At 39.8% G+C, this 144,179-nt stretch overlaps 2 protein-coding genes, 1 long non-coding RNA gene, 1 other non-coding gene and 1 pseudogene across 4 annotated transcripts; 2 read left to right on the plus strand and 3 right to left on the minus strand.

The window, feature by feature from the left end:
- The first annotated feature begins 18,496 nt into the window (after positions 1–18,496).
- On the plus strand, positions 18,497–21,139 carry LOC110932253 (annotated as a pseudogene).
- Positions 21,140–21,406: 267 nt separating this feature from the next.
- Positions 21,407–92,047, minus strand: LOC110879815 (glutamate receptor 3.2-like). Its single transcript, XM_022128355.2, has 7 exons — positions 91,453–92,047; positions 81,999–82,211; positions 34,901–36,240; positions 34,547–34,824; positions 23,746–23,777; positions 23,255–23,649; positions 21,407–21,935 (listed from the first exon to the last, which is right to left on the minus strand). Exons 1-7 carry the CDS (start codon positions 92,045–92,047, stop codon positions 21,528–21,530), a joined length of 3,261 nt encoding a protein of 1,086 aa, XP_021984047.2. The 3' UTR covers positions 21,407–21,527.
- Positions 75,337–75,442, plus strand: LOC118482878. Its single transcript, XR_004869106.1, has one exon. It is a non-coding gene; the product is annotated as a small nucleolar RNA R71 (small nucleolar RNA).
- An 8,096-nt stretch (positions 92,048–100,143) lies between the features above and the next one.
- On the minus strand, positions 100,144–102,066 carry LOC110940208. The gene is made up of 3 exons (XR_002592903.2): positions 101,841–102,066; positions 100,856–100,925; positions 100,144–100,406 (listed from the first exon to the last, which is right to left on the minus strand). It is a non-coding gene; the product is annotated as an uncharacterized LOC110940208 (long non-coding RNA).
- A 196-nt stretch (positions 102,067–102,262) lies between these two features.
- Positions 102,263–110,256, minus strand: LOC110879808. Its single transcript, XM_035989396.1, has 4 exons — positions 110,031–110,256; positions 109,046–109,115; positions 105,828–107,337; positions 102,263–102,309 (listed from the first exon to the last, which is right to left on the minus strand). Exons 3-4 carry the CDS (start codon positions 107,335–107,337, stop codon positions 102,263–102,265), a joined length of 1,557 nt encoding a protein of 518 aa, XP_035845289.1. The 5' UTR covers positions 109,046–109,115; positions 110,031–110,256.
- Positions 110,257–144,179: the final 33,923 nt, after the last annotated feature.

Below are 144,179 nucleotides of genomic sequence, written 5' to 3' on the forward strand. Positions count from 1 at the left end.
GTAGTTCCGTTCATGAACCTTGAGTTTCCGCGAAGCGTAGGCAATTACTTTATCCCGCTGCATCAATACACAACCAAGCCCCTGTATCGATGCGTCACAATAAACCACGAAGTCATCCGTGCCCTCTGGCAATGAGAGAATAGGTGCGCTGCAAAGCCTATCCTTTAAGTACTGAAAAGCGGTCTCTTGCGTATTACCCCATCTGTAAACGACACCTTTCTGTGTTAGCATAGTAAGTGGTTGCGCAATCTTTGAGAAGTCTTTGATAAATCGCCTGTAGTACCCTGCCAAACCCAAAAATTGGCGTATTTCTGTTGGTGTACGCGGTGCTGGCCAGTTTCTGATCGAATCAACCTTGGATGGATCGACATGAATCCCATCCTTGTTCACCACATGGCCTAAGAAGTGGACTTCACGAAGCCAGAAGTCGCATTTTGAAAACTTTGCGTACAGTTGCTCCTTTCGAAGAAGTTCCAAGATAAGACGTAGGTGTCGCTCGTGCTCTTCCTGACTCTTGGAGTAAATCAGGATGTCGTCGATGAAAACAATGACGAACTTGTCGAGATAGGGTTTGCACACCCTGTTCATAAGATCCATAAATACTGCAGGTGCGTTCGTAAGCCCGAACGGCATAACCAAGAACTCGTAGTGACCATAGCGAGTTCTGAATGCTGTCTTAGAGACGTCCTCCTCGCGGACTCTCAGCTGATGATAACCTGACCGTAGGTCGATCTTGGAATAGTAACACGACCCTTGCAATTGGTCAAATAAGTCGTCTATGCGCGGAAGGGGATAACGGTTCTTCACCGTCACCCTATTGAGTTCGCGGTAGTCGATGCACATTCTGAACGTACCGTCTTTCTTCTTCACAAATAACACTGGAGCTCCCCAAGGCGAAGAGCTTGGACGAATAAAGCCCTTCTCCAAGAGCTCTTGTAGCTGCTTCGACAGTTCTTCCAGTTCGGTTGGAGCTAAACGATACGGTGCGCGGGCTATTGGTGCTGCACCAGGAGCTAACTCAATCTGAAACTCGACTTGACGATGAGGAGGTAAACCAGGTAAATCTTCATGAAACACTTGAGGAAAATCACGCACAACTGGTATATCCTCCAGCTTCTTTTCCTTTGCTGATGCGTCAGTGACAAGTGCCAGAATGGCAGTATGTCCCTTTCGTAAACATTTCTGCGCCTTTAAGAAAGAGATGATGCCAACCACAGCACCACTCTTGTCACCTTGTACTTCGAGAGGTTCTTGACTGGAGCGAGGAATACGAATAACTTTTTCTTTGCATAAGATTTCTGCTGGCTGTTGCTGCCGGCGATTCCGATTTGCAGGTCGTGGACTCCTGAATCCTTAGCTTCTGCTGTGCTCTGGTGATTACTATTCTTGCGCTGCTGCTATGCTTGAGACTGAACGGTAGCCGAACCCTTGCTGGAAGTGGTAGCAGAAGTGGTAGCGATAGTAATAGGGATGATACAACTAGGCAGCCTGTTCTGTTCCACTGCCTGGTCCGTGAGGCGATGAGCAAGACGCTGAATGTCTTGGATATTGTCGAGGTTAGCCGATGTATCATGGCTCTGAATCTCTGAGGCTAGACCCTTGAGGTACAATTCGATACACTTGCTTGGAGGGTCCACCATGGTTGGACACAAGATGGCCAATTCGTTCGTCCGTTTCGTATAAGCATCAATTCCTGACCCCGTCATTTTCAAATGGTAAAGCTCCACTTCCAACTTGTGGATGTCATGACGTGTGCAGTGTTCCCTTTTAATGCGTTCTTTGAATTCGTTTCATGGGGTGGCGTTAGCAGTTGCCAACCCTAGTATCCGTACTTGCGCGTTCCACCAGATTAGCGCGATTTCTTCCAAAGTACCAGTGGCGTACTTGACCCTGCGAGCCTCAGGGCATTCACACATCTCGAATACCGACTCGAGCTTCCCAAACCAATGGAGTAGTCCAACTGCTCCTTCTGGGCCACTGAATGTGTTTGGACGACAGTCCATGAAGTTCTTGAATGTGCAGGCATGTTGCTATGCGTTCTGACCCGTTGCGCGAGAAAGATAGGTCAAGGTTAAGCGCGAGAGTTGGGTCACGAGAGTAGGATCTAACATCCTAGAATAGGTCTGGAATAGCAGGTTATACCTCCTGCTTGTGCGGCTGCAAGTGCCGCAGCAACTTGTTCGTTAATGAGAGCCGTCAACTGGGCTTGAGTCATGTCAACACGTCCAGACATGATCGAACAGTAAAGGTAGCATAAGTAAGAATGGTTCACGAATAGTGCGATGACAGAAGAGTGTAAGCACATAAGTATTCTCATGCAATGACAAGTTGTGAGCAAGGTAATGTAAGCATACTACGAGCAAAGTTCTATGCAAATTCTAGCATGTAGGCAATAAACATAAACCTTATTACCTAGGAAGTTGAGTCTTACACGTGGAGCGAAGCGTCGTTGTGGATCGTTGAGAGCACTGTTCTGGTTATAGTCTGGTTTTAATAAAAACGTTTTTCCATATTAAAACCAAGTTCTCTATAACCAATGGCTCTGATACCAATCTGTCACACCCCCAAAATCCACCTGCGGAGTATCACCGCTTGGGAGCGTGACTGACCAGGATCAAGCCACCAATCATATTGAACATGTAATTAATATTAAGTAAAATAAATGTAAACCATCCATCCAATACGATAGGTGTTCAAAACATAACCATAGTTTCAAAGTGTAGCGGAAGCATAGTAAATAATCCAACAATAGTTAATAGTTTTAAATGTCATAATAGTTCAACGTAGAAACCACGATCCTTGCCCACAACGACCCGCTTCTCCAGTGCAAGCTCCAAGTACCTAACGATCTGCAAGGCATGTAACAGAATGATCAACAAACTAGTTGAGCGAGTTCACAGTAAGTAAATGCGTAACAGTAAGTAACGGGTGGCTCTACAGGGCCAATAGTAAGTTATACAGGTGGGGGCTTCCCATGTTATGTGACCACTAGACTATTCGTATCATCCCTGTTCTTCGTCCGAGAACAGTAGCGCGTATGGGGTGTGCGTAGGTTTTACGCACGTATCCTTCATAACCGAGGATAGAAGTAAGTAATGCGTACACGTAGGTTTTACGTGCGTGCCTGACATCCGAGGCAGTAATTGGCATGTGACCACGTAGGTGTTATCCCAACCTACGGAACCGTCCTGACATCCGAGGACCATGATAGGTGATAGTCTAGGAAAAGCATATATACGTTCTTAGTCAATGATAACCTTTAACCCATTCCCACGACCCGGGAATCCCATGCCTTAGTAGGAGTGTGAACTCACCTTGGTTTGCTCGGTATGCTAGGTTATGCACTCACAAGTAATTAATCACGTCCTATTGTATGCACGTATAACAAATCAGTTCATGTTCGCAATGATACGCATGCAATCTAATGTCACATAGTGCTTGATAGCCAATATCATGCATCCATCATGTATCACATAACAGTCAGTTTGCATATCGGCACAACACGTATCATTTCACATTTAATCATCAGCTAGTGTACACGAATACAAATGTTAACATTCATCACCAAGCATGGCATGCCAAATAAATCAAGCATACATTCCATCATTCAAAGTATGTTTATAACCCCCCATTATCTTTCGACCCAACTGTTATCTTTCGACACAACAGTTATCTTTCGACATATTAGTTATCACAGTTATCTTTCGAACCAATTGTCAATGCTATCCTTCGGTCAACACTACTATGGTTCGGTCAATGCTATCCTTCGGTCAACACTACTATGGTTCGAAGGACAAGTATCTTGAGGTCACAACAACTATGTTTCGACTAACAAGTATCTTTCGGTCACAACTATGTTTCGAATAACTAATATCTTTCGATAAATATCAGTTACGTTTACTCAAAGTTTCCAAGTTTATCCGTGATTATCAATTAACACAAATTCAAGTATTCGGTTACCTCAGAATCGATCAAACAGGGAGTTTCATATTAAACCTCATGAACCCTAATTTAACCACATGAACAATAATAACACTTAATCATATTATGTGCCGGTTCCATGAACAATAAAAATTCCGAATTGCATAATATCACAACCGATCCACAAAACATTATCATTAAACATCATCACAACAGATTCGATTAACATACACATCCGATTAACATCCATATCCGATTAACATACATATCCGGTTAACATACAAACAACATATTGCAAGACAATTGATAAATCATGAAATCATATACACTCAAAGCATCATCTATTAACATAAACAACATCACACACTAACCGGAAAATCTGGATTACGGAACGAGATCTTCGAACAGAGAATGGGTCTGCTATGCCGTCACACACACACAATGGAACTAGGGTTTTTGAAATAACTGTCGACTTACATGCATTCACGTATATAAAACGTATCACAGGAATGGGCCAAGCCCATTAGAAAGACTGGGCCGAAAGATGTCGAAGGATCCTATCTTTGCTCGAAGGATAGAGTCCTTGGTCGAAGGATATGTTTCGTGATCCTTCGAACCGAAAGTTGATCCTTCGAATCGAAGGTTATCTTTCGTGATCCTTCGATCTGTAAGTCATGTTTCGTGATCCATCTTTGTGTTTCACACTAACAAGTTCACACATTTGACAAGTTTCACAAATACAACCAAACAATCAAACCATAAATAACTTCATGGCAATCAATACATGATCGTGCAATAAATACGAAATAGAAATTTTGGAAATTTGAGTTGTCACATTATCCCCAACTTAAAAGAAATTTCGTCCCGAAATTTGGTACGCACTCACTGAGGAAGCTGGGTAAGTTACATCGTTCACTGGTTTTCCTGGGGTGTCACATCATCCCCCCGTTGATTTGGAATTTCGTCCCGAAATTCAGTAGTAGTAGCTTCAGCCTCAGAAGTGGATGCATTGGTTTCGAATAGCTGGGGGTACTTTTCTTTCATCTGGTCTTCGCGTTCCCAGGTATACTCTGGGCCACGCTGGGAGTTCCAACGAACTCGAACAAGAGGGATTCTCTTGTGTTTGAGGACCTTAACATCCCGGTCCGTGATTTCAACTGGTTCCTCGACGAACTGCAACCGCTCGTCGATAGTGAGTTCCTTAAAAGGAACTATAAGGGTCTCATCTGATAGGCATTTCTTCATATTCGACACGTGAAATACATTGTGAACTCCACCGAGTTCAGCTGGTAGGTTTAATCTGTAGGCTACTTTGCCAATCTTTTCTAAGATTTCGAATGGTCCGACGTACCGCGGATTCAGTTTGCCTCGTTTACCAAATCGAACCACACCCTTCCAGGGTGAGACTTTCAATAAAACCCGGTCCCCGACCTCAAATTCCAATGGCTTTCTACGCTTGTCCGCGTAGGCTTTCTGACGGTCGCGTGCTGCCGCCATGCGTTGTCGTATCTGTGCAATCTTTTCTGTGGCGTCCACTACAATCTCTGGACCCGTAATTTGACTATCCCCCACCTCTGCCCAACAGAGAGGTGACCGGCATTTACGTCCGTACAATGCCTCAAATGGAGCGGCTTGAATGCTGGTGTGGTAACTGTTATTGTATGAAAACTCCACTAAAGGGAGGTGCTTTTCCCAGCCGTTGCCGAAATCGATAACGCACGCTCGAAGCATGTCTTCTAGGGTTTGAATCGTGCGCTCAGACTGCCCATCCGTCTGAGGGTGATATGCTGTGCTCATATCTAAACGAGAGCCAAACGCTTTGTGCATCGCTTGCCATAACTCTGACGTGAATCGTGCATCTCGATCCGAAATAATGGAAGTGGGCACTCCGTGCCTCGAAACAACTTCTTTCAAGTAGATGTCTGCTAGGGTAGAAAACTTATCCGTTTCTTTGATAGCCAAGAAGTGAGCAGACTTTGTGAGTCGGTCAACGATCACCCAAATAGTGTCATTCCCACGCTGGGATCTAGGTAAGCCCGTAACGAAATCCATGGAAATTTCTTCCCATTTCCACTGTGGTATCCTGGGCTGTTGAAGTAGGCCTGCTGGTTTCTGATATTCAACCTTGACTCTCGCACAGGTCAAGCACTTGCCAACATAGGTAGCGATGTGGGCTTTCATACTTGGCCACCAGTATGTTGTTTTAATATCGTGGTACATTTTATCTGCCCCTGGATGTACCGAGTAGCGAGACTTGTGCGCTTCATCCATCACAAGTTCGCGTAAACCGCCATAGAGTGGGACCCAAATACGCCCCGTTACATAGTAGGCGCCGTCTGCCTTCTGTTCCATTTGTTGCCTTGAACCACGTAAGGCTTCAGCCTTGACGTTTTCGGGCTTCAGTGCTTCTGTCTGAGCAGCTCGTATCTGTGCAGGAAGGCTAGACTAGCTGTAGCGCTCGCACGCGCCGAGGTAAAGTGTCCTTCCGACTGAGGGCATCAGCCACAACATTGGCCTTGCCTGGATGGTGCTTGATGGCGCATTCGTAGTCGTTCAGAAGTTCAACCCATCTCCGTTGACGCATATTCAAATCCTTTTGCTTAAGAATATGCTCGAGACTCCTGTGATCGGTGTAAATCGTGCACCTGGTACCGTACAGGTAGTGTCGCCATATCTTAAGCGCGAAAACAACAGCTCCCAGCTCTAAATCATACGTCGTGTAGTTCCGTTCATGAACCTTGAGTTGCCGCGAAGCGTAGGCAATTACTTTATCCCGCTGCATCAATACACAACCAAGCCCCTGTATCGATGCGTCACAATAAACCACGAAGTCATCCGTGCCCTCTGGCAATGAGAGAATAGGTGCGCTGCAAAGCCTATCCTTTAAGTACAGAAAAGCGGTCTCTTGCGTATTACCCCATCTGTAAACGACACCTTTCTGTGTTAGCATAGTAAGTGGTTGCGCAATCTTTGAGAAGTCTTTGATAAATCGCCTGTAGTACCCTGCCAAACCCAAAAATTGGCGTATTTCTGTTGGTGTACGCGGTGCTGGCCAGTTTCTGATCGAATCAACCTTGGATGGATCGACATGAATCCCATCCTTGTTCACCACATGGCCTAAGAAGTGGACTTCACGAAGCCAGAAGTCGCATTTTGAAAACTTTGCGTACAGTTGCTCCTTTCGAAGAAGTTCCAAGATAAGACGTAGGTGTCGCTCGTGCTCTTCCTGACTCTTGGAGTAAATCAGGATGTCGTCGATGAAAACAATGACGAACTTGTCGAGATAGGGTTTGCACACCCTGTTCATAAGATCCATAAATACTGCAGGTGCGTTCGTAAGCCCGAACGGCATAACCAAGAACTCGTAGTGACCATAGCGAGTTCTGAATGCTGTCTTAGAGACGTCCTCCTCGCGGACTCTCAGCTGATGATAACCTGACCGTAGGTCGATCTTGGAATAGTAACACGACCCTTGCAATTGGTCAAATAAGTCGTCTATGCGCGGAAGGGGATAACGGTTCTTCACCGTCACCCTATTGAGTTCGCGGTAGTCGATGCACATTCTGAACGTACCGTCTTTCTTCTTCACAAATAACACTGGAGCTCCCCAAGGCGAAGAGCTTGGACGAATAAAGCCCTTCTCCAAGAGCTCTTGTAGCTGCTTCGACAGTTCTTCCAGTTCGGTTGGAGCTAAACGATACGGTGCGCGGGCTATTGGTGCTGCACCAGGAGCTAACTCAATCTGAAACTCGACTTGACGATGAGGAGGTAAACCAGGTAAATCTTCATGAAACACTTGAGGAAAATCACGCACAACTGGTATATCCTCCAGCTTCTTTTCCTTTGCTGATGCGTCAGTGACAAGTGCCAGAATGGCAGTATGTCCCTTTCGTAAACATTTCTGCGCCTTTAAGAAAGAGATGATGCCAACCACAGCACCACTCTTGTCACCTTGTACTTCGAGAGGTTCTTGACTGGAGCGAGGAATACGAATAACTTTTTCTTTGCATAAGATTTCTGCTGGCTGTTGCTGCCGGCGATTCCGATTTGCAGGTCGTGGACTCCTGAATCCTTAGCTTCTGCTGTGCTCTGGTGATCACTATTCTTGCGCTGCTGCTATGCTTGAGACTGAACGGTAGCCGAACCCTTGCTGGAAGTGGTAGCAGAAGTGGTAGCGATAGTAATAGGGATGATACAACTAGGCAGCCTGTTCTGTTCCACTGCCTGGTCCGTGAGGCGATGAGCAAGACGCTGAATGTCTTGGATATTGTCGAGGTTAGCCGATGTATCATGGCTCTGAATCTCTGAGGCTAGACCCTTGAGGTACAATTCGATACACTTGCTTGGAGGGTCCACCATGGTTGGACACAAGATGGCCAATTCGTTCGTCCGTTTCGTATAAGCATCAATTCCTGACCCCGTCATTTTCAAATGGTAAAGCTCCACTTCCAACTTGTGGATGTCATGACGTGTGCAGTGTTCCCTTTTAATGCGTTCTTTGAATTCGTTTCATGGGGTGGCGTTAGCAGTTGCCAACCCTAGTATCCGTACTTGCGCGTTCCACCAGATTAGCGCGATTTCTTCCAAAGTACCAGTGGCGTACTTGACCCTGCGAGCCTCAGGGCATTCACACATCTCGAATACCGACTCGAGCTTCCCAAACCAATGGAGTAGTCCAACTGCTCCTTCTGGGCCACTGAATGTGTTTGGACGACAGTCCATGAAGTTCTTGAATGTGCAGGCATGTTGCTATGCGTTCTGACCCGTTGCGCGAGAAAGATAGGTCAAGGTTAAGCGCGAGAGTTGGGTCACGAGAGTAGGATCTAACATCCTAGAATAGGTCTGGAATAGCAGGTTATACCTCCTGCTTGTGCGGCTGCAAGTGCCGCAGCAACTTGTTCGTTAATGAGAGCCGTCAACTGGGCTTGAGTCATGTCAACACGTCCAGACATGATCGAACAGTAAAGGTAGCATAAGTAAGAATGGTTCACGAATAGTGCGATGACAGAAGAGTGTAAGCACATAAGTATTCTCATGCAATGACAAGTTGTGAGCAAGGTAATGTAAGCATACTACGAGCAAAGTTCTATGCAAATTCTAGCATGTAGGCAATAAACATAAACCTTATTACCTAGGAAGTTGAGTCTTACACGTGGAGCGAAGCGTCGTTGTGGATCGTTGAGAGCACTGTTCTGGTTATAGTCTGGTTTTAATAAAAACGTTTTTCCATATTAAAACCAAGTTCTCTATAACCAATGGCTCTGATACCAATCTGTCACACCCCCAAAATCCACCTGCGGAGTATCACCGCTTGGGAGCGTGACTGACCAGGATCAAGCCACCAATCATATTGAACATGTAATTAATATTAAGTAAAATAAATGTAAACCATCCATCCAATACGATAGGTGTTCAAAACATAACCATAGTTTCAAAGTGTAGCGGAAGCATAGTAAATAATCCAACAATAGTTAATAGTTTTAAATGTCATAATAGTTCAACGTAGAAACCACGATCCTTGCCCACAACGACCCGCTTCTCCAGTGCAAGCTCCAAGTACCTAACGATCTGCAAGGCATGTAACAGAATGATCAACAAACTAGTTGAGCGAGTTCACAGTAAGTAAATGCGTAACAGTAAGTAACGGGTGGCTCTACAGGGCCAATAGTAAGTTATACAGGTGGGGGCTTCCCATGTTATGTGACCACTAGACTATTCGTATCATCCCTGTTCTTCGTCCGAGAACAGTAGCGCGTATGGGGTGTGCGTAGGTTTTACGCACGTATCCTTCATAACCGAGGATAGAAGTAAGTAATGCGTACACGTAGGTTTTACGTGCGTGCCTGACATCCGAGGCAGTAATTGGCATGTGACCACGTAGGTGTTATCCCAACCTACGGAACCGTCCTGACATCCGAGGACCATGATAGGTGATAGTCTAGGAAAAGCATATATACGTTCTTAGTCAATGATAACCTTTAACCCATTCCCACGACCCGGGAATCCCATGCCTAAGTAGGAGTGTGAACTCACCTTGGTTTGCTCGGTATGCTAGGTTATGCACTCACAAGTAATTAATCACGTCCTATTGTATGCACGTATAACAAATCAGTTCATGTTCGCAATGATACGCATGCAATCTAATGTCACATAGTGCTTGATAGCCAATATCATGCATCCATCATGTATCACATAACAGTCAGTTTGCATATCGGCACAACACGTATCATTTCACATTTAATCATCAGCTAGTGTACACGAATACAAATGTTAACATTCATCACCAAGCATGGCATGCCAAATAAATCAAGCATACATTCCATCATTCAAAGTATGTTTATAACCCCCCATTATCTTTCGACCCAACTGTTATCTTTCGACACAACAGTTATCTTTCGACATATTAGTTATCACAGTTATCTTTCGAACCAATTGTCAATGCTATCCTTCGGTCAACACTACTATGGTTCGGTCAATGCTATCCTTCGGTCAACACTACTATGGTTCGAAGGACAAGTATCTTTCGGTCACAACAACTATGTTTCGACTAACAAGTATCTTTCGGTCACAACTATGTTTCGAATAACTAATATCTTTCGATAAATATCAGTTACGTTTACTCAAAGTTTCCAAGTTTATCCGTGATTATCAATTAACACAAATTCAAGTATTCGGTTACCTCAGAATCGATCAAACAGGGAGTTTCATATTAAACCTCATGAACCCTAATTTAACCACATGAACAATAATAACACTTAATCATATTATGTGCCGGTTCCATGAACAATAAAAATTCCGAATTGCATAATATCACAGCCGATCCACAAAACATTATCATTAAACATCATCACAACAGATTCGATTAACATACACATCCGATTAACATCCATATCCGATTAACATACATATCCGGTTAACATACAAACAACATATTGCAAGACAATTGATAAATCATGAAATCATATACACTCAAAGCATCATCTATTAACATAAACAACATCACACACTAACCGGAAAATCTGGATTACGGAACGAGATCTTCGAACAGAGAATGGGTCTGCTATGCCGTCACACACACACAATGGAACTAGGGTTTTTGAAATAACTGTCGACTTACATGCATTCACGTATATAAAACGTATCACAGGAATGGGCCAAGCCCATTAGAAAGACTGGGCCGAAAGATGTCGAAGGATCCTATCTTTGCTCGAAGGATAGAGTCCTTGGTCGAAGGATATGTTTCGTGATCCTTCGAACCGAAAGTTGATCCTTCGAATCGAAGGTTATCTTTCGTGATCCTTCGATCTGTAAGTCATGTTTCGTGATCCATCTTTGTGTTTCACACTAACAAGTTCACACATTTGACAAGTTTCACAAATACAACCAAACAATCAAACCATAAATAACTTCATGGCAATCAATACATGATCGTGCAATAAATACGAAATAGAAATTTTGGAAATTTTAGTTGTCACATTAGTGTTCATAGATGATGATGTAATATCCCATCCACCTCGATACCGTTTGAGGTGGTTAAGAACATCAGGCCTCTTAGTTCTTGACCCTGCCAATACAAGCGGGCCAGACGGACCATTGGCTGGACCGTTGGCCGGACAGGGGTCTCACTTGCATCCGCTGAGTTTAAGATCCCATTTCTCCAACGACCGAATTTATCTTCTCCTATAAGTAACAATCATATTATCCCAAAGTGAGTTGTGAGTCATAGGTGTCCATCAACATCTAAATTCATCATCAAGATTGATTTTTTTTTGGCAATTCAATCTTAAAAACTACCCAATGTCTCTACGTTACAATGATCAAAAGGATAAAAACACAAAAAAAATCCCCAATCCAAGTCTCACCAAACTTCTTTACCTCAGGAATCATTAACAAACTACAAATGTTATATCTTTATGAATCAAATGAACTAAATTCTAATTTAGAAAAGATTCACTATTTTCAAGAAATATCAACAAGATCACTAAAACCCCATTTCAAAAAACTCTAAAAACTAAAAAAGATAATTTCTTTGTTGGCAAAACTGAATATTTCCTATAATCAAGAAACACCCAAGAAACACCCAGAACCCAGAGGTCAATAAACCCAAAACCCACATAAATATACAAACAATAAGAAGATCAAACCTAACAAAAACTTTGATCGATACTCTGAACTTGAAGAACAAGATGAAACAGAGGAGATGATCACAATGAAGAACAATAACAGCAACAAATAATGCTTCCCCGTTCTTTAATTGCTAATGATGATTAGTTGATTACAATTAAACACCTCACTCCATATAACATCAGCACCTTTGCAACCGTCAATGCAATTCAGACCTAAATCCATGTCTCGCCAACATCTGAGACCACCGACTCCATTACAACCATCGCTCACTCCTCCGACGATGCCATCACCTGCTGAAGTTGTGGAGAAAAAAACTGGGTGCGGCCTTCGTTTATGGGGGAGGAGAGGGCTTAAAAGGGATGGTTGATTTCATTGGACAGTTTGATTCACCAAATTAAATGTGAAGGTCGCGATTAATACACTCCTTCATTATGTGATTCAATGGACGGATTAAATGATCGGTTTCAAGTATAGACTTATTATGAGATTAAATGTGAACGGCTGGCCATGATGAACATGATTAATGATATCCGTTATATTTCTGATTGAGCTCATGGCTAAGTGAAATTTTTGGACTAAAATGCCCCTAAAGTGTCTTAAAACTTTGGACAATGCGCAAGTTTACCCCCTCTAAAATAGCTTGGTTTTTTTGTACATTTTGCTTCAAAATGTGTACACAATGTAAAATTACCATAAGGGTATAAAACCCAGTTCTCTTAATAAGGTATTATAGATTAATAAGTTAAAACACTGAAAAAGTTAATAAAAGTACACTTAAGTAGTTCAGCATAAGCAATGGTAACGATGCAAAGGCATCCCTTAAAACCGGTATCCCTCTTCGGAGTGGTCTGGCCAGTGCCGCTGCCATTGGGGTCAACGAGATATTCGGCCGGAAGTTAAAATGGTATATTTAATAGACTATTAATTCAAGGAACAGATTATAAAAAATGAGAGACAAGAATAACTCCGTTTATAATACCGATTACAAAGAAACAAGATGAATATTGAGATGAGTTGTTGTAGAATTCTCTTTCACTTTTCTTGTGTTGAAACAAGGGCAGCGAGAGGAGCATTTATGCGAGAGGAGAATCTTAAATATGGAAGGCACACAGCTGGTAACAGGCGAGACATGGCTGGAACATTGAGACTAAAAAGGAAGGAGCGTGATGAAGAAGCCGACATTGGAGGAGATTCAATTATGTGAAAAAGAGCCCTTCACCAAGCAGGCAAGCCCAAAAAAATAAAGCCCAAGCTGAAATAGATAAAGCCCAAAAGAGATGGATTAGCAAATTGAATTAATTATTTTAACACCCCCCCCCCTCAATTTGATAATCCAAACACATCATACATATTAAGCTTTTTGTTAAGACATTATGTTGGTGTATAAGAAGACCTTTGGTAAAAATATCCGCAGGTTGTTTTTCTGACTCAGTTGAAACAGTTCTAATTGTTCCAGCTGAAATTTTTTCCCGAAGGAAGAAAAGATCTATTTCAAAATGTTTGGTTCGATCATGAAATACCGGGTTTGCTGCTATAGATATAGCAGCATTATTATCACAGAAAAGATCAACCGGTAAGGTTATATTGACATGTAATTCCTGTAAAATGTTTATTAACCATAAAACTTCACATGTGGCGGCGCACATGGCTCTGTACTCAGCTTCAGCAGAGGACCTTGATACGGTTCCCTGCTTCTTGCTTTTCCAAGAAAGAAGACTGTTACCCAAGAAAATGCAAAAGCCTGTGATTGACCGCCTAGAATCAAGACATTTCCCCCAATCTGAATCAGCATAAGCACGAATGTTAAAAGACGTACCTTTGCTTATTAGGATTCCCTTACCTGGGCACCATTTAGATATCTTAATAGCCTCAACGCAATTTTTAAATGAGATTTTGTAGGCTTATGCATGAATTGACTCAAAAATTGCACAGCATAGGATATGTCAGGGCGAGTATGAGATAAATAAATCAGTTTCCCAATTAGTTTTTGAAAACCAGTTATATCACTCACAACAAATTCATCCTTTTAACAAAAATTCATAACAACGTAATTTTGTTCAATGGGTGTACTTACAGGTTTACATCCACTAAGACCGAATTCAACCAATAAATTCATCCAATATTTCCTTTGAGACAAACATATTCCTTGTTCAGTTTTAACAACCTCAATTCCAAGAAAATATTTTAATAATGCAAGATCTTTGATTAAAAATTTTGTTTTTAGTAATTGTTTTATTTTATTTATTTCATCGAGATTATTCCCAGTGACCACAATATCATCCACATAGACAAGAAGGGCAATAAACACAGAGTTGTCAGCTTTAACTAACGAATAATGAATGATCACATTTGCTTTGAACAAAGCCAAACTCTAACTAGACACCAACCAATTTTTCATTCCACATCCTAGGGGCTTGGTTTAAACCATATAAAGATTTTTTTAGCTTACAAACCTTGGTTTCATTTTTTGCGAAAAAACCTTCAGGTAAACACATATATACATCTTCATTTAAATCTCCATAAAGAAAAGCATTTTTGATGTCAAGTTGAAACAAAGGCCAATCATTTTCAACTGCTAGACTAATAACACAACGTACAGTAACCATTTTCACAACAGGCGAGAAAGTTTCATCAAAGTCAATCCCTTCTCTTTAACTATAGCCTTTTGCAACAAGTCTAGCCTTAAACCTTTCAATCTCTCCTGTAGATTTATATTTAATTTTGTAAACCCATTTACAACCTACTGGCTTTCTTCCTTTTGGAAGGTCAACAAGAGTCCATGTGGCATTTCTATTTAAGGCCTCCATCTCTTCATTCATGGCATTAACCCAATTAGGGTCATTTTTGGCTTCATAAAAATATTTTGGTTCAATCGATTTATTTAGAGTAGAAGTAAAACATTGATTTTCAAAAGACAATTTTGAGTAGTTAACGACTTTTTCCATTCCATACTTAACTTTTCCTTCGATAATAAAATCCTCTAATTTCTTTGGTACTGATGAGTTCCTTGTAGACCTTCGAACAGGAATACTAGGAGCATTATTTCCCTCAGGTGAGCCTATATTGTCATTGGTAGTTGCAGCACCGTCTACCTCACTCGTACTATTATCTACCCCATCAGGCTGCTGTGAAACAGCCGTGCCGTCAGGGGAATGAGATTGAGTACCAGGTTGTTGAACAACACCAACTACCTCACTAGGATCCCTCACCTCATCATCGGGTTTTTCACCATTAGGCACATCTGGCTGACTTGTCTCAACATCATCAAAAAAGTTTAAAGAGTTTAGAAAAGGATCATTGATTTGAGAGTTATCATTTAATAGTTTATTATCTTTGAATGGGAAAGAAGTTTCGTAGAATTTTACATCTCTAGAAAAAAATATTTGTTTTTTCTCTAGGCTCCACAATTTGTAACCTTTTTTTAAAAGGGGAATATCCTAAGAAAATACATTTCTCAGCATGGTTCCCAAATTTATCAGGATTATCTAAGACAGTGCTAAAACAAAGACAGCCAAATGTCCTAAGGTGATAAAGTGAGGGCTGAAAACCAAACATAAGTTCATAGGGAGTTTTGCCATCAAGAATGGAAGAGGGAGTCCTGTTAATTAAATAAGCAGCGGTAAGCACACAATCTGACCAAAATCTAAGAGGAACCCCCCTTGAAATAAAAGAGTCCTAGCAATGTTCAGCAAATGTCTATGTTTTCTTTCAGTAATTCCATTTTGTTGTGGACTGTATGTACATGTGATTTGATGAATAATTCCATTGTTTCTCATAAAGTTATTCATTCGATTGTTAACAAATTCAGACCCGTTGTCACTTCTAAAAATTTTCACATGTCTATCAAATTGGGTTTTTACCAGGTTACAAAAGCTTTCAATGTTGTAAAAAACCTCATTTTTGTGTTTTAATAGAAAAATCCACACACATCTTGAAAAATCGTCCACAACAGTCAAAAAATATCTATATCCTTCGTAACTCTGCACTTTATATGGCTCCCACACATCTAAGTGTACCAACTCTCCTACGTAAGATAACTTAGGGTCACTTATAGGAAAGGGTTCTCTGTGTTGTTTCGCCTTATGGCAGATATCACAGGGAAATATTCCACCTAAACTTTTTATATTTAAATTGTCTTTTAGGACATTTAACACTTGGTTAGAAGGATGTCCTAGCCTAGAATGCCACATATTAATAACATCATAACTATTAAAACACACCTTAACAGGTTTAGAATCATCCTCACATAAATACAATCCAACAATTTGATTACCAGTCACCAGGACATTCTTTGTGTGCAAATCCTGGAGATAGCAGTTATGTTCATCAAAAGAAACACGTAATTTATTTTCACTAGCAAGTTTGTATACAGATATAAGATTAACATAGTATTCTGGGACAACAAAAACATCTGATAAAATGACTCCTTCAGCTAATTTTAAACATCCAATCTTAGTAACTTTGGCTTTTGTTCCATTTGGGTGTTTAATAGAGATATTAAAATCAGACACGTCAACTATATTAATTAAGCCTTTATCAGACATTACCATGTGTTGGTTTGCTCCGGAATCAACAATCCAACCAGAAGATATACCGGAAGGACCACTGGTGAATCCAAAGATAGGTTGGCAAAAAAACATTTGAAGAAAAAAGGCTAATGGAGTTACCTCCAAAGTTTGCATTTTGGGACCCTTCATTATTTTTTCCTTTCAACAATCCCAGAAGCTGAGTGATCTAATCAGATGTAAGAGCTGGAATAGGAGTAGAAGTACTTGCAGACACATCAGTACTAGATTTATTTGATATAGAGTTATTGACTTTATTCCCCTAATTGCTCCCTTGCCCAAATTTAGACTTATAACCTTGAGGATACCCAACAAGTTCAAAACACCTATCAACAGTGTGGCCCAGTTTGTGACAATTGGTGTATTTAAGATTTGGATTAGGCCCCTTGTTAAATTTCTTTTTATTATCATAGGTTTGATTAGATTTAGACAAAAAACCTACATTTAGACCTTTTGCAGGGGTGTTTCCACCTCTGTGTGATTCCTCTCTGGAGACTATCGAAAAAGCAGTTTTAATTGAAGGAAGAGGATCACGAGTTAAAAGACTCGTTTTAACGGGTTGATAAATTTCATCAAGACCCATTAAAAATTGCATTAGTTTTATCAATTGGTTGAAATCATTGAATTATTTGGAGGCCATACAAGTACAAGATGGTAATTGCACCATAGCATCAAACTGTTTCCACATTGTATTCAATCTATGATAATAATCAGACACAGAGCTACCATTTTGAGTCATAGAATTAATTTTTTGATATAAACCAAACACAACAGACCCATCAACTTTATCATACGTTTCTTTCAAGTCATTCCACACTTCAGACGCGAGTTTAGAGTAAACTTGACCAACATATAACTCCTCGCATACTGAATTAAGTACCCATGTAAGAACTACTGAATTACACCTATCCCATTGAGATGCTAATGTTTCGTTTTCAGTGGATTTTTTGCAAGCGCCATTTATAAAACCAATTTTATTTTTTGCTTGTAAAGCTAACTGAAAAGCGTTTGCCCAAACCGTGTAATTCTCAGATCCCTTCAATTTAATGCTCACAATAGTAAGGCAACTAGAATCACTAGGATGTAAGAATAACGGGTCACTAATATCAAGTTTGCTGATTAAGGTTGTTAACGAACTTTCTGTATCACCCATAGTAGACAAACTATGATGAAAAACAAAAACACACAAATCAATCAGGACTAAAGACAATCAAATTGAATGTAACACAAATAGGGTGTGTCTAGCAAAAAACACCTAGCAAAATAATAACCATGCAGACAAAAGAATACAGAACGAAAGGAACGAACTCACCGAGTGCGCCCAAGTTAGGGTATTCCTTCCAAGTGCGAGAGTATGTAACCTTCACTTAGGGTTACACACCAGCTCATAAGCAAGAGACAATGAGAGAATAGCACGAACCAATCAGCAAAGGTTTCCCAGTGGACCACAGCCTCAAATCACCAGAAATCACCCGAACCAATAACGTCCTTTTTTTTTAATAATCCAAAGGTTAGAATTATCTCAAGGCTCTTGAAGAAAACCACCAGTACCACCAGATAACTAGCACCAGCAACGTAGGGTAACACACAACCAGTCTTGATTTACACCGGAATTTAAGATGCACACCAAAACTATCAACTCAATAAGATTTCGAACCAGAAAATTGTGGAATAAAAAAAAAAAGAGAATGTGCCGAACAACAGATTAACTCAATTTATGAACCCTAATCTGAGTAGTGAAGAAACAGAGATTGATATTGAGCCTATAGCTCTGATACCATGTCAAAATGGTATATTTAATAAACTATTAATTCAAGGAACAGATTATAAAAAACGAGAGACAAGAATAACTCGGTTTATAATACCGATTACAAAGAAACAAGATGAATATTGAGATGAGTTGTTGTAGAATTCTCTTTCACTTTTCTTGTGTTGAAACAAGGGCAGCGAGAGGAGCATTTATGCGAGAGGAGAAGCTTAAATATGGAAGGCACACAGCTGGTAACAGGCGAGACATGGCTGGAACATTGAGACAAAAAAGGAAGGAGCGTGATGAAGAAGCCGACATTGGAGGAGAAGCAATTCTGTGAAAAAGAGCCCTTCACCAAGCAGGCAAGCCCAAAAAAATAAAGCTCAAGATGAAATAGATAAAGCCCAAAAGAGATGGATTAGCAAATTGAATTAATTATTTTAACAAAGGTATTATAGAATAATAAGCTAAAACACTGAAAAAGTTAATAAAAGTACACTTAAGTAGTTCAGCATAAGCAATGGTAACGATGCAAAGGCATCCCTTAAAACCGGTATCCCTCTTCGGAGTGGTCTGGCCAGTGCCGCTGCCATTGGGGTCAACGAGATATTCGGCCGGAAGTTAACTAAGTCGGAATTGATGCTGGCGATGGAAGCGAAGTTATCTGGTTATCACGCCGATAACGTTGCTCTCGCGATCATGGGTGGGTTTGTGTTGATCAGAAGTTAAGTTATGATCCGTTAGAATTGGTTTCTCTAAAGTCCCAGTTGGAAAAGGAATTATGGTTTGTTTTAGTGAATCTAGAATTCGAAGCACAAACGAAGAAGATGAGGGCGGTGTTGCTAGGGGAGATAACGGCTGATAGTGTGTGGAACTGTACAGTTTGTAGGTGTAGCGCACCAGTTTGATAGTGCCAAAGCAGGTCTCATGTCATTCTTATAACTTACATTTGTGAAGTTTTCTTTTTTTTTTTTTAAATCTATTTAACCATTGACCATATTCTTTTAAATTTGCCACATATCTACAGGTCTTTGTTCTAATTTGAGAAATCTAAACGACAGTTTACTTGACTCTTATTGTTGCCACATTGATAATTAGAACGATTTCCCTCTTTCACATTGGATGATGCATATAGGGTATAAGCATGTATCTAGGGGCAGCTCCTATTGTGGGGTTTCTTGAGAAGTACAATCCTGATGTTGTCATCACTTCTCGGGTTGCTGATGCTTCCTTATTTCTAGCTCCAATGGTATAAAATGAAATTTTCCTCACATATGACATGTTTATCAAGAAATATGCACTTAATAATTTGTGAATTTTGTAATACACAACTAAAGAGAATATGGGATGTTCAGATTAAAATAAATCATCGTCTTTTGTCGGTGTTTTTCAAGGTCTATGAACTCGGGTGGAACTGGGATGACTTCTCGTTGTTAGCCCAGGGCTCTTTGGCTGGACACCTGCTAGAATGCGGCTGTCAACTCACTGGAGGATATTTTATGCATCCAGGTAGGTTCAATAATAAGTTTAAGTTTTCTTATATCTTCTCTCTTTCGAATTCATGCACTTTGACTTTTAAGGTCAAACATATTACATTTTATTCACTAGGATGATATGGGTTCGGGAAAGAGTAAAATGTCATTTGCGCTTGAGGCATCCCCGATTATTATAAGTGATTTTTTTTTTCTTTAGGCCTCTAAAACTCTTTGTTTAATTCATTTTGCTTTAGGCCTCTAAAACGCTTGAGGCATCCCTGATTATTACAAGTGATTTTTTCCATGGCATAGGTCAATGTGGATCACATGAAGCTCCAAAAAGTTAAAGTTAAAGTGTGAGCAAGTTGAGGAATATATTGCAAGGATCAGAGTATGTGCTTACCTTTGGGGACAAGGGTGGTGATTTGATGTTTGTGGGAGTAAGTATGAAGCAAATTAACTTGTTTAGTTTGTCCACTTTCGTTATGTTATTTCCAGTTTAGTGTTAGTAGCATTTTGAAAGGAACTAAACTCAAGTAATAAGAACAATTAATAAATTTCAGAGGTTTGATTTGTTATTCTTGATTTGTTTTTAAATGTATAAAACTGCAAAACATAGAAAAAATATTTTTTTTTCTTTTTTAAATGTTCTGTCACAGATGCGTCAGAATTTTTTTTTAAATTTTATTTAATGTCGTCAGAAATGCGTAGGAAAGGAGTGTCATAATTGCGTAGGAAAAGAGTGTCAGAAATGCGTCAGAAAGGAGAGTGTCGGAAATTCGTCAAAAAGGAGAGTGTAGGAAATGGGTCGGAAAATTGTGTGGGAATTGGGTAACAAAACCAAAAATAATAATTATATTATTATTAATAATAATAGTAATAATGTGTAGAAAATGCGTAGGTATTTTTGACACCAAATTTTGGTCAGAAATTCGTAGCAAGTTGCATAGGAAATGTGTAACAAACCACTTTCCTACGAGTGGTTTTCCTACATATGCATTTCGTCATAAATCCGTCAGAAATCGCGATTTGTGACGCATTTCCTACGAAAAACGGTGTAGAAAATTTTGGATTTTCTAGTAGTGTGTAGCCAGGCACGGGCGTTGGTGGCGGGTGTGTTGCAAGGGGATTTGCTGGGGTTTTGGGTCGTCTGATAGAATAGTTGAAGTGAGGCGTTGATACCAAGGATGGAAGGGGTTAAGAAGGCGGGGGCGTATGGGTGAACGATAAGTGGGTCGGGGCTGACGGTGGTGGCGGTGATGGATGATGAAGAGAGGGGGGTGGAGATTGGAGTGTATTAAATTTGTTTTTTTTTTTTTGAACGGCCAAGTAAATAGCATTCCGAGATGCACTCAATCGAGCAAATGCATCCCCTCCTCTATGACGGCCAGAGTTGGATGCATACCCGAGTCACAAAGCCACCGGTTCCGTTCAGATTGGAGTGTTAGAGTGTATTAAATTTCTACATGGTTAAAATGCCTCTCCCCCTTATACTTTCGAATCGGGGGAGGAAGTATTGGAGTGTATAAAAGGGTGAGGTGTGCGTGTGCCGGTACAAAGGAGGAAAATTATACACACAATTATCATGCAAGTTAGCAAATTACACCAACTATGATTTGTTTATGTTAAGGCTATAAGATATACCAGCAATAGACATTTGGGTTCGATCACTTATTCACATTTTACTCTTCATCTAACTCGGCTTGAATTCGGTTTGACCTTATATATGGACCTCTCCCTCTTTCTCTTTAGCGTGTTCTTTGATGTCATTTCTTTCTCATCTACAAATAATAAAAACCTACGCACCACATGGGACCCGCTTCTTAAAGACTGGTTCTGGAGTTCCAAATAGTGTTTTTTGAACTTATGAAGGATCATGCAAAAGTATATAAGGAGGGCCAGAGCACAAACAACTCCAAAGATGAGAAACGGTCCACAAAAGCTTTTTAGTTGAATTTGTTCCGAGTCCAAATTTTGTGGGTTGCAAGTTTTTCTCTTGAGCCAATAGTCATGAATCTTTTCAAGCTCACCATTGTCGGATAATTTTAGTATGGCAGTTGACATGTCAATAGCTAACTTGGAGTCCCTTGGAAATGCCTGAAAAAAAAGTCAACGTAATCTTGATTATTAAGTTTAACCTTACCATTTTAAACTCGAATTCAACATTAATATAATCAGTTAACGAAAATTATCATGACACGCATTATTTAGTATGAATTATGATCTAGTGTAAATTTTGGTTCTTATCCGATACAAAGAATTGAGCTTTCCCATTCACATCAAGAATTACAAAGTTTGACCTTTAAAGTCAAAACAACAGCTACAATGATTACAAGAGGCTGCAATTTCTATTTATATAATTATATGGTTTGTCAACCTTAAACAAGCCGAGCTCATATTAAGGCTCCTTAAATAAACGAGCTCATGCACGAGCTTCATATATCTATCTTGGCTAGGCTCACGAGCCTAAAATGAACATACCATTTATATGATTTTATTTATTATAGTAGATATATCTTTGCATAAAATTATAATTATATATAAAATGATGATAAAACAACTCTTTAGTAAATATGATGTATAAAAAAGGTTACAGTTATAAACATATTTATTTATTTTTTATAATATAAATACATAATAATTAAATAGATAATAGCAAGTAATACACGAGCCAAGCGCGGGCTTAAAAAATATACTCACGAGCTGAGCTAGAGCTTGGACGGGTTCGGTCTCGGCTCGTTTACACCCCTAATTTTATCCTATATCACTAATCAAAGTGGCCACCGACATCCTTGCTAAAGTCTCTCGGGGACCCTCATTTGGAGAGGTCTCGGGTTCGATCCCACTCGAGTACGACCAGAGGATATTTTCTGCCAGGGATCTTTGTCGGGTAGTGAACTGGGAGGGGAGATCCCCACCGCCGTTGGGGTTACCGTGCAAATTAACCTTTTTTTTTATATCAGTAATATCAACATCATCATACTTAGTAAATGTCACCAATAACAAAAGTTAAGGTAGGGTCTCAGGAGGGTAAGATATAGACAATCTTACCTCTATCCTGTAGGAATAGAGAGACTGCTTTCAGTGAGACCCCCATCTCAATAGTAGTTTTATATCAAGCCTTGGACATAAGGCACATAACACTTAGCAATCAGGACAACGATTAGTGCTTGTACCCTTTTATCTTTTGACTATCGCCACCACATGATGCATGACTAACCGTCCACTTCTTTTAACGTTATTTTCACGAAATTGGTAAAATAACATTAAAAAATAGTGCAATTTCATTTTTGCCCCCGAGGGCCCACACATATACATTATATGCGCACACCGCAAGCGTAGCGTTTAAACTATATTAGTAAAATGGTCATAAATACTATAAACTGAAAAAGCCATGTATGAAGGGAGATACTTACAAATCCCCAACTACTTTTAGTGAACTCTTCACCAACAACTTGAAACCCACAGTTATCTGCAAGGAGAAGATCAATGTAGGGCCTTTCATCCACAATAGCTGCAACTATTCCTGCCCTGAGTTTCTCAGCATATTCTTGTGGGGAACCAAGAGCCATAAGTCTTGATCTTGGAATGTTGAGTTCTTCCATCATATAATTCTCAGCAAATGATCCTACTTGAAACCCGATTCGTTCATTGGTCAAGATCAGTGAATCAATTCCTTGGATTGGAGATGAAAGTTGTTGAACAGTTAAAATGGATGAAAGGCTAGCGGTGTAACTTGAGGTGACGATCAGAACTACAAAAAGCCAGATGCTGAGAACCAGTCGACCAAGGCTGCTCACTATGCTTTCTTCTGAAAATTTTAAATGTTGTCTGTTATATTTGAAACATAACCCGAATTCGCCCATTCATAAGTTAACGTGTTGAAAAAATTCAACTTGATACTTACTATGTGCGAAAAACAAAGTTGATGAAGTGAACCTGTAAAACATCAAGAACATGGCATGTTGAGCTACAACCCAATAGCGGTTTTTAAGAAACTAAGAATTTGTTTTTTTGTACTTATATGGACTACATAGTGCTTGGGTAATCATGGTCCACTCAAATTACACAACAAATTATACAACTGGTCAATTTCAGTCTACTCAAATCATACAATGGGCCAAAATGATATCCTCTTATAAAACTTGCTAAATATAAACGCGTCCAAATGGGAAAGCACCACCCACCAACATTTGCTCACTGGTACCACCACCGTCACCACTCACAACCATGGACACCACCTACAACGTCATTTCCGCCCATCCCTACTAGCCGTTAGGGGTGTTCAGGTTTTCGGATATCCGAAACTTTCAGATAATGAATATGAATATCCGAAACAGTATACAGATTTTCAAACATCCATATCTGATTCAGTTTTCCAAATTTCCAACAATGAAATTTTTTAGTCCGATTATTTGAAATTTTTAGAAATCCGTATCTGAATCCGAAAATTCAGATTTTTTAGTCCGATTATTTGAAATTTTTAGAAATCCGTATCTGAATCTGAAAATTCGGATTTACCAGATTTTTAGATATCTGAAACTTCGGATATTTCAGATACTGATTTTTGGTATTTCAGATACAGATTTTTTTGAACACCCCTACTAGCCGTCACAAAAAGTGGCCATTTTGACTTTTTTTTTTTTCTTTCTAAAATGACCCTTTTCATCACGACCCATTTTGTCCGAAAACATTTTGATTCGTTACCTAAGTAGCACTGGAACGGGTACGGGATCAGGGTACGGGGACGATACAGGAACGAGAAACGGCAAAATTCAAAATTCTAAGATACGGGTACCGCAATAAAAAATATAAAAAATAAAAATATATTAAACAAATTCCAAAAATACTACATCTTCCAAAGGTAATTAATTATCAGTAATCAAATCATTTTCAAATTCCGGTTCATCTAGTGAGAGATCCGCAATCGATAGAGAATTAGAGTTGATGAGACTTGAGAGTTTAGAGATTAGAGAAGCCGAATATGATAGGTCTATTTATTTAATGGCCGGTTGTGGAATTTGAAAGGGTTAAAACCCTAAAAATAAATGGAAACGGGCTGGATACTTCTATCAGATACGTCCCCGACATTGGAAACGTTTAGGTGTTGGTGCACTTGTGTCTGTACTTTGTCTGTATTCAGTCACGATGTAAACGATGTCCTTAGTAGTCATGTAAGTTTGACCAAGTCAACCGTCCTCCTGGTTTGACTTGGCAAAACAGTTTGTATATGGTTGTCTATGTCGAAGGATAAGGCATCGAAGGATAGTGTAAATCCTACGATGACCACGAAAGATATGCTTCGATGGAAACTAATAGACCTCGAAGGATACACCATCCTTCGAGGTGCTTGTGAATCCTTCGATGGCTTTGACATCGATAGATGATCCTTCGACCATCTATCGGATCCTTCGGTCAAGACAACCTATGCTGGGTGTATATATACCCATGCAATGTGTGTTCATTAGTTAGAGACACAAGTGACAGAAAGATACACTCGAGAGATTGAGAGCATTCTGTCCAGGAACACACACACACATTAGAGGGTTTGCAAAACTGATTTGTAAACATTGTGCTTGTAACCGGAACCTTTCATTCGCATTAATACAAGTGGTGTTAATCGGTGAATCTTGTGTGTTTGTGTTTGTGCTTGTTTCATCCCGGTTTGCTCACTAGCTTGGATTCCGCACTTGCTAGTGTGTTAGTATAACAAGGTTAAGGTTGAATCTCATCCTCCGAGAGGGACCTACAAGTGGTATCAGAGCTAAGGCTCTTTACCTTGTTTAAAACCGAGTTTGTTCAAGTTCTTGGTTTATGGTTTAGCACCCGTTTTTGGTGGTTTTCTTGCATTTTAAACTGGAAAACGTGTTCTAAACTAACCAGGAGTGTTCAAGAGCGGGTTGGGTAACTTAAAACTTGTTTTTAAAATATTTGGTGATTTCCGGCCAAATTCCGGTGTGTTCCGGTGACCGGACTTTCTGGATAAGGTTTTCCTTTTTGGGCATATTTTATTTCAAAATCAAAGTTGGTAGGAAAGGTAAGGTCTGCCATATCCTTTTTGCCGAAAGTTGACTTCACCAACCCATCACCTTTTCACCAACCTATCACATCAGTGTCAGTGTGTCGGTAGGATTCGAAAGATATCTTTCGACATCGAAAGACAATCTTTCGATCAAAGACAGCTCGATAGATAAGCATCTTTCGAGTAGTCTTTCGAAGTCTAAGCATTATCTTTCGTTCCAGGAATCTATTCGAAGGATAGTTGTTCGGAAGATAAGGATTTATCTCGAAAGATAAGGATCTTTCAAGTGTGAATCTTTCGAAATCTTGAATCTTTCGAAACCATTGCTCGAAAGTCAACAGTGATCTTTCGAACACTGTTGATCATTCGAACAAGTGTTGATCTTTCGTTTGTGGTCTGGTTATTGTTAACAAGTTTCTGTGTTTTCGATCTTTCGTACCAGGATCTTTCGGCTGTGTGTGATCTTTCGGAATATTAATTTAGAATTTATTTTTCTTATCAATCATGAATCCGAATTGGTGGAATCCGGCTCCAGACAGTGGAAAATATACAAGTTCAGGTTCCACTCCCTCATGGTGGGGTACACCAGCTCCAGATAGTGGAAAGTACACGTGCACAAGTCTATCACCTTCATGGGCCGAGTCTCCGGTATCAACATCTTCACAAGCAAATGCCATATCATCAAGTCAATGGGCATTAGTATCGAATCAAACTCCGAGCATCCAAAGTATCTTATTGAGCGAAAGTGAAACCGGAAGTTTGAATCGACCTCCGAAGTTGATGCATTTAAATGAATATCCGGGCTGGGTTGATAGATTCCGTACATACGTTCTTGGTCAAAACACCGAACTGTGGATACGTTTCACCACAGATTTCGACCAAGCTATAGAAGTTGCTGCTTCAGATACTGCTAGGTTTGCCGATCTTCCTGAAGATCAGAAGAAAACGTATGATCTGGAAAAGAAAGCATACGCCATTCTCACTCAGGCGTTAAGCAAGGATATCTACCACCAGTTTGTCAGTTTCAAGACAACTAAGAAGTTGTGGGACGGGTTGAAAACCAGAGGAGTAGGGAATGAAGCAACACGTCAATTGCGTCATGATCTGCTCAAGAAAGAATTCGACTGTTTCACATGCATGGATAAGGAGTCTTTGGGAGACATGACAAGCCGGTTTTATCATTTGCTTACTGAGTTGAATAATTTTGGTGTAGCGACAACTCAAGCAGAAGTGGTGAAGAAGTTTGCTGATGCTTTGCCTCCCCAATGGAGCAGTTTCTTGGAAATCCTAAAGTATAACGGAGTGTTGAGAACTACAAATATCAATGACTTCGTGCAGCTTTTGGAAAACAAGGATCAGAAGGAAACATTAAAGGCGAAGAGAGTTCCATTGCCACAGAATCCAGAAATGTATTATGGAACTTCCAGTACTTCGTCTGCAAGAACAGGTCCACATGCTCCACCACAAACGGCGTTTGTCACAAGCACGGATATGTATGGCAATCCAGTGCAAGTTCCTGTTAAGCCACCTCCCACCACAGACATGTATGGAAATCCAATACAACCACCTCCTCCTCCTCCTGCTCAACAACAACGTGCGTGTTATGGAGGAACATCATCTGCTGGTCAGCAATCAAAACCAAGTACAGTACAGCTCGACACTTCAAGCTTCTCTAAAGTCAGTGTAGAAGTAGCTAAGGGACACATGGAGCTGCTTAACACTGCAGTGAGCGCGTACTGTGGATTAATAGAAGGTCAGATTGGCAACATTAATCTGACACAAGAAGACTAACGGCAGATTGATAAAGAAGAGATGGACTTGATGGATATCAAGTGGGCCTTTGCTAGTGCTGTGAGAAGGGCAAAGGATTGGATGGAAAGTACTGGCAGAACCAGCTTGGAAAGTAAGAGAGACACCAAGTATGGGTTCGATAAACAGGCAGTGAAGTGCTTCAACTGTGGTGAACGGGGTCACTTTAAAAGGGAATGTACAAAGCCAGCACAGCACGGGAACCAAAACCCCTTCAGAAACCAAGGCAACCAGCAGAACCAGAACAGAAACAATGAGCGTACATTGGTGCCTGTCAACAACCAAACCAACCGGGCACTTGCGGTTCAGGTGGATGAAGGTTGTGACTGGTCAATCCAGTTGGGTGGTGATGCTCCTGATGGAATAGCATGTTTTGCTCAAGTTGTGAAGGAGTTAGTTCACACCAGTGGTGGAGAATCTTCCGCCAATGGTGGTGAATCTTCTGAGGATGAAGACTCTTCGGGTTATAGCAGGAGTGTTGATGAAGAATCATCCAGTTCAGGCGATGATCATGTGGGTGAGACATCAAATGCAGCAATCGATGCAGATATTGATGAGCTTTTGGAGGAAGTTGCAGCAGAAACTCAAAGAAGATCTATTCTGGTGGATCAAGCTGCTTATGCTTCGTCTTCTCTCCATTCAGCCTTTATGGATAATGTCGACGGTTCATCAAGTCAGGTATGTGTCGATGAACCCACTGTTATTACTTGTGATGAATGTGATAGATTGCGTGCTAGATGTGCTGATGTGGAGAAAAGTATGTCTGAGTTGCAAGACAAACATGATGCTCTACAAGCTAGTTTGTTTGACTTGCAAGACAAACATACTACATTGAATGAGAATTTGAGTGACTTGCAAAGTAAGCACGAAGCTTTGCAAGAAAAGTATGATGTGACTTTTATCCACAATCAGAAATTGACTGTGGACCTTTCCAAATGCACTGAAGCCAACATGTTTTATGAAAACCATGAAAAGGAGTTTAAATCGGTAATTGAAAAGTTAAAGAAAGATAAAACCGAGTTAACTAAAATGGTTTCCAGAAAACAAACGGACATTAATTTGTATATATCTCGTCTTGAGACTATGCAAAAAGAAATGGCTTGTGTAAAAACGGAAAGTGAGGCAATCCAACTCAAGTTAGATAGTTATTTGAGTTCTAGCTATGTGTTGGATCACATCATTGATGTCCAAAAGGAGAAAAGGGACGTCACGTGCATAGGCTATAAGAATTGTCCACCACCAGTGAGACATAATTATGATGCCATGTCGGATGAGGAGGACAGGGTGTTCTTTGAACCATCTGTGCCTCTAGATGTGAAAGAGTTTGCAGCAGGACTCGGATACCAGAAAGAAGTATCCTCAGATTCAGATGGGTCAGCAGATACATTTGTAACTGCTGAACAGAATCAGGATCCTCCAGTTGTGATTGAGGATGCTGATTCTTCTGATGATGAATCTGATGATACTGATTCAGCAAAGTCTGATGCGGTGGTTAAAAATGAGGACATACCTCTTGAGAATCATATTCTATGTGATCCTCCTGCAAAACCTGCTAAGACTGTTGCAATCGAGTCCTCGTCTGAAAACGAGTCGGAGAGTGTGAATTTGCTGTACACTCTTGTTGGTGATGATAAGATTTATTCAGACAAAGATTTTCCTATTAAGAATGTTAATCAATCCTTAATCAGTAAAGTCTTTGAGAATTCGACTAGTAAGTTTTTGGGAAAGACAGGACCACGTGTTACAGTTACACAGTGTCTTCCTATTCCAAAGGATGAAATTCGAAAACAATATGGCAACAAGAAATTACCAACAGTGCAGAAACAGCAAAATCACACCAAGGCAAAAGCAAAATCACCGGCTCAAACTCAAAAGAAGCCGAATCAGAAGAAAAACAAGAATGTAAACTTTGTGAAATCGACGGGAACGGACAAAATTGAAACGTTTGAAAATAAATCTAACTTAGATTTTGTCAAGAAAGCTACTGTTCTGAAAAGAAATGAACAAAACAGTTCAAAGCCTAGTACCTCGGGTTCACAAAGTTCAACATCATCGGCTAAGAGATCACATGATACTTCGGGGTTTGTAGAACGAAGATCATGTTTTGAGTGTGGAACAATTGGACATATAATTAGAAATTGTCCATATCTTCATAAGCAAAAAGAAAAAGTTGATGCTCCCCGTGACCAAAATGACCGTAAGCGATCTGTTTCTACAAAACAAGATCCCCGCCTTATAAAAGAAAGGGAAAAGAAACAGAAACGCCAACAGGTCAAGAAAATTGAAAAGGCGATCAAAACCGATGTGGTTAACAAAACAGCTGTTTCTGTAAAACCAGACAATTCAAAAACTTCAGACAATCAAGAAGTTAAAATTTTAAAGAATGACACTGGTAAAACAAAACAGACCTGGAAACCAAAATCGGTTACTGAATCAGGGGGAACATCACAATTCACCAACCATCAAAGACAAGAAGTTATTGTCATTGATGAAAATGGAAGACCCCAGACCACAATGGCTTGGGTCCCCATCTCCAACTAATTGATTGAGTTCATGTGCAGGGTGTTCCAGGAGGAACTATCAGTAGTCATTGGATTGTTGATAGTGGGGCATCCAGGCACATGACAGGCGACATGAAGCTTCTCTACGACGTCAAATCTATTAGAGGAGGTTATGTTGCCTTTGCTGGAGATAAAGGTGGTTATATTACGGGTGAAGGAATGATATCCAACGGGATTGTCAGCTTTGACAAGATCAACTTTGTGCAACAACTTGATCACAATCTTCTTAGTGTTTCTCAAATCTGTGACAAGCAGTTCTCAGTACACTTTGATGATAATGGATGTTATGTGCTGAAGCCCGGCTTCAAAATTCCAAAAGAATGGATTCTCCTGTCAGCTCCAAGGATAAATGATTTGTACGTCCTTGATATGAGCCAAGCTATTACCACGTCTGCACAAGCAACTTGTTTCGTTTCCAAAGCCACAGAAAAAGACACTATCTCTTGGCACAGACGAATGGGTCACATTCACTTACGCAAAATGAATCATTTGGTTTCAAATGAATTGGTGAATGGTGTTCCCCTCAAAAACTTCCATCTTCAAGACGTCTGTGTTTCGTGCCAGAAGGGAAAGCAAACCAAGAAGAAGCACCCTACAAAGAAGATCAACACGGTGGCAGTTCCTCTTGAACGTTTGCACATGGATTTGTTCGGTCCTGTCAAGCACAAGAGTATTCGGGGTGATCAATACTGCCTCGTGATAACTGATGATTATTCAAGATTTTCTTGGGTAGCGTTCATGGCACACAAGAGTGAAACCTTTGGCATTATCAAAAACTTGATCATTCAGATTGAGAATTTGTATAAGTTGAAGGTTAGGCGGATACGTAGCGACAATGGTACTGAATTTAAAAATCATGCCATGGCGGAGTTTTGCACTTCAAAGGGTATTCTTCATGAGTTTAGTGCAGCTTATACTCCTCAACAGAATGGCGTCGCTGAACGTAAGAACCGCACATTGATCGAGACTGCTAGGACAATGTTGGTAGAGTCGCAGTTGCCCATTCCATTCTGGACTGAAGCTGTGGCCTCTGCATGTTATACATTGAACCGAGTCCTTACAGTCAAAAGGCACAATAAGACCTGCTTTGAGCTTCTTCAAAAACGAAAACCAGATTTGTCTTATCTTGAACCGTTTGGAGCTCCATGCACAATCATCGATCCTAATGGAAAGTTTGGGGCAAAAGCAATTGATGGATACTTTCTTGGGTATGCCACCCCTAACTTACGAGTCTGGAATCTAGAGACTAAAAGGGTCGAGGAATGGTCTGAGGTCAGAGTACAAAGGCATACTTTGCCAGTCAAATGTCCTGGTCAGCCTTGGATGTTTGAGTACGATGACTTTTTCAATTCGATCAATGTTGAAGCCGTTGAAGAAAGTGCTGCGGCAAGGATGTTTTTCGAGAGTGACAATGCAATAGTTTCACCAGTGGTTCGTCCAATTCTTGTCAATCAAGAACCATCTTCGGTGAACAATAATACTCTCGACAATGAGGATTTTCACGATGCTGCTGAATTGAACGAATCTTCAGAGGATGATGAATTTCTAGATGCAGATCAAGAAGCTCCGACAACAGCAGTTCATGGTACTTCAGAGGGTACTCCTCCAGTGGATACCCATAGAACAGCTGAAGCAACTGCATCATCCTCTTCGTCAATTCCGGGCATTGATTTAGTTGTTGATCTCAATCTCAACAACCTGGGTATAAATATTCCAGTTCCAGATAATCCAGAAACAAGGATTCATAATACCCATCCTCAACAAAACATCATCGGAAATGTGCAAAGTTGCATTCAAACACGAAACATGTTGCGAAACAACAACAATGCAGGCTTGTAGGCGGCTATTCGAGAATCCAGGCAACAAAACGATTGGTCTTTCGCGTGTTATGTTTCACAGGAAGAGCCAAGAACTTGGAAAGAAGCCTTGAAAGATAACTCTTGGGTTGAAGCAATGCAGGAAGAGCTGCAACAATTCCAGAAGCTGGGTGTCTGGAAACTCGTAGAGAAACCTGCTGGATACAAGAAGATTGGTACCCGTTGGGTGTTTAAATGCAAAAAGGATGACCGCGGAGTTGTTATCCGAAACAAAGCACGTTTAGTCGTTCAAGGTTTTCGTCAGATTGAAGGGATCGACTACAACGAAGTCTATGCACCTGTTGCACGTCTCGAAGCAATTCGAATCTGTCTAGCCTATGCGTCCTTCAAAGGATTCAAGGTTTATCAGATGGACGTGAAAAGTGCATTTTTACATGGTGTGGTCGAAGAAGAGGTATACGTCGAACAGCCTCCAGGTTTTGAAGATCCTATCCATCCCGATCGGGTTTGGTTGCTCAACAAAGCTCTCTATGGTCTTCATCAAGCACCGCGAGCTTGGTATGCAACCTTATCTCACTATCTGCTGGAGAACGGTTTTCGAAGAGGTCTTATCGACTGTACTCTTTTCATCAAAGAACAAGATAGAGATCTTCTTCTGGTACAGGTATATGTTGATGATATTATTTTTGGTTCTACTAATGATGTCTTGTGTAGGAATTTCGAGCGCATTATGTAGGATAAATTCGAGATGAGTGCTATGGGGGAAATGACTTTCTTCTTGGGCCTACAAGTGCAACAAACTGAGTCTGGGATATTCATCCATCAGACTAAATATGTTGGCGACATCTTGAGCCGGTTCCAGATTCTGATGCAACGCCCATTGGTATGATTCTCTTACCCTCGAAACTCGCAAAAAGAATGTCTGTATATATTTATTTACTGCTTTCAGTCTTTACATTTGAAATATTCAAAAATACCAAAAAGATTTTATTTCTACTTTATTTTCGATCGTACGATGTTGGAGCTCGAGTCTTCGTTGCCTGAAACCTGACTGAAAACCGAACTGACTAAATCTTCATAAACGGTCGAAATTTGCATGTTTTGAAAGTGAAAGACTAAAATTGACAAATTTATTAAACTTTCAAATTGTCGGACGGTGTTTGATTGTGACATGGTCATACGTGTGTCATTTGTTTATGTTAACTATACTCCAAGCAGTTGTTCTCATTACGCGTTTAGATTTCTTGCATGTGCAGATTCTAAAGGCAAGGAGAACATAGTCGATGACAAGCTTCGGAATGAAGACACGACGTGAAGGCACTCAAAAGATGAAGATGATCGAGTTGCCGCTGACCATCATCAACACCACAAGGATCTTAAGCTTTGAAGATCAAGTCATTCACGAGCATAACTCAAGGGGGAGTTTATGTTAAGGGGGAGTTTGTCAACACACTTCCTACATGATACGGGTAGTTTGTTGATACACTCTCTACTTTCAAGACGTGAAGACTTTAAAGATCCTCCGACATTGAAGACTTGAAAGGACATCAGAGTTTTGAAGACATGAAGATCAAAGATGATCAAGATCGAGACAAATCTGCAAACATCGAAGATCGAGACAAAGCTACAGCCAAGGGGGAGTTTGTTGGTGCACTTGTGTCTGTACTTTGTCTGTATTCAGTCACGATGTAAACGATGTCCTTAGTAGTCATGTAAGTTTGACCAAGTCAACCGTCCTCCTGGTTTGACTTGGCAAAACAGTTTGTATATGGTTGTCTATGTCGAAGGATAAGGCATCGAAGGATAGTGTAAATCCTACGATGACCACGAAAGATATGCTTCGATGGAAACTAATAGACCTCGAAGGATACACCATCCTTCGAGGTGCTTGTGAATCCTTCGATGGCTTTGACATCGATAGATGATCCTTCGACCATCTATCGGATCCTTCGGTCAAGACAACCTATGCTGGGTGTATATATACCCATGCAATGTGTGTTCATTAGTTAGAGACACAAGTGACAGAAAGATACACTCGAGAGATTGAGAGCATTCTGTCCAGGAACACACACACACATTAGAGGGTTTGCAAAACTGATTTGTAAACATTGTGCTTGTAACCGGGACCTTTCATTCGCATTAATACAAGTGGTGTTAATCGGTGAATCTTGTGTGTTTGTGTTTGTGCTTGTTTCATCCCGGTTTGCTCACTAGCTTGGATTCCGCACTTGCTAGTGTGTTAGTATAACAAGGTTAAGGTTGAATCTCATCCTCTGAGAGGGACCTACATTAGGAAACGTCCCCGACGAGTACCCATGGCATTTCCGTCCCCGACAAGTACCCGAGACGGGTACGACCACATAAATGTTGTCCCCGTGCTACATAGTTCGTTACCCACCCGCTTTGCCTGGCTTAGTTCCAACCCAAACTGATTTCCCTGGGCCACCGACTTTGGCACCTCAAAAGAAAACATACAATATCAAGATCTATGCTACTCACCAGAAGATGGTGACTAATTGTTTCTTTGGTGGGCCCCTAAATTCGTCGTTCCACCCGTGTTCCAGTATCCACACAACAATTCCAACCATGACAAAGAAAACCGTGGTGACGATCCACAGTTGTGGAGTAAACGGATGCAAGAAAACCCAAGCACTCGAGTCTAGTTTCTTTATAGGAACCACTACAACTAAACCCGATTCTATATATGGCTGTGTGAAGTCAACCACCTTTGTACGGTTAGTGATGATTGAAATATCACCAACAGCAACATCAAACACCTGCATAAATTGGAAATATCGTATTTAGAATTTAGAAATATCATAAAATGCAAATATCGCATGAAACTTTACTTACGTTGTGTGCAACTTTATTTACAAGCTCGGTGTAGCTGTGGTTCGTGTGACCATCCCCAAATACGACAAACTCATAAGGAACTGGATATGGAATCAACTTTCGTGCAGCAAGAAAAACATCTATGCTAAAGCCATGAATTTCATTTGAAGCGCTGACCTGTATACCAACTTCTTTAAAACCAGCACTGACTGGAACGCCAATCCTTAATGGTTTCCCATTATTTGAAAATTCCCATCCACGGGGCTTTTCTGTTGTGTTCCCAGGCCATACCACACTTCTTAAATCTTGATTAGAAGAACGGTTTGATCGTTTTGCATAAAGAGTCTCTGGAGGCTGAACCGATAGCCCAGAGTGGTTCGACCAGTATCCAAGAAGCCAACTCTGGCCCCCAACCATATTAATTATATCAAAAGAAGGGTGGATCACAGACCGGTCAGGATTAAACCCAACCAGGCCGGTGAGACCACTCATATTTGTTTGCAATAAGTTTGTAAGCAGTTGTTTTCCTCCATCAAAAATACTAAGTCCTCCAAGATTCAAACTTTTTGTTCCCTTTAAACCAGTTAGAGGAGAATAATTAGAGAAAGAAACTTTTCTGCCTTTATTAAAAAACTTGTCAAGGGCGCGTGCAATCATCCAAACTGTATCGTAAGCATATAAACCATACGAGGTCAATCCGATCGACCCATTACTCAAATTCTTCCACCGTCTTTCAAAATCCCGTTTTTTATTAGAATCTGGTATGTGGGGCCGAAGTGTGAGAACCCCTTGTAAAACAGATGCATTTTTAGAAGAATTACCAGCAGAATCCAAAACAGTTGCTAGCCAAGTGGTTGCAATCCAAATATATCCTTTCTTCATCATGCCAAGCCTTTTAGCAGTTTCAAAAACAGAAAGGCCCGTTGGAGAGTAAGTATGTACAACAATAACACGGGGTTCCATTGATCGAACGTTGACCAACACATTATGAATATCTTGTGGAGTTAATGAAGAGTCGGGTGGCAATGGTGCTTTGTAAGAAAGCTTACAACGTTTCTCCCATAGTTGATCACCTAATGTGTATATACTGTTCCTAAATTGTTCATCATCTGTGTATATGGCAGTTACTTCTCGATAACTGAAATAACTTATAATTTCAGAAATGGCGGTCATCAGATAAAGATCGTTCGGGGCTGTTTGGATGAAATAAGGGTATTGAAGAGGTGAAAGTGAGGGGTCTAATGCTGTGAAGGATAAAAAAGGGACATGGAGTTCACTTGCAACATTTGAAAGTGCATGAGCCATCATAGAACCGTATGGACCAATGACAGCCACGATATCAGCATTCATGTACTTCAATGCTGAAAAAATAACAATTATAAAACCAATAAAGAACTAGATATTGTTGGCCCGAAATGGATCTTGATCTCTAGAACGAGCGTGATTAACAAACTTGAATAACAATAACTTGAATGTAATAACCGAATGAATGTATGTACAATCGAATTGAGAGTAGTGATTACAAATGAAACTATTCTATCTTATTTATAGTTTTCTACGGGTACGAGTGAAGGGTTGTGTCTCTTCGTGAAAAGTCACGTCTCTTGGATGTGTGGTTGTGAGCAATCCTTGAAGAGGTGTGTTGTTTCTTGTCCGTACAAATCCAACCGGTGCGTCTCCTTTCTTTTTGCCTTGTACCGATCGGAATCAATGTGAGGGAGGGACACACCCTTTCGGTAAAGGCTGGTGGTTTCCATCTTTCAACTTGACAACATTGGTCCTCGTAGTTTATAACCGCTATGTAATATATATTCTAACTAAGTGTGATGTTAAGAGATTAACCGGGTTTTCATTCACCCCCCTAATCTCGAACATCCATAAGTTGCTTCAAATCTTGAATCCCGAGCAGTTCCCTCATTGTAGCAAACTTGATCCTTGCTAGTGCCTTTGTTAGTATATCTGCTCGTTGTAGTTCTCCACTTATGTGTTCCATAGTGATATCTTCGTTTTCCACACATTCTCTTATGAAGTGATAACGTGTGTAAATGTGCTTGCTTCTTCCATGAAAGACTGGATTTCTCATGAGTGCTATTGCTGAAACATTATCTACTCTGAGTGTTATCTTCTCTTCCTTCCAGCCTGTAATTTCACTTAACAATCTTTTAAGCCATAGTGCTTGGCATGCTGCTGCAGTGGCTGCCATGAATTCTGATTCACATGATGATAGTGCCACTGTCTGTTGCTTCTGTGTACACCAGGTTATAGGTGATTCTCCGAAGTAGAATACCAGACCAGTTGTTCCTTTTCCTTTGTCTGTATTAACTCCAAAACTACTATCACTATAACCTGTGATCTTACATCCTCCTTGCTTTTTGTAGATGATTCCATGCTCTTTAGTTCCTTTGATGTAACGTAGTATTTGCTTTACTGCTTTCAAGTGTTGTTCATTTGGTTCTTGCATGAATCTACTAAGTAGACTGACTGGGTAACATAGATCTGGCTTTGTATGCAATAAGTACCTGAGAGAACCTATCAGGCTTCTGTAATGTGTTGCATCTACTAGATCTCCTTCTTCAGTCTTTGTCAATTGAGTTCCTGGAGTCATGGGAGTCTTTGTGTCATTGCAGGATAACATATCAGCGTCTTTGAGTATCTTGTTGATATATCCTGTCTGCTTGATGCCTATCTCACCCCCTGTTTGAATTACTTCTATTCCCAGATAGTATGCTAGCAATCCTAGATCGCTCATATCAAATTTATTCATCATCTGAGATTTGAAGATGTCTATCTCCTTCTTTGATGTTCCAGTTACTATCAAGTCATCAACGTAGACTCCAACTATTAGCGTAGAAGCTTTACTTGTTCTTGTATAGATTGCGTTCTCTAAAGTGCACTTCTTGAAGTTAAGTGACTTTAGGGTTTGATCTAACTTCGTATTCCAAGCTCTTGGTGCTTGTCTCAATCCATACAGTGCTTTTGATAGTCTGTAAACCTTTCCTGCATTTCCTGGCTTTATAAATCCTTCTGGTTGTGATACACAGACTTCCTCCTTGAGGTCTCCGTGCAAGAATGCAGATTTCACATCTAGATGATGTACCTCCCAACCTTGATATGCTGCTAAAGCCAACATTAGTCGTACTGTTTCCATGCGTGCTACTGGTGCAAAGACTTCGTCAAAGTCTATTCCGTGTTGCTGAACATATCCTTTTGCAACCAGCCTTGCCTTGTGTCTTACAATGTTTCCGCTTGCATCTTTCTTAGTCTTGAATACTCACTTTAATCCTATTGCCTTGTGATCACTTGGCAACTCCGTCAAATTCCAAGTGTTATTCTTGTTTATTGAGTCTAACACAGCCTTCATTGCTTCAATCCATTTTCTGTCACTAGATGCTTCCTTGTAATTCCTTGGTTCTTCTTCAGCGAGTAATAATTCATGTGGATCTACTTGAATTTCTTCTGTCTCTTCATACAAGTCTTCGAGACTTCTTAGTCTTACTGGAGTGTCACTAATACTCTCTGTTGTACTTTCAGAGGTAGATGGACCTCCACTTGATAAACTGCTTGAACTTCCTGCTGAGTTCTGATTGTACGAATGTGCTGGCGGGGTTACATAGGAGTCTTGTTCTTCTGTCTGATCTATTTCTGAATTATCATGATGTGGCCCGCTACTTCCAGGACTACTTGGTTCATTTTCTTCTAATTCTGGTGGTATGTCATCTTCTTGAATGACAAAGTTTGTCCATTCGGGATTCCTTCAATCTACCCTTTCCATATAACTATTCCAGTTCCATGGTTGACCTTCCATGAACTTTACATCTCTACTGACACATATCTTGTTCTTTGACGGATCATATAGTCTGTATACCTTTGATCCTTCTTTTATTCCAAGGTAAACCATAGGTGCACTTCTATCATCTAACTTCTTTTGTTGAAGTGGTAGTACCTTAGCATAAGCCGTGCAGCCAAAGACCTTCAAGTGTTCCAGATTTGGCTTCCTTCCTTTCAATGCTTCATATGGTGTCTTGTTCACCAGGGCTTTTGTTGTAACCCTGTTTAGTACGTATATCGTGTGTCGTATTGCTTCACCCCAAAAGTTCTGTGGCATGTTCATTGCCTTTAGCATACTGCGAGTAGTGGATAACATTGTCCTGTTTCGCCTTTCTACTACTCCATTTTGCTGTGGGGAATATGGTGCTGTAAGCTGTCTTGCTATGCCGTTGGTTTTGCAATACTTGTTGAATTCAGCCGATGTGAATTCACCTCCTCTATCTGTCCTTAGCATTTTTAACTTGGTCTGCGCTTCCTTTTCTACCTTTTCTTTGAACTCCTTAAATGTTTCGAGTGCTTGATCCTTGGAAGTTAGTAAATATGCCCACATGTAGCGAGTACAATCGTCTACAAGTAAGAATATATACTTCTTCCCAGCATGTGTTGGTGGAGTTATAGGACCACACAAATCTCCATAGACTAAGTCCAGAGGTTTTAAAGATCTGACCTTTGCCTGATTTGGAAATGGTGCCCTACTATGCTTTCCTAATAAGCATGCGTCACATACTTGACTAGCATGACTTATTTGGGGAACTCCATGTACCAAGTTCTTACGAGTCATTTCCTTAATAGCATCAAAGTGTAAATGGCCTAACCTTGCGTGCCATAACCATGCTATGTCTTCGGTCTTTGATAGTAGGCAGATTGGTTTTCCAGTCTTCAGTTTGACTTTGTACAGCCTGTTTCTCAATCTCTTGACTCGCATTAGTAGCTTTCTATTTCGATCTCGGATAGTAAGTTGATCTCCGTCCATAACCACTTTGCAACCGATTTCGGTAAGTTGTCCGAGGCTCAATATGTTGCTTTTCAGACTTGGAATGTAGTATACTTGTGAAACAAGCTTTTGTTCTTGGTTCAGACATTCCAGTAGTATTGAACCCTTGCCTTTAATTTCTACTTGTGACACGTCACCGAACCATACTTGCCCTGTCACCGTTTCATCTAACTCCTTGAAGTGACTTCGTACTCCTGTCATGTGGTTGCTGGCCCCATTGTCTAAGTACCATAGATTTTCATTTTCTGAGGCGTAACTTGTTGGTTTTATACGTTCCTCGTTTAGCAGAGCCCTTTCTTGAACAACATTTTCTTCTTGTGTTGTCATTAGCAATACGGGTGCTTCGTCTTCCTCGACGAGGTTTGAATGTTCTTGTACTTCGTCTTTCTCAGAACAGTCCTTCTTGAAGTGTCCAAACTTCTGACACTTAAAGCATTGGATCTTACTTAGGTCGGTTCTTGCAAACTTCCTCCAATTTCTAGAATTTCCATTTCTAGGTCTAGATGTAGATTATTCGTTTTTGGGACTTTGCCTATTTCCGTTGTTTCGCCAATTTCCACGTGTTTGGTTAAACCTACCACGTCCGCGGTTTCCAGATTGTCTTCCTCTGGTGTTATCATGGTGTGTGAACATAAGCCTATCTTGGCTTTCTCCTTGATTTTCTTTCTTTAACCTGAGCCGTTCTTCATATGTCTTTAATCTTCCGACTACTTCTTCTAGCGTCATAGTTTCTAGATCGGAGTATTGTTCTATGGAGGCAACGATTTGAGTAAACTTATCCGGTACGCCATTTAGAAGTTTGCGTACTAGAGTCGGTTGACTCAATGTCGTTACTACTTCAGTTGCCCGGGTAACGATACTATTAATCTTTGCGGTAAACGAATCAATAGTGTCGTCATCCTTCATTTGCAACAATTCAAATTCTGATAATAACGTGTGCATACGCGCCTTTTGTACCCGATCAACACCAACGTGTCTAACCTTTAGATTATCCCAAATTTCTTTTGCAGTCTTACAACTTGCAACTTGCAATACAACATCTTCTGGTATTGCTTGAAACAGATATGCAATTGCAGACTTATCTTTCTTAGTGTCTACCGTTGCATTTTCTGCCGGTTCGATCGTTTCCCAGAAACCATTCGCTTCAAGAATTGTCTTGATACGAATAGCCCAAACCGTATAGTTTGTGGGTTTCAGAATCGGACACTGAAACTGGGAAAGAGAATTTCCTTCTTTCTGTATTATTATCGGATTTTGTCCGGATGTTCCTGACATGTCTTCCTGCCGAACAATCTTCACTTCTACTAAACTTTTATTTTCTTGGTTTCAATAGATCTCACAATCCCACGATTACCCGAATCGTGTAATAATCAAACAATCAACAATCTAATTCGCACTAAACCCCGGAATCAAACAAACCCTAGATTCCTAACCAACCCTTCGGTTCAACCGATCACCCTAGAACCGAAAATTAAAAATTCTGAAATGAACTTTGCGAATTGAAAACGAAATTGAAACCTGATCGCGAATTCCCTGCGATGCCTTGCGATTCCCACGCCTAGAGCCTGATGCTCTGATACCAATTTGTTGGCCCGAAATGGATCTTGATCTCCAGAACGAGCGTGATTAACAAACTTGAATAATAATAACTTGAATGTAATAACCGAATGAATGCATGTACAATCGAATTGAGAGTAGTGATTACAAATGAAACTATTCTATCTTATTTATAGTTTTCTACGGGTACGAGTGAAGGGTTGTGTCTCTTCGTGAAAAGTCACATCTCTTGGATGTGTGGTTGTGATCAATCCTTGAAGAGGTGTGTTGTTTCTTGTCCGTACAAATCCAACCGGTGCGTTTCCTTTCTTTTTGCCTTGTACCGATCGCAATCAATGTGAGGGAGGGACACACCCTTTCGGTAAAGGGTGGTGGTTTCCATCTTTCAACTTGACAACATTGGTCCTCGTAGTTTATAACCGCTATGTAATATATATTCTAACTAAGTGTGATGTTAAGAGATTAACCGGGTTTTCAGATATATCTCATATGTATCCTTATCGAGGAACTTGACAAAAATTTCGCAAGAGGGGGGGGGGGGTCGGGGGTTTGAAGAAAGGAAAATAATTGGGGCTAATCACGAGAATAGCCAAGTTTTGGTCAAAATTTCAAAAATAGCCAGTTGACACCCCATAAAATGGGCTTTCGCAAATTTCCACACGGCTCAAGTTAAAATTTAAGAACTTTCCTCACAACCAATCGTCTTTTACCACGTGTGCTGCTGTCCCCTCAGTCTCTCTCTCTCACATCACCCAGTTGTTCCTCTTTCTCTCTCTATCTCGTTTTATATGCACATCTTTCTTCTTTAATGGTGCTCTGCACGTCATTTTCTTCTTCACTTCACCGAGGAGTTACAGCTATCAACAGCAGTAATCGTTTCCGAATCAGCTGAACTTCCTATAACATTATCGAAAAACTCATCGTTCAAAACGACGTCGTCGTCGTGGTTAGGAAAGTCAACAAGCAAGTCATCGATGACAAATTGATTGTTGTTGTACATGACGTCATCGGTTTTCCAGTGAATGTAACTGTATTCGCCGGTGAAGAAATTGGGTTCGTTCATTTTCCGGTGAGGGTTTGCAGAGAGAAAAGTGTGAGAGAATGTGGTTTACGGTGGTGATTGTGGTGGGTGGAGGGTGGTGGTGCTCGGTGAGGGTGGAGGGTGGTGGTGCTCGGTGCAGGGTGGTGGTGGTTTACGGTGGTGGTTGTGGTGGGTGGAGGGTGGTGGTGCTCAGTGAGGGTGGTGGTGCTCAGTGACGGTGGTGGTTGGTTGCAGGGTGGTGGTGCTCGGTGAGGGTGGTGGTGGTGCTCGGTGAAGATGAAGATATGTATATATGTACATATATACAGACATAAGAAAGATGTGTAGTAAAGTAATAACCAAAAGATGTGCAGGTACAGGTGGAGAGAGAGAGAGAGAGACTGAACAGTGAACAGAGGATAAATGTCAAACTTGTCTTGAAATCTTAAAGCATATACAGTTGCCAGTTGCACACGTGTCAAAAGGTGAGTGGCTGCTGAGAAAAACTCTTTTAAGCTGTGTCGGAACTCGTGTAAAGGCTTGTGGAGCCGTTTCAGTTGGCCATTTTTGAAAAGTTGACCATTCAATGGCTATTTTGCTGATTATCCCAAATAATTAGGGGTTAGGGATCCTTTATAATTTTTAAATTTTTGGACGAAAAATCAGAAATTTTACACTTCTAACCGAAACATTTGGGGGGTGGGTGCACCCTCGGGTTTCCACTAAGCTCCTCCCCTGTTATCATAGTTGTTAACAGCAAATAGCAACAAATAGTGACAAGGGAACTATATGCTACATAGAGAATAGTGACCAATAGCGAGCGCTATTTTATAAATAGCGATACACTAGCAAAAAGAATTTTGAAAATTTTTATATGTATATTATATAAAATACCCTGTTATATATATATATATATATATATATATATATATATGCTGTTTTACATGTATTTTTAACAAAAACCTATAACCAACTATTTTATAGCTATATCTAATTGCTATTTACATCAACAATAAAAAATAAAAAGACTTAAAATGTCCGGATAGTCCCTGTGGTTTGGCCTTTTTTCAATTTTAGTTCCCAACTTTCTAAAATTACCTCTATAGTCTCAAGCTTTTTAATTTTCGTTACCGGATAGTCCTTGGCATGGATGAGGGTTAATTTTCTAAGTTAAGTTGGTATAAAATGACTATAATGCCCTTAAGTAAAACAAAATGAATTAATTAAGTATTATATATAATACTAGCCACATGTCTCTCACTCTACTCTCTCCCTTTCTCTCTCTACTCTCTCTGGCTCCTTTGAAAAACCATCACCACAACCACCATCACCTCCACTTCCACACCCGCCATCACCTCTCAGCCACCACTACCATCACTGCCAAAACCAGCACCGCCACCATCATCACCAATGAATCGTCTTCACAACCACCACCATTAATCATGTTCAACATATCTTAAACAAATTAAAACAAGTCGTCAATCCTTCACTTGTAACCAAATTAGAATAACCAAATCAACACCGCGACGGTGGTGGCGGCGATGACGGAGGTGATTGCAGCAGTGGGTCTAGGGTGAGATCGTTGAAAAAGGGGTTGTCGGAAGTTGATGCCGGTGGTGATGATGGTGGTGCTGAGTTTGCAGAAAAAAGTGGCTGGTGGAGGATTCTTCGGTGGGTGGTGGAGGATTATCCGGTGCGTGGTGAGCACCACCAAATCACCATCCCCTTTAATACAGAAGCTTGATTGACGAAAAATAAATGTTGTTAGAAACGTAAGTGCATTAACTTCTAGATCAACGATATTGAGTTTATTGCCGTTGATTCCATGCTTCAGTTATTGTTTTATATTTTTCTAATTTTTTTTTTTTTGGGGTTTTGGTGATGGTATAATAAGTACAGGGAAGAAAACTAGATCTGCCATGAATGGTGTTTTTTGGAGCTTTTGGTTTGTTTTGGAGAAGAAGAGAGGAAGGGGGTGGGGTGGGGTTACGAGGAATGGGTAGTGTGGTTTTAGTTATTTTTTTTTTTATAATAAGTAAGGGTAGTTAAGTAATTTTACATAGATAAAACTGAGAAAACTAACCCCCTATCACGCCAGAAACTATTCGGGAACGAAAATTGAAAACTTGGGGACTATAGAGGTAATTTTAGAAAGTTTGAGACTAAAGGTGAAAAAAGGCTAAATCACAGGGATTATCCGGGCATTTAACTCAAATAAAAAAATAATTGTCGCTATTTACGCTATTAGTCGCTATAATCCAAATAGCGAAACTTCACCAATTCCCTACATAGCACGCTACAACGATCGCTATAGCCGCTATTGACAACTATGATCCTTATAGTAGCTTGTTTAGATGTACATTTTAAGGACTCATGTTAAGGAATTATTACTGAAATAAGGGTTTAGAGGTATCCCATGTTCGGATTTTTATGGCTAACCCTTTTTGTAAGACATGTTGCGTCTTGTTGACTTATTTGACTCGTTTAATTAAAGGGGTCATAAATCATGTTAACTACACTCAACTTTTTTACCTAAAATGATTTGATCAATTGAAAACTAAGATGTATATTTTGTAAGTTCAACCCATTTGCGACCCGTTAAACACATATATTAGGTGGTGTTCAAATTCATCAATTCAAGCCACCAATGACTAACCCAATACGATTGCCACCCAAGTAAAACTAAAAAGCTTTTAAGGAAGTAGCATAAAAAATTAAGGGTAAAACAAAATTACATGAACTAAAAAAACATTACCACCAGCAATACCGAGAAAGCCACTGTGGTTCGCATCATGAATGGAAAGACTCAATCTTTTTCCAGGCAAAACGTTGGGATCGGAGTTAACATCATCCACAGCTGCCTTCATGGCAATGGTTGAGACCTTCCCATTGACGGTATCCACGTTCATAATGGCTCCAATGTTCACCGTATCCCTCTTCTTCGAAAACGAGAACACATGAACTGAGAATACTAACACAAAAGTTAACATCACTAAACCCCTCATAGCAAAATGGCGTTAGATTAATACCCATCAGAAAGCGGTATTAAATAAACACTGATGAGGAAAAGAATTGTTGAATTAATGAATATAAAACACAATTAAAGCAACAAAAATAGTAAAAAGCAGAAACCCATTAAGCAAAATTAGCATCTTTGATTAGAGCATCTCCAATAAGGGGCATTTTTTCTCATTCTTTAGGGTGTCTAGTTGGCACATGCCCAACCAATCATATTCTTTCTCTCACTTGCCCCTCTCACAAACACATTTTTTCTCTCTCTCCTCTCTTCTCTCTCCTCTCTTCTCACTACACTCACATAACTCACACTCATCCATTTTTTCTCATTTTTCCTCACAAACATTTTCACATCCTCTCTCCTCCACCTCACACCCTCTCTCCTCCACATCACTTTCTCTCTCCCTAAAAACACCTAAATAGTGCCTTATTGGAGATGTTCTTAGGAAGTTATCTAAAAAGAGTATGTACGGAATACGGATGATTGGATTTTGGATGTCACTTACTTCATCGATTAATATTCTGCCAGTGGCAAATGATTGGACGAAGATGAATGGAGGTTTTTTTTTCATGAAAGGTAAACTTCATTAGAACGAAACGCCGACCCAAGCTGGGCCGACAAACAACAACAAACTACTAGATTACATATTTACAAAGGAACACCACTCCTTCCAATCAATCCCTTTATGCTTCGATCTATTGGAAAACCAAAGGAAACTCAAAGCCTTAATTTCGCTAAGCACACTATCTATTTTAACCTGGATATTCGAAAATTTCTTGTTATTCCTGGCACGCCATAAACTCCAACAAGCAATCATAATGATACCTTGCACAGCTTCCTTCTTCTTATCCGAAGTTCTGAGGTCTTTGTAGAAGGAAAGGAGGTCTTTTAGAGAAAAAGCGAAAATATTAGGAATTTTGCACCAAGAGCTAATACCGAGCCAAACATTCGAAGCAACATAACAAGCAATGAACAAGTGCTCGGCATTTTCCTCTTCCGAGCTACTACACAACGGACATCCTGAATCTCCGATGTTAACATTCCTTTTTTTTAAAGCTTCCGCCGTAGGGAGTCGATCCATCTCCATCCTCCAAGCATGGATATTAACCTTGGCCGGAATCCATTTGCACCAATCCAACACGAAACTATTTTCCTGCACAGCTTCTTCTTTCAACAAGTTCTTTACCGCCTTCATAGAGAACAAACCAGCTGCATCCGAAATCCATTTCCACCGATCCGAATCCACCGCATGTGGACATTATTTAACTGAGATAACAACAAATCAAAACTGGACTGCATACCCGCATCGGAAATATCCGATTTCAAGCACCAGTTAAAAGTAATGTCGCTGCCATGCTTCTTGATCCTCTCGGCCACCGAGCACTTTTTATCGACTTCCAATCTAAAAAGGTCAGGGTATATAGTCTTGAGCGGTTCATGATGATGGTGAATTGTCATCTTCACTTGCACAGAGGGTTTAACTGTTTAAGAGCACAGGGTTTTGACTTCTTGACTTTTGGATTTTCCTTTTAACACCAAGGTAACCTACTAACTAAAAAATATAAATTGTTTCAATATAATAAATAAACTAGGACAGCTAGGGCCCAATTTTTTATCTTGCTAATGGCTCAATTTCTTTTCTTTTAAGATTTTCGAAGACAGCTAAAAAAAACTATTAAGTAAATTTTAAGAAACTAGATATAGGACCCGTGGTTTGCAGGTAAATGTAAAATGGTAAACCAAACACCTGTTGAGCGTCTTAACGCGCAAAAATTAGACTGAAATGTTAAAAATAGAATAGAATAATAAGCCGATTTAGGACCCGCGCGTTGCGATGGCCCAGTTAAACGGACAAAAAATATACGTAAAAACGTTGAACCACACACACATGTTGTAGTGTGTTAACGCATAAAATTTAGACCGAAAGGTAAAACGAAAAATTTGTGAAAGAGGAAAAGTAGAGACCAGAGTTGAAAGTGGAAAAGTGTTGGATTAAAAATGAAAAATATTTTGTGATAAATTTGTAAAAGATTAAAATTATAAGGGTTTAAAGTAAAAACACTGAATAGTAAGAGACGATGAACCACACATACGCGTTACGTGATGTTAACTCATGAAAAATTAAACCAAAACATAACATATAAAAAAGAAAAAATAAGTTGACTTAAAACCCACACGTTACGACATAGCCGTTTAATCATAAAAAAAATTGTATCGGTGACCACTTTTTAAAAGTTAAAAATTATAAGGGTTAAATATGGAAACTTTTGTGACAAGCTTGTAAAGGTTAAAAAGTATAAAGATTAAAAAGAAAAAAGATGAACGAACATTATAACGCACAAACATAAAAGGTTGAAAAGTAAAAGAACTAAAAAAAAATAAAAGGCAGTGATTCAATGAGTGAAGTAGAATTTGCTAAATAATATATAGTTAATTAATATAAGAATAAATGAGTGGAGTAGAATTTACTAAATAATATACAGTTAATATAGGAATAACTTTGAATAATAGTAACCAAGTTTTCAATATATTCTATTAAAATAATATATAGTTAATATAAGGATAACCTTGCAATTGTAAACAAATTTTGAATATATTCCATTAAAATCACTCTAAGTTTGATTAAAAAAAACTATACTTTACTTTTTTTTACCAAAAATAAAATACTAAATTTTACTCTTTTTACCTGATATATGATACTAAATTTTATTATAATGAACTATTTCAAATAAAAAGTTCTTCATTGTCGCAGCCTCCGACCCCTACCCTGGGAGCGGGTGTCGCGAGATCCAGATCAGTGGTATCGGTGTTTATTAATTTGGCAGCGGAAATAAGATATCAGAACCGTAGTTAGGAAATATTTTTATCAGAGTAAAACACCAAACTTTTTATTACAAATCATTGGGATAAAACCCAAGTTCATTTGACAGTACATTTGTAGGTAGGGGTGAGCAAATTAACCACCATAACCGATAACCGATAACCGAACCATAACCGACATTACCGAACCACTAATATAACCAATGGTTATGGTTATGAAACTTTGTATAACCGCTCAATCGGTTATGGTTATGGTTATGGTTATGGTTATGAAGCTTTGGTTAACCAATATAACTGAAACCGAACCGAACTTGTAACGTTAACTTTATATAATGGATTTGTGTTTTACAAAACCATATAGAGGGTTTTTTCTAAGATAAAAGTATGTTAGTAACAAAATGATCTTGATGTAGATGCCATTTATTTTGATAAAGAACTAAGGTGTTATGGCCATAATTTTTTTCTTTGTTTGAGAATTACCTTATTAAAAAGAATCCCAAATCGGTAGTTTAACCAAAAAGTTTAGTCTCTGTTATCTTACAAAATAGGCTCAAGCTAAGTTCAAATCGTGCGCAACCCTATTTATTTCAAACCTTGCTTGGTTACTTAACTGAAAATAACCAAAACCGAACCATAACCGATTAACCGTAACCGAAGTTTGGTTATGGTTATGGTTACCAAAACTCCATAACCGAACTAGCGGTTATGGTTATGGTTAATAGTAAAACCGAACCAAACCGACCCATGCACACCCCTATTTGTAGGGATAAACCCTAATTATTGAAAACAAAAACTTCTTTTTATTTAGGTAACTTTTATAGCCACTTTTTTTTCAAGCCTTCAGTACTCTCCAGCTGGCTTCTATTGGCTTTCACATTGTGTTACCTTAAACGCGTTTTAAAAACAGTTTAGCAAGAAATACTGGCAAGTACATTCCATTTTTTAAAGCATCCGTTGTTTACACATTACAGTATTAAGGGCGATTACAATGTTTATATCTACACAATTACTCGGTCAGTACGTGTCACTCGACGGATCTGTGACTATGGTCATATCACACATTGCATACCCGTGCCCAACTGTGAAGGTTATCAAATATTGTATACAAACCCCATAATACCGGCAGCAATTGTAGAATTACAAAGACTTAATCACTGTAATTGTATTTGAAAACATTTAAGGTTTTGGTAAAACATTTTGACTCACAAAAATGTACTCTCAAATAGTGAGAAAAAGTGAATGTACTTACATTGTAGATTTAGGTGATACTACTATAGCTTCCTGATGATTCTCCTGGTTATTATCTATTTAAATTAAACAATGCACACGTGTTAGTAAAATAACCCAAATCACATTAACCGTACAACCCGAGACAGAATTCCAGTGACTGAGATAGGCAGAGCCTTGACATGCATTATGAAATCCTAAATCAATCGAGTGTAACACGAGACAGAACTCCAACAACTGAGTCAGCAAAGGCTTGACATGCGTTACGGAGCCCTAAATCGATTGTGTGGGGGTAATAGCAGGGTTATAATACTTACAACGAGGCAGGGCTTCGCTTTATAGTGGGTATTATGCCCGGGTATAATGATTGCCTACAGAATATTTGAGAGAGAATTTGATTTCTGAACGAATTGTCAAATGAGCTCATCGATCCTATTTATAGGCCAGATTTAAGGCGGCTCGCGGCCTGCGTAGACCTTAGCTAACTCTCTCGCGGCCCGCGAGAGAGTAGACTAGGGTTTACGGTTGATGGATCATCGAGTATAGCCTTGCCATGTGTCGACACGTGGCGGCTTTTTTTGACCGGCAAGTCACTGGGCCTCGCGCCCCGTGAGAGACCAAGGAGGTCTTGTTCGCGCCCCGTATATGGGGTATATTAGAAACGTTTTAGGGTCACATTAAGGGTTCTATGAGGGTTGTTATATCCTCCCCACCTTGTTTTAGATCTCGTCCTCAAGATCTACTGGAACAGGTGTGGGTATTTCTTCTTCATTTCTAAATCGAGTTCCCAAGTGTATTCTGGTCCTCTCTGGGAATCCCATTTCACTTTGAGCAGAACTAGTCTCTTGTGTTTGAGATTCTTGATCTTTCTATCTTCAATCTGAACGGGTTTCTCGATAAACTTAAGTTTCTCATTTGCCTCTATGTCCTTAAGAGATATCACTAAGGATTCGTCAGCTAAGCACTTTTTGAGATTACATACATAAAACACATCATGTATTCCTGCCATTTCCTCTGGCAGTTGTACCTGATAGGCTACAAGTCCTGTTCTTCTAATAATCTCAAAAGGTCCAACATACCTGGGGCTTAGCTTTCCTCTTTTAACGAATCTGACTACTCCTTTCCATGGAGAAACTTTTAACAATACTTTATCTCCTACTTAAAATTCTAAAGGTTTTCGTCTGTTATCTACATAACTCTTTTAACAATACTCTTTTGACGATAGTGTGAAACGCTTTCGCTATACTATATGCTATTAAACTTGTGTACTCACCTTTACACTCTGTGTATTGACTTTATTTTAACGTATGTGACTGGTGTCTAGGATGCTATGTTTGCTGATCTTTTGTGGAATCAAGATAGGCAGTCTAGAAACTACATCAACTAGAAAATCTAAGTTGTCGGACTTGTTTTGTTCTTGAGACTCCCTGTCTGTAATAATTGTTTGTGGGATATTGTTGATTGGTATGGGACAATTAACCGTTTAAATATTGCCATATAATGGTTGTTATGGATCTCTTGAGCAATCAGGTTCGCCTAGTGTCGCGCCCTGATGTTTTCGCCATCGGTTGGGGTGTGACAGTTGTTATTTTCATTTGATATGGGTTTTTTTATTTAAATTTCACAAGTACAGGGCCTGAAATGTAATTTCTTTTTAAACTTTAACTTTTTAAAAGTTAAGATTTACAAGTAAAACAAATTGTAGAATTATATAAGCTGGGTTAGTATCATATATTTAAATAAATAAATAAATAACCTTTCTTTGCAGTCCACATTTTTTGAAAACTTATATATTTGATGTTTCTTGAAGATATTCGTGTCTGCTAAAATGTGCTTGCTTTCATCTTTTTCACCCCCTTCTTCATCAAATATTAATCCTCATATGAATTAAAAAACAAATTCAACTGTGATCTTTGTTAGAACCATTCTTATTGTGATAGCAGTTATGTTTGTTATATGTGGATTACTCCATTTACTTATGAAGTATTTGATAAAAAGGAAGAGATTATTATCTCCTTCAAATTCCCATTTTCAATCTTCAAGATTTCAAGAAAGTGGTGTTCAAGAAGATGATGCATATGAGAGACAATTGCAACAGCTTTTTAATCTGCATGATTCTGGTTTAGATTAAGGTTTCATTGATGCATTACCAGTTTTTTCTTATGTTGAATTAATGGGATTAATGGAGCTTTTGATTGTGCTGTTTGCTTATGTGAATTTACACAAATGGACAGTTTAAGATTGTTGCCATTATGTAGTAATAATTTTCATATGCATTGTATTGACACTTGGTTGCTTTCAAATTCAACTTGTCCTTTATGTAGAGGAGCACTTTTCACTCCTCGTGTTTCTGTTGAAAACTTGATGGTTTGTTTTAAAGGTTGTAGAGAGAGAAAGCAGAGGGTGATGGTTTTAGGTTTAAAAAGAAATTACATTTCAGGCCCTATACTTGTAAAATTTCAAAAAAGAACCTCAGTAAATGGTTGTTTCTAACCAAGTTAGGTATTTGGATGAAAATAGCAAAAAGTTTCAAACGTGAGGGGCTATTTGGTACAAAAAAGTCATTTGGACGAAAATGGCAAACATGCCAAAACCTCAGAGACGATTTTGGCAATTAACTCTATATAATATAGATTAAAATATATTAAAAACTTATAATATATTAGTTGGTAATTGTCGATGGAGCGATTTACCCTTATAAACTAATAAGTTTCCCCTTTAGTGTATTTAAGGAGATTACTAGAGAAGGTTTAGGGTTAGATTCTCAAAACAATAACATCAAAATTGTCCACTCCCCTCTTTCCATTCACGAGTTCTTCAACCCTAAAGGACTCGGTACTACCATCAAGAACATACACTCTAAACGGAACCAGATCACACTGACTAGCATGTCGAACTCCATGGCTGCATCTGTATCTGGACTATTTGATGGCCTGTCTGCTGTAATAGATATTATTTACATGTTTTCCTTTACATATTAACAGAACTGATCAACATCTTGATTTTAAAGATTCACAAAATAAAAATATAAAAGCACCAACTTGTCTTCCCAAAATCCCTACAAACCTTTAAATCCTAACTCATATCATTTCAAGTTTCAACCTTCTCTCTCTCTTCAAGTGTGGTTCCCTCTACCTAAACGTTATTGAAATTAACTCTCTGAAACTTCCTTTCAAACTCATTACCTTTGAATTTTCGACGCCCCTCCGACCTATCATTCTTGGTCTTCGTCACCAAAGGTTGCCGGTTGTCGTCAAAGTTTGGTCGGTCGTCGAAGGGTCGGAAACATCAGCCAGGGTTTGTTTGGGAGGGTCGAATGGTCCGGTGATATATATAGAGGATGATTGAAAATTGAAAGTAGTTTAAAATATATTTTGATTTTATAAAAATCCATTTAGGGGGTGTTCGGCTAAGCTTTTCAACACCTCCTTATAACTTATTGACTTTTACAAAAAGCTAATAAGGATAAAAAAAATGTTTGGCAAACTCATAAGCACTTTTCAAAATGACTTTTTGCATAGGGAGGAAAAGTTAGTTTTGAAAAGTTAGCAAAGGGTGACTTTTTGAAGCTGCTTATGACTTTTAGTCATTTAATATGAATAAGCTACGACAAACACTTTTTAGAAAACAACTTATTGACTTATTGGTTTTTCCCACCACATAAGCTAATCCAAACATTTTTTTAAAAACTCATTTTCAAAGGGTCATTAATCTATAAGTCTTTTTCACAAAAAGTCTTTTTTGAGTTAAATAAGCTTAGCCAAACAAACCCTTAATATAATCACATAAACATAACATAAGCATTAAAAGAAAAGAAAAACAGTTGTAACCCGGTGACCTGGTAACTATATAACATTATAACATTAAATTAAAGTTTAGTTATTTTAGAGAGACAAAAAAGGTTTGAATAATTTAATTATGAGTTAAATGCCTGGTTGGTCCATGGGGTTTGCAGATATTGCAGATTTGGTCCCAGTGTTTCAATAATTACAAAGTGGTCCCGGTGGTTGTAATTTTTGCACTCAAGTGATTTTTTTCTTTAACTCATGTTTAGTTTCTCAGTTAAATGTGTATGAAATGACTAAATTGCCCCTGAACAATAAAAAAATATAAACCTACATCTTCTTTTTCCTCTCTCTCTCACTTTATAAAACCCACCACCACCACCACCACCTCCACCTCCACCCCTAATCCACCACCACCTTTAATCCACCACCTCCACCATCACCTTCAACCCACCACCACCTCCACCTTCAATCCACCTCATTCACCGTCACCGTCACCTTCAACCGAAATCAGAACATTGACCAAAAAACACATCGTCAACAAATTGAGGAATAATAATATAAAAAAGGAGAAACGTGACTGCTCATCAACATCTTTTTATATAAAAGAAAGGTAACTAAAATTTAACACCCACCATATTCTTGATTGAAATCAAGTTGACTATGGCGATGGCGAATTTGTTCAGGCAAAAGGCGACGAGTGACAACGGGACAATGGGCAATCCCATTTCACCCGCTTTGGGCTACATTCATGCGGGCCCAACAAGACATAAGCCCAAGCAAAAGTTTGCCTTGCCCATTAAGGATCCCCTCCTGAGAAATGTGCGGGAAACTAGAATCAGAAAATGTAGGCCACGATTAATGACGATTAATGACAAATAAGAAGAGTATCTTGGCTGCCATCGTACTTCTCCAGCCGGAACATTAAATGAAGCTGCTAATCTAACCGTTAGGGGTCAGACACGTGTTTGAGCCCCTCGAAGACTTCCTAGATCCGTCGGATCATCTTAACAAAATATCTCACATGGGAGATAAGGACTCGAGGTTATATAAGAGCCGAAGAAGACGATCACAGGGCAGATTGAAGGTATCACATTAAAAGCTCCCTCATTTACTTCTTCCTCATTTATTCCGACCAATATTCTTATACATTCAACACACACATACATTTATTGGATTCACACCTTAGAGGAAACGTTCCGGTGATCACACTTATCGGAATAGACTCCTCTCACTCTCCAGCAAGTTTACTTACTCTCATGCCGGAGCTTGGTCACAGATCCCCCTCCCGGGGCCCTCCGTGATGAGGCTAACGATTTATTCTTTTGTAGCAACAAAGACCAGGATATCTGGACATCAGCGAAGATCCATTGAACGTCAGCAGGGATTTGGGTATTCGACATCAGCGCCATCCGTGGGACCCAGCCTGACTGGTGTTTCCACACTGAACTCCGACGTTGAAGATAACCCGATTCACAAACAGCAACATGGCTACTCCACCCAGCTCACGTACTATCCAGACGGTGCAAAGCGACCATGATAAGGTCACAGTGGAAGATATAACTCATGAAGAAGAAAACGAGAACCAAGTGGAAATTCTGGAAAGGGAGGAGACCATCACTCCAGATTTTGTCGCCATGCACAAGGACAAGCTAAAAAAGTGCCTCGAAGATTTAGAGAGACAAGAAAAGCTTAACAGCCTCAGGGCTAGACTGTCATTCGACACACCTTCCAACCAGGAAGGGATAGACCCACAAAACAAGGGCAGTGGTAGTGACCCACTGGAAACGTTCATGACTACCCTCAGGCAGATGTCCTCAGAAGAGAGGGATGATCTCTTTGCAGGAAAGAAGGAAAAAGGGAAAGAAATGGAGACGGAAGGTCAAGGTGTTGATGGTCTGGATCAACCCTACCTCCCTAAAGACTTAGCTGAAATTTCGAAATTCACTAGAAGGATCGCTGAAGCACCCATGCCCTCTAAGACAAAGCTACCCCCAAACTTCGACAGGTATGACGAGACTAGAAATCCCGAGGACCACCTCCATGCCTTTAGAGGTGCAGGACAACTGGGGCGGTGGCCCATGCCGGTTTGGTGTCACATGTTTGTGCAAACCTTGACGGAGGGGGCAAGGCTCTGGTTCGACAGCCTTCCCCCCGAAGGGATCGACAACTATGACGAGTTGAGTGAAAAATTTCTGAGAAACTTTGGTCAGCAGAGGAAGGTGGTCAAGAACCCAAACAAGATTCTGCACATAAGACAGAGGGACAATGAGCGAATTGACCAATACATGGAGAGATTTGTCAAGGAAAGCATGAATATCAAGGACGTCCCGGAGGTCATGAAGATCAGCAGTTTCATTAATGGGTTAAAACATGCACAACTATGCGAGAAGCTGGGGGAGGAATTCCCACATTCATTTGACAACCTCATGGACAGAGTCAGAGCCTTTGTCAGGGGTAAAGACACGGTTAGCAAAGCTAAGGAGATGGACAGCACACCCCGAAGGCTCACCACGGCTGCAAAACCTCCCGAAAAAGGTACACCTTACTCAAGAAAACCTACTTTTGATAGAATGTTGCATGATAGAACAAGGCCCTCGTACTCCGCATATAGGCCTCGGGGAAGAGGCCCATCCCCCTATTCTGACAGCTTCACCCCTCTCACCAAAACCCCAAGTGAAATATTGGCTACTGAGAGGGTGAAGGGTTCCTTCCCAAGGCCACCACCCATAAAACCCGGGCCAAAGGCACAACCAAATAAGTATTGTGACTTCCACAAAGGGTTTGGCCACAAAACTGATGATTGCATGTATCTAAAGAGAGAAATAGAGACCGCGGTGAAAACGGGAAAACTGGCCCATTTGGTTAAGGAAATAAAGGAAGGAGGGGGGGATCGCAAAGGGAAAGATGTGAGGGAGCCTGGAAGGGCAGATGTTGACATGATTAGAAGGAGGGATGAACTTGATACCACCAGAAGTGTAAAGGCCAGAATTCTGGGCTCCCCGAACCACATGAAAGCTCCCATCTTGATGCCATACCTGGAGGAAAATGAAGTACAACGACTCCCTCTCAACATCTTAGCCATAATAGCTGGTCACAAGGTGTCCAGAATACACGTGGATGGGGGATCTGGAGTTGAGGTAATATATGAACACTGTTTCCTCAGATTTGACAGAGATGTAAGAGATCGGCTCGTGGAGGACTTTATCCCCTTAGTAGGTTTCAACAACAGTGTGTCACACCCCCTGGAAAAATCAGGCTCCCATTCACAGTCGAGGTAGGGGATCGCATCCGAACTATAAACCTAACTTTCACAGTTGTCCGGGCTCCCTCAAAGTACAATGCAATCCTAGGAAGACCTGGGATTGGGGACCTACAAGCAAAAGCTTCGACCCCACACGGAGCTTTAGTGTTCCAGACGCCAAAAGGCTTGGCTTGGGTGAAATCTACATATGAAGTAATTTCCTCCGTTTCTGAAAGGGAGACATCTGAGAAGCCCCTGAAGGAAGGGGTCGAGGAGTGGGTCCTTTGTGATAGATTCCCGGAACAGACGGTCAAAGTAGGAAGTCACCTGAGTGACAAGTGAAAGAGCGCTCTCAAAGAGTTACTACTCCTCAACATAGATGTATTTGCATTCCAACATGGAGATATGACAGGAATCCCAAGAAGCTTGACCGAACACCGGCTCAACACATACACTTGGGCAAAACCAATCAGGCAAAAGAAACGGAGTATGGGCCCCAGTAAGAGGAGGGCCGCCTGTGAAGAAACCAGGAAGCTGCTTAGAGCAGGAATAGTAAGAGAAGTGAAATACCCCTCTTGGGTTGCCAACCCGGTTATGGTCCAGAAGAAAGATGGAGGGTGGAGAATGTGCATTGACTTTCAAGATTTGAACAAAGCATGTCCCAAGGACTGCTACCCCCTCCCAGAGATAGACGTCCAAGTGGACTCCTTATCCCAGTATCCCCTGAAATGCTTCTTGGATGCCTACAAAGGGTACCACCAAATACAGATGTCAATGGAAGACAAAGAAAAGACCACCTTCATCACAGACGAAGGGACATTTTGCTATACCAAGATGCCCTTCGGACTTAAAAATGCTGGTGCCACCTATCAAAGATTCATGAATGCCTTTTTCAGGGAACAACGGGGACGAAACCTGGAGGTATATGTTGATGACATTGTTATCAAAAGCTTGACTGAAATGGCCATGATAGATGACATAGCCGAGACCCTCCGAACCATGCAAGATGTGAATATGAAACTGAATCCTGGGAAATGCTGCTTCGGGGTAGAAGAAGGGAAATTCCTGGGAGTAGTAGTCACTAAGGGAGGAATCAAAGCCAACCGGGAGAAAACTTAAGCCGTGGCCGAAATGTGATCCCCCAGGTCCCTGAAAGACATTCAACAGCTGAATGGAAGATTAATCGCCCTAAATAATTTTTTGTCAAAGGTAGCTGACAGGACCCTCCCCTTCATGAAGGTATTGAAGGATTGTCTCCAAACAGACAGGTTCAGATGGACCACTGAGGCAGAAACCGCTTTTCGAGAAATGAAGGATTATATTTGTAAACTCCCAACCCTAGCCACCCCAGTACCCGGGGAGCATCTACTCTTGTATCTATCGGCCTCAAAAACAACCATAAGTGCGGTTATCATGGTGGAACGGGAGGGAAAGCAAATACCAATACACTTCATCAGCAGAACCCTCAAGGGCCCCGAGGAACGCTATATGCCCCTAGAGAAACTGGCTCTAGCTCTCGTCTTTGCATCCCGAAGGCTCAGAAGGTACTTCCAAGGATATAAAATCACCTTAATGACAGACCAACCCCTCCAAAAAGTGCAAAGGAGACCGGAGCTGTCGGGGCGATTGGCCAAGTGGGCAGTCGAGTTAGGAGAGCACTCCTTGGAATTCAAAGCTAGAACAGCCATGAAAGGGCAAATATTGGCCGACTTCTTGGCGGAGGTCCCTGAGGATGAAGAAAAGGAACTTTTAAAGTGGGAAGCTTTAGAAAAAAAGAGAAAGAGAAGGAAGATGAGATAGTATGGAGGTTACTCACAGACGGGGCCTCTAGCGAAGAAGGCAGCGGGGCAGGCATTACACTTATTAGCCCTGAGGGGGTTGAGCTAACTTATGCCATCAAACTGGACTTTGAAAACACCAACAACACTGCAGAATACGAAGCCCTTTTAGAAGTGATGAGGTTGGCAAAAAAAATGAAAGCAAAGCATGTGGAAGCTAGCACTAACTCACAGTTGGTGGTCAAGCAGTACCAAGGAGAGTATGAGGCTAAAGACAACACCATGGCTCGGTACGTGGCAAAAGTGAAAGAAACAGCCAAGGCATTCAAGACCTTTAAGCTAGAATACATCCCCCGCGGGAGAAACATGAAATCTGATGCCCTCAGCAAGCTAGCCTCCGTGGCATTCGACCACCTAGCAAGAGAAGTCAAAGTAGAAGTCTTGACCTCCCCCTCTCTTGACACAACCGAGGTAACTACAATTGAGAACATGCAAGAGACATGGATGACACCAATTATAAGATTCCTCAAAGACGGAACCTTACCCGAGGGAGACTGGGCAGCCAGGAAGGTAAGAGTCAAGGCCTTGCAATATGAGCTAATTAATGAAGAACTTTACCGAAGGTCATACCTAGGCCCATCCCTGAAGTGTGTTGATAATGAAGAGGCTAAGTATGTGATCAGAGAAATTCATGAAGAGATTTGTGGAATGCACTCGGGGCCAAGGACGGTAATGGCGAAGGCAATGAATGCGGGGTTCTATTGGCCTCGAATGTATGAAACAACAACAGAGGAGATCAAGAGATGTAACAACTGCCAAGTTCATGCACCTATGACACATTGCCACAAACACCACATGATACCTGTCTCAACGTCTTGGCCCTTCCAAAAGTGGGCCATCGACATAATCGGGCCCTTCCCAGAAGGCCCTAGGGGGGGTTAAGTATGTGGTGGTGGCTATCGATTATTTTACCAAGTGGATAGAAGCAAGACCACTGGCAAAAATAACATGGGAGCAGATGAGGCGATTTGTATAGACAACATCATTTGCAGATACGGAGTCCCGAATGAACTGGTGAGTGACAATGGTGTCCAATTTGCTGGAAAGCCCTTCAGGCCATGGTGCGAGCAAATGCACATACACCAAGTATTCACCTCCGTCACCCATGCCCAAAGCAATGGACTGGTGGAAAGAGCAAATCAGAGCGTCATCAAGGGCATGAAAGGGAGACTCGGGAGAAAACAGAAAGGATGGTTGGAGGAATTACCATTTGTGCTATGGGCATACAGGACCACACCTAAGGACTGCAACGGGGAAACCCCTTTTCAGCTTAACTTACAGGACAGAGGCAGTCATCCCAGCTGAGATAGGATCCCCAACTACCAGAATGAAGCTCAGGGAGGCAGAGAATGAAGAAGACCTCCGGAAGAACCTGAATTTGCTCGAAGAGAGGAGAGAAGCGGCTTGAAAGTTATTACAATGCAAAAATGAAAAAACTTAACCTCGTCCCAGGGGATTTGGTCCTAAGATCAAACGAAGCCAGCCTACAAGAAAACATCGGGAAGCTAGGGCCCAATTGGGAAGGACCTTACGAGTTACATGGGCAAACGGCAAAGGAAGTTGCAAGCTGGAAACGCTCCAAGGCAAGGAGGTCCCCAGGACATGGAACCTCATGCAACTAAGGAAGTATCACATATGAGGGGTTCATCCCCCAGGAAAAACGGCCAGGGAGCCACTTTTGTAATGATTAACTGATAGCCGGGGGCATACCCCAAGAACTAATCTTTTGTAAAAACTTGTATGGGGAAACTTAGTCCCCAAAGAAGTGAATGACAAATGGACAATCCACTTGTCCTCTTTTGGCTAAACAACAGGTGCTATACCAGGGCAGACGTGCCCAAATCGGATATAAACTTAACAATAAGACAAACACACGTGTATAAGGTATACCAAGCATACCAAACGCCCGGCTGTGGGGCAAAAATAGGGTCTAGCTAACCCAAAGAAAACGGACAAACAAACCAAAAAACATAATCCTACATTATAAACTTGTCCCGGGATTGGCCTCGAACAGACAATCCTAGTTTACCAAACAAACCATAAGCACAACACACTTCTGTAAACAAGCTACAAAAAGAAGTCTCTCTTTGTTTAGTTGCAAAATAAATACACGAAGGGAAGCCTTACTGACTTTGGCAAAAACCACTAATATACAAGGCAACAAACACAACAAACTTGACAAAAAGACCAAAGCACAGCTTCTTGCAAAACATCCCAAAGGTCTTCAGGGAAGCGCCGACTTGATCCTCGGCAAAGGCCCCTGCAGCATAGAAAAGCACAACAAGAAAACAAGCAAAAGACAAGATAGCAACGTACAGTCATAAGTTATATGATTAAGTACCTAGGAGGACGCCTACACAAAGGTCATCCTTCCAAACAACCAAAAGAGTTTAAAGTATCCTAGGGTAAGCAATTATCCAGATTACAACCATATCGAAAGAGGTTAATGTTTAGAAATCACTGGGGACCATCCTCAGACAAAGACGGTGGAGACGAAGGACCAGCGGAGGAACAGGGCTTTCAATTCATCTATCGATATCATGGGATGCTCCAGGAACTTATTGAGAATGGCCGGGGTCTTACTCCCAAACTCCTCATCCAGCTTGGATAGTCTCTTCTTAGCTTTGGAGTTGTAAAGCGGAGTCTCTTTTCTGCCTAGACCCTGAGCAGAGTAAATATAGCCATCCTTCAGCCCAACCTGGTAGCCAACATCCCAGTACGCTCTATACACCTCCTCTAAGCCACTTTAAAACTCCTCTGACTGAGAACCGGCAGTAAGGAAGGCTCCGAAACCTTCAGTGATTAACCAATGTTTCTCCTTAGCCAACCGCTGGTTATCATCAGAAGTTATCCCATAATCTGCATACATAGTATTCAGCTGCTCCTGAGAAACGAAGCCAACTTCCTTCAGATGCTTTAACTCAGCGGCCAGCTCTTCCTTCTCTTCCACCAGCACCGCCATCTCTCTTTCCCAAGCTCGTTCCTTCCGCTCCAACATGGCTCCAGCCCCCTGGGCAAGAAACATCATAAAAAATCCAAAAAACAGTTGGAAAATAAAAAAAAGATGGGGGAAGGGGGGAGAAAGGCTATGTTGTAATACCTCGGAAATTTACGTCCAATAATGCAAAGACAAGTGGCATAGGCTTTGGATATGTGAAAACATACTTTAGAGGGACTAAAGTTGACAAACAGTGAAACTATGGAATTATAAGGGTCCAAAGTGTCAACAATGGAAAGATAGGCTCTAAAATAACCCTACATAATGTTTATAGTCTCAAACGGTTAAATCATGGATCATACAAAGCGGAAAATGTAAGAAAGTGAGGAATTACAAACTACAGGGGCTAAATGTGTCAACATGTTGAATTTATACCTCTGAGTGATCTTTTGGCAAACCCGAAGCTTTGTAATGCTAAAATATACTCACTAGAATATGTGGTAAAAATTTCGTGAAGTTTCGCTATCGTATGAGAAAGTTATGATCAAAACCGTACATGAAGGGCTAAATGCGTCAACGTCGAATTTCATGACTTTTCGGGTGAGCGCAAAGTTAACCGAGGACTTTACTATGTTGGTAAATGTCCCAAGGTCCTTAAAAATCAAGTTTGAAGGTCTAATGAGCAAGATAGAAGGCCAAAACCTCGTAACCAAGGACCAGGGACCAAAACGCAAAGTTTAAAAGGATTTTTGGTGGATCAGGAGGTCCAGGCGACCCGCCTGGAGCCCCTTACGCGGGGCGCGTGGTCTGCCCAGCGACAGAAACATAAGGACAGCTGCCAGTCTGATCAAATTTCGAGTTGGTTACAGCTTTTATCACCTCCCAACCTCACCAATCGAATTTCATGCAGCTAGGGACACTTGTATGCATCTCAATCAGTCCTAGACTCATATGGCAGCCTCTAATCAAGATCAAATCTGCATATAAGGGTCTTGAGTTAGAAACATATGAACACTTGAACTTTCAAAAATTCACAAGAACGATTCTGGAGCTTTCTGGTCGTCAAGGCTGCTTCATAGTGATCTCTAAGCTTCATTAGGACTCTTGTAAGTATTCATACCCTTCTCTAATTTGTTCTAGCTTAGATTATTAGCCGAAAGTCAATCCGTTGTAACTCTAGTGTGACTTTTTGATTAAACGAAAATGGCTCAGTCATTTCTCAAATTGAAAGTACCTACAAGTTGGTATTTATGTGGGAAACAAACCCTCAAAAGGGTATTTTTTTGATTCCCACTCTAAGCACGATTATTGTCGAGTCAAAGTTGTTCTTAAAAAGTCAATAGAACGTATTTTTGCAAAATCTAGCATAAATAGTAATGTAGGTTACATGCAATCAGTTTGATCATCAAAATAACTTTGTAATGAATGTAAGAACATGTTTTATCATGATCAACTCGACAATTTTTAGTATAAACCCGGATTGGAACCGAAAGTCTTACAAAATGACTTTTTCTTTGACTCTCGATTCGGATCCGTGCATGCATGTTTGAGATCTGCCTTAGAGCTTATTTTGGACCATTTTTATATATGTGCAACTCTCTGAGATTTTAAGACTTGGTTCAACACTTGTCCGATTCATATGCATGTTACCGGTTTATGCTTAAATATGACTATTTTGCCCTTTTTGCTATAAAACGTGATTTTTGGAAAAGTGAAAGAGTAGAAACCTTTATTACTGATTTATAAACTTACACCAAAAATTTGATATCAGTTGGAGGTCCAGATTTAGAGTTATGCCCGATATCGTAAATCTAAAGCTTTATGTTAAATAAACGGCGTAATTAGCGTATAACCTATTTAAGCCCACTTTTTGATATCAAACTTTTTAACCACTGATGTTAAATAATATTTTGGGATTTTTGAAGATTTTTATTTAATTGTTGGCTGATCGTATCATAGGTCTCTAAGTTTAATTCGGTAGATACCGAATTTACCCTTTTAAGCCATAAAATGAGTTTTACAAATCTTTTTGACCCCAAACCTTTTTCTACTGATTTTATTTGTTAAATAAATCATTTTGAGCATTCTGGAAATATAAAAAATCTCAGCTTTCTTTTAAAAACCCGGAAACGGCTCTAAATCGCCTTTTTAAGCGTTTTTAACGCCTAGTATGCACTATAACCATATTATACATATAAGTTTGACACCTACTGATATTCTTAGTATATTTTTATAAAATAACAGTAAGTATAAGTTTTTGAACTCAGGTTTCCAGTTTTGACATTTTTAGCCCTTGTGAAATTACCAAAATACCCCTAAGGTGCATAGTTTGATTTTAAATGATAAGTTTCATATATGGGATATACCCTACTGTTATAATATGTTAAATTAAGTATTTTTACTGTATAAATCAGACCTACAACTCAGATTACAAATTTAACTCATTTATAATCTTTTAAATGACCAAAATGCCCTTATAAGGCATAAGTTGAGTTTAAACTCATTCGGGGCATAATAGAACATAACTTACTGATATTATGACATATATAGAGCATATTATCTCAGGGAACTTGCATATGACTCTTATGGTTACCCGTAACGCTCTTTTAGCGTTCGGTTCGGTTTATGTAACTAGTTTGCATAAATTAACCGAAACGGGTCGAACATTATCATTTTTGTCTCAAAATCCAGAATGTATTTAGCATACCCATATTATACAAGTATTCAAACTTGTCGGGTCTAAATCACATTCTATCCGGTCTTCGCTTAATCGTGCGTTTGAACCGTATCGTCCTTAAAACTAACCGATCTAAGTTTAGACTTAAATAAAGATCCGTTAGGAATCTAATAGGTTATATAAACCTTTGTTCTAGAATAGAAGAACCAGTAAAAGCTACCTTCACTTGCTAGTTGTGATTTATACTTACCGAGGTAAATACTTTTAACTTATTTTCCCTATACAGGCTTGGGGTACGGTATATAATATACCGCTTGGTCCGGCATCGAATTCTTTAATTGAATAGTGGTTAAATTTATTGAGATGCCTTGTTTTGAATGTGTATTATTGCTTAAAGCCTTTGGGGGGTTGATGACCATGTCCCGGATATCCTTGGCATCATCTTACGAGATGGCCACGACCTGAGCACGGGGTGTAGGCGTACACCCGTCAGTGTATAACTCTATATTGTGGTGTGTCTATTAATCTTTAACCCGGCACGAACCGGGCTACTGAACGCATAAGTAACATGTAAATCCTTTACAAGATTATTATAAATAATTATCCCAAGTTATAAAAAAATATTTTATGCCATGTGCATTTAAATAAATTTTCAACCTTTTCAAAATGAGTCAGTTAAATTGTATTTACCAGTGTAAACTGACGTATTTTTCCCAAAAAGGTTAAGTGCAGGTACTACACAAAATAGGCTGGCTGTCTTCTAGAGCGTCCACAATAAGTCTCGCAAGCTTGGATAACAATAAATCTGTTGAACAATATCTTATTTTATTTTGATCCGCCTGTGGATCCGTTTCAACTATTAGTGATATTTAATACTACACACTATAAATGTTGAAATGAATCTATCTTTGCTTCCGCTGTGCATTTATATATTGTGTTGTTTGTCTATGATGATGCCAACTACGTCACTATACTCCCCACCGGGCCCACCGGTGACACGTGGAAATTAGGGGTGTGACAGGTTGGTATCAGAGCCAACTCTGAGTGAATTAAACACTAGCCTTTTGTGTTTAATCTCAGTTAGGGGCTGTTTGGTAGCCTCTTAATGACCATTCAGATGCTATCTCTTAATGGTTTAAAACCTCTGAATGAATAAGAGGTAACCTCAAGTCTGAATGGTTAAGAGGTAACCTCTGAATGGTAAATCATTACATGTCACATTCTTCTACCTTCTCATTGATAAAATTCTTAATGGTTCCATTAAGAGGTAGCCTCTTAATGACCATTCAGAGGCTACCAAACAGCCCCTTACACAATTGCACATTCCTCGATTCTCGAGTCTAGACAAAGAACTTAGGAAATATTCAAAATTTGTTTTATTTTCTAACTTTGTCTTATATATATTTTGTTGTGTCACTTGTTTGATTTTTGACAGGTTCACAAAATGCCGCCACGTATGAGAGGAAGAGGAAGGGGATAAGGAGCATATGTAGCCCCAAACGACCATGAAGCCGGACCTTCGCACAGGCGAACACCTTCAGGCTCCCATAACACAGATGCTCAAAATCTGTGGAGGTCTTTTACTGAACCCGCAAGGCACTCGGTTTCACAGAGTACCTCACCTTCTATTCCACACTCCTTTGGGCCTCAATCAGAAAATGAGCCCCACAACTCTCACCAGTCCTATATTCCTCTCCAAGGACACCAATCACCCTTTGACCACCCATCACCTGTTTTCCAAGGCCTGTTCAACCCTGCTGACTACCTTGATGTGCCTATGGGTTTTAACCCACTTGGACCAGAAGACCATTTCCCTGGCGACAATGCGATGGAGGTCGATGAAGATACCGATCCCTCAATGCCACCATCTGGAACTCCGAACCACCCTATCGAGATTTCTGATGGGTCACCTTTTGTGGGATCACCATACAATGGTCCCGACAGCTTTGAGGAGAGATTCAGGCAGCATGACTGGGTATTTAACCCTAGTTACCATAACTCTCCCCTGCACCAGCCACAACACAGCTCTCCCTTGCACCTCCAGCAACAGCAGCCACAGCACCAGCAAAATCCTTCTGAGGATTTCCGGCGTGATGAGGTCACTCCACCGCCGCCACCACCTCCGGTTTTGCCTCCTCCGCCTTCGAGGCGAAGAGGAAGGAACGCACGGATGTCCACACGAGGGGAATACGCATCGGCACCCCTCCACATTCAGGTAGCAGCCGATACTCGCCACTTCATGAAGAACCAGAGATGGGAGAATCTTCACACCCCGTCTCAGAAGTGACTTCTGCACCAAACGCGCCACCACCACCACAGGATTTTGGAAACCCAATCCCCGCTTATACTAGCGCGGCCGCATATAATCCCTTCGAGCCGACTTTTCCCCCAGGTTATAACTTTACAGAGGATCCCTACTGGGTAGCTGCGAACTACTACTCTCTCAATCCGGAAGGTACTTTTGGAGGTCCCTGGGCTACGAGACAATCGACCTATGGATACCCATCATATGGATATCAGCAGCCGCAGCCTCCTCAACCACCGCAATATCCGCTACCACCACCGGCACCGATGATGTCGCCGCCACAAGTTCAAGAAATCCTTCAAGGGATAAATGATGTGCGACGTGAGATGCGACATGAGTTACGGGAAGAGCGTCGGCATAATCGTGGGATGTTTAAGAAGATGGTTGATTTAATCAAGGGAAAAAGCAAGAAGGACTACTAAATCCTTTGTTTGCTAGTTATTTAATCATGTCCCTGCGAGGACATTTATTTCTGTACTCTGCCCCTGCGTGGGCATATTTTTTCCTTTCTGTTCTACCCCTGCGTGGGTATGTTGTTTCTGTTTGACCCCTGCGTGGGTTTGTTTGTTAGTTTAGCCCCTGCGTGGGTATGTTATTTGTGTAAAAGTCCCATTTAGGGCAAACTCTTGTTAGTTAACTTTATTCGAAATGGTTAATTTAAGTTTTTCATTTTTGAATTATATGCATAAATATAATATATACGAATAAATGGAAAATAGCAATTATTATTTTAATTTACCATTTTAATAATAAGAATCTTAAAAAGGTAAAACCTAGCTTGAATGTCATATTAAAGACCTGGCCAATATGGTAAAACTTGTTTAAAAAGATTCAAATCTCTGTTAACATCTGTAAACATGTTAACATTCTTGGCTAGTGTGATCCGCAAAATCACACGTGTCACCCTTTTATTAAATGATCCAAATTTATATTATATATATATCTGATTGTGACGTAATGCCTACGGGTTATAATTAATGTCATATAAAACAAAAAGATAGCCGTGGTTTATAGACCCCCTGCCAAGAAAAGGATTGATTGTTTTAATTATTAAAATTTTAATCCTATAGAATCTAAAATCAAATTTAGAATTTGTCCAAGTGACTAGGCCTATTGTGCCAATATATATTTCAATCTCAGGTGAAATAGCTAATAAAAAGTCCTGAATGAAATTAATTAACAAATTAACCAATATGGCTCTTATTTACCATGGTTAATAAATCGTCAAGAACGATAACACTGTTTAGGCTTCTAAATAGACCTTGTCCTTACTTTTATGTAGCACCTAAAGCCAGATGGCTAAGTCTGAAGAAGTAAACAGTCATTCAGAGGAAGACCCAGATAACACTAGAATACATATAACTGGTGCGGAGCTACAAGCATTAGTAGAAAATGTTGTTGCCAAAGCCATTGAAAGGCAATATAGTGAACCAAGTAGGACCCGAAGTAGGGCCCGGTCCGCGCCACATTCCAAGACCAAGGGTCATTCGGAGGCTCATACCAAACCACTCTCTAAGAAGGATGTATCTAAGAAAGATGAGCTCAAGAAGGATGATGAGCGACATTCATCCAACCAAAACAGTATCCCGTCAAAGAAGGACGAGCATAAGTCAGAACCACGGGATAAGTCATGTACCTACAAATACTTCGTCTCATGTAAACCCCGGGACTTTATTGGGGAGAAGGGAGCGGTTGACTGCATGACCTGGTTGGACGAAATGGATACAGTAGTAGATATCAGCGGGTGTGCTGATCGGGATGTAGTGAAGTACGTATCCCAATCGTTCAAAGGGGACGCACTAGCGTGGTGGAAATCCATCTTACAAGGTGCCGGAAAGGCCACACTTTACAGTATGTCATGGGATCAGTTCGTAGCCCTTATTAAAGAGAATTTTTGCCCACAACACGAAGTTGAAAGGATCGAGTCAGACTTCGTATCTTTGGTGATGAAAAATCTAGACTGCCAGGCATACCTCACCACTTTCAATACCCTATCTAGGTTGGTTCCATACTTGGTAACCCCAGAGCCGAGAAGGATTGCCCGTTTCATTGGGGGTTTGGCCCCTGAGATCAAAGCAAGTGTTAAGGCATCAAGGCCTACAACGTTCAGATCAGTAGCTGATCTATCCCTCTCTCACCCAGGACGTAGTCAGATTGAGAGCACTTAAGAACTCGGAAGAGAATAAGAGGAAGCGTGAGGACGATACCTCACGGAGATCGGAGAAGATACACCGAGGGAATAACGACCACAGGAAAGGGTCGGGATTTAAGAGAGATGGGCAGCAATCAGGGGATAAGCCCAAATGCAAAACTTGCAAGAAGAACCATTTTGGGAAGTGTCGATTTGAGTCGAAATCCCAGTCTCCTGTGAGACCCTGTGGAATCTGCAAATCTTCTGATCATACGACTTTGAAGTGTAAGGGTCTGAAGGATGCAACATGTTACGGTTGCAACTAAAAAGGGCACATAAAGTCTAATTGCCCAAAGAACGCTAAGAAAGCCGATGATGGAAAGAAGACCAATGCAAGAGTCTTCAAGATGGACGCTAAGGAAGCAGTTCAAGATGACAACGTTATTACATGTACTTTTCTTGTAAACGATGTTTTTGCTAGAGTCTTGTTTGATTCTGGAGCGGATAAGTCTTTTGTAGATAATAAATTCTGTGAGTTGTTAAAATTACCTGTAAAAGCCTTAAGTGTGAAGTATGAGGTGGAATTAGCTGACGGAACCATAGAAACCGCCTCAACTGTTTTAGATGGATGTGTTATATCCATTAGGAATCACTCTTTTCCATTATCCTTACTTCCCTTTAAGCTAGCCGGTTTTGACGTAGTGATAGGTATGGATTGGTTGTCACATAACCAAGCCCAGATTGTGTGCAACAGAAAGCAAGTGGTAGTTAAAACTCCGTCTGGTGAGTCACTCACTATTCAAGGAGATACCCAGCACGGATTGCCTGAGCAAGTGTCCATGCTCAAGGCATCCAGATGTCTGCAGAAGGGCTGTATCATTTATATGGCGCAAGTTACCGTCGATGAGCCAAAGCCAAAGATTGAAGATATCCCTGTCATTTCGGAATACCCTGAAGTGTTTCCGGAAGAACTACCTGGTTTACCACCAGATAGGCAAGTGGAGTTTCGAATTAACATCATTCTGGGTGCGGCGCCAGTAGCGAGAGCTCCATATAGGTTGGCACCAACGGATATGAAGGAGTTAAGGACGCAGCTAGATGATCTGTTAGCTAAGGGTTTTATTAGACCTAGCTCGTCTCCTTGGGGAGCGCCGATTTTGTTTGTCAAAAGGAAGGATGGATCGATGCATCTGTGCATCGATTACCGCGATCTTAATAAAGTCACCATCAAGAATAGATATCCATTGCCTAGGATCGACGATCTGTTCGATCAGTTACAAGGGGCAAGCTACTTTTCAAAGATCGACTTGAGGTCGGGCTATCACCAGTTGAAGGTCAAGGATGAAGATGTTCACAAGACAGCGTTTAGGACTCGTTATGGACATTACGAGTTCCTAGTGATGCCTTTTAGGCTCACTAACGCACCAGCCGCATTCATGGATCTCATGAATCGCGTTTGCAAGCCTTATCTGGATAAATTCGTTATCGTCTTTATTGACGACATCCTTATCTACTCAAAGAACCAGGCTGACCACGAGAAACACCTTCGTTGTATTCTCAAACTTCTACATCATGAGAAGCTCTATGCCAAATTTTCAAAGTGCGAATTTTGGCTTCGAGAAGTCCAATTCCTTGGGCATGTGGTAAGTGAGCGTGGAATCCAAGTAGATCCCGCTAAGGTAGAAGCAGTTATGAATTGGCAAGAGCCAAAGACGCCTACCGAGATTCGCAGTTTTCTAGGATTAGCAGGATACTATCGGCGATTCATCGAAAATTTTTCAAGGATTGCTGCGCCCCTAACTTCGTTGACACGTAAGAAGATCAAGTTTGATTGGGGCCCTAAGCAGTAGGAATCCTTTGACGTTCTGAAGAAGAAGTTGAGCAATGCACCAGTGTTAACATTGCCCGATGGTATGGAAGAATTTGTGGTATATTGCGATGCATCACACACTGGCATGGGCTGTGTACTCATGCAGAGAGGCAAGGTCATTGCCTACGCTTCACGACAGCTAAAGGTGCACGAGAAAAACTACACCACCCACGACTTGGAACTGGGTGCCGTTGTATTTGCACTGAAACTTTGGAGACACTACTTGTATGGGACCAAGTGTGTGATCTACTCGGATCACAAGAGCCTTCAACATTTGTTCAATCAGAAGGAATTGAACATGCGACAAAGAAGATGGATGGAAACTTTAAATGATTACGACTGTGAGATAAGATACCATCCAGGCAAGGCAAATGTAGTTGCTGACGCCTTAAGCAGAAAAGAAAGAGTAAAGCCGATAAGAATCAATGCCAAGCGCATCGAAATCAGGAATAATTTGAACGAAAGGGTGTTAGCTGCACAGAAGGAAGCTATGTTGGAAGCTAACTATCCTGAAGAAAAGCTAGGAGTAACTGAGGAGCAGTTATCCTATGACAAGGATGGAATGATAAGACTGAATGGGCGAATATGGGTTCCAGTTTATGGAGGACTCCGAGATGTTATCCTCCAGGAAGCCCACAGCTCCAAATATTCCGTTCATCCTGGAGCTGATAAGATGTACCTGGATCTAAAGGCAAACCACTGGTGGATTGGTTTGAAGAAGTCTGTAGCTGAGTATATAGCTAAATGTCTGACTTGTGCGCAAGTCAAAGCTGAGCACCAGAAGCCGTCAGGTTTGCTTCAACAACCTGAAATTCCCACATGGAAGTGGGAGATGGTGACAATGGATTTTATCACCAAATTGCCCAAGACAAGGAAGGGAAACGATACTATATGGGTTATAGTGGATAGGTTAACCAAGTCAGCACATTTTCTTCCCATTGACGTGATGTCGTGGTCACGCAAATTTAATCCCAAGAACAACTAAATAGATAGTGGTAAGTGGGTATCGAACACAGGGAGTTTGTGGAAAATGTGTTATTTTAGAGGTGTATCTCTAAGTTAACTAAATTAAACTAATTGCAAGAAAAATAAAATTCAAGAGTTGGTTGATTTGATTGGTTTTAAAAACTAAGATTAATTAACTAATTTGCAAAATGAAAATTTGGATTGTAAACAGTTGAGAGACAAATGACTATCTTGCGTTTCCGGTTTGGTTCGACGTCTGTGTTAATATTTCACTAGAAAGAACTACATAGACATAGTTCATGTATAATCAATTGCAGTGATGAAAGGGGACTAAGTACTCAGATTCCGAGAACGTGAGGTTATCACCCGATGATCAATCAACCCTTACCCAAACCTAACTATACCCATGATATCCCGATTGCCAACGGCACCAAGAACGTATGGTTTCTAATTAGTTCAACATAAGAATCAACAAGTTACTAACAATCAATCATACACCATAACAATCAATTCAAATAAAAAGCAATTGTTATTCTAGAAATATGAAATGAAAACACATAGTCTTACTCAAACCTTCAACACAAGATAGTCACCCAAATATCTAGCCACTCATGGATTTAGCTAACATAATGCAAGAAAAATGAAAAATATTGTTCACCAACAAAAGCTAGATAAAGATTTAGTGAAAAGATAGTTCCAACATGTGTTTCTTAGCTTCCAAGTGCTCTTCATATACTTCCCAACTCGTTCTAGCCAAGTAGTAACCGAAATTGCATGATTAGGCATCATAAATCTCCTTAAAATGGCCAATAAATGCGAATGTTACAAGATGGGATCAGTCGGAGCCATAAGCTATGGCTCCCAGCCGTAGCTTACGGCAGGCAGCAGGTCAACAAGTCAGCTAGGAGCCGTAAGCTACGGCAGACCACCGTAGCTTACGGCAGTCAGTGTTCTTTTACGCCAAGTTGCTCCTGTCTTACGGCAGATCATTTTGGCATTGGATGGGGGCCGTAAGCTACGGCCTGGTGGCGTAGCTTACGGTCCTGAGCTTTATTTCCTTCCATGACTTCTCCATCTTTCCATTCTTTCGCTCTTTTTAAGTCCCGCAACTTCTAGTATCCATCCGTGCCTCCTAAAACCCACCTTTTGAGCACTTTAGCACCTGCATAACCCAACACAAAGTGGTTATCTATTTCAAGCAATTAACCGAATAAAGTGTAGAATATGCGTTGTATTAAACCTTTTAAAGGTTGTCCTACGGACCACCCGTCACATCCCCACACTTACCCGTTGCTTGTCCCAAGCAACCACTTCACAAACTATTTTTAACCATAAGCGACCAATCGTGCGAACCAAACTAAAGTGCCGTCCTTTTTACTAACTTTTTATCATACCACAAAACACACCCCTCACAAAAACTCTCGGTGACAAGAAAAATTAGCAAGTTATGCTAAACCACTCAATGCATATATGTGTGTGTGTGCGACAATAAGCTTGTATGAAAATCAAGTTTCCTCCTAACCAATATCTAACATGCTTTTGAATCAAAGGAACTTACGGGTTGTTATGGGGCTAGGTGCAAAGGTAGGAAAATGGTGGAACATATATATAAGAGCTAATTTTGATTTGACCCGGTTTTATTTCCAAAGCAAACGACTATGTACCAAAACATCATAAACTTCTAACTACTATTGCACTAATGACTTCTTTTTGTATTTTTCTCATATTTTTCTTTTTTTTCTTTTTTTTTCTTTTTCTTTTTCTTTTTTTTTTTCAAAACACATAAAACTCAACAATATATACAAAGACATCACAATCACAACATTATCCTAAACCGGGTCATCTCAATAGGGTATAATTTATATGGGAAGTAGGCTTTGGGTTTCAATCGAATGGCTTAAGGCTTCAAACATAGCTTTATATGGACCAAACCCCCACCCCTCACAATACCAAGCTCATATATGTAACGTATGAGGTCCAACCCACCAATCCCGCACTCTCACACATCTAGACGAGGCTTCCTAAAAATCCCTTATCATTTCCAAAAGCATGCTAACTCTAGGATTTAACAAGTATTCACACACAAGTTCTATTTACACACTACACACACCGCCACTCAAGCAAAGAATTAATTCTCATATGTGGTTCAATTCTCACCAAGAAAAAACTAAGAACGGGTGTCGGTGTGTTAAATGGTACAATATCAAGTTTTCAATTTTTTACACTTTTCGCTTGGATTTGCAAAAATTTTTGAATTTCTCAAAAATTTCCCCCATCCCCACACTTGGGATACATTGTCCCAATGTATGGTTTTGAGGGAAAGATCGCTTTCAACAAGAACACCCACATTTGCTTCGCATCTTGAACCCCAATTTTTTATTTTTTTTTTATTTTTTTTTATTTTATTTCTAAAAACACCACCAACTTTCACAACCCAACAAACACATCAACATCAAAACACCACCCTACCTCCCAACCATAAACTAAAGCAAACAACTAACTAACTATATTTCAAAGCTAAAGAACACAACAAGACTAAGGAAAGAGTACATCGACCTGGTGAAGTTTGATACAACAAATGTTGTAGAAAATCTGACTTCCTCTCACTACCTTCACACCAATCTCCGCACATCTTCCCCACACTTGAGTGTTACCATGGCCCTGAAACATAGAAAAATAAAAATAGAAAGATCAATATAAAACCCCGGGTTGCCTCCCGAGCAGCGCTAAGTTTCGAGGTCTTCAGCCAGACCGTGCCACCCCCATTTATGGTGGCTCAAAGAACCGGTTCCTATCACTTCCATCAATTCCTTATGCCATTGAGCAAAATGCATCCATCTTGTTTTGACTCGGTGGGTAATCAAATACGCTCTTGCTTGACCCCATATGTGTTTCTTCACGGTCCGGTGGGTGCTTTTTTCTCATTCTTTGAAACACATTTTTCATACAATCACTAGACTCACCACCCTTCCCCTCAATGGACTCATAACTAATCACTCTAGTTTGAACATCAAAAGACAACTTACGGTTCTTTTCGGTCATGGTAATAACCTCGTCTCTACAATTAATTTGAGCATTTGCCGTGTATAGAAACGGTCGACCTAAAATTACCCTTTGTTGTGATGCCATGTTGGTAGAAGCATAGTCCAAAACTAGGAAATCCACCGGGTATTCAAACTCTCCCAATTGAATCTTAACATTCCTAACCATTCCCCGTGGACGCCTCCAACTTTCATCCGCCAAGCTCACCATAGTGTCTATATCTTCAAGCGGACCAAAGTCGTACATATCGTATAGATCGCTTGGTAGCACACTCATGCTTGCCCCGTAGTCCAACAATGCGTGAGGGATTTTTAATTTTTCCACGCGGATAGGCACGATTGGTACTCCATATTCTTTATCATTCTCGACTTCGGCGTCTTTTTCCAAACCTGCATTCATTTGACACGAAGAAGTTAGACATTTTTCATTAAATTCGGTACTAGGAACGGTGCTTACCACATTGATATTAACGCTTTTTATATTCTTGGGATTTGTCAACGTATCACTTGGTAGCTGGCCTTTTGCTTTCTTCAAAATTGCCACTTCACTCGCAAGTTGACCCATTTGAGTAGTCAAAGTTTGAATAGCTTTATCACGGGCCTCGTCCTTTTGCATCCGAACCTCATCACATTGATTCATTCGTTGCATTTCAACTTGCATCGCTTTCAACATCTCCATCACTTCGTTTCCACCCGAAGAGCTTTGACCCGTTTGATATTGCCTTTGAAATCCTTGGTTTCCTTAGAAATTCGGGTTAGCTTGATTTGACGGGTTCCCATACCGAAAGTTTGGGTGATTTCTCAACCCGGGGTGGTAAGTGTTAGAATTCATATTATAGTTTCTACCACCCCCTCCTTGACCTTGCACAGCATGAACCTCTTCATATTGCCCATCACCTCCTTGGCAATTTTCAGCCGCATGACCTATTTCTTTGCAAATAGTACAAACATCATAAATTTGATTAGTAGTTTGAACATTACCATCGTCAACTGCATGAACTTGCGATCTCGTGACAGCCGGTCGTGCTCTCCTTGATGCTTGGGCTTTCCTCTTTGAGGTAATGGCCATTTGTTCCAAGAACTCCCAATCCTCATCTTCATAATTTGTGCCAAAAGTCCCATTTGTGATGGACATTAAGTCACGTGCATCCTCGGCACACAACCCCTCGTGGAAGGCATTCATCAACTCCCAAAGTTCAATCCCATGATGAGGACAATTTTTGATCATCATATTAAAGCGCTCGAAGGCTTCATGGAACATTTCGCCTTGTTGTTGTTGGAAACTTCTCAACCCCTTTCTAGCATCATTGGTCTTTTGGGCGGTATAAAACTCGTCTAGGAAAATTTGTTGCATTTCCGCCCAAGTATAAATAGATGCCGAAGGCAAAGTGTAGAACCACTTCTTTGCCTTGTCCTCCAAAGAAAATTGAAATAATACCAACTTGATATCATCGGCCGAAAAACCTTGACTCCCAAGAGTATTGCAAATTGAGTCATATGCCTCCAAATGGAAATAAGGCTCCTCCGTTGCTAGCCCCTTGTATTTCGGCAAACTTTGTAAAGAATTGGTTCTTACTTAAAAAGTTCTCCCTTGGTTGTTATGAGGAATAACCACCGGTGAAGGATTGTGCGTTATCACCGGTCTAAAATGTGCTTCAATTCCCCCTGCATTTTCCCTAAGATGCCTCCTTGGCATACCAAATCGACCTCGTGGACGAACTTGACCCATTGGTCTTTGCATGGGCCCTTGTGGTACCATTGGTTGTTGAATTGGCCTTTGAATTTGCGGTTGCACCTGTTGTGGTCAAACTTGTTGCAAAGGAACCGGACGTTGCAATTGCGGCCCTTGTGGCCTTGGCCTAATATGTTGAGGTATGAGTTGTTGTTGTTGCACCCCACCAACATTTGGAATAACTTGCACTTGGCCTTGCATATAACCGTACTCCCCTTGCTCTCCATCACCCCCAATAGCATACCCATCTTCATCATAACCTTCAAATTCCTCATAACCTTCATCGTACCCATCTCCTTGAATTCCCGATGATTGCCCAAATGGAAGAGTCGAATATTGGTAACCCGACTGGTTGGATGGTCGAAACGACGTAGCATGGACAATGGTTGAGCTTGGTGCTATGGTATGGCTTGCATATGATGGACCCGCACCTGGAAAGAAATGGGATAATGGTGGTATAGTGGTAGAAGGACTAAAGGTAATAGTCGGTTCTTCTTGGGTAGTAATGGGTTGTGTGGTGTTGGTTGATGTAACATTTTGGATTATGGTGGGTTCGGTAGTATTTGGTGGAATGGTGGTATTTGGTGAAGGTTGGGTGGATGTTGGTATAAATGATGAAGTGGATTCACCCGTAGTGGGTGGTGGTGGTGGTGGATCCATGTATCGAAGTGGTGTAATTGGTGTAATTGGTGTTGTTGGTGAACTGCTGATTGTATTTTCCCTTAGCAAAATTCTGTTTGCTCGCAAAGTTCGCTCGATTTCCGGATCAAACGCCAATGGTGATAGCTTGTGGGAGCTCCTAGTACGCATGCACCTGTCAATACCTGCACACTAACACACCCAGCGTAAACCAGAAAAATAACAAACTCAAAACAAGAACAAAAAATAACACACGTTGCGCACTACTCCCCGGCAACGGCGCCAAAATTTGACGTGATATCGTGGTCACGCAAATTTAATCCCAAGAACAACTAAATAGATAGTGGTAAGTGGGTATCGAACACAGGGAGTTTGTGGAAAATGTGTTATTTTAGAGGTGTATCTCTAAGTAGTATACATAATGTGTTCCACATCTGTAATCTGAAGAAGTGTTTCGCTGACGAATCACTGGTCATACCGCATACAGATATACACATTGATGAAAGCTTGAAGTTTGTGGAAAAACCATTGTCGATTGAGGATCGACAGGTGAAGAAGCTTCGAAGGAAGTATATACCTATTGTTAAGGTCAAATGGGATGCCCGTAGAGGTCCCGAATACACATGGGAGGTAGAATCCACGATGAAAGAAAAATACCCTCATTTGTTCCAGTAAATCTCGAGGTCGAGATTTCTTTTAAGGGGGTGAGGATGTAACACCTCGGAAATTTACGTCCAATAATGCAAAGACAAGTGGCATAGGCTTTGGATATGTGAAAACATACTTTAGAGGGACTAAAGTTGACAAACAGTGAAACTATGGAATTATAAGGGTCCAAAGTGTCAACAATGGAAAGATAGGCTCTAAAATAACCCTACATAATGTTTATAGTCTCAAACGGTTAAATCATGGATCATACAAAGCGGAAAATGTAAGAAAGTGAGGAATTACAAACTACAGGGGCTAAATGTGTCAACATGTTGAATTTATACCTCTGAGTAATCTTTTGGCAAACCCGAAGCTTTGTAATGCTAAAATATACTCACTAGAATATGTGGTAAAAATTTCGTGAAGTTTCGCTATCGTATGAGAAAGTTATGATCAAAACCGTACATGAAGGGCTAAATGCGTCAACGTCGAATTTCATGACTTTTCGGGTGAGCGCAAAGTTAACCGAGGACTTTACCATGTTGGTAAATGTCCCAAGGTCCTTAAAAATCAAGTTTGAAGGTCTAATGAGCAAGATAGAAGGCCAAAACCTCGTAACCAAGGACCAGGGACCAAAACGCAAAGTTTAAAAGGATTTTTGGTGGATCAGAAGGTCCAGGCGACCCGCCTGGAGCCCCTTACGCGGGGCGCGTGGTCTGCCCAGCGACAGAAACATAAGGACAGCTGCCAGTTTGATCAAATTTCGAGTTGGTTACAGCTTTTATCACCTCCCAACCTCACCAATCGAATTTCATGCAGCTAGGGACACTTGTATGCATCTCATATCAGTCCTAGACTCACATGGCAGCCTCTAATCAAGATCAAATCTCCATATAAGGGTCTTGAGTTAGAAACATATGAACACTTGAACTTTCAAAAATTCACAAGAACGATTCTGGAGCTTTCTGGTCGTCAAGGCTGCTTCATAGTGATCTCTAAGCTTCATTAGGACTCTTGTAAGTATTCATACCCTTCTCTAATTCGTTCTAGCTTAGATTATTAGCCGAAAGTCAATCCGTCGTAACTCTAGTTTGACTTTTTGATTAAACGAAAATGGCTCAGTCATTTCTCAAATTGAAAGTACCTACAAGTTGGTATTTATGTGGGAAACAAACCCTCAAAAGGGTATTTTCTGATTCCCACTCTAAGCATGATTATTGTCGAGTCAAAGTTGTTCTTAAAAAGTCAACAGAACGAATTTTTGCAAAATCTAGCATAAATAGTAATGTAGGTTACATGCAATCAGTTTGATCATCAAAATAACTTTGTAATGAATGTAAGAACATGTTTTATCATGATCAACTCGATAATTTTTAGTATAAACCCGGATTGGAACCGAAAGTCTTACAAAATGACTTTTTCTTTGACTCTCGATTCGGATCCGTGCATGCATGTTTGAGATCTGCCTTAGAGCTTATTTTGGACCATTTTTATATATGTGCAACTCTCTGAGATTTTAAGACTTGGTTCAACACTTGTCCGATTCATATGCATGTTACCGGTTTATGCTTAAATATGACTATTTTGCCCTTTTTGCTATAAAACGTGATTTTTGGAAAAGTGAAAGAGTAGAAACCTTTATTACTGATTTATAAACTTACACCAAAAATTTGATATCAGTTGGAGGTCCAGATTTAGAGTTATGCCCGATATCGTAAATCTAAAGCTTTATGTTAAATAAACGGCGTAATTAGCGTATAACCTATTTAAGCCCACTTTTTGATATCAAACTTTTTAACCGCTGATGTTATATAATATTTTGGGATTTTTGAAGATTTTTATTTAATTGTTAGCTGATCGTATCATAGGTCTCTAAGTTTAATTCGGTAGATACCGAATTTACCCTTTTAAGCCATAAAATGAGTTTTACAAATCTTTTTGACCCCAAACCTTTTTCTACTGATTTTATTTGTTAAATAAATCATTTTGAGTATTTTGGAAATATAAAAAATCTCAGCTTTCTTTTAAAAACCCGGAAACGGCTCTAAATCGCCTTTTAAAGCGTTTTTAACGCCTAGTATGCACTATAACCATATTATACATATAAGTTTGACACCTACTGATATTCTTAGTATATTTTTATAAAATAACAGTAAGTATAAGTTTTTGAACTCAGGTTTCCAGTTTTGACATTTTTAGCCCTTGTTAAATTACCAAAATACCCCTAAGGTGCATAGTTTGATTTTAAATGATAAGTTTCATATATGGGATATACCCTACTGTTATAATATGTTAAATTAAGTATTTTTACTGTATAAATCAGACCTACAACTCAGATTACAAATTTAACTCATTTATAATCTTTTAAATGACCAAAATGCCCTTATAAGGCATAAGTTGAGTTTAAACTCATTCGGGGCATAATAGAACATAACTTACTGATATTATGACATATATAGAGCATATTATCTCAGGGAACTTGCATATGACTCTTATGGTTACCCGTAACGCTCTTTTAGCGTTCGGTTCGGTTTATGTAACTAGTTTGCATAAATTAACCGAAACGGGTCGAACATTATCATTTTTGTCTCAAAATCCAGAATGTATTTAGCATACCCATATTATACAAGTATTCAAACTTGTCGGGTCTAAATCACATTCTATCCGGTCTTCGCTTAATCGTGCGTTTGAACCGTATCGTCCTTAAAACTAACCGATCTAAGTTTAGACTTAAATAAAGATCCGTTAGGAATCTAATAGGTTATATAAACCTTTGTTCCAGAATAGAAGAACCAGTAAAAGCTACCTTCACTTGCTAGTTGTGATTTATACTTACCGAGGTAAATACTTTTAACTTATTTTCCCTATACGGGTTTGGGGTACGGTATATAATATACCGCTTGGTCCGGCATCGAATTCTTTAATTGAATAGTGGTTAAATTTATTGAGATGCCTTGTTTTGAATGTGTATTATTGCTTAAAGCCTTTGGGGGGTTGATGACCATGTCCCGGATATCCTTGGCATCATCTTACGAGATGGCCACGACCTGAGCACGGGGTGTAGGCGTACACCCGTCAGTGTATAACTCTATATTGTGGTGTGTCTATTAATCTTTAACCCGGCACGAACCGGGCTACTGAACGCATAAGTAACATGTAAATCCTTTACAAGATTATTATAAATAATTATCCCAAGTTATAAAAAAATATTTTATGCCATGTGCATTTAAATAAATTTTCAACCTTTTCAAAATGAGTCAGTTAAATTGTATTTACCAGTGTAAACTGACGTATTTTTACCAAAAAGGTTAAGTGCAGGTACTACACAAAATAGGCTGGCTGTCTTCTAGAGCGTCCACAATAAGTCTCGCAAGCTTGGATAACAATAAATCTGTTGAACAATATCTTATTTTATTTTGATCCGCCTGTGGATCCGTTTCAACTATTAGTGATATTTAATACTACACACTATAAATGTTGAAATGAATCTATCTTTGCTTCCGCTGTGCATTTATATATTGTGTTGTTTGTATATGATGATGCCAACTACGTCACTATACTCCCCACCGGGCCCACCGGTGACACGTGGAAATTAGGGGTGTGACATATGTACCTTCTCCTCTTGCAACTTTCTCTCAGCCTCAACCACTTGACATCTAATTTCGGCAGCAACAGACTGAGAAGTCTTGAGCTAACCCTTGAGTCCTTCATTCTCCCTCCTCAAATCGTCAATCCGCTGTAGCATGCCAGCACCCCTGAAAAAACATTCGGTGGGTGGTGGAGAATTATCCGGTGAGTGGTGAGCACCACCAAATCACCATCCCCTTTAACGCAGAAGCTTGATTGACGAAAAATAAATGTTGTTGGAAACGTAAGTGCATTAGCTTCTAGATCAACGATATTGAGTTTATTGCCGTTGATTCCATGCTTCAGTTATTGTTTTATATTTTTCTAATTTTTTTTTTGGGTTTTGGTGATGGTATAATAAGTACAGGGAAGAAAACTAGATCTGCCATGAATGGTGTTTTTTGGAGCTTTTGGTTTGTTTTGGAGAAGAAGAGAGGAAGGGGGTGGGGTTACGGGGAATGGGTAGTGTGGTTTTAGTTATTTTTTTTATAATAAGTAAGGGTAGTTAAGTAATTTTACATAGACAAAACTGAGAAAACTAACCCTCTATCACGCCAGAAACTATTCGGGAACGAAAATTGAAAACTTGGGGACTATAGAGGTAATTTTAGAAAGTTAGAGACTAAAGGTGAAAAAATGCTAAATCACAGGGACTATCCGGGCATTTAACTCAAATAAAAAAATAACTGTCGCTATTTACGCTATCAGTCGCTATAATCCAAATAGCGAAACTTCATCAATTCCCTACATAGCACGCTACAGCGATCGCTATAGCCGCTATTGACAACTATGATCCTTATAGTAGCTTGTTTAGATGTACATTTTAAGGACTCATGTTAAGGAATTATTACTGAAATAAGGGTTTAGAGGTATCCCATGTTCGGATTTTTATGGCTAACCCTTTTTGTAAGACGTGTTGCGTCTTGTTGACTTATTTGACTCGTTTAATTAAAGGGGTCATAAATCATGTTAACTACACTCAACTTTTTTACCTAAAATGATTTTATCAATTGAAAACTAAGATGTATATTTTGTAAGTTCAACCCATTTGCGACCCGTTAAACACATATATTAGGTGGTGTTCAAATTCATCAATTCAAGCCACCAATGACTAACCCAATACGATTGCCACCCAAGTAAAACTAAAAAGCTTTTAAGGAAGTAGCATAAAAAATTAAGGGTAAAACAAAATTACATGAACTAAAAAAACATTACCACCAGCAATACCGAGAAAGCCACTGTGGTTCGCATCATGAATGGAAAGACTCAATCTTTTTCCAGGCAAAACGTTGGGATTGGAGTTAACATCATCCACAGCTGCCTTCATGGCAATGGTTGAGACCTTCCCATTGACGGTATTCATGGTCATAATGGCTCCAATGTTCACCGTATCCCTCTTCGAAAACGAGAACACATGAACTGAGAATACTAACACAAAAGTTAACATCACTAAACCCCTCATAGCAAAATGGCGTTAGATTAATACCCATCAGAAAGCGGTATTAAATAAACACTGATGAGGAAAAGAGTTGTCGAATTAATGAATATAAAACACAATTAAAGCAACAAAAATAGTAAAAAGCAGAAACCCATTAAGCAAAATTAGCATCTTTGATTAGGAAGTTAAATAAAAAGAGTATGTACGGATGATTGGATTTTGGATGTCACTTACTTCATCGATTAATATTCTGCCAGTGGCAAATGATTGGACGGAGGTGAATGGAGGTTGATGATGGTGAATTGTCATCTTCACTTGCACAGAGGGTTTAACTGTTTAAGAGCACAGGGTTTTGACTTCTTGACTTTTGGATTTTCTTTTTAACACCAAGGTAACCTACTAACTAAAAAACATAAATTGTTTCAATATAATAAATAAACTATGACAGCTAGGGCGGAATTTTTTATCTCGCTAATGGCTCAATTTCTTTTAAGATTTTCGAAGACAGCTAAAAAAAACTATTAAGTATTTTTAAGAAAACTAGATATATGACCCGGGATTAGGATCAAATACAAAGGATGCTAATTGTAAGAAGTGTAAAAAGGATTTATAGAGTGACAAGTGTCCAATAACCTAAAAAAACCCACTACACAAAAAAACCCACTACAAAAAAAAAAAAAAAAAAAACCTTAATCATCCACCACCACCAAAAACCTAAACCCCCACCCCCCCCCCCTCACACACATCACCCACCCTAAAAAAAAAAAAAAACAATTTTTTTTTTTTTTTTTTTTTTTTTTTTTTTTTGCCGAAGGGGTGGGGGTTTAGGTTTTTGGGTGGGGGTGGGTGTGGGTGTTTAGTTTTTTTTAGATTTTTTTTTAGGTTTTTGGGGGGTGGGGGGGGGGGGTTAGGTTTTTTTAGGTTTTGGGGTGGGGGGGGTGGGGTGGGGGGGGGGGGTTAGGTTTTTTTAGGTTTTTGGGGGGTGGGGGTGGGGGGGGGGTTTAGGTTTTTTGGGGGTTTTTTTGTGAGGTATAGTTTTCTTTCGTTTTTTTTTTTGCCGGGGGGGGGGGGGGGGGTTGGGGGGTGGGGGGGGGGGTTTAGGTTTTTTGGTTGGGGGGGGGGGTTAGGTTTTTGGGTGGTGGTGGGAGGGGAGTGGGGGTGGGTGTTTAGGTTTTTGGTGGTGATGTAGTGGGTTTAGTTTTAGGTTATTAGACACTTGTCACTCTATAAATCCTTCTTACACTTCTTACAATTAGAAGACTTTGTAGAATAACTTGACCCATATGACCCGTGCTTTGCAGGTAAATGTAAAATGCTAAACGAAACACCTGTGGAGCGTTTTAACGTGCAAAAATTAGACTGAAACGTTAAAAATAGAATAGAATAACTAAGCCGATTTAGGACCCGCACGTTGTGATGGCCCAGTTAAACAGACAAAAAATATACGTAAAAACGTTGAACCACACACATATGTCACAGTGTGTTAACGCATATAATTTAGACCGAAAGGTAAAACGAAAAATTTGTGAAACAGGAAAAGTAGAGACCAAAGTTGAAAGTGGAAAAGTGTTGGATTAAAAATGAAAAATATTTTGTGATAAATTTGTAAAAGATTAAAATTATAAGGGTTTAAAGTAAAAACACTGAATAGTAAGAGACGATGAACCACGCATGCGCGTTGCGTGATGTTAACTCACAAAAAATTAAACCAAAACGTAACATATAAAAAAGGATAAATAAGTTGATTTAAAAGTATAAAGATTAAAAAGAAAAAAAATGAACGAACATTATAATGCACAAACATAAAAGGTTGAAAAGTAAAAGAACTAAAAAGAAAATAAAAGGTAGTGATTCTGTTAGTGGAGTAGAATTTGCTAAATAATATATAGTTAATATAGGAATAACTTTGAATAATAGTAACCAAGTTTTGAATATGTTCTATTAAAATAATATATAATACTAATAAAAGAGTAATTTTAATGCCACGTGGCATTCTTTTATAATAAAGTATTTCATCAAAATGCCATGTGGCAATTTTTCATGCTACCTCAACTATATAATAAATAATAAAATTAATATAAAGGCTATTAAATGATTGAATTTAATATATATTAGAAATAATCTTATATTTAAGATTATATCTCTTCAATAATCTTAATTCTTAATAATTAATATTACTTATCTACATACTTATACTTTAATATAATATCTATACTTTAGTAAATAAAAAATTAATTCTCAAAAAAAGATGAGATAACTAAAAATTTATATACTCATCACCATTTCGGAAATAGCAGGTATGCTCCCTATGGTTTGTCATTTTGTTACTCGGATAGTCCCCTGACATTTACTCCGGGGACTATCCGAGTAACAAAATGCAAACCATAGGGAGCATACCTGCTATTTCCAAACTAACTGACATCTACTCAAGGGACTATCCGAGTAACACAATAACAAACCATAGGGAGCATACCTGCTATTTTCAAAAGGTGGGGACTAAATGTGAAAAAACGTGAAACCACAGGGACCATCCGGGCAATTAACTCTATTTTGTATTTAAAAAAAAATTCTTACTTCGTAAATGCATCATTTAAAATGAGTAATGTTATATGTTCTTTAATTTTGTATGTATAGTTCATATTAGGGTTATATGTATTCATATCAAAATTTATATTTATTATGTGTGCTGCAAGATATAATATGAAATATAATTTTTTTGAAATTTATAGTCGTCATGTCCTTTAAACACAACCAACCTCAACAATAATATATTAATTTAAAAAACTCATTTAAGATTATATAAATGAAAAACACATTTATTTTCCCAAAGAACTTGATCAACTCCATAATATTTTAAAGCCTTTCATTTTCTATCCTCAAACCTATGTAATACATGGGTCTATAAACTAATATAGTTAATATAAGGATAACTTTGCATAATAGCAAACAAATTTTGAATATATTCCATTAAAATCACTCTAAGTTTGATTAAAAAAAACTATATTTTACTTTTTTACCAAAAATAAAATACTAAATTTTACTCTTTTTACCTGATCTATAATACTAAATTTTATTATAATGAACTATTTCAAATAAAAAGTTCTTCATTGTCGCAACCTCCGACCCCTACCCCGGGAGCGGGTGCCGCGAGATCCAGATCAGTGGTATCGGTGTTTATTAATTTGGCAGCGGAAATGAGATATCAGAACCGTAGTTAGGAAATATTTTTATCAGAGTTAAACACCAAACTTTTTATTACAAATCATTGGGATAAAACCCAAGTTCATTTGACAGTACATTTGTAGGGATAAACCCTAATTATTGAAAACAAAAACTTCTTTTTATTTAGGTAACTTTTATAGCCACTTTTTTTCAAGCCTTCAGTGCTCTCCAGCTGGCTTCTATTGGCTTTCACATTGTGTTACCTTAAACGCGTTTTAAAAACATTTTAGCAAGAAATACTGGCAAGTACATTCCATTTTGTAAAGCATCCGTTGTTTACACATTACAGTATTAAGGGCGATTACGATGTTTATATCTACACAATTACTCGGCCAATACGTGTCACTCGATGGATCTGTGATTATGGTCATATCACACATTGGATACCCGTGCCCAATTGTGAAGGTTATCAAATATTGTATATAAACCCCATAATACTGGCAGCAATTGTAGAATTAAAGAGACTTAATCACTGTAATTGTATTTGAAAACATTTAAGGTTTTGGTAAAACATTTTGACTCACAAAAATGTACTTTCAAATAGTGAGAAAAAGTGAATGTACTTACATTGTAGATTTAGGTGATACTATTATAGCTTCTGATGATTCTCCTGGTTATTATCTATTTAAATTAAACAATGCACACGTGTTAGTAAAATAACCCAAATCATATTAACCGTACAACCCGAGACAGAATTCCAATGACTGAGATAGGCAGAGCCTTGACATGCATTACGGAATCCTAAATCAATCGAGTGTAGCATGAGACAGAACTCCAACAACTGAGTCAGCAGAGCCTTGACATGCGTTACGGAGCCCTAAATCGATTGTGTGGGGTAATAGCAGGGTTATAATACTTACAACGAGGCAGGGGTTCTCTTTATAGTGGGTATTATGCCAGGGTATAATAATTACCTACAGAATATTTGAGAGAGAATTTGATTTCTGAACGAATTGTCAAATGAGCTCGTCGATCCTATTTATAGGCCAGATTTAAAGCGGCTCGCGGCCCGCATAGACCTTAGCTAACTCTCTCCCGCCCCGCGAGAGAGTAGACTAGGGTTTAGGGTTGATGGGTCATCGAGTATAGCCTTGCCAAGTGTCGACACGTGGCGGCTTCGTTTGCCCGGCAAGTCACTGGGCCTCGCGCCCCGTGAGAGAAGAAGGAGGTCTTGGTCGCGCCCCGTATATGGGGTATATTAGGAACGTTTTAGGGTCACATTAAGGGTTCAATGAGGGTTGTTATATCCTCCCCACCTTGTTTTAGATCTCGTCCTCAAGGTCCACTGGAACAGGAGTGGGTATTTCTTCTTCATTTCTGAATCGAGTTCCCAAGTGTATTCTGGTCCTTTCTGGGAATCCCATTTCACTTTGACCAGAACTAGTCTCTTGTGTTTGAGATTCTTTATCTTTCTGTCTTCAATCTGAACGGGTTTCTCGATACACTTAAGTTTCTCATTTACCTCTATGTCCTTAAGAGGTATCACTAAGGATTCGTCAGCTAAGCACTTTTTGAGATTACATACATGAAACACATCATGTATTCTTGCCATTTCCTCTGGCAGTTGTACCTGATAGGCTACAGGTCCTGTTCTTCTAATAATCTTAAAAGGTGCAACATACCTGGGGCTTAGCTTTCCTCTTTTAACGAATCTGACTACTCCTATGGAGAAACTTTAACAATACTTTATCTCCTACTTGAAATTCTAAAGGTTTTCGTCTGTTATCTACATAACTCTTTTGACGATCTCGTGCTGCTTTTAGTCTTTCGTTGACTTGAATTATCTTATCTGTTGTTTCTTGCACTATCTCTGGTCCAGATAATTGTTTTTCTCCAATTCTACCGAACAGACTGGAGTTCAACACTTTCGTGCATAAAGTGCTTCAAAAGGTGCAGCATTAATGCTTGTATGATAGCTGTTATTGTAGGAAAATTCTATTAATGGTAAATGGTCTTCCTAATTTCCTCCGAAATCAATTACATAGGCTCTAAGCATATCTTCCATATCTGAATTGTCCTTTCGCTTTGTCCGTCCGTTTGTGGATGATAAGTTGTGCTTAGATTTAACCTGGTTCCCATTGCTTTTTAGAAACTTGTCCAAAAATGAGAAGTAAAACGGCTATCTCTATTGGATACAATAGATAAAGGAATTCCATGTAATGAAACTATTTCATTTACATATAACTTGGCTAACCGTTCCATACTGAAAGTTTCCTTCATTGGTAAGAAATGAGCAGATTTGGTCAATCTGTCAACAATCACCCAGATTGTATCATTTCCTTTCCTTATCTTGGGTAATTTGGTAACAAAGTCCATCTTTATCAATTCCTATTTTCATATTGGCATTTCCAATTGTTGCAATAATCCTGAGGGTTTCTGATGCTCACCTTTAACTTGTCAACAAGTTAGACATTTAGCAACGTAGTTTGCTATATCCTTTTTCATTTCTATCCACCAGAAATTCTTTCTTAAATCTTGATACATCTTATCACTTCCGGGATGTATCGTATATTTAGACTTATGAGCTTCTTCTAGAATTCTGTGGCGTAGGTTTCCTTGTTTAGGTATCCACATCTTTTTCTTATGGAACTTCCAAATTCTATATGTTCCTTGTTCTAATTCCTTAATAATTCCCTTTAAACTTTCAAAATCGTCCTTGATTGTTGTTTCCTGTACTTCTCTAATTTGCTCATTTAAATCTACTTGTAGATTTAATCTGAGAAAACGTACTCGTTTTGGTTTTTCGTGATACTTTCGACTTAAAGCATCAGCTACTACATTAGCTTTCCCAGCATGATACTGGATATCACAATCATAATCACTAAGAACTTCCATCCAACGTCTCTGTCTCATATTTAATTCTTTTTGCCCAAAAATGTACCTTAAACTCTTATGATCGGTGAAGACAACAAATTTATTTCCATATAAATAGTGTCTCCAAATCTAAAGGGCAAAAATTATGGCTCCTAACTCTAGATCATGGGTTGTATAGTTCTCTTCATGTTTCTTAAGTTTTCTAGAGGCATAAGCTATAACCTTTTTACGTTGCATCAACACACATACATATCCTAACTTAGACGCATCACAATAGACTATAAAGTCTTCAGTTCCTTCTGGTAATGCGATTATGGGTGCGTTGGTTAATCTTTGCTTAAGAATCCTAAAAGCTTCTTCTTGTTTCGGTCCCCATTCAAACTAAACTGATTTGCAGGTCAGTTTGGTTAATGGGATGGCTATTCTAGAGAAATCTTGAATAAACCGTCTATAATATCCTGCCAGTCCAAGAAAACTTCTTACTTCTGTTGGTGATTCAGGGACTTTCGAATTAGTAATTGCCTCGATCTTTGTGGGATCCACAAGAATTCCTTCATGATTAACCAGATGTCCAAGGAATTGCACTTCTTGTAACCAACTTTCACATTTTGAAAATTTAGCATAAAACTTCTCTTTTCTCAACAATGTTAGAAGTGTTTGCAGATGCGTTGCATGTTCCTCTTTACTCTTAGAGTAAATTAGAATATCATCTATACAGACAATTATGAATTTATCCAGGTATGGTTTACATATCCTGTTCATCATGTCCATAAATGCGGCTGGGGCATTGGTTAAACCAAATGGCACGAAGGTAAATTCATAATGACCGTACCTTGTTCTGAAAGCAGTCTTAGGAATGTCCTCTTCCTGTACTTTTAGTTGATAATATCCTGCGTGTAAGTCGTTCTTAGAAAAGAATCGAGCTCCTTGCAGTTGATCGAACAGATCATCGATTCTCGGTAGTGGGTACGGATTCTTAATCGTAATCTTGTTCAATTCTTGGTAATCAATGCACATACATATCGATCCGTCTTTCTTCTTAACAAACAATACCAGGGCTCCCCACGGTGATGAACTTGGTTGTATAAAACCTTTGTCAAGAAGTTCGTCCAATTGTTTCTTTAGTTCATGCATCTCCGTTGGTGGTAGTCGATATGGTGCTTTGGCAGTTGTTGTCGTTCCTGGTATTAGGTGAATCCTAAATTCGACCTCTCTATTAGGTTGTAATCCAGGTAACTCCACTGTAAAGACGTCTGAGAATTTAGATATTATAGGAATATCTTCTAATTCTTTTCCTTTAGTATTAATGATTACGAAAATCATATATACTACTTCTTTCCTTTCTTAACTTGCAGCTTTCATCACAGAGATGAATTTTGTCGATCTGGTTGGCTTATCTCCTTTGATTGTGATCTTTTTACCACTTGCTGAGCTTACTTGTACTGAATTTTGATCACCTAAAATACTGGCATAATTGGCTACCAACCAATCCATTCCTAATACAGCATCGAATCCAGCCAGATTCATTGGATAAAGGTTAGCAAAGAAATGATGGTTCAAGACTTCTATTCTTGCTCCCTGCAAGATCTCACTTAACGGATTCTCCATTAGCTGTCTCTACCAGACAATCTTGTTGAAGTTTGGCTAAGGGTTGGTCAAGAAGTTCGTAGAAAGAGGTATTGATAAAACTTTGGTTTGCACCAGAGTCAAACAATACTTTGGCAAATATATTATTAACTAAGAACGTACCAGCAATCACATCCGGAATCATCTTGGCTTCCTCAGCTGTCAGAACAAACACTTTGACATTTTTCTTAGGCGCTTCAGTTGTCTTAGCCTTGTTGGTTGTTGCTAGAGCTAGTTTCAGACAGTTCGGTTTGATGTGGTCAGTCTCTCCACAATTGTAGCATATCCTGGCACTAGCCTTTCTCCTACAATCTTCTTCCTTATGTCCTGGGTACTTGCAAAAATTGCAGGACACAACACACTTTCCTGAAAGCTTCTTTTTACAAAACTTGCAGTAAGGTGCAGAAGAACCTGTTCCCTTTCCACGGTTGGAATTACCAAGAAGAAATTCCTGGGTAAGCTTTTGAGCTAGGTTCTTTCTCTGGTTTTCCTCTTGTGTACGCGCACCAATTCATCAGTCAACGTATTGGCTAGTTCTACTGCTTCTTCTATGGTTTGCGGTCTTGCTGCCTTGACTACATGTCTAATCTCACTAATCAATCCCCAAATATAACATGAGATTAACACTGGTTCAGACGAGGCTAAGGTTGGCACAATCCTAGCATATTCGAAGAATATGGAAGTGTAACCTTTGCAGTCTATTCCAGTCATTCTAAGATTTAGGAACTTAGTGGCGATTTGTTCTTCCTCATTGGGAGGACAGAATTTTCTTTCAACCATTTCCTTAAAGTTGATCCATTCCATATTATAAACTCTGTCACTTCCCCTAGACGGGAGAATAGTATTCCACCATTCTAAGGCTGCATTTTTGAAAAGATTAGAAGCAAACATAATCTTATCTTCATCTGCACATTTACTTATTTTTATGACTGCTTCTGTCTTTTCTATCCAACGTAAGGCTGCAATAGCTCCTTCATTGACTGAGAATTCTATTGTTTTGCAGGCCAACAATTCTTTATAAGAACAACCGTAAGAAGCGGTTCTTCTTCTTTTAGGAATTGGAGCTTGGATTATAGGTCCGCTATTATCGTTCACACTATGACTTGGCTCAGTGTGTTGGCGTTTACTTCCAATAGCAGATTTATTATTTTCTGCTTCTTTAATAGTCTTGATAATATAGAGCATAACATCTATAATTCCTTGTGCTACTATATGTTGGATGGCACTGTTATCTATTTGGTTTCCATTATTCTCATTATTCTGGTTTTCCTGTTTTACTTCATTGTCCATCTGAATTGTGAACAATTATTAAGTATTAATTATCACATAATAAATTTAATACAAATATTTATACACAGTCACACAGACAATTTTATCAAAAACGTCGATCATTGCGACTTTTACTCTTTTCTTTATATATATATATATATATATATATGATCGGTAACATACTACAACTGGAAATCAAATATACTAGTAGGTATGCATCCATATCTATTTTAGTCTATCTATAGATATTTTTTTATCAAAATACAAAATTACATATATATCTAGGCATTTTCTAGGTACCGCTCCTCCAGTACTGCATTTCATTCTCGTCATACTTCCAAACAAATTTTTCCCCTATCTGTCGGATTCTATTTCCTTCATTCACTAAATTTTCTCCATACTGACAGAGTTCCTGCATACATTCTCGACTCATTGGTGGGTTTAATGGGTCAGGGTTCTGAGGTATGGGTTCCTTGTAAGGGTCGGCGCTATTCATTTTGAAAAATGTTCTATCTTCATCCCACCACAGATCACGTTCTAAAGGCATTGGCTCTTTGGGATTATATAGGGCCGAGTACAACCTATTGTCGTCAAACCATGGATCATATTCTAAAGGTTGTGGGGTTGGAATTCTAGGTAACTTGTTGGGGTCAAATGCACGTATCGGGAATTGGTTGGGTTCTAGCATTTGTTGGTCTGGGAATAAAGGTAACAGTGGTGGTTCAGCTATTTGGTTTAGGTTAGCGTCTACTGCTGTAGTGGCTAACATATGGAAATCGGTCAGTTGTCTATCTAGTTCCTCTTCCCAAGGTGGCTTATTGACTGTTTCCTGAGTCTGTGCATTTGCTTCCCTATTAGCTCTGACTATCGCCCTCCGTTTTTGAAACTTCTTCATTCTTTTTCTTCTCTCATGTGCTCCTCTATTAAACCAACCTCTCTTTTTAGTAGTGAAGGGTTCCTCAGACTATGCCTTAAATATAAATATCCCTTCCTCAGTATCGACTGAGTATCCTGAGGGATTAGGTTAAGATGATGTTCTCTCATCTTTTGGTGAACTATCTAAGTGACGATAAGCGTCCGATGTTCCTTGCTCACTCATACTGTAAACTAACAAATAGTCAAATAACACAATACAATATTTACACGTAGTCACATAAGTTATTTCCTAACACATAATTTAAGAGTCAACCATGGTTGTAAAAGTCCTGACTAGGCTCCGAGTACTCCCCGAGTACTCGCTACAAGGTAGGCTGCTCAGGCACGAGTATTGTTCTCCCAGGCCAATTACTCCCCGAGTAATCTCCGCTTAAGCCGGGTACTTCCCGAGTACTCCTAAATCTGACTAGGGAGCGCCTAGCGACTTTTGCAACCATGGTGTCAATAGAACACTTCTTTGGCTTAAACCCGTGGTTGTAGCTCTGATACCACTCTCTGTCGCAGCCCCCAACCCCTACCCTGGGAGCGGGTGCCGCGAGATCCAGATCAGTGGTATCGATGTTTATTAATTTGGCAGCGGAAATGAGACATCAGGACCGTAGTTAGAAAATATTTTATCAGAGTTAAACACCAAACTTTTTATAACAAATCATTGGGAGAAAACCCAAGTTCATTTGATAGTACATTTGTAGGGGTAACCCTAATTATTGAAAACAAAAACTCCTTTTTATTTAGAAAACTTTTATAGCCACTTTTTTTCAAGCCTTCAGTGCTCTCCAGCTGGCTTCTATTGGCTTTCACATTGTGTTACCTGAAACACGTTTTAAAAACATTTTATCAGCAAGAAATACTGGCAAGTACATTCCATTTTGTAAAGCATCTGTTGTTTACACATTACAATATTAAGGGCGATTACAATGTTTATATCTGCACAATTACTCGCTCAGAATGTGTCACTCGACGGATCTGTGACTATGGTCATATCACACATTGGATACCCGTGCCCAATTGTGAAGGTTATCAAATACTGTTTACAAACCCCAAAATACTGGCAGCAATTGTAGAATTACAAAGACTTAATCACTGTAATTGTATTTGAAAACATTTGACGTTTTGGTAAAACATTTTGACTCACAAACATGTACTCTCAAATAGTGAGAAAAAGTGAATCTACTTACATTGTAGATTTAGGTGATACTATTATAGCTTCCTGGTGATTCTCCTGGTTATTATCTATTAAAATTAAACAATGTACTCGTGTTAGTAAAATAACCCAAATCACATTAAGCGTACAACCCGAGACAGAATTCCAATAACTGAGTCAGGCAGAGCCTTGACATGCATTACGGAATCCTAAATCAATTGAGTGTAACACGAGACACAACTCCAACGACTGAGTCAGGCAGAGCCTTGACATGTGTTACGGGGCTTTAAATCGATCGTGTGGGGTAATAGCAGGGTTATAATACTTACAACGAGGCAGAGCTTTGCTTTATAGTGGGTATTATGCCCGGGTATAATAATTGCCTACAGAATATTTGAGAGGGAATTTGATTTCTGAACAAATTGTCAAATGAGCTCATGGATCCTATTTATAGGCCATATTTAAGGCAGCTCGCGACCCGCGTAGACCTTAGCTAACTCTCTCGCGGCTCGCGAGAGAATAGACTAGGGTTTAGGTTTGATGGGTCGTCGAGCATAGCCTTGCCATGTGTCGACACGTGGTGGCTTTGTTTGCCCGGCAAGTCACTGGGCCTCGCGCCCAGCGAGAGACCAAGGAGGTCTTGGTCGCGCCCTGCGACAACCCTATAATTCTTGTTTTTGTTGATTTTTATAAGTTTAGGGGTATTTCGGGCTCGTTTATCGTATATGGGGTATATTAGGAACGTTTCAGGGTCACATTAAGGGTTCTAGGAGGGTTGTTGTAACAACCCGACTTTGAAAGTCAAAGTCAAAGTACAATTCAAAGTCAAAGTCAAGACATGTCATTATTTAGACTCAAAACGCAGTTATTGGTATTGTCCTATGTGTGTTATTATGTGCTTTACTTGTGTGTGCCTTATATATGTTTTCGGATATTATTTGCAAACGCAATCGCAACTCTATTGCATCACAATTGCATCGCAATTCGAAAAACAGGTGTACTTTTATGCATTTTAGGAGTTATATTATTTGTGTAACTACTTGTTAAATATTGTGTGGTTATCTCATCGCAACGCCTACTCGCAACTCGCTTAAACGAAACGCAGTGCTCAACGCACGAAACGAAAGTCGGAAAACCAACTCGCATGAGCCAACCAATCGAATGACCATACGGTGGAATGATCATCCGATCGGATGGCCATTCGATCGACTGGCCATCCAACCCTCGCACTTGCATCGCCTTTGCCACCTCTCACCTATAAATACCCACCTATCACATCAACTGTTCATTGATGTGACAGCTTTATCCGACCCAACTCGTTCTAGCTCGTTCTAAGGCACTTTTCTCTTGATTCCAAGCGATTCTCGTAAGTTTTCTTCCAAAATCTTGTACGTCTATCATCAGCACACACTTTCTCATCATCTTCCCCATCAAACCTTACATTTTCACCATGGAAATCAACTGATTTGGGTTGTTTTAGGGTGACGTCACCTCGGTTTCTTAGGAACACTGAAGTGTGACCTCATCTCATCAAAGCTTGTTCAGATCTAAAGGATTTCCACATTATATTACACAAATCCTCACTAGATCTAAACAATTTCAACTGTTTTCAAAACTTTCTTTCAACTCTTTTACACTCTTTTCACTCAAAACCATTAGAATCTTGACTCGCTCAAGCTCCCTTCTCATTCCCCAGAAGAGGACCGGTCTAAGGACGGATTTCTAATGAAGAAACGACCGATTCATGGGTTGAACATGAAACTTCATCAAAAGAACAGTGAGTACGACTGAATGGGGTGACTCCCATCCGACCGGATGAGCTGGTCCTTAATGGGATTTCGTTGCTTGACACGTCAGCAGCACGCCGTCTCCGTTAAAACTCTTAAACTTGGAAGTTTTACCAAGTTTTCAAAACATCAGTTCGCCGATCGAATAGCCATCCGACATGATGACCATCCGATCGAATGACTATTCGATCAGGTGACTCGTGAAGTTCAACAATTAAACAATTTTACAAAACTTCAAAGAATATCACTTCCAAAGGAATAGCCATCCGATCGAATGGCCATCCGTCTGGATGACCATCCGACCGGATGACTTGACATTTAGAGATACTTCACACTATTCAAATTGCTACGACGAAAACTTCAAAGTTCAAAACGTTTTACAACACACTCATCAGTCTAACGACCAACCGTCCGAATGGTCATCCATCTGGATGACCATCCATCTGGATGATCATTTGACCGAGTCATCCTTCGACACTTCAACTATTACAGGTTGTTTCATGCACTGTTCAACGCTTACACTATCGTTCTGTACTCAGGCTAACCTCCAAGCGCTCCCTTCAATCCAAGGCATTGTTTATTTATTAAACACATACTGTAAGTATACTCGAACCCATTTTCTTTTTACGCACTTTTGAGTGTTACATAAGTTACCTATACCAATTCACAATTGAACACACAACGATAACACTTTTAACGCTAACCGCTCTTAAGTGTTATACGTGACTCGATGAATGCTTGTATGTTATGTTTACACAGTGTTTGTTTGCCTGACACCATAGCAACGATAGTACTATAGTTTGGACTCAGCACCTATCATGGACAGGGGTTGTTAAGGGTTTTACTTCACATAGTCACAGTGGTTATAATGTGTTGTGCATTCTACAACACGCAGTCATGTCGGTTGCATACTTCGTTGTCGATAGCTTATTTGCTTCACATTTCTACGTGTTACATGCTGGTTATGCGTAAAACGCTTTCACTATACTATATGCTATTAAACTTGTGTACTCACCTTTATACTCTGTGTATTGACTTTATTTTAACGTGTGTGATAGGTGTCTAGGATGCTATGTTTGCTGATCTTTTGTGGAATCAAGATAGGCAGTCTAGAAACTACATCAATTAGAAAATTTAGGTTGTCGTACTTGTTTTGTTCTTGAGACTCCCTGTCTATAATAATTGTTTGTGGGATATTGTTGATTGGTATGGGACAATTAACCGTTTAAATATTGCCATATAATAGTTGTTATGGATCTCTTGAGCAATCTGGTTCGCCTAGTGTCGTGCCCCGATGTTTCTGCCATTGGTTGGGGTGTGACAGATTGGTATCAGAGTCATAACTATAGGGAATTAGGAAAGACACGACCTAGTCCGGGTCGATGTCTTAGAATGACCTACTCTATAGTCTAAGTACTAACAGACCGCCTTGTGCAAACTCAGTAGGGTTTTGCACGAGCTTACTCTTATTACTCTCGCTCGTACTCGCTAAACTACATTCTTATGCAAACACCGAACACCACTTGCCTTTCCTAAGGCAGGTGCAACACACACGATTTTCGAAAACACTCGAATAGCACCATTGAGCGATTTTGTCAAGATTAGGTGTGAAAACCGAGAACTCTCGATAAGATTACTCACTCCACATGTGTTTTCACTATTAACACGAGAATTTTTCGTTGAGTCAGGAGTGAAATTCATATCTCGACAAAATTCTCCATCTCTATCTCGTGGTTTTGCCTCAAAAACAGGAGTAAACTGGTTAAGTTAGGGGTGAAACCCGCATCTTAATGACTTGATCCACTCCCTACTTGGTTTTACAAAACTCTCACCAAAGTTCGATGGATTCCAATGACGTGAGTACGTGGCAGCCAACAGGGATGCGTGCCGTTCGCCATGAATTGGCGAGAGCACAGTCTTTTAGGACAAAACGTGTACTTGAGGCCTTTGAGAATAGTCGAATCACTTTGGGTAGTCGATGTTTATCACCCGAGACAATCTATTTCGAATTCAAGACCGCAATCGCTGTTTTATGAGTTATTGATTTTATGTATTTTTATGTGATTTATATGGATATACACTTATTATGTTTTGGCATTTTGAGCAAAGAATGTTGTGCTTTACACAGATGGTTTCGATTTAACGCTTCTTGCCCTGTTAAAACACACACTACTCACAACGTTCCTCAGAAATCACAGACACACTATGAACTCTCGTACGTTACTCACTATCGCTACTCGCACTCGCAACTCTCACTCGCAACTCTCACTCGCCTTACGCAGCTGTAAAAGATAGGTGAATACGTGCAAAATATGTAGGTGAATACGCGCAAAATATAGTTGGATATGTGCTTACGTGGATTACGTGCTTCTGTGCTTACGTGCCTACGTGCTTATGTCCCTATGTGGATTATGTGACTATGTGCCTATGTGCTAGACGTGTTCCTGATGCTTTATCTAGTAAATATAAGTATACTTGTTAAACACGGTGTGGAGAGATTCGATTGTATCCCTCCTAAATCATACGAGGATGTCTGCTGCAGACAATGTCTTCCCTTGGTTCTCACACTCACCGCCATGCTCAGAGAAGCAGAGATAACAAGTGCATCGCTTCTCTAGTCGCCAAGGAAATGGCCAAAGCCATACCTGTAACACCCCGTGTTTTTGAATGTCAAAGTCAAAGTCAAAGTCCAAGTCAAGTTTGACTTCTTTGACTGTAAAAAAGTCTATTTTATGTTTTGTATTATGTAGAGTAAGTGTTGTCAATCTAAGGAATCGAAGTAACCGAATGTTTAATCGACGCGAACGCTTTACGACTAAGAATAGTAGGAAGTAACAATGCGATAAAGTTACTCAATCAATAATCAAGCTAATCGAACCATCAATCAAACTCGAAACTCGAATTATGTGAATTTGGTGTTATATTACGTGTGTGTGCCTTATGTGTTACCTGTGCGTGTTTTCTTTATGCTATGTGTGGTGATCAATCGAATCGAAACTCGAAACTCAATCGAACTCAATCGAAATCGAATATGGAATGTAGATGCTTGTATGTAGATATAGTGGTTGGGATTAAAAGTAATTTGAATAGGAAACTCTATCGTATTCGTATCGTCTTCAATCGATATCGAAATATCAGAAATCGTCGCACCGAACGCTCAAAACAGGCTGTGGATCGATCAGGCTCCTAGCCGATCGAACAGCCCAGCCGATCGGACGGACTGTCCGATCGAGCAGGCTGTCCGATCGGGATGCCTGGCCGATCGGCCAGCCCTTTCCCCTTTTGGAAGCCTATAAATAGGCCTGTCATTTTCATTCTTTCCACTTTTGGAAACCCTCTGACCGACCAGCTCGTGTTCCTCACTATTTCTCATATTTCTCTCAATCCCAGAAAGATTTCATCCTAAATCTTGTACTTTCTTGATCAATACATGCTCCTACACCTTTCTATCTTTCAAATCTTGATTTCTAACCGTGAAATCATCAAGAACTAAGCATTCTAGGATGATGTCATCATGGTGTTCTTCAAGAACTTCATGTTTTGGCCTCAATCCACCAAGAATCACTTGGATCTAGCCGATTTTGACATAAACAAACTAAGATCTATCACAGATCTGAACATTTACAAGGTGTGAAGGATTGAAAGAAGGATTTCCAACTTTCTTTCAACTCTTTTACACTCAATGCCTTCAAAACAGTAGAAACGGAGCTTGAGCCAACTCACTAATCATTCTAACAGTGGTGTGGTTCAAGTTCGTTCTTTTCTCAGACTAGAGGGCTATTATCGACTATTTATCGAAGGATTCTCTAAGATCGCTGTGCCGCTTACCGCTCTTACCCATAAAGACAAGTCTTTTGTTTGGGGAACCGAACAAGAGTCTGCTTTTCAAACCCTCAAGCATATGCTTTGCAATGCTCCTGTTCTCACGTTGCCCAATGGAAACGATGATTTCACTGTCTATTGTGATGCTTCCAACCTTGGTCCTGGCTGTGTCCTCATGCAACGAGACAAGGTTATAGCTTAGGCATCTCGTCAGCTCAAAATCCACGAGAAGAACTATACAACCCATGATCTCGAGCTAGGCGCAGTTGTTTTTGCATTGAAGATTTGGCGACACTACCTGTATGGTACCAAGTGTACGATCTTCACCGATCACAGGAGTCTACAACACATCTTTAATCAGAAAGAACTTAACATGCGTCAACGCCGATGGGTAGAACTCCTTAACGATTACGACTGTGAGATTCGTTATCACCCAGGCAAGGCAAATGTTGTTACCGACGCGCTCAGCAGACGGAGTTATTTGCTCAGCATTCGCAATACCCAAGCCCAGCATGATCTCGAAACCCTCATCCGCGAAGCCCAGCATGCTTGTTTTAACGAACGCACTTTGAAGAAAGAGAGGATCTATCACGATGGAACTCAGCTTGTAAGCAAAGCAAATGGGATTTTCTATCACCTGGACCGAATTTTGATCCCTAAGCGGACCGATTTGCGAAAGATTATAATGAACGAAGCCCACAAATGCCGATATTCCATTCATCCCGGTGCCGACAAAATGTACCAGGACCTTCGATACAAGTACTGGTGGCCGGGAATGAAAAGAGATATCGCCCTCTATGTTGGAAGTTGCCTGAGTTGTGCGAGAGTTAAGGCTGAACATCAACGACCTTCTGGCTTACTCGAACAACCTCCAATCCCCATATGGAAGTGGGAGAGTATAGCTATGGACTTCATAACCAAACTTCCGCCCACGCCATCAGGTCACGACAGCATTTGGGTTATAGTTGATCGTCTGACCAAATCAGCCCACTTCTTGCCAAAACGGGAAGACTACAAGGTAGAACGACTAGCCCGAATTTACACCGAAGAGATCATTTGTAATCATGGTACGCCTCGTGACATCATTTCAGACCGTGACGCTCGGTTTATTTCACGATTGTGGGAAACGTTTCAAGCAGCTCTTGGTACGACGCTTAACCTAAGTACCACATTCCACCCTCAAACCGACGGACAGACTGAAAGAACGATCTATACTCTTGAAGACATGCTCCGCGCGTGTGTCATAGACTTTGGCGGTAGTTGGAACAAATACCTACCGTTAGTCGAATTCTCGTATGTCACACCCCAACCAATGGCGGAAACATCGGGATGAGACGAAGTGTGAAGATTGCTAGAGACATCATAACGCTATTTGTGACAATATTTAATAAACCGATTTCATTTCATAGATAGATTGTCAAACATACAAGGAAATTCAATAACAACATGTTCAAAGGAAATACGTAACAACATAATCAAAATTGATACAACATATTAAACCTAAACGTCTATATGTGTATCTAGGCATCAACGCTACTTCTTTTCATAGCATCGTCATCATCAACCTGTAACATGTTTAAAATACAATTCAATGCAAAAGCAAAGGCGAGTATACAAGTTTAAGCATAAGTATAAGTATAAGTGTAAAAGTTTAAAAACGAATCCACATGGCAACTTAGTTTATACGAGATCAACCTAACATGGCATGCAATATTTCTAGCCAATCCTCTGTTTACGCAAGTAAGTTTAGTTAATTCAACATGACCCAAGTTTAAGGGGGCGGTGCGTTACTCCTATAGCGCTATACATGTCGAAGGGAGGCTCGTGAGAGCTAATGACTAAAACATATCACATAAGTATGGTCCACGTAAGCATCAAGTATCATAACATAGTATTCATGTATAAGGATTGTTTTGTGCATTTTATAAAGAATAAGTTTAAGTGTAGTTTAATAGTAAAACATGTTACACCCCAAAAGGTGGTAAACATAAAAAGGGGTTGCGAGTATACTCACGGTTTTGCAAGTCTTCTACTTGAATCCGCGAGTGAGTTGGTTGATTAGGAAGTTGGAACACCAAGTCCTTCTACACAAGGAAACATAGGTGCGTGAGTTTGGGCATTCGGAGGATTTAGAGATTTTAGGAAGTTAAAACACAAGAATGTATATATTCGAAAGTAATCATCCTTCAACATTAAGTACTTGTTCTTGACACTATGAAACCTCAAGGGTTAATGTTTTCATGAGTAGTATACTCATTAGAATCGTAACAAGTCTTGTGTTTTAGATGATGTATTCTAATACCTTGACGAATGAACACAAGTCCATCATCAAGAGTTCGAATAGTAAATATATGTATAAGTATTATATGTATCATTTAGTCTAATAATCAAGCATGAGGTAGAAGATAAATCTTCATTTAGGTACCTCTATTGTGTCATAGAATTCATGTAGGAGGTAGGAAGAACAAGCTTCCATTTAGGTACCTCTTATGGTTCACCACTACACTTGATGTAAAAACATACAAGGAGGGTCATGAACTAATAAGAAACATACAAGAATAAGAAACATTTACACAATGAGAAATCATCAAGGGATGTGGGGATTTTATGTTGGACAACCCAAGTTAGTCCACAATCACACCTTTATCAAGCTTGAAGCTTGAACACCTCTTGTGGGTCAAAAACCCTAAACAAAACAGAAAGTATTTGAGGATTAATCTCTGATTTTGTATGTCTCAACCTTGTTTTTAAGCCTAACTAACCATAGAAGTGGTTATAAGCATAAGGACATAGGTTTGAGATGAGTTAGACTCAAGTTGAACAAGTTTAGTAAAGAATAGATGAAATCAGAAATGAACAGTGAACTTTGGAGCCTTTTTGCCGGAGTTCCAGGGACTTATTTACTGTGAAAAACCCATGGAATCGAAGGTAAGGTCGATCCAAGCACATAGGAAAAAGAATGGACTAAATCGGACAAGTATTGAGTGAGTTATGCTCACTTTAGTGAAGCTTGCTGAATCTGTCCGAAATTCTGATTATAGCTGCGAATTTAGGAAGTTTGAGAGAGTTTTGAGAGTGAGATTTGAGTTTGTAAAGTGGAAAAGTGGCTGGGATTAGAGTGGTATTTATAGGGAAGGATTAGGGTTAGAGTTAGGTTGCCATTAAATATGAATTAGGTGGGAGATTTTTGAATTAAACAAAACCAAACACCTAATTACAAAGTTGCAGCCGTAAGGCTGCTTTGGCAGCCATTTAATATATATTTTTTTTGTATCATATATTAATTTATGTCTTGTATACATTCTAAAAATTCCACTACTATTAAAATATCATAAGGTTAAAAGTTTGAAGAATCAAAACACCATTTTCAAAAGTTTGGCAACTTCCGGCCGCTGCTATTGTTGCCATACATTTTTTTTATTTAGTTTTTTTGTTTTGCAATAATATACATAACAATAGAAACATCAACTACACGTTGATGTTAAGATATTATTATTATTATTTTATTTATTATTATTATTGTATTATTATTATTATTATTATTATTATTATTATTATTATTATTATTATTATTATTATTATTATTAGAATTAACCACTTATTTGATAGGTAACAAGCATGTATAAGTTATGGGCACCAATATAACGAGTATCGGTCGCGCGTATGCATTCGAGATTGGTAACGTATAACCCGAGTATTGCAACACGTATCAGCATGTATAAAAAAATAGTATTCCATATAAAAGATTCATTTCATTACGATCAAAGTCTCGGATTTACAATGACTTGAAACGAAATACGAATACAAACGGAACAAGCTTAAAAAAAATAGAAATAAAAGACATGTTTTTCTAGTTAAAGAAAGCTACGAAAAAGCGGGGTGTTACAGTCTCCCCTCCTTTAGGGAATTTCGTCCCGAAATTTAGGAAGACTTAGGGAAAAGATGAGGATATTTAGACTTCATTTCGCTTTCGAGCTCCCAAGTAAATTCAGCGCCACGTTTTCCTTCCCATCGAACTTTGACAATAGGAATTCGACTGCGCCTCAATTGCTTGGTTCCTTGGTCCATGATTTCGACCGGTTTTTCCACAAAGTGAAGTGTTTCGTTGACTTGTATGTCTTCGAGAGGAACGTGGAGTCCTTCGTCAGCTAGACATTTCTTTAAGTTGGACACGTGGAAGACAGGGTGTACATTGCTGAGTTCTTCGGGCAAGTCCAGTCTATACGCAACCTCGCCAATCCTCTCGAGAATTTTGAAAGGACCAACGTAGCGAGGTGCGAGTTTCCCTTTCTTGCCAAATCGAACCATGCCCTTCCAAGGGGATACCTTGAGAAGCACGAAGTCACCTGTCTCGAATTCCATAGGTTTGCGTCCTTTGTCAGCGTAACTCTTTTGTCGGCTCCTGGCTTTCAATAAGTTGTCTCGAACCTGTAAAATCTTGTCCGTCGTCTCTTGTATAAGCTCGGGACCGGTGATTTGGGCTTGCCCAATCTCGTGCCAACAAATAGGCGAACGGCACTTGCGACCATACAATGCTTCGAAAGGTGCCATTTGAATACTCGCGTGATAACTATTATTGTACGAGAATTCGACCAAGGGCAAGTGTGAATCCCAGTTGCCACCAAAATCTATTACGCATGAACGAAGCATATCCTCTAAGGTTTGGATAGTACGCTCGGTTTGACCGTCAGTCTGAGGATGGAAGGCAGTGCTAAGGTTGAGTTTAGTACCCATAGCAGATTGAAAAGTTTGCCAGAGACGAGACGTAAAACGAGCATCACGATCAGAAATGATGTCGATGGGAATACCATGACGACAGATTATCTCCTTCATGTAGACCTTAGCCAATTTCTCGACTTTGAAATCTTCACGAATAGGGAGGAAGTGAGCTGACTTGGTCAATCGATCAACGATTACCCAAATGCTGTCATGACCAGCAGTAGTGCGAGGAAGCTTAGTGATAAAATCCATGGCAATGCTCTCCCATTTCCAGATAGGAATTCTTGGTTGTTTGAGTAAGCCAGAGGGACGTTGATGTTCAGCTTTCACTTTGCAACATGTGAGACATTTTGAGACGAAGGTGGCTATATCCTTCTTCATTCCAGGCCACCAATAGGATGTACACATATCATGGTACATCTTGTCGGCACCAGGGTGAATAGAATACTTCGTGTTATGGGCCTCCTTCATCAGGAATTTGCGAAGATCATCACGGTTGGGAATCCAGATGCGATTGAGATAGTATAAAATGCCATCAGATTTGGACACGAGACTATTTTCAGCACCACATTGCATCTCGTTGTAGAGGTTACCCTCATTAACGGATGTGTATTGAGCGTTACGTATGCGATTTTGAAGATCGTGGACGAGTTGGAAACAACGGATACTTTTGACATGAGTTTTACGACTAAGAGCGTCAGCTACTACATTCGCTTTTCCTGGGTGGTATTTGATTTCGCAATCGTAGTCGTTTAACAATTCCACCCAACGACGTTGACGCATGTTTAGTTCCTTTTGGTTGAAGATGTGTTGAAGGCTCTTATGGTCGGTGAAGACCACACATTTAGTACCATAAAGGTAGTGTCGCCAAATCTTCAATGCAAAAACGACTGCACCAAGTTCAAGGTCGTGGGTAGTATAGTTTTTCTCATGAATTTTGAGTTGTCTCGATGCGTAAGCGATAACCTTGTCACGTTGCATAAGGACACAACCAAGGCCAAGGTTTGAAGCGTCGCAATACACGACAAAATCATCGTTACCATCAGGAAGCGTTAGGATAGGAGCATTGCAAAGCATGTCCTTGAGCGTTTGAAAAGATTCCTCTTGTTCGGGACCCCAAACAAAAGGTCTCTCTTTTTGAGTCAAGGAGGTCAAAGGAACAGCGATTTTTGAAAAGTTGGAGATGAAACGACGATAGTAACCAGCAAGACCAAGAAACGAGCGAATTTCAGACGGAGATTTAGGTGTGATCCAATTTTTCACAGCTTCGATTTTTGCGGGGTCAACGTGAATTCCAAGTTCGTTGACAGTATGACCAAGGAATTGAACCTCTTTTAGCCAAAATTCACACTTGGAGAATTTGGCATATAGACGTTCAGCACGAAGGAGTTCAAGGATAAGGTGCAAGTGTCGCTTATGCTCTTCTTGCGTCTTGGAATAGATGAGAATATCGTCGATGAAGACGATCACAAAACGGTCCAAGTATGCTTTGCACACGCGGTTCATTAAATCCATGAAAACAGCAGGTGCGTTGGTCAAACCAAAGGGCATGACCACGAACTCGTAATGACCATAACGTGTACGGAAAGCGGTTTTAGGTACATCTTCTTCGAGTACTCGAAGTTGATGATACCCAGAACGAAGATCGATCTTTGAAAAGCAGGTCGCGCCTTGCAATTGATCGAAGAGGTCATCAATGCGGGGAAGAGGGTATCGGTTTTTGATAGTAAGCTTGTTGAGCTCACGATAGTCAATACACATACGAAATGATCCATCTTTCTTTTTGACAAACAAAACGGGAGCGCCCCAAGGAGAAGTACTAGGGCGTATAAAGCCTTTGTCAAGAAGCTCTTGAAGTTGACTCGAGAGCTCTTGCATCTCAGAGGGTGCTAGACGATAGGGGGATTTAGCGACGGGCGTAGCGCCAGGCACTAAATCGATTCGAAAGTCGACCGAACGAGCAGGAGGCGGACCAGGAAGATCGTCGGGAAATACATCAGGAAAATCACGTACGACAGGGACATCGCTTATACTTGGGCCTTTGTCCTTCTTTTCCACAACGTGGGCAAGAAAAGCGAAGGTACCCTTGCGTAAGCATTTGTTCGCTTGGATACACGACATAAGCTTGAGACCTTGAGAAGGTTTCTCACCATAGACGTGTAGAGAATCACCGTTTGGAAGAGGAAGGCGGATAAACTTTTCAGAACAAACAACTTCAGCACGAACTCGCCTAAGCCAGTCCATGCCTACTATGATGTCAAAGCTACCCATTTGCATAGGTATAAGGTTGATCGAAAACGTATGATCGTTGAGAATCAAGGAACAATTGGGAAGAACGGAATCAACAGTGACGGATTTACCATTAGCGACTTCGACAGCGAAAGATTTTGGCAACTTAGAGCGTTTACACTTAAGCAATTGCTCGAATTCTAGCGACACAAAACTCTTATCGGCGCCGGTATCAAATAGACAAGAAGCGTAAATATGGTTCACAAGAAACGTACCGGTAATGACGTCGTTTGCGTTTTGAGCCTGAGCAGCGGTGATGGAAAAAGCTCGGCCTCTAGCAGGTTGCTGAGCTTGTTGTTGCTGATGTGGTGGTTGTTGCGGTTGCTGTAGTTGCTGCTGTTGTTGAGGTTGATAGCGTTGGGGACAAACATTGGCGAGATGATTGAGGTCGCCGCACTTATAGCATGCTCGCACAGGGGCATTTGAAGCTTGCGGGAAGTTTCGGCATCGGTTAGCAAAATGACCATACCTTTGACAGTTGGCACATTTGCGACAGGGTACGTTAGCAGGATGATGAAACAGATAGGTGGTGCATTTGGGATGAGTTCCAACATAACCTTGTTTTGGTGGTTCGGTGTTTGCGGGTGCAACGGCGGCTAAGGCTTGTAAGGGTTGAGGGTTTGGCGGAGTGACGACCGCACAATTTTGGCTCGAAGCCTTCCGCTTCTTGCCTTGGTTTTTCTTGGACGATTGTGAGGGTGAGGGCTCAACAGTGGTAGTTTCAGTGGTAGCTTGGCGTGCATTCTTCGTTGAAACTTTATCATAGGTTCCATGGATAACGCAGTTGTTGTTAAGTTCCGTGGCTATACGAAAAGCATCTTCAATGGTTTGGGGATTAGCAGAGGCAAGGTGGTTTATCAGGGGAGGTGCAACACAACGGACGAATTTGGCTACGGATTTGGGAACGGTCTCGACTTGTCCAGGACAAAGAACACTGAGTTGTTTGAAGCGCGTAATCAGGCCATCCATGTCACTCCCCTTCTGAGTAAGGTTCCAAAATTCGTTCTCCAATTTTTGGAGTTCATGAGGAGGACAGAAGTGGTCTTTCATAAGCTGTTTGAGATCGTCCCAAGGCATAGCATGTGCGACCTCGTTTCCTCTTTTGTTACGTTCGGTCGTCCACCACTCGAGTGCCTTTTCACGAAACACCCCAGTTGCATTCAAGGTTCTTAGTTCGTCAGGGCAACCACTTTGCAAGAAGGTAAGCTCGATGGCATCAAACCAGTTCATCATGGCGGTAGCGCCATTCTTGCCAGTAAATTCTAAGGGTTTACAAGCCATGAATTGCTTAAACTGGAAGGTCGGTTTAGGTTTGTCTGCCTTTGAGTCAACAGAGCCATGCGGTGAATCGGTTTGAATCTTGCTAACGATGTCGGGTAGGACTTTAGCAAATTGCTTGGCCATAAATTTCATGCAATCTTTTTGAGACATGGCGGTGGAAGTCGAACCCTTCTTTGACTTGCGTCTCTTGGAGGAGCTAGACGACATCTAAAAGATTGAAAAAAAAGAGAAGGAAAGGATGAGACTTGATCATTAGTTGAAAATGAGGTTTGTGTATGTAATAGCAAGTAAATGTTCATGTATCAAGTAAAGTTCACATAGAGCATAAGTTTCCACATGCATTCAACAAGTATAACACATAAGTTGCGTAAAGAGGGTATAAATTTAGTTTGTTCACGAGAATTATTATTGTTTGTGATTGCGGTAACGTGCGAAATGATTAAAACGACATTTCGAAATGAATGAACGTTCAAGTATAAAATCACATATAAATTGAGATACATAAAAGAGAGGCTCAATAAAACATAGGATTGTTTCGGGTAGAGAAACGTCGACAATTCCAAAGTGGGTCGAAAGTCCTTTCGATTTAGAGATATTGTGCTTTGGCCTATAAGTAAGATACTCTCGTCGAGAAGCGATTAACGGTATCTTACCCTTCCGGTTACTACACATCTCTAAATGATTGGAACATTCGGGACTTTGGCGAGAATAAAAATCAAGGAATGGGACTTAATCGACAAGATGCGGGTTTCACCCCTAACTTGACGATTTCGTACCCTAAATGTGGTTGGTACTTGTCGGCCAAAATAAAATTTTGACACTTTGACAAGGGTCCACTAGAGTTGAAATGGAAATTACCATTAAGTTGTGGATGTCACTCCTAGCTTAATGGTGAAATTTCGTGCAAAAATAGATTAAAGGTAGAGTGAGAGTCGTTTACCAAATTGTGGGTTTCACGCCTATTTTGGTAAAGTTGTCTCGTTGATGTTACAAGAGTATAAAATAGCATAAGTGTATTCGTGTTAGCCTTAGGAAAGGCGCATAAGTTTAATAACAAGAAGTGTAGCTAGGAAGCATGCATGGTAGAGTACAAAAGTTTTAAACAACAAATAAGAGACAAGGTTCCTAAAACTATAGACTAGGGCAAAAGCATAGCAATTTTCCTAATTCCCTATAGTTATGGCTCTGATACCAATCTGTCACACCCCAACCAATGGCGGAAACATCGGGATGAGACGAAGTGTGAAGATTGCTAGAGACATCATAACGCTATTTGTGACAATATTTAATAAACCGATTTCATTTCATAGATAGATTGTCAAACATACAAGGAAATTCAATAACAACATGTTCAAAGGAAATACGTAACAACATAATCAAAATTGATACAACATATTAAACCTAAACGTCTATATGTGTATCTAGGCATCAACGCTACTTCTTTTCATAGCATCGTCATCATCAACCTGTAACATGTTTAAAATACAATTCAATGCAAAAGCAAAGGCGAGTATACAAGTTTAAGCATAAGTATAAGTATAAGTGTAAAAGTTTAAAAACGAATCCACATGGCAACTTAGTTTATACGAGATCAACCTAACATGGCATGCAATATTTCTAGCCAATCCTCTGTTTACGCAAGTAAGTTTAGTTAATTCAACATGACCCAAGTTTAAGGGGGCGGTGCGTTACTCCTATAGCGCTATACATGTCGAAGGGAGGCTCGTGAGAGCTAATGACTAAAACATATCACATAAGTATGGTCCACGTAAGCATCAAGTATCATAACATAGTATTCATGTATAAGGATTGTTTTGTGCATTTTATAAAGAATAAGTTTAAGTGTAGTTTAATAGTAAAACATGTTACACCCCAAAAGGTGGTAAACATAAAAAGGGGTTGCGAGTATACTCACGGTTTTGCAAGTCTTCTACTTGAATCCGCGAGTGAGTTGGTTGATTAGGAAGTTGGAACACCAAGTCCTTCTACACAAGGAAACATAGGTGCGTGAGTTTGGGCATTCGGAGGATTTAGAGATTTTAGGAAGTTAAAACACAAGAATGTATATATTCGAAAGTAATCATCCTTCAACATTAAGTACTTGTTCTTGACACTATGAAACCTCAAGGGTTAATGTTTTCATGAGTAGTATACTCATTAGAATCGTAACAAGTCTTGTGTTTTAGATGATGTATTCTAATACCTTGACGAATGAACACAAGTCCATCATCAAGAGTTCGAATAGTAAATATATGTATAAGTATTATATGTATCATTTAGTCTAATAATCAAGCATGAGGTAGAAGATAAATCTTCATTTAGGTACCTCTATTGTGTCATAGAATTCATGTAGGAGGTAGGAAGAACAAGCTTCCATTTAGGTACCTCTTATGGTTCACCACTACACTTGATGTAAAAACATACAAGGAGGGTCATGAACTAATAAGAAACATACAAGAATAAGAAACATTTACACAATGAGAAATCATCAAGGGATGTGGGGATTTTATGTTGGACAACCCAAGTTAGTCCACAATCACACCTTTATCAAGCTTGAAGCTTGAACACCTCTTGTGGGTCAAAAACCCTAAACAAAACAGAAAGTATTTGAGGATTAATCTCTGATTTTGTATGTCTCAACCTTGTTTTTAAGCCTAACTAACCATAGAAGTGGTTATAAGCATAAGGACATAGGTTTGAGATGAGTTAGACTCAAGTTGAACAAGTTTAGTAAAGAATAGATGAAATCAGAAATGAACAGTGAACTTTGGAGCCTTTTTGCCGGAGTTCCAGGGACTTATTTACTGTGAAAAACCCATGGAATCGAAGGTAAGGTCGATCCAAGCACATAGGAAAAAGAATGGACTAAATCGGACAAGTATTGAGTGAGTTATGCTCACTTTAGTGAAGCTTGCTGAATCTGTCCGAAATTCTGATTATAGCTGCGAATTTAGGAAGTTTGAGAGAGTTTTGAGAGTGAGATTTGAGTTTGTAAAGTGGAAAAGTGGCTGGGATTAGAGTGGTATTTATAGGGAAGGATTAGGGTTAGAGTTAGGTTGCCATTAAATATGAATTAGGTGGGAGATTTTTGAATTAAACAAAACCAAACACCTAATTACAAAGTTGCAGCCGTAAGGCTGCTTTGGCAGCCATTTAATATATATTTTTTTTGTATCATATATTAATTTATGTCTTGTATACATTCTAAAAATTCCACTACTATTAAAATATCATAAGGTTAAAAGTTTGAAGAATCAAAACACCATTTTCAAAAGTTTGGCAACTTCCGGCCGCTGCTATTGTTGCCATACATTTTTTTATTTAGTTTTTTTGTTTTGCAATAATATACATAACAATAGAAACATCAACTACACGTTGATGTTAAGATATTATTATTATTATTTTATTTATTATTATTATTGTATTATTATTATTATTATTATTATTATTATTATTATTATTATTATTATTATTAGAATTAACCACTTATTTGATAGGTAACAAGCATGTATAAGTTATGGGCACCAATATAACGAGTATCGGTCGCGCGTATGCATTCGAGATTGGTAACGTATAACCCGAGTATTGCAACACGTATCAGCATGTATAAAAAAAAATAGTATTCCATATAAAAGATTCATTTCATTACGATCAAAGTCTCGGATTTACAATGACTTGAAACGAAATACGAATACAAACGGAACAAGCTTAAAAAAAATAGAAATAAAAGACATGTTTTTCTAGTTAAAGAAAGCTACGAAAAAGCGGGGTGTTACATCGTACAACAACAGCTATCATGCCAGCATACAAATGGCACCATTCGAGGCCTTATATGGAAGAAGATGTCGTTCACCTATTGTGTGGCACGAGATCGGTCACTCGTAATTAACTGGTCCCGAGTTACTACAAGAGACGACTGACAAAATCCTCCAGATTCGTGACAACTTGTCAAAAGCCAGGGATAGACAGAAAAGTTACGCCGATAGAAGACGCAAGCCCCTTGAATTTGACGTTGGCGACTACGTACTCCTAAAGGTATCACCTTGGAAGGGTGTGGTCAGATTCGGCAAGAAAGGGAAACTAGCGCCTCGATATGTTGGACCTTTTAAGATTCTGGAAATGATTGACAAAGTCGCCTACAGGCTCGAACTACCGGAGGAACTTAGTAACGTCCACCCGACTTTCCACGTGTCAAACCTCCGAAAATGCCTAGCTTATCATGATCTGATTGTACCTCTCGACGACCTTCAAGTCAATGAAACGCTGCATTTCGTAGAAAAGCCTGTCGAAATCATGGATCGCCAAACCAAGCAACTCAGACGCTCGCGCATCCCTATCATGAAAGTCCGATGGGAAGGAAAATGAGGCGCGGAGTTTACTTAGGAACTCGAAAGCGACATAAAGGCTAAGTACCCGCAGTTGTTTAAATGAAGATCTGAAGCGAGAAATTGATAAAATCATTCACGGTGCTGTACATCTTTCAGCCTAATTTCGGGACGAAATTCCCTAAATAAGGGGAGGCTGTAACACCCCGTGTTTTTGAATGTCAAAGTCAAAGTCAAAGTCCAAGTCAAGTTTGACTTCTTTGACTGTAAAAAGTCTATTTTATGTTTTGTATTATGTGGAGTAAGTGTTGTCAATCCAAGGAATCGAAGCAACCGAATGTTTAATCGACGCGAACGCTTTACGACTGTGAATAGTAGGAAGTAATAATGCGATAAAGTTAATCAATCAATAATCAAGCTAATCGAACCATCAATCAAACTTGAAACTCGAATTATGCGAATTTGGCGTTATATTACGTGTGTGTGTGCCTTATGTGTTACCTGTGCGTGTTTTCTTTATGCTATGTGTGGTGATCAATCGAATCGAAACTCGAAACTCAATCGAACTCAATCAAAATCGAAATCGAATATGGAATGTAGATGCTTGTATGTAGATATAGTGGTTGGGATTAAAAGTAATTTGAATAGGAAACTCTATCGTATTCATATCGTCTTCAATCGAAATCGAAATATCAGAAATCGTCGCACCGAACGCTTAAACTAGGCTGTGGATCGATCAGGCTCCTAGCCGATCGAACAGCCCAGCCGATCGGACGGACTGTCCGATCGAGCAGGTCGTCCGATCGGGATGCCTGGCCGATCGGCCAGCCCTTTCCCCTTTTGGAAGCCTATAAATAGGCCTGTCATTTTCATTCTTTCCACTTTTGGAAACCCTCTGACCGACCAGCTCGTGTTCCTCACTATTTCTCAGATTTCTCTCAATCCCGGTAAGATTTCATCCTAAATCTTGTACTTTCTTGATCAATACATGCTCCTACACCTTTCTATCTTTCAAATCTTGATTTCTAACCGTGAAATCATCAAGATCTAAGCATTCTAGGATGATGTCATCATGGTGTTCTTCAAGAACTTCATGTTTTGGCCTCAATCCACCAAGAATCACTTGGATCTAGCCGATTTCCACATAAATAAACTAAGATCTATCACAGATCTGAACATTTACAAAGTGTGAAGGATTGAAAGAAGGATTTCCAACTTTCTTTCAACTCTTTTACACTCAATGCCTTCAAAACGGTAGAAACGGAGCTTGAGCCAACTCACTAATCATTCTAATAGTGGTGTGGTTCAAGATTCGGATTCTATCTATGAGGTTCACCGATTTCGGGTTAAACGTTAAACTACCGTTCCGAAACGTTCACCAGCCGGACTTAGGTGATTCCTGTCCGAGCAGGGGAAACAAGTAAGAACGAAGGTGCCATGGTTCAGCTCGTTGCCAAAATACCTCGATATAACGTCAAACAATCAGAACAGCCAAGTGTTAGACGAACAGGCCGACAGGTCAGAATGCTGACCGATCGAACAGGCTGTTCGAACGAACAGCCCAACCGATCGGACATGTCAGCCGGTCGGCTAGCACATGGCCCCACACTTTGACAATTTCATGATGTATAGTATTGAACGAAGTGATGTTCGATCGAACGAGCTGTTCGATAACATTACTCATCGGATCATGAGATACTATGCTTCAACCCTTAATCGATTTTGCAACTCGTTCGATGTATTGAAGTGCCACCCGATCGAACATGCTGTTCGATCAGGTGACATCCTGCCGAGGACTACTACTGAAGTGTCTAACCGATCGGTTAAGCCGGCCGATCGAACGGCCCGTTCGATCGATCGACCTGAAAGGTAAGAACACTTCAATGTTCTCAAATACTACAACGAAAACTTCAAAAGGACAAGCCATCATACACAAACACATCCTACTCAAAGGAAGAAACAATCCACTCGAACAGTCCAACCGATCGAGCCTACCGGCTGATCGAACAGGCTGTCCAAACGGACTATCTAACCGAACGAACAACCCGTTCGATCGAACCTACAGTTCGATCGACCAGGCTGTTCGACCCATCATCACTTGTTGCCATTTCACGCGTTACTCATCGTTATGCTTTCGAACTATTCAGGCTAACCCTACTCTCAAGCGCTCCCTTCAATCCATCAATCAATCGCTGTGAGTATACTCGAACGCTTTTTGCTTTAGCACTTTTGGGTGTTACATACGTTACTTATCTAAATCACAATCGAACACACTACTCAATTGTTTAAACGCTAACCGTTCTGCATGTATTACGTGACTAAATGAATGCTTGTTGTTATGTTTACACGTGGAATGTTGTCTATCTGCCTTAACGACGTAGTACTATACTTTGGACTCAACACCCGTTCACACGGGGGTTGTTAAGGACAATTACTTGCATGGATTACGGTGGTAATCATGTATTACGAACTGCCTCGGGCAGTCAACCCGCAGTCATTGGTATCGATAGATCCATGTCGATAATTAACGTGCTTCGTTTTCCTCTGTGTACGTGCTGGTTATGCATAAATTATTTCGAACTCTATATGCTATATCAAACTTGTATGCTCACCTTTACATTTTATGTATTGACTTTATTTTAACGTATGTGACAGGCAATTAGGATGCTTATCTGCTAGGAAGGCGAGCTAGGAATAAGCGTCTAGAGCATAGTTGTCTGTAGATCTTGCAGATCGAGTCTCTAGAGGCATTTGAACAATATTTATATTTTTATTTAAATCTGAGTTGTCGGAACAATATATTTGACTAGATGCTTATCTGTAATAACTTGTTTTATTATTTGGTATACGGTATGGGACGTATTATTTAAACTAAATAGTAATGATAGTTGTTGTGGAAACTTCTGGACAACCTGTTTCGCTCAGTGCCATGCCCCGATGATTCCGCCATCGGTTGGGGTGTGACAATACCTCAGATCGTGAGCGAAATCAACGAGGTGAAAAGAAACTCCTATGTCGAATCTAAGAGCGACTCTCCGAAAGCGCCTTTCAGCTTTAAGCAATTCAAGGCCTGTGGCCTTAAGGACTTCATTAGTGAAGATGGGCCAGCGCCATGTTTCAGTGGTTTGACTCGATTGAAGTCACTCTTCGTCAAAGCAGATGTCCACACAATCTCCACACTGTTAACACAACTGGAGTCTTCCAGTCTAGGGCACTGGATTGGTTGACAGCAGAGCGCAACAGACGTGGAAACGACGCAGCCTATGGACTCTCTTGGGAGGAACTGAAGGAAGTCATGATGAAAGAATTATGTCCCCCACATGAACTCCAGAAGCTAGAAAACGAGTTTTGGAATATCAAGCAAGAAGGTGGCGACAATGTTGGTCTCACTGCTCGCTTTAAGCAGCTCAGCATCATCTGTCCTAGTTAAGTCTCAACTCCCGACATCACAATCAAGAAATACATTCGTGCTCTACCTGATCATGTTACCGATTTTGTTCAAGCGGCTAAGACCACCACCATTGAGGAGTCCTACCAACTCACTGCCAAGATCAATGACAAGCGAGTTTTGGTTGGTTACTTCAAGACCCCAACCAAGAGCTTGAAACAAGCAACTGCTACTCCCACTCCCGCTACCGACACCACCTCATCTCTAGGTTCAAAATCGGCGCATCAAAGTCGCAAACGCAAGGGTAACAACAACAAGAACTGTTATGTCACTGCCGCTCCTCTCAACGCTATACCCGCTCAACCCAACCAGAACTAGAACCGACTAGTCACAGCTCCCGTGACCAACGCACCGCCTGCAAAACGTGCATACACTGGTCCTCACCCTCTCTGCCCTACTTGTACTTACCACCATCCAGTTGGGATAGCTTGCTGTTTTTGTGTCCACTGCAACATCTACGGACACTTTACCGCGAACTGCCGCACTGGTCCTCGTCAACAAGCTCAAGCCGTTCAAGTTCCAGCACCACCAGCTCAACCTCTTGCTATACAGGGTAACCCAGCAGCTCATGCCCTGCTGCTCATGCACGAGCCTGCTATGCATGTGGTGACCCTAATCATTTCGCAAATGTCTACCCGAACCGTGTGGTGAAACAAGAACTGCAGCAAGCACCGCAACAGCAGCAACAACAACGACAGCAGCAGCAACAGCCACAGCAACAAGCAGCCCGTGGACGAGCTTTCAACATCAACGCTCGCCAGGCCCAAGCTGACAACAACTTTGTCAATGGTACGTTTCTCGTTAACGGTATTTATGCTTCGTGTTTATTTGATACTGGAGCCGATAACTGTTTTGTGTCATTTGAATTCGAAAAGCTCCTAAACCGTAAACGCGCTAACCTGCCAACGATGTTCGACATAGAAATTGCCACCGGAAGAACCGTCCCTGTTAGTTCCGTTCTACATGATTGTACTCTTGAACTCAACAATCACGTTTTCCCGATCGATCTTATTCTGATGCAGCTTGGTAGTTTTGATATCATAGTAGGCATGGATTTTCTTCGAGAAAATCATGCTAAAGTTGTTTGTTTCGAAAAGATGATCCATTTCTCTCTTTCAAATGGTGATCAACTCTGTGTCTATGGCGAAGTATCTTCGAAGGAACTGAAACTCATGTCGTGCGTCCAAGCAAGCAAGTATCTCCGCAAGGAATACAAGGCTTTCTTAGCGCAAATCATAGTAGCGGAGAAGGAAAAAAAATAGAAGGCAATGGAAAAGGTGCCCGTGGTTCGTGAGTTTCCTAATGTCTTTCCTGACGGTTTACCTGGTCTACCACCGTCTCGTGATATCGATTTTCGTATTGACCTCATTCCTGGAGCTAACCCCGTTGCTAAAGCACCTTATCATCTCGCTTCGTCTTAAATGCGCGAACTCTCCAGCCAACTCCAGGAATTGCTTGATAAAGGCTTCATACGCCCTAGCACATCTCCATGGGGTGCACCGGTCCTTTTTGTTAAAAAGAAGGATGGATCATTCCAAATGTGCATCGATTATAGGGAACTCAATAAGCTAACTATCAAGAATCGTTATCCCTTACCTCGAATCGATGATTTGTTTGATCAACTACAAGGCGCTACGTGTTTTTCTAAGATTGATCTACTCTCTGGTTATCATCAATTACGAATCCAGGAGGAAGATATCCCTAAAACCGCTTTTCAAACTCGCTATGGACACTATGAATTTGTCTTTATGCCCTTTGGACTTACCAACGCCCCCGCAGTCTTTATGGATTTGATGAATCGGGTGTGTAAACCCTTTCTCGACCGCTTCGTCATCGAGTTTATCGATGATATCCTTATCTATTCTAAGTCAAAAGCCGAACACGCACACCATCTTTGTTTGGTTCTCGAACTTCTCCAAGGGAATCGCCTCTATGCCAAGTTCTCCAAGTGTGAATTTTGGCTTGGGGAGGTTCAATTTCTCGGTCACATCATCAATAGTCAAGGATTCACGTTGATCCCGTGAAGATTGAAGCAGTTAAGAGTTGGATTACGCCAAAAACCCCAAACGAAGTTCGTTCTTTTCTCGGATTGGTGGGTTACTATCGCCGATTTATCGCTGATTTTTCTAAAATTGTCGTTCCCCTCACCTCTCTAACGCATAAAGTCAAGACTTTTGTTTGGGGAACCGAATAAGAGGAAGCCTTTCAAATTCTCAAGCGTATGCTTTGCAACACTCTTGTACGCGCGCTACCCGACGGAAACGACGACTTCGTGGTTTATTGCGATGCCTCTAACCTAGGTCTTGGTTGTGTTCTTATGCAACGGGACAAGGTTATCGCGTACGCCTCTCGTCAGCTCAAAGTCCATGAGAAGAACTATACGACCCATGATCTCGAGCTCGGTGCAGCTGTTTTTGCATTAAAGATTTGGCGACACTACCTTTATGGTACCAAGTGTATGGTCTTCACCGACCACAAGAACCTACAAAACATATTGAATCAAATGGAACTGAATATGCGCCAATGCAGATGGGTCGAAATTCTCAACGACTACGATTGTGAGATTCACTACCACCCAGGCAAGGCAAATGTCGTTGCCGATGCTCTTAGCCGATGAAGCTATTTACATAGCGTTTGAAATGTTCAAGCCTAACACGACCTCGAAGCTCTTATTCGCGACGCTCAACACGCCTGTTTCACCGAATGCACTTTGAAGGAAGAACGCATTCTTGGATCCGAAGACCAACTGGTGAATAAGCCTAACGGTATTTTGCACTATCTTGACCGAATTTGGATTCCCAATCGCAATAATCTCCGAGAGATTTTGCTAGACGAAGCCCACAAGTCTCGATATTCCATTCATCACGGTGTCGATAAGATGTACCAGGACCTCCATGCCCGGTATTGGTGGCCAGGAAAGAAGAAGGATATCGCTCTCTATGTTTCGAAATGCCTGACTTGTTCTAAATTCAAGGCTGAACATCAACGACCCTCTGTCTTACTCGAACAACCCGAGATCCCTATGTGGAAATGGGAGAGTATAGCTATGGATTTCATTACGAAACTTCCACGCACGCCATCAGGTCATGATAGCATATGGGTTATCGTTGATCGTCTTACCAAATCCGCCCACTTTCTGCCAATATGGGAAGACTACAAGGTTGAACGATTAGCACGAATCTTTACCGACGAAGTCATTTGTCGACATGGGACACCTCGTGACATCATCTCTGACCGCGATGGTCGATTCACTTCGCGCCTCTGGGAAACTTTCCAATATGCTCTCGGTACTACTCTCAATCTTAACACTGCTTTCCATCCCTAGACCGACGGTCAGACTGAGCGCACGATTCGCACCCTTGAAGACATGCTTCGTTCGTGCGTTATAGATTTTGGTGGTAATTGGGATTCGCATTTACCTTTAGTCGAATTCTCGTACAACAACAGTTATCACTCTTGCATTCAAATGGCACCATTTGAGGCATTATATGTAAGAAAATGTCGATCTCCTATTGTATGGCATGAGATCGGAGACACGCAAATTACCAGTCCTGAGTTATTGCAAGAAACGACTGACAAGATCCTCCAGATACGAGACAATCTCTTGAAAGCTCAGAGTCGTCAAAAGAGTTACGCCGATAAACGCCGCAAGCCCCTTAAGTTCGAAGTTGGTGATCACGTACTCCTAAAGGTTTCACCTTCGAAGGGGGTGGTCCGATTCGGCAAGAAAGGAAAGCTAGCGCCTCGATACGTTGGACCCTTTAAGGTTCTAGAAAGAATTCGCAAAGTGGCCTACCGACTCAAATTACCGGAGGAACTCAGCAACGTACATCTGACATTCCACGTTTCGAACCTCAAAAGGTGTTTAGCCGACCAGAATTTACATGTCCCTCTTGAAGATTTACAAGTGGACGAAACATTACACTTCGTGGAAAAGCCAGTAGAGATCAGGGACCGAGAGACCAAGAAACTCTGACTCTCACGCATCCCTATAGTGAAGGTTCGCTGGGAAGGCAAACGCGGCTCCGAGTTCACCTGGGAACTCGAGAGTGATATGAAAGTCAAAGTCAAGACATGTCATTATTCAGATCTGTCTTTTCTTGCTTAATTATTGCTTAATTAACTACATTATGCCTATTATCACATGTTAAACGCTAATTACAAACGCATACTATTTAAACTCACTTTATCGCATGGTTACTATCGCTATCACAACGCATCACAAACTCAAAACGTAGTTATTGGTATTGTCCTATGTGTGTTATTATGTGCTTTACTTGTGCGTGCCTTATATAGGTTTTGGGATATTATTCGCAACTCTATCACATCGCAATTGCATCTCAATTCGAAATACAGGTGTACTTTTATGCATTTTAGGAGTTATATTATTTGTGTAACTACTTGTTAAATATCATGTGGTTATCTCTTCGCAACGCTTTCTCGCAACTTGCTCGAACGCAATGCAACGCTCAACGCACGAAACGAAAGTCTTTAAACCAACTCGCACGAGCCAACCGATCGAATGACCATACGGTCGAATGATCATCCGACCCTCGCACTTGCACCATCTTTCCCACCTCTCACCTAGAAATACATACCTATCACATCAACTATTCATTGATGTGACAGTTTTATCCGACCTAACTCGTTCCAGCTCGTTCCAAGGCACTTTTCTCTCGATTCCAAGCGATTCTCGTAAGTTTTCTTCCTAAATCTTGTACTTCTATCATCAGCACACACTTTCTCATCATCTTAGCCATCAAACCTTATATTTTCACCATGGAAATCACCTGATTTGGGCTGTTTTAGGGTGACGTCACCTCGGTTTCTTTGGAACACTGAAGTGTGACCTCATCTCATCAAAACTTGTTCAGATCTATAGGATTTCCACATTATATTACATAAATCCTCACTATATCTAAACAATTTCAACTGTTTTCAAAACTTTCTTTCAACTCTTTTACACTCTTTTCACTCAAAACCGTTAGAATCTAGACTCGCTCAGGCTCTCTGCTCATTCTCTAGCAGAGGACCGGTCTGAGGACCGATTTCTACCGAAGAAACCACCGATTCACGGGTTGAACATGAAACTTCATCAAAAGAACAATGAGTACCACTAAATGGGGTGATTCCCATCCGAACGGATGAGCTGGTCCTTGATGGGATTCCGTTGCTTGACACGGCATCACGCCGTCTCCGTTAAAACTTTTAAACTAAGAAATTTTACCAAGTTTTTAAAACATCAGTTCGCCGATCGAATAGCCATCCGATCGGATGACCATCCGATCGAAAGACTATTCGACTAGGTTACTGGTGAAGTTCAACACTTAAACAATTTTACAAAACGTCAAAGAATATCACTTCCAAACGAATAGCTATCCGATCGAATGCCCATCCGTCCAGATGACCATCCAGCCGGATGACTTGACATTTAGAGATACTTCACACTATTCAAAATGCTACAATGAAAACTTCAAAGTTCAAAACGTTTTACAACACACTCATCAGTCGAACGACCAACCGTTCGAATGACCATCCGTCCGGATGATCATTTGACCGACTCATCCTTCGACAATTTAACTGTTACACACTGTTTCATGCACCGTTCAACGCTTAAACTATCGTTTTGTACTCAGGCTAACCTCCAAGCGCTCCCTTTAATTCAAGGCAGTGTTTATTTATTAAACACATACTGTGAGTATACTCGAACCCATTTTCTTTTTACGCATTTTTGGGTGTTACATACGTTACCTATACCAATTCACAATCGAACACACAATGCAAACACTTTTAACGCTAACCGCTCTTGCATGTTATACGTGACTCGATGAATGCTTGTATGTTATGTTTACACAGCGTTTGTTTGCCTGACACCTTAGCAAAGATAGTACTATAGTTTGGACTCAACACCTGTCGTGGACAGGGGTTGTTAAGGGTTTTACTTCACATAGTCACAGTGGTGATAATGTGTTGCGCATTCTACAATTCGCAGTCATGTCGGTTGCATACTTCATTGTCGATAGCTTACTTGCTTCACATTTCTACGTGTTACATGCTGGTTATGCGTAAAACGCTTTCGCTATACTATATGTTAATAAACTTGTGTACTCACCTTTACACTCTATGTATTGACTTTATTTTAACGTATGTGACAGGTGTCTAGGATGCTATGTTTACTGATTTTTTGTGGAATCAAGATAGGCAGTCTAGAAACTACATCAACTAGAAAATCTAGGTTGTCGGACTTGTTTTGTTCTTGAGACTCTCTGTCTGTAATAATTGTTTGTGGGATATTGTTGATTGGTATGGGACAATTAACCGTTTAAATATTGCCATATAATAGTTGTTATGGATCTCTTTAGCAATCTGGTTCTCCTAGTGTCGCGCCCCGATGTTTCCGCCATCGGTTGGGGTGTGACAGTTGTTATATTCATTTGATGTGGGTTTTTTTTAAATTTCACAAGTACAGGGCCTAAAATGTAATTTCTTTTTAAACTCTAACTTTTTAAAAGTAAAGATTTACATGTAAAACAAATTGTAGAATTATATAAGCTGGGTTAGTATCATATATTTAAATAAATAAATAAAAAACCTTTCTTTGCAGTCCACATTTTTTGAAAACTTATATTTTTGATGTTTCTTGAAGATGTTCATGTCTGCTAAAATATGCCTGCTTTCATCTTGTTCACCCCCTTCTTCATCAAATATTAATCCTCTTATGAATTCAAAAACAAATTCAACTGTGATCTTTGTTGGAACCATTCTTATTGTGATAGCAGTTATGTTTGTTATATGTGGATTACTCCATTTACTTATGAAGTATTTGATAAAAAAGAAGAGATTATTATCTTCTTCAAATTCCCATTTTCAATCTTCAAGATTTCAAGAAAGTGGTGTTCAAGAAGATGATGCATATGAGAGACAATTGCAATAGCTTTTTAATCTGCATGATTCTGGTTTAGATCAAGATTTCATTGATGCATTACCAGTTTTTTCTTATGTTGAATTAATGGGATTAATGGAGCTTTTGATTGTGCTGTTTGCTTATGTGAATTTACACAAATGGACAGTTTAAGATTGTTGCCATTATGTAGTAATAATTTTCATATGCATTGTATTGACACTTGGTTGCTTTCAAATTCAACTTGTCTTTTATGTAGTGGAGCACTTTTCACTCCTCGTGTTTCTGTTTCTGTTGAAAACTTGATGGTTTGTTTTGAAGGTTGTAGAGAGAGAAAGCAGAGGGTGATGGTTTTAGGTTTAAAAAAAATTACATTTCAGGCCTTATACTTGTAAATTTCAAAAAAAAAAAAAAAAAAAAAAAAAACCCTCATTAAATGGTTCTTTCTAACCCAGTTAGGCATTTGGATGAAAATGGCAAAAAGTTTCAAACGTGAAGGGCTATTTGTTACAAATTAGTCATTTGGACGAAAATGGCAAACATGCCCAAACCTTAGGGACGATTTTGGCAATTAACTTTATATAATATAGATTAAAATATATTAAAAACTTATAATATATTAGTTGGTAATTATCGATGGAGCGATTTACCCTTATAAACTAATAAGTTTCCCCTTTAGTGTATTTAAGGAGATTACTAGAGAAGGTTTAGGGTTAGATTCTCAAAACAATAACATCAAAATTGTCCACTCCCCTCTTTCTATTCACGAGTTCTTCAACTCTAAAGGACTCGTTGCTACCATCAAGAACATACACTCTAAACGGAACCAGATCACACACATTGACTAGCATGTCGAACTCCATGGCTGCATCTGTATCTGGACTATTTGATGGCCTGTCTGCTGTAACAGATATTATTTACATGTTTTCCTTTACATATTAACAGATCTGATCAACATCTAGATTTTAAAGATTCACAAAATAAAAATACAAAAGCACCAACTTGTCTTCCCAAAATCCTACAAACCTTTAAATCCTAACTCATATCACTTCAAGTTTCAACCTTCTCTCTCTCTTCAAGTGTGGTTCCCTCTACCTAAATGTTATTGAAATTATCTCTTTGAATTTTCGCCGCCCCACCGACCTGTCATTCTTAGTCTTCGTCACCAAAGGTTGCTGGTTGTCGTCAAAGTTTGGTCGGTCGAAGGGTCGGAAACATCAGCCAGGGTTTGTTTGGGAGGGTCGAATGGTCCGGTGATATATATAGAGGATGATTGAAAATTGAAAATAGTTTAAAATATATTTTGATTTTATAAAAATCCATTTAGGGGGTGTTCGGCTAAGCTTTTCAACACCTCCTTATAACTTATTGACTTTTACAAAAAGCTAATAAGGATAAAAAAAATGTTTGACAAACTCATAAGCACTTTTCAAAATGACTTTTTGCATAGGGAGGAAAAGTTAGTTTTGAAAAGTTAGCAAAGAGTGACTTTTTGAAGCTGCTAATGACTTTTAGTCATTTTATATGAATAAGCTAAGACAAACACTTTTTAGAAAACAACTTGTTGACTTATTGGCTTTTCCCACCACATAAGCTAATCCAAACATTTTTTTTTAAAACTCATTTTCAAAGAGTCATTAATCTATAAGTCTTTTTCACAAAAAGTCTTTTTTGAGTTAAATAAGCTTAGCCAAACAAACCCTTAATATAATCATATAAACATAACATAAGCATTAAAAGAAAAGAAAAACAGTTGTAACCCGGTGACCTGGTAACTATATAACATTATAACATTAAATTAAAGTTTAGTTATTTTAGAGAGACAAAAAAGGTTTGAATGATTTAATTACGAGTTAAATGCTTGGTTGGTCCATGGGGTTTGCAGATATTGCAGATTTGGTCCCAGTGTTTCAATAATTACAAAGTTGGTCCCGGTGGTTGTAATTTTTGTACTCAAGTGATTTTTTTCTTTAACTCATGTTTAGTTTCTCAGTTAAATGTGTATGAAATGACTAAATTGCCCCTGAACAATAAAAAAATATAAACCCACATCATCTTTTTCCTCTCTCTCTCTCACTTTATAAAACCCACCACCACCATCTCCACCCCCAATCCACCACCACCTCCACCATCACCTTCACCATCACCTTCAACCCACCACCATCACCTCCACCTTCAATCCACATCATTCACCGTCACCGTCACCTTCAACCCAAATCAGAACATTGATCAAAAAACACACCGTCAACAAATTGAGGAATAATAATATAAGAGTAAATTACAAGTTTTGTCCTTTATGTTTACATCAAATTTCAGGCGCTATCCTTTTGGCCAAAAGTTTACAGGCGGTGTCCTTTACCTTTCAAGATCTTGCACGTTTTGTCCTTTAGGCCAAACCTGATTAGAAATCACAGTTAAAAAATATAATATGCAATACACATGAGGGTAAAATGGCCATTCCCTCTCAACTCTTTTAATTCCCCAATTATAACCCACACATCACCATCCTAAGTTCATCTGTCATAAAATTAGGTTTTCTTCATCCTCAATGATCGATGCTATACCCCCATTACAGGATTTTTGATTTCATTTGGAGAGAGAACAAGAAAAAAGAACTTCATCCACACACGCTTCAGTTGTGCTTCTCATTTGTAAACCATTACTGACCATAACGCATGAGGTTTTGGTTGACTGTGTTCATTATAACGCATCAGGTTTCATTGTTTATTTCTTCTGCAAAAACGACGAATTAGTAGCATATTGTGTTCATGTGTTTGTGAATTCCCTTTTATTGAGTTGAGATTTTTTATTGATTTAGGGTATGATTCTCATTTTAATAGACGGTACTCAGTTGTATTGTTATGTGTTATATGAGTGATTTTTGACAGATCAATCGGTTGTATAATTTTATGAATTGTTTATTAAAATTTTCAGAGATTAAATTAATTGGTAACTATCACGGGAGTTGATTTGTGTATAGGGTTTTTCTAATGTTTGTCAGATGAAAACCAATGAATTTAATCATTGCCGCAGGAGAACACCGTCACCGCTGACGAGCATAGTGGTTATCGGAGGCTTAAAATGGAAATGATAAAAAGAATAGAGGTTAAAGAGACTCCTGATGATGATGATGGGTATATATGCAGAAAGTATTGTTAAATGGACATTCTTGGTTTCAAATACCCAATAACCTTTTCCTTGCTGCTAATGCTCACATTATTATCGTTGATCGATTTGGAGGATGAAGAAAACCATGATCGATTTAGAGGATGAAGAAAACCATAATTTGATGACAGGTGAATTGAAGAGATGAACTTGGGTTGGTGAGGGTTATAAATGGGGAATGGAAAGGGTTGAGAGGAAAATGACCATTTTACCCTCATGTGCATTGCACATGACATTTTTTAACTGAGATTTCTAACCAGGTTTGGCCTAAAGGACAAAACGTGAAAGGTAAAGGACACCGCCTGTAAACTTTTGGCCAAAAGGACAGCGTCTGAAATTTGATGTAAACATAAAGGACAAAACTTGTAATTTACTCATAATATAAAAAGGGAGAAACGTGACTGCTCATCAACATCTTTTTATATAAAAGAAAGGTAACTAAAATTTAACACCCACCATATTCTTGATTGAAATCAAGTTGACTATGGCGATGGCGAATTTGTTCAGGCGAAAGGCGACGAGGAATCTTTTGTCTTCAGATGCATTGAGGTATTTATTGTTTAGAGGATTCGCCTCTGAATCTGAATGAAAATAGATTTTAGGGTGTAGATAACTAGTGAGGGTTATTGGGGATATTTTGAAATTTACAGCCAAATTTGCGTGAAAACTTACTGGAATGAACATGCTTCATCAAACAGTGGAGGTGGTGGATTGAAAGTGGATGTGGTGGTCATGGGAGGCTTTGATGGTGTGCGGGGAGGACCTCCGCACAAGGCCTGCAATTTCGAGGGGTATGTGGTTTAAAAAAAATCCGATCCGTATATGTTATTTTTTTTTAAATAGTAAACACATACCACTTCCAATATAGGTCCATTTACAAATCATTTTTTATTGTTTAGAATTTAGCCCACTTGGAATTAGGTTTATTGAACCCAATACTAATTTGATTTTTTTTAAATAATAACAAAACATAACGGAAGGGCACATTTTTTTCAAGCTCGAACAGCGTATGTGAAGACGCCTCTGGTGGTGGTGGATTGAAGGTGGAGGTGGTGGTAGGTTTTAGAGAGAAAGAGAGAGAGAGGAAGAAGAAGATGAGGGTGGGTTTATATTTTTGTATCGTTCAGGGGCAATTTAGTCATTTCATTCACATTTAATTGAGAAACTTAACATGGGTTAGTGAAAAAGATCACCTCAGTGAAAAAATTGAAACCACTGCGACCAACTTTGTAATTATTGAAGCACTGTTATCAAGCCTGCAATACCTATGAACCATAGGGAGAGAGAGAGAGGGAGAGGCAGGTAGGCTGACGCGAATGTGTAGAGGTGATGGAGAGGCGGGGAGGGGGAGGTGGGTGTTTGCTGGAGTTGAGGGGATGGGGAAGGTGGGTGTTTGCCGGAGGAGAGGAGAGGCGAAGGTGAGGGGAGAGGGTGGTTGCCGGAGGGGGTGAGGGGAGGGGGAGAAACTTTTTTCCTTGTTAATTACTAATTACATAACATTATAGAACATATTCAATGTAACAATTGAAAGTAAATGACATTGCGTGAAATTCTCAATATATCAAAAGGAAAAAAATGTAAATTAACTCTTATAAAATATTCTCACCAAGAACACCTTAAAGACCCAAGTCCCAACCAATCTGACCTTTTTTTCCCTCACAACCAATTTGTTTTTATTTTTTTAATAGTTTATAATAAAAAGAATAATACACTTCCTAAAAAGAAACATTTCTTATAAGCTAATATAGTATATATCCTTGTATATTGTTAGTTTTTTGTTTAGTATACATCATCATGAATTGTATTAAAAAATATATATCAAATAAACTATTCACATGATAAAACTCGGTGTTTTAAACATTATTTATTTTAGGTATAAGGCTAAACACCCACATTCTCGTAAACTATTTTTCAAAATATTATCCACTCATAATATTGTATTCACAAGATGGTAGATTTATTTATTACATGATATGACAACTTATCAAAGTGGGGTTTAGTTGGCGATATGGCACATTTACAAGAATAGAATAACCCATAGGCATAAAGGGTTATTCCCAAAAATGTGTTTATCCTCAATCTGGAGACCCGTTTGACACAGTCGTGTCTATAACTATTCCTTTACCTGAAATGTTTTGCTAAAAGGATTTCCATAGAGAAAGTTAAGTGAGTTAAAAAATGTTAAACAAATTAAGCTAAGTGTCTTCAAGTATAGAATATCTATGCCAAGACTCAATGCATAGTTCAATATATTAAAATTTTTGTTTCATAAAAAAAACAAACAAACTGATGTAGGCATACTATTAACAGCATCCACATATGCACACACCCTCTTTGTCGATTAAATCAACTTCCCTTCTCTTCAACCTTGAAGAAACTCCAGATCTGAATGACCGGAATCAATCTAAATCTGAGGACATGGTTTCTGTATATAATGGTTAATCTCCTCATTGATGACTGTCGGACAATATTTTATCTAGATCACTGCAAAACAGACAACACCGTTAGCCTCGTCACAGGGAGAATGGAGGTTCTCTCCATGACCACCCTTCGACGTGAGAATAAGTACAGTAATAGTAATCTGAAAAAGAAGATGAAGTAGTAAAGAGTGAAAGTAAGTGAAAGTGAATGAATAACTTGTACCTGAAGTCTCTTATTTATAGACGAAGGTTTTGGCGCTTAAAATGTAATGGAGAGTTAACGGAATCTTCTTTTCCGTCAGCGGTTATTTCCCCATCCATGCACACGGATCGTGAGTCGATCGATGGCCGGGGAGATGCCACGTGGAAAGTGATTTAATCTATATTGCATACCCTTATCATGCAATTAGATGAGTGCTCAAGATGCTGCCACGTCATATACGGTTGCAACCGAATGAGGCCTTGCGCGATGGGCATTTATTGCTTCTAGAAGATCTACAGCTGTGCACCTTTGATCAGTTGCCACATGTCCAGTTGGTTACAACAAAAAAGATTCCTTTTGCTCAAGACCTTATTTCTTCATGCGCGCGGATATGCTTGAGACTTGCCTTTAGTCATTAAACCTTCAAGATTAACTGTATCCTTGCGCGGGCCCACACAAGGGTGTTAAATGAATACTTGCCTTCTCTTATCTCCAGCGCATGGTCATTAAAGATTGTTCTTCCCAGATTTGTTTAGATCGATCGCACGGGGCGCACAAGACTTGCTTAAAATGATCTTTGGAGTACAATAATGGTATGGTCCTCTGCGCTGGCACAAGGTTTTTGGGACCATACCACTTCAAGTCCCCCAGTCCAGTGGTGCTCCTATGCGCAAATGGCAAGTAGGTGGATATAACAACCCTCGGTAAAACCGACACCTATCATAATAATTCCGACACCCTAATATATTTTTAAATATATCAATATGTCATTATATGTACCCTGTATGTGAAAACCGAGCCCCAAAAATAGATTATACTATATAAAATAAATAAAAACAAAAATTGTTAAGCTGAGGCGGGCCGCGTAGGGCCTCACCTCAAGTTCATGCGGGCCGCGCGAATAGGAAAACCTGATATCGCCAAAACCATAAGCCCAAGCGGGCCGCGTACATGTTTGGTTTAGTTGATGCGGGCCGCGAGTGCCCAGAATTGTGGCACAGCCCGGTGCGGCCACGTGTCCAACGCGTGTCGAACCTAGTATGTGATCGGACCAAGCTACGCATTGACCAGAGGTCAACGCGGGCCGCGTAGACCCGGCCCAAACCCCACACGGGCCGCGAGGAAGTCCAATTACAGCCCTATAAAAGGAGGCAACGGGCCTTCAGTCCGTTTCGCTCAAATTTCTTTCTGTCTCTCTAACTTTTAAATAGTGGGCATTATACCCGAGTCCAATACCCCCTAAATTAGCGAGGTTCTGCTCTGTTGTAAGTATTATAACCCCTGGATACGTATTAGGTACTCTGCCCAATTGATCTAGGGTTCCGTAACGGTTGTCGTGGTTCTGCCCGACGTAGTCGTTGGAATGCCGTCTCGGGGAGGGTATTACTAATGTTAAAATGGGTTATTATACTAACACACGTGCATTTGTGTAAATTATAGATATTCACCAGGAAATCATAAAGGAAAACCCTAAAATAGCAATGTGAGTAATCTCCTTTTTGTTAACAGTTTTTACAAAACCTTAACTATTTTACAATGCAATTTAGCAGTGATTGAGTCTTTGTAATTCTACAATTACTGCCGGTATGTTGGGGTTTTGTATACAAAATTGGAGTAACGTTACCATTGGACGACGAGTTAGCCAATGTGTAATATGACCCTCAGTCAGACTTGACACTACTGAATGAGTAATTGGGTAGATGGAAACATTGTAATCGCCCTCAATACTGTTTAAGTTAAATTAATAATTCTTGATTAAACTGAGATTCATTCACCAGTATTTTCCACTGACAAAAACCTTTTTAAAACGCGTTTCAGGTAACAAAATGTGAAAGCCAAACTAGAAGCCAGCTGGACAGCATTGAAGGCTTGGAAAAGTGGCTATAAAAGTTACCTAAATAAAAGAAAGCGTCTATTTCAATAAAGTGGGATTTATCCCTGTAATTCAGTGTGTGATAAAAACTTGGGTTTCACCCATGTGTTTGATATTATAAAATAAGGTGGTTTACTCTGATTTAAACATTTCCTAACTACGGTCCTGATGAAATTTCCGCTGCCAAATAAATTAATAACGTGATACCACCGCAACTGGCTCACGGCCGCCCGTTCCCGGGAAGAAGGGATCGGGGGTTGTGACAGGAGGTGGTATCAGAGCTATGCCACTGATTCAGCCACAGAAGTGTTCTGCTGACATCAAAATTCAAAGTGTTAGGAAATAAACTATGAAAATACGTGTATAATTGTATTTCTTGCTATGTGTTATCTGACTATTTGTTAGTTTACAGTATGAGTGACCAAGGACCTTCTGACGCCTATCGTCAACTGTCTGGTTCGCCTAGGAGCGAAGGCACCTCCTCTTCTCAGCCTGCCCTCTCAGGGTATTCTGCTGACACAGAAGAAGGGATCTTTGTGTTTAAGGCTCAGTCTGAAGAGCCATTTCCTCAGAAAAAGAGGGGATGGTTCAGTAGGGGAGCGCACGAGCGTAGGAAAAGAATGAAAAAGTTGCAGGAACAGCGAGTGTTAGCCGCAGCAAAAAGAGAAACTGATGCTTATAATCAGGATATGCTTAATAGGGGTATCGCTAATATCCATATTTTAGCAACCACTGCTGCCGACCCAAACCTGGAACAAATACTAGAACCACAACCACAAAATCCTGACCAACCCATGGAAGTAGAAGACCAGATAGAAATGCCTGATTATAACCCGGAGGAGATACCTAGGGTACCTGCACCTGATCCTCTAGACCCAAACAATTACGACCCCTGGTGGGACGATGTTAGGGACTACGTGCAACAAAACCCAATACAGGAAAATGTGCCAATGCCCAACTTAGGAGCTTACCCAGGGTTAGATCCTCAAGATCCCTACAATAATAACGATGCATACATTAGGGAAATCTTAGAAAACCCATACCCTTACCAGGCCCCGTACCAGGAACCCGCACCACAGATTCCAAACCCAGTCCTAGAACCTGCACCCCCAATGAGTGCAGATAATGTCCAAGAACTTAGGACTTTTGGGGAGGAAATTTTAGAAAGCAGTGAGAGAATGCGACAGGTTGGAGAGCGTCTCGTCTGGAAGTACGACGAGCGCAATATGGATTTCTGGATGAATCCATATCAGTGAATGTGATGACAGGACGGTAGTAATAATAATATAATATAATAATATAGGTGTGTATGTGTTAAAAAAAAAAAAACTACGGATGCATACTATTAATATTGTAGTTTTACATTTCAGTCGGTACTGTAATTTTTATTTCTGTACTAGTGTGTATTGATGCATACTATATAAAAAGAGTAAAAATCGCAATGCTCGACGTTTTTGGTTAAACGTGCGTGTCATGTGATTGGATATATTCAAATATTAATTGTGATATTAATATTTGGTAAATGTTTAAAATTCAGATGGCCGACGAAGGAAATCAAGATAATCTGAATAACGATAACCAGAGTAACATTAACGTGGTTAATGAGAATCCGGACAATAATAACAACGGAAACCAAATGGATAATAGTGCCGTTCAGCATATTGTGGCACAGGGAATTATAGATGCGATGCCATTTATTATTCAAACAGTTCAAGAAGCGAATAATAAAAGTAAGCATAGCAGTAAGCGACCAACTGAACCCGAAAACAGCGTGAACAATGGACCCATACTTCAAGCGCCCGTTCCCAAAAGAAGAAGAACCATGCCACATGGTTGTTCTTACAAAGAATTCTGGTCCTGCAAACCAATAGAATTCTCGGGCAATGAAGGACCCATTGCAGCTTTACGCTGGATAGAGAAAACTGAGGCAGTTCTGAAAATAAGCAAGTGTGCTGAAGAAGATAAAATAATGTTTGCTTCAAATCTGTTTAAAAATGCAGCCTTAGAATGGTGGAACACTATCCTCCAATCCAGAGGAAGTGATAGGGTTTATAATATGGAATGGGAAGAATTCAAGAACATGGTAGAAAGGAAATTCTGCCCTCCCAATGAAAAAGAACAGATAGCAAATAAGTTCCTAAATCTTAGAATGACCGGGGTAGACAGTAAAGGTTACACTACCACATTCTTTGAATATGCTAGGATGGTACCAACCCTTGCATCACCTGAACCAGTGTTAATCTCCCGATATATCTGGGGATTAATTGGAGAAATTAGGCATGTAGTCAAGGCAGCTAGACCTCAAACCATAGAAGAAGCTGTAGAACTAGCCAATACCTTGACAGATGAACTAATCCGTACTAGGGAAGAAGATCAAAGGAAAAACTTATCCCAAAGGCTTACCCAAGAATTCCGTTCTAAGAATTTCAACCGTAGAAATGTAGGTTCTACATCTGCACCTTATTGCAAGTATTGCAAAAGGAAGCATTCTGGAAAATGCTCCATATACTGCAATTTCTGCAAAATCTCAGGTCCCAAGGAAGAAGATTGCAGGAAGAAAGCCAATAGCAGGGTATGCTTCAACTGTGGGGAACCAGGTCATATCAAGACAAACTGCCCAAAATTGACCCCAGCTGCAAATAACAAGAACCCTAGAAATGCTAGAGCATTTGTTTTGACTGCAGACGAAGCCAAGATGATCCCAGACGTCATTGCTGGTACGTTTTTAGTTAATGATATTTTTGCTAAAGTATTATTTGACTCTGGTGCAAACCAAAGTTTTATTAACACTTCGTTTTGCAAACTCTTAAATCAATCATTAACTAAACTACCACAAGAATGTCTAGTGGAAACCGCAAATGGAGAAACTGTTAAGATTTCTGAAATCTTGCAGGGAGCAAGAATAGAAATTTTTAATCAAAAATTTAGTGCAAACCTTTACCCAATGAATCTGGCTGGATTTGATGTTGTGTTAGGAATGGATTGGTTAATAGCCAATAAAGCTAGTATTTTATGTGATCAAAAGACAATTCAATTAAAATCACCAAGAGGTGAAAAGATCTCAATTAAAGGAGATAAACCTTTTAGATCAACTAAATTCATCTCTGTGATGAAAACTGCAAGTTGTATAAGAAAAGGATCTATAGTGTATTTGATTTCAATAATCACTAACACTAAAGGAAAAGAATTAAAAGATATCCCAGTAGTATCCCAATTTTCAGATATTTTCCCAGAAGAATTGCCAGGATTACCACCAGACAGGGAAGTCGAATTCAGAATCCATCTGCTACCAGGAACAGCACCAATTGCTAAAGCACCTTACCGTTTAGCACCCGCTGAAATGCAAGAACTGAAGAAACAATTAGACGAATTATTGGAAAAAGGATTTATACAGCCAAGTTCATCGCCATGGGGAGCACCAATATTATTTGTCAAAAAGAAGGACGGATCGATGCGTATGTGCATTGACTACCGTGAATTGAACAAAGTCACGATTAAGAATCGGTACCCATTACCGAGGATCGATGATTTATTTGATCAACTTCAAGGAGCTCGATTTTTCTCTAAAATCGATTTAAGATCAGGATATCATCAATTAAAGGTACAGGAAGAGGATATTCCTAAAACCGCATTCAGAACGAGGTATGGTCATTATGAATTTACTGTCATGCCATTTGGTTTAACCAATGCCCCAGCCGCATTTATGGACATGATGAACCGAATATGTAAGCCATATTTGGATAAATTCATAATTGTCTTCATAGATTATATTCTCATTTACTCTAAAAGTAAAGAAGAGCATGCAAAGCACTTGCACTTACTTTTAAGTTTGTTAAGAAAAGAAAAGCTTTATGCTAAGTTTTCAAAATGCGAGTTTTGGTTAGAACAGGTGCAATTTCTCGGACATTTAGTGAATCATGAAGGAATTCATGTAGATCCAACAAAGATTGAAGCAATTACTAAATGGAAAACCCCTGAGTCACCAACTGAGGTTAGAAGTTTCTTAGGATTGGCCGGTTATTATAGAAGATTTATTCGAGATTTTTCTAGAATAGCCATTCCTTTAACTAAGTTAACCTGTAAATCTGTTAAGTTTGAATGGGGACCAAAACAAGAAGAAGCCTTTAGAATCCTTAAGCAAAGATTGACCCATACACCCATACTAGCATTACCAGAAGGAACTGAAGACTTTGTAGTCTTTTTGTGACGCTTCTAAGTTAGGTTATGGATGCGTATTGATGCAACGTCAAAATGTTATAGCTTATGCATCTAGACAACTTAAGAGTCATGAAGGAAATTATTCAACCCATGATTTGGAATTAGGAGCCATAATTTTTGCCCTTAAGATTTGGAGACATTATCTTTATGGTAGTAAGTTTACCATATTCACTGATCATAAAAGTTTAAGATATGTTTTCGGGCAAAAAGAGTTGAATATGAGACAAAGACGTTGGATGGAATTGCTTAGTGATTATGACTGCGATATTCAGTATCATGCAGGAAAAGCCAATGTGGTGGCTGACGCTTTAAGTCGAAAATATTATGAAAAGCCAAAAAGGGTACGTTCTCTTAAATTAAATCTGCAAGTAGATTTAAACGAACAGATTAGAAAAGCACAAGAATCAGTAATCAAGGAAGATACTGAAAAATTAAAGGGAATGATTAAGGAATTAGAACAAGGAACGGATGGAATTTGGAGATTCCATAAAAAGAGAACCTGGATACCTAAGTTAGGAAACTTACGTCACCGTATATTAGAAGAAGCTCATGAATCTAAATACACGATGCATCCAGGAAGTGATAAAATGTACCAGGATTTAAGAAGAAATTTCTGGTGGATAGGAATGAAAAAGGATATAGCAGCTTATGTTTCTAAATGTTTAACTTGCTCACAAGTTAAAGCTGAACACCAGAAACCCTCAGGTTTGTTACAACAATTAGAAATACCAGTTTGGAAATGGGAATTGATAACAATGGATTTTGTTACCAAATTGCCTAAAACAAGGAAAGGAAATGATACAATCTGGGTGATTGTAGATAGGTTAACCAAGTCAGCTCATTTCTTACCAATGAAGGAAACCTTTAGTACGGAACAATTAGCTAAATTCTATGTAAATGAAATCGTTTCTTTACATGGCATTCCTTTATCAATTGTTTCTGATAGAGATAGCCGTTTTACTTCTCATTTTTGGTCAAGTTTTCAAAGAGCAATGGGAACCAAGCTAAACCTAAGCACCGCTTATCATCCTCAAACGGACGGGCAAAGCGAAAGAACGATTCAGACAATGGAAGACATGCTTAGAGCTTGTGTAATTGATTTCGGAGGTAATTGGGACGAACACTTACCTTTGATAGAATTTTCTTATAATAACAGTTATCACACAAGTATCAATGCTACACCATTCGAAGCACTTTATGGACGAAAGTGCAGAACCCCAGTCTGTTGGGCAGAAATTGGAGAAAAGCAACTATCTGGACCCGAGATAGTACAAGAAACAACCGATAAAATTATTCAAGTCAAGGAACGACTGAAAGCAGCACGTGATCGACAGAACAGTTATGCTGATAACAGACGCAAACCATTAGAATTTCAAGTGGGAGATAAAGTATTATTGAAAGTTTCACCCTGGAAAGGAGTGGTAAGATTCATCAAAAGAGGAAAGCTAAGTCCCAGGTATATTGGACCTTTTGAAATTATCAGAAGAATAGGACCTGTAGCTTATCAGCTACGACTGCCAGAGGAAATGGCAGGAATACATGATGTGTTTCATGTATCCAATCTTAAAAAGTGTTTAGCTGACGAATCACTCGTAGTACCTCTCAAAGATATAGAGATAAATGAGCAACTCAAATTTGTGGAGAGGCCTCTACAAATTGAAGATAGGAAAATTAAGAATCTCAAACATAAAAGACTAGTTCTGGTCAAAGTGAAATGGGATTCCAAAAGAGGACCCGAGTACACGTGGGAACTTGAATCGGAAATGAAAAAGAAATATCCACACTTATTCCAGTAGATCTCGAGGACGAGCTCTAAAACAAGGTGGGGAGGATATAACAACCCTCGGTAAAACCGACACCTATCATAATAATTCCGACACCCTAATATATTTTTAAATATATCAATATGTCATTATATGTACCCCGTATGTGAAAACCGAGCCCCGAAAATAGATTATACTATATAAAATAAATAAAAACAAAAATTGTTAAGCTGAGGCGAGCCGCGTAGGGCCTCACCTCAAGTTCATGCGGGCCGCGCGAATAGGAAAACCTGATATCGCCAAAACCATAAGCCCAAGCGGGCCGCGTACATGTTTGGTTTAGTTGATGCGGGCCGCGAGTGCCCAGAATTGTGGCACAGCCCGGTGCGGCCACGTGTCCAACGCGTATCGAACCTAGTATGTGATCGGACCAAGCTACGCATTGACCAGAGGTCAACGCGGGCCGCGTAGACCCGGCCCAAACCCCACGCGGGCCGCGAGGAAGTCCAATTACAGCCCTATAAAAGGAGGCAACGGGCCTTCAGTCCGTTTCGCTCAAATTTCTTTCTGTCTCTCTAACTTTTAAATAGTGGGCATTATACCCGTGTCCAATACCCCCTAAATTAGCGAGGTTCTGCTCTGTTGTAAGTATTATAACCCCTGGATACGTATTAGGTACTCTGCCCGATTTATCTAGGGTTCCGTAACGGCTGTCGTGGTTCTGCCCGACGTAGTCGTTGGAATGCCGTCTCGGGGAGGGTATTACTAATGTTAAAATGGGTTATTATACTAACACACGTGCATTTGTGTAAATTATAGATATTCACCAGGAAATCATAAAGGAAAACCCTAAAATAGCAATGTGAGTAATCTCCTTTTTGTTAACAGTTTTTACAAAACCTTAACTATTTTACAATGCAATTTAGCAGTGATTGAGTCTTTGTAATTCTACAATTACTGCCGGTATGTTGGGGTTTTGTATACAAAATTGGAGTAACGTTACCATTGGACGACGAGTTAGCCAATGTGTAATATGACCCTCAGTCAGACTTGACACTACTGAATGAGTAATTGGGTAGATGGAAACATTGTAATCGCCCTCAATACTGTTTAAGTTAAATTAATAATTCTTGATTAAACTGAGATTCATTCACCAGTATTTTCCACTGACAAAAACCTTTTTAAAACACGTTTCAGGTAACAAAATGTGAAAGCCAAACTAGAAGCCAGTTGGACAGCACTGAAGGCTTGGAAAAGTGGCTATAAAAGTTACCTAAATAAAATAAAGCGTCTATTTCAATAAAGTGGGATTTATCCCTGTAATTCAGTGTGTAATAAAAACTTGGGTTTCACCCATGTGTTTGATATTATAAAATAAGGTGGTTTACTCTGATTTAAACATTTCCTAACTACGGTCCTGATGAAATTTCCGCTGCCAAATAAATTAATAACGTGATACCACCGCAACTGGCTCACGGCCGCCCGTTCCCGGGAAGAAGGGATCGAGGGTTGTGACAGTGGAGCACTGGACTATAAAAAATGAAGTGTGCGCTTTGCTGTTGAAAGGTGAACAAAGTTGCTTGGCGCAGGGTACTGAGAAAATTTTTTGAAGAAGATCTTTCCTTTGTTGAAGGATAAGGTTTTAATGATTTGAATTTTGAAAAAGCTGACGTGTGATAGACAAGTTGGTGAGAGGTACTGTGCAACAGTGACGTCTGACGACTGTGTGACAGGCTGTCAACAATGTCAGACGTCAAGCATCTACGGCGATCGTAATTGTCACGCGCGGGTGAGGCCCATTGTCGTTTAACCACACAGCCCACTTGTTTCCTAGGTTTTCATATTTCCCTGAAAAGGGGTTGTTCGACTCCCGAGGACATTAACTGCGATGGGTATATATGCCCAATTGCCGCCTTGTCTCCGAGCATTCTTTTTCAAAATAACCTTTCATTATTTGTGTGCTCTTTCTATCTTTATACGATTCTGCACTCGCATTTCTTCTAAAAATCACCATGTCTACTAGTGAAAAATCAGGGACTCCTGTAGAAGAAACGTCTTTGATATTACCGCCATTGAAATGGTCCGAAGCTACCTTTAAAGAGCTTGTTACAAGTTTCAAGTTTCCACCGAGTTGGGGTGCTATATATCCTCAAGAAGGCCAAATGGCGGCTCAGGCACTGGCCGGTTATATTACTCTGTTCTGGGAGTATTTTGCCGATGGTAACTTCCGATTACCGGTGACGAAGTTTTTGATTGAGGTACTTAGTCATTACCGGTTCCACTTGTCACAGTTACATCCGGTGGGCTTGGTTCGTATTCATCATTTCGAATTTCTTTGCCAATCGATGGGTATTCAGCCAATGGTTGATCGATTCCAGGTGTTCTACCAACTGCATTGTTCATTAGGCTTTTACTCATTCCAACAACGCTTGCCAGCGAAGAAAATTCTACTTGTACCCCCTAAATCATATCATGACTAGAAGCCAAAATTCTTTTTTTATCGAATCGGGTGTGATACCATTAAAGATGGAGTTTCGAGGTGCAGATGAAATTCCATTAGAGACCATGGATGCTCCGGTTGATGAAATATGGTATCAAGACATCAAGGAAATTCCCTCCATTCAATCGCTGGAGAGAGCACTAGTTGCTGCAAAGATGATTTTGCTATGGAAAGCAGATCGTACTAACAAGCCTGTGTATATGGAAGGGAAAACAGTAAGTCATCCATTTCTTGTTTATGATGTACGTGTGTATTGAAATTGTTGTTAACAATTGCTCTCTTGCAGGGGTTGTACTGTATGTAGTGGCGTACAAAAGAGAGAATGGGAAAATGACTACTGTTCTGTTGGAAGCAGGTGAGCAGTCGTGGTACCAACAAATTGTAAGGATTTTTGAAATTCCCAAGGACGTAGACCTGCAGGAGCGACCTGTGCGCAACCCCCGTCCCCTAACTACCCGGGAACGGGCGGCCGCGGCCATTTTCGGTGGTATCGGTGTTTATCATTTTGGCAGCGGAAATTTCATCAGGACCGTAGTTAGGAAATATTTTTTCAGAGTAAAATACCATGCTTTTAATATATTAAACACATGGGAAAATCCCACGTTTTAAGTACACACATTTTTCATACGGATAAACCCTATTTTTATTTAAATAACATCTCTTTATTTTAGGTAACTTTATAGCCACGTTTCCAAGCCTTCCGTGCTGTCCAACTAGCTTCTATTTGGCTTTCACATTTTGTTACCTGAAACACGTTTAAAAACATTTTCTCAGTGGGAAATACTGGTAAGTAAATCCCAGTTTAATCAAGTTAAGTAAAACCATTGTACAGTATTGAGGGCGGTCACGCAATTACATTTGTTTCCATTTACTTTAATTACTACCCACGGTACTGTCAACCCGACTTGTGGTCATGTTACTACTCACAATGTAGTAACAAATTTTGTATACAAAACCCCAACGTACCGACGATAATTGTAGAATACAAATACTCAATCACTGTTTAATATAATGTAAATCATTTGAGGTATTGTAAAAACAGTTTGCAAAAAGAGGAATTACTCACATTGTTGTCTTAGGGTTTTCTTTAAGGATTTCCTGGTGATTATCTATAAATTACACAAATGCACACGCGTTAGTATAATAACCCAATATTTACATTAGTAATGCCCTCCCCGAGATGGCATTCCAACGACTACGTCAGGCAGAATCACGACAGCCGTTACGGAACCCTGGATCAATCGGGTAGCGTATCTAATTCGTAACCGGGTTATGATACTTACAACGAGGCAGGGCTTCGCTAATTAGGGGATATAATGCCCTCAATTTACAGGGCCTGATTTCAGGTCCCTCGCGGCCGGCGAAGGATGTAGCCAAGGGCTACGCGGCCCGCGACGTAGGGTAAGTAGGCCCTTGCTGATCCGGGTCATCACACTAGGCTCGACACATTGCACGACACGTGGCAGGACCGGGCTGCGCCTCATGTCCCTTCGCCCGCGGCCCGCGTAAGACCAGGGGTAGGTCTTCGCGGCTCGCCACAGCCCTAAAAACTTTGTTTTTAATTAAATTTAATAAAAATAAAGGTATTCGGGGCCTGTTTTCGTATACGGGGTGTATTTTAGGACGTATTGGGATATTTTAATTATTTTTAGGGTGTCAAAAATTTTAGGAGGGTTGTTATATCCTCCCCACCTTGTTTTAGAACTCGTCCTCGAGGTCTACTGGAATAGATGCGGGTATTTCCTTTGCATCTCTGATTCAAGCTCCCATGTGTATTCTGGTCCTCTTTTGGAGTCCAATTTTACTTTGACTAGAACTAATCTCTTGTGCTTGAGGTTCTTGACTTTCCTGTCTTCGATTTGTAGAGGTCTTTCCACAAATTTTAATTGTTCATTTACCTCTATATCCTTAAGAGGCACTACCAGTGATTCATCAGCTATACATTTCTTGAGATTATATACATGAAATACATCATGTATTCCTGCCATTTCCTCTGGCAGTTGTAGCTGATAGGCTACAGGTCCTATTCTTTTAATAATCTCAAAAGGTCCAACACACCTGGGGCTTAGCTTTCCCCTTTTGATGAATCTTACCACTTCTTTCCAAGGAGAGACTTTCAATAACACTTTCTCTCCTATCTGAAATTCCAATGGCTTTCGTCTGTTATCAGCATAACTCTTTTGTCGACCACGTGCTGCTTTCAGTCGCTCCTTGACTTAGATAATTTTTTCGGTTGTTTCTTGTACTATCTCAGGTCCGGGTAGTTGCTTTTCTCCAATTTCTGTCCAACAGACTGGGGTTCGGCACTTTCGTCCATAAAGTGCTTCGAATGGTGCAGCATTGATACTTGTGTGATAACTGTTATTGTAAGAAAATTCTATTAACGGTAAGTGATCGTCCCAACTACCTCCGAAATCAATCACACAAGCTCTAAGCATATCCTCTATTGTCTGAATTGTCCTTTCGCTTTGTCCGTCTGTTTGAGGATGATAGGCTGTGCTTAAATTCAACTTGGTTCCCATTGCTTTTTGAAAACTTGTCCAAAAATGAGAGGTAAAACGGCTATCCCTATCAAAAACAACTGATAAAGGAATTCCATGAAATGAAACTATTACATTTACATACAGCTTAGCTAATTGTTCCATATTAAAAGTTTCCTTCATTGGTAGGAAATGAGCTGACTTGGTTAGCTTGTCTACAATTACCCAAATTGTATCATTACCTTTCCTTGTTTTGGGTAATTTGGTAACAAAATCCATTGTTATCAATTCTCACTTCCACACTTTCATTTCTAACTGCTGCAATAAACCTGAGGGTTTCTGATGTTCAGCTTTAACTTGTGAACAGGTTAAACACTTAGAAACATAAGCTGCTATATCTTTCTTCATTCCTATCCACCAATTTTTTTTTCTTATGTCCTGATACATCTTATCATTTCCAAGATGCATTGTATACTTAGACTTATGGGCTTCTTCTAATATACGGTGGCGTAGGTTTCCTAATTTAGGTATCCACATTCTTTTCTTATGGAATCTCCAAATTCCACCTGTTCCTTGTTTTAATTCCTTAATTATTCCCTTCAACTTTTTAGTATCATTCTTGATTACTGATTCTTGTGCTTTTCTATTCTGTTTATTTAAATCTACCTGTAGATTTTATTTAAGAGAACGTACTCTTTTTGGCTTTTCATGACACTTTCGACTTAAAGCATCAGCCACTACATTTGCCTTTCCTGCATGATACTGGATATTACAATCATAATCACTAAGTATCTCCATCCAATGTCTTTGTCTCATATTTAATTCCTTCTGCCCAAAAACATACCTTAAACTCTTATGGTCGGTGAAAATGGTAAATTTACTACGGTGAAGGTAATGTCTCCAAATCTTAAGGGCAAATATTATTGCTCCTAATTCCAAATCATGGGTTGAATAATTCTCTTCATGATTCTTAAGTTGTCTAGATGCATAGGCTATAACCTTTTGACGTTGAATCAACACACATCCATAACCTATCTTAGAAGCGTCACAATAGACTACAAAGTCTTCAGTTCCTTCTGGTAACGCTAGTATAGGTGCGTGGGTTAATCTTTGCTTAAGAATTCTAAAGGCTTCTTCTTGTTTTGGTCCCCATTCAAACTTAACAGATATACAGGTTAGCTTAGTTAAGGGAATGGCTATTCTAGAAAAATCTCGAATAAATCTTCTATAATAACCGGCCAATCCTAAGAAACTTCTAACCTCGGTTGGTGACCCAGGGGTTTTACATTTGGTAATTGCCTTGATCTTGGTGGGATCCACATGAATTCCTTCATGATTAACTAAATGTCCAAGAAACTGTACCTGTTCTAACCAAAACTCGCACTTTGAAAACTCTGCATAAAGCTTTTCTTTTTTCAATAAACTTAGAAGTGCGTGCAAATGCTTTGCATGCTCCTCTTTACTCTTAGAGTAAATGAGAATATCATCTATAAAGACAATTATGAATTTATCGAAATATGGCTTACATAATCGGTTCATCATGTCCATAAATGTTGTTGGGGCATTGGTTAAACCAAATGGCATGACAGTAAATTCATAATGGCCAAACCTTGTTCTAAATGCGGTCTTAGGAATGTCCTCTTCCTGTACCTTTAATTGATGATATTCTGATCGTAAATCGATTTTGGAGAAAAATCGAGCTCCTTGCAACTGATCGAACAAATAATTAATTCTTGGTAATGGATACCGATTTTTAATTCTGACCTTGTTCAATTCGCGGTAGTCAATGCACATACGCATTGATCTGTCTTTCTTCTTAACAAATAAAATTGGTGCTCCCCATGGCGATGAACTTGGCTTTATGAATCCTTTCTCCAATAATTCGTCTAACTGTTTCTTCAGTTCCTGCATTTCTGCGGGTGCCAAACGGTAAGGTGCTTTGGCAATTGGTGCTGTTCCTGGTAGCAGATGAATTCTAAATTCAACTTCTCTGTCTTGTGGTAGTCCTGGTAATTCTCCTAGAAATACATCTGAAAACTGAGATACTATTGGAATATCTTTTAGTTCTTTTCCTTTAGTGTTAGTGATTATGGAAATCAAATACACTAATGATTCTTTTCTTATATAACTTGATGTTTTCATCACAGAGATGAATTTCGTGGATCTAGATGGCTTATCTCCTTTAATTGTGATATTTTCACCCCTTGGTGAATTTACTTGGATCGACTTTTGATCACATAAAATACTGGCTTTATTGGCTATTAACCAATCCATTCCTAGTACAACATCAAATCCTACCAGATTCATTGGATAAAGGTTTGCAATAAACTTTTGATTTAAAAATTCTATTCTTGCTCCCTGCAAGATTTCAGAAATCTTAATGTTTCTCCATTTGATGTCTCTACTAGACATTCTTGTGGGAGTTTATTTAATGGTTAATTGAGAAGTTTGTAAAATGAAGTATTAATAAAACTTTGGTTCACACTAGAGTCAAATAATACTTTAGCAAAAACATCATTAACTAAAAACGTACCGGCAATCACGTCCAGAATCATCTTTGCTTCTTCTTTGGTTAGCACAAATGCTCTAGCATTTTTAGTGGTCTTGTTGTTCATGGCTGGAGCTAGTTTCGGACAGTTTGGCTTGATATGGCCCTTTTCTCCACAGTTGAAGCACATTCCATTATTTGGTTTCTTCCTACAATCTTCTTCCTTGTGTCCTGGTATCATGCTGAAATTGCAGTAAGTGGAGCATCTTCCTGAATGTTTCTTCTTGCAAGCCTTGCAGTAAGGTGCAGAGGTTGAACCTACATTTTTCCCACGGTTGGAATTTCCATAACGAAATTCTTGGGTAAGCCTTTGAGCTAGGTTCCTTCTTTGATCCTCCTCTCGTGTACGCACTAACTCATCTATCAAGGTGTTTGCTAGTTCTACAGCTTCTTCTATAGTTTGAGGTCTAGCTGCCTTGACTACATGCCTAATCTCACTGATTAATCCCCAGATGTAACCGGAGATTAATACTGGTTCAGGTGATGCAAGGGTTGGCACTATTCTAGCATATTCAAAGAATAACGTAGTATAACCCTTACTATCTACTCCAGTCATTCTAAGGTTTAGAAACTTATTTGCTATCTGTTCTTTTTCATTGGGAGGGTAGAATTTCCTTTCCACCATGTTCTTAAATTCCTCCCATTCCATATTGTAAACCCTATCACTTCCCCTAGACTGGAGGATAGGGTTCCACCATTCTAAGGTTGAGTTCTTAAATAGATTGGAAGCAAACATTATCTTATCTTCTTCCGCGCACTTACTTATTTTTAATACTGCCTCAGTCTTTTCTATCCAGCGTAGAGATGCAACGGCCCCTTCATTGCCTGAATTGGTTTACAAGAACAGAACTCTTTATAAGAACAACCATAAGACATGGTTCTTCTTCTTTTGGGAATGGGCATTTGAAGTATGGGTCCGTTGTTTATGCTGTGTTCAGGTTCAGTTGGCCGTTTACTGCCACTGTTACTTTTATTATTTGCTTCCCTAACTGTTTTGATAATATATGGCATTGCATCTATTATCCCTTGTGCAAGTTTGTGTTGAATGGCATTATTATCCACTTGGTTTCCATTATTATCGTTGTTCGGATTATCATTATTTGGGTTATTGTCATTCTGGTTTTCCTGGTTCACTTCGTTGTCCATCTAAATTTTAAACATTTGACACATATTAGTATCACAAGATAATATTTAATCAATCACACA

Source organism: Helianthus annuus, chromosome 1 (genome assembly GCF_002127325.2).
Source record: "Helianthus annuus cultivar XRQ/B chromosome 1, HanXRQr2.0-SUNRISE, whole genome shotgun sequence".
Classification (NCBI taxonomy): Eukaryota; Viridiplantae; Streptophyta; class Magnoliopsida; order Asterales; family Asteraceae; genus Helianthus; species Helianthus annuus.

What these genes read in the sequence shown, in the direction of transcription:
- LOC110879808 (XM_035989396.1), bottom strand. Translation starts at nt 107,337, where the DNA reads ATGTCGTCTAGCTCCTCCAAGAGACGCAAGTCAAAGAAGGGTTCGACT. An exon ending in CCTTATACCTATGCAAATGG is followed by an intron (nt 102,310 to 105,827) that starts GTAGCTTTGACA and finishes ATCAACGTGTAG; the next exon opens with TTGATGTTTCTATTGTTATG.
- LOC110879815 (XM_022128355.2), bottom strand. Translation starts at nt 92,047, where the DNA reads ATGAAGAAGTTTCAAAAACGGAGGGCGATAGTCAGAGCTAATAGGGAA. An exon ending in TAAATAAAGTTGCACACAAC is followed by an intron (nt 34,825 to 34,900) that starts GTAAGTAAAGTT and finishes CAATTTATGCAG; the next exon opens with GTGTTTGATGTTGCTGTTGG. An exon ending in AACTTTGTTTTTCGCACATA is followed by an intron (nt 23,650 to 23,745) that starts GTAAGTATCAAG and finishes TAAAATTTTCAG; the next exon opens with AAGAAAGCATAGTGAGCAGC.